The following is a 115,158-nucleotide window of genomic DNA, read 5'->3' as shown; positions in this document are numbered from 1 at the left end:
TAATTTTTTTATGCTAATATCAGCTACACTACGTTACCAAAAGTATGTGGACACCTGCTCGCCGAACCTGTCATTCCAAAATCATGGGCATTAATATGGAGTTGGTCCCCCTTTTGCTGCTATAACAGCCTTCCACTAGATGTTGGAACATTGCTGCGGGGACTTACTTCCATTCAGCCACATGATCTTTAGTGAGGTCGGGCACTGATGTTGGCCGATTAGGCCTGGCTCGCAGTCGGCGTTTCAATTCATCCCAAAGGTGTTAGATGGGGTTGAGGTCAGGGCTCTGTGCAGGCCAGTCAAGTTCTTCCACACCGATCTCTGCAAACTATTTCTGTATGGACCTCGCTTTGTGCACGAGGGCATTGTCATGTTGAAACAGGACAGGGCCTTCCCCAAACTGTTGCCAAAAAGTTGGAAGCACAGAATCGTCTAGAATGTCATTGTATGCTGTAACGTTAAGATGTCCCTTCACTGGAACTAAGGGGCATAGCCCGAACCATGAAAAATAACATTATTCCTCCTCCAAACTTTACAGTTGGCACTATGCATTAGGGCAGGTAGCATTCTCCTGTCATCCACCAAACCCAGATTTGTCCATCGGACTGCCAGATGGTGAAGCGTGATTCATCACTCCAGAGAACACGTTTTCACTGCTCCAGAGTCCAATGACGGCGAGCTTTACATCACTACAGCCAACGCTTGGCATTGCACATGGTGATCTTAAGCTTCTGTGTGGCTGCTCTGCCAGAAAGCAGTGGCGATTTTAGCATGTAAATCTTAGTGGGTCAAACCAATATATATATATGTTTTTATGCATTACAACAAATCCACTACACAGCACTAAACAAAAAGAGTGCCATCAGCAGACAACCGTTTTACACTGCACCCTGTGCATACTGTATGGTACAATATGAGCCACTTGGTGGTGCTCTGTACATGAGATACACCGTTTTGTTAGACAAATACATTGCGATGCATGCCAGCAAAGCCACTACACAACACAACACAACACTGAACAATACATTAATTGCACTATAACAGTGACAAACGGTGCCCACAAACTGTTAGGGCCTACATAAAGCTGTCCCAACAGCAGTCCCAATAACCTTACCACTGTTACACCTGGCTATCAGCGGAGCCTTGTATGGCAGCGAAACAGTTCATTCAGCCGCATTTACTACTTTTTAAAGAGATGTACAAACTATGGCATAAGGGAACGACAAGCGGTTAAGAGGCAATCCGTAATTTCGATTATCAAATCAAATTTGAATTGCCACATGCGCCGAATACAACAGGTGTAGACCTTACAGTGAAATGCTTACTTACAAGCCCTTAACCAACAATGCAGTTTTAAGGGAAAAAAAGAAACGTAAAAAGTAGCAGTAAAATTTAAATAACAGTAGGGAGGCTATATACAGGGGGTACCGGTACAGAGTCAATGTGCGGGGGCACCGGTAATTGAGGTAATATGTACATGTGGGTAGAGTTAAAGTGACTATGCATAGATAATAAACAGAGTAGCAGCAGCGTAAAAGAGGGGGTGGGGTGGGGGGGACTATGCAAATTGTCCGGGTAACCATGATTCGCTCTTCAGGAGTCTTATGCATTGGGGGTAGAAGCTGTTAAGAAGCCTTTTGGACCAAGAATTGGCGCTCCGATACCGCTTGCCGTGCGGTAGAAGAAAGAACAGTCTATGACTAGGTTGGCTGGAGTCTCTGACAATTTTTAGGGCCTTCCTCTGACACCGCCTGTTATAGAGGTCCTGGATGGCAGGAATCTTGGCCCCGGTGATGTACTGGGCCGTACAAACTACCATCTGTAGTGCCTTGCGGTCAGAGGTCGAGCAGTTGCCGTAACAGGCGGTGATGCAACCAGTCAGGATGCTCTCGATGGTGCAGCTGTATAACTAATGAGGATCTGAGGACCCATGTCAAATCTTTTCAGTCTCCTAAGGGGAAATAGGCTTTGTCGTGCCCTCTTACATTTTACATTTTAGTCATTTAGCAGACGCTCTTATCCAGAGCGACTTACAGTTAGTGAGTGCATACACTTTCTTACATTTTCTCACAACTGTCTTGGTGTGTTTGGACCATGATAGTTTGTTAAGTGATGTGGACACCAAGGAACTTGAAGCTATCAAGCTGTTCCACTACAGACCCGTTGATGCTCAGTCCTCTTTTTTTCCCTGTAGTCCACAAACATCTCCTTTGTCTTGATCGCGTTGAGGGAGTGGTTGTTATCCTGGCACCACACGGCCATGTCTCTGACCTCCTACTTATAGGCTGTCTCATTGTTGTCGGTGATCAGACCTTCCACTGTTGTGTCGTCGGCAAACTTAATGATGTTGAAGTCGTGCCTGGCCATGCATTCATGGGTGAACAGGGAGTACAGGAGGGGACTAAGCACGCACCCCTGAGGGGCCACCGTGTTGAGGATCAGCGTGGCAGATGTGTTGTTACCTACCCTTAGCACCTGGGGGCGGCCCGTCAGGAAGTCCAGGATCCAGTTGCAGAGGGAGGTGTTTAGTCCCAGGCTCCTTAGCTTAGTGATGAGCTTTGAGGGCACTATTGTGTTGAATGCTGAGCTGTAGTTAATGAATAGCATTCTCACATAGGTGTTCCTGTTGTCCAGGTGGGAAAGGGCAGTGTGGAGTGCAATAGAGATTGCATCATCTGTAGATCTGATGGGGTGGTATGCAAATTGGAGTGGGTCTAGGGTTTCTGGGATATTGATGTTGATGTGAGCAATGACCAGCCTTTCAAAGCACTTCATAGTGCTACGGGTCGGTAGTCTTTTAGGCTGGTTCTCTTAGTGTTCTTGGGCACAGGGACCATGGTGGTCTGCTTGAATCATGTTGGTATTACAGGCTCTGTCAGGGACATGTTGAAAATGTCAGTGAAGACATTTGCCAGTTGGTCAGCGCATGCTCAGAGTACACGTCCTGGTAATCTGTATGCAGCCTTGTGAATGTTGACCTGCTTAAAAGTATTCCTCACATCGGGATACAGAGAGCGTGATCACATAGTCATCCAGAACAGCTGATGCTCTCATGCATGCTTCAGTGCTGCTTGCCTCGAAGCGAGCACAGAAGTGATTTAGCTCGTCTTGTAGGCTCGTGTCACTGGGCAGCTCGTGGCTGTGCTTCCCTTTGTAGTCTTTAATACTTTGCAAGCCCTGCCACATCCGACGAGCGTCGGAGCCAGTGTAGTACGATTCAATCTTAGTCCTGTATTTACTCTTTGCCTGTTTGATGGTTCGTCGGAGGGCATAGCGGGATTTCTTATAAGTGTCCGGGTTAGAGTCCCGCTCCTTGAAAGCGGCAGCTCTACCCTTTAGCTCAGTGCGGATGTTGCCTGTAATCCATGGCTTCTGGTTGGGGTATGTACGTACGGTCACTGTGGGGATGACATCATCGATGCATTTATTGATGAAGCCAGTGACTGATGTGGTGTACTCCTCAATGCCATCGGAAGAATCCCGGAACATATTCCAATCTGTGCTAGCAAAACAGTCCTGTAGCTTAGCATCTGCGTCATCTGACCAATTCCTTATTAACCGAGTCACTGGTGCTTCCTGCTTTAGTTTTTGCTTATACGCAGGAATCAGGAGGATTGAATTATGGTCAGATTTGCCAAATGGGGGATGAGGGAGAGCTTTGTACGCGTCTCTGTGTGTGGAGTAAAGGGGGTCTATAGTTTTTTTTTTTCTCCTCTGGTTGCACATTTAACATGCTGGTAGAAATTAGGTAGAACTCATTTAAGGTTCCCTGCATTAAAGTCCCCGGCCACTAGGAGCACTGCCTCTGGATTAGCATTTTCCTGTTTACTTATGGCCTTATACAGCTCATTGAGTGCAATCTTAGTGCCAGCATCGGTTTGTGGTGGTAAATAGACAGCTACGAAAAATATAGAAGAAAACTCTCTTGGTAAATAGTGTGGTATACAGCTTATCATGAGATACTCTACCTCAGGCGAGCAAAAACTCAACACTTCCTTAGTATTCGATTTTGTGCACCAACTGTTGTTTACAAAAATACACAGACCGCCACCCCTTGTCTTACCGGAGTCAGCCGTTCTATCCTGCCAGCTGTATGGTATCCATGTCGTCTTTCAGCCACGACTCGGTGAAACATAAGATATTACAGTTTTTAATGTCCCGTTGGTAGGATATCCTTGATCTTATGTCGTCCATTTTGTTTTCCAATGATTGTACGTTGGCTAATAGGACTGATGGAAGAGGCAGATTACTTGCTCGCCGTCGGATCCTTATAAGGCACCCCGACCTATGTCCACGATATCTCTGTCTCTTTCTCATGCGAATGACGGGGATTTGGGCCTTGTCGGATGTCTCTAGAATATCCTTTGCATATGACTCGTTGAAGAAAACATCTTCATCCAATACGAGGTGAGTAATCGCTGTCCTGATATCCAGAAGCTCTTTTTTGTCATAAGAGACGGTGGCAGAAACATTATGTACAGAATAAATTACAAATAACTTGAAAAAACACACATAATAGCACAATTGGTTAGGGGGCCGAATCATGATGTCGAATCATGATGACGTCAGTGATCTTCAGGTCGTAGCTCTAGAAAGAGGCCCGAGTTCCGGATTTACAATTCCGAGATGATGACCGATCAAAACAGATTTTCCCAGTCGGAGCTCATTTTTCCCGAGTTCCCAGTTGTCTTGAACTCACTGAAGTCAGGTTTTGCCGTTCCGAGTTAACAGTTGTTTTGAGCACGGCACAAATCATGCTTCATTGACAGCATGGCCAATGTTGAATGTTTATCATTTTAAGTTTGGAAAAGAGACCTTTAATTCCAGACTTCGGACCACACAATCACTCCACTGAATAGCAGGCTAGTGATTGCTTTGCAATGCTTGCAGTTAGCCACAGATTCCTTCCAAACCACTCGTTGTTGAATTTGCGATTTCAAACTTGTTGTGTAATGTTTATGTCCAATGAGCATCGATACGTTTTATCTATCATTTCTCTTCATTATGTCTCTTCATATGACAAGGATTAAAAATTATTTTATAGTAGATTGTGGACTTGATTCATGATGATGACCGCTATCTAAGATTTTGAAAGTATGATGATGACATGATCAGTCCAATCAAAGCTACTGTAGATATAACGTGATTTGACGTCATTTTATCTGTGGCCAATGGCCTTGAGCCTTCTTAGATGGGCACTTCTAATGTAACTATATGGCAGCACCCAAGGGGCTAGAATTGTCAAGCTCTACCCTTAGACTTGATGGTGAGTAGTGTCCCCATGAGTGACAGAACACTGAGACGTTCACGGCGCAACTAGAGAACATTACCTACACCTACGCTCCATATTTTCCGCTGGCTGCCCCACCACCACAGAAAGCACTGAGATAGGCTGAACCACCCGCATTTTGGAGCTGCCTTACTCAATAAAGCAAAAAAGAGACCATGTTTCTATGTGGCTTTATTAACTTAATAATTCTTAATTTTTTTTACATTGTTTGCAAACTGATTTGTGACATGTATTAATGCCAAAATAACATGCAGCGTGTGCAACGCTGTCATCAAGGCAAATGGAGGCTATTTGAAGAATTTCTAATATAAAATATATTTTGACTTGTTTAACACTTTTTTGGTTTCTACATGATTCCATGTGTGTTATTTCATTGTTTTGATGTCTTCACTATTATTCTACAATGTAGAAAATAGTAAAAATAAAGAAAAACCCTTGAATGAGTAGGTGTTATAAAACTTTTGACCGGTAGTGTAAATACATTTATTTTTTTGCTAAAAATATGGGGCTCAAAACAGGTCGGGTTCTTGTTGCTCCCAGACATTTCCACTTCACAATAACAGCACTTACAGTTGACCGGGTCAGCTCTAGCAGGGCAGAAATTTGACGATGCCACGTTGAAAGTCACTGAGCTCTTCAGTTCTACTGCCAATGTTTGTCTATGGATATTGCATGGCTGTGTGCTCGATTTTATGCACCTATCAGCTACGGGTGTACCTGAAATGGCCGAATCCACTAATTTGACGAGGTGTCCACATACATTTGTAAATATAGTGTATTTTTTTTTAAACAATTTTTTTAATACAGTACACATCGAAAATGACAGGCTACTTTGACACTAACAAATCAACTGAGTCTCAGAGCATTTTGCATTATTCTGTACATAAATCCAAGACACTCCATTTAGTGTGATATGTTATGTTTCGTATGGTATGTATTATTTTGTGGATGTCCATCACACATTTCATATGATATGTTACGAATTACAATTCGTATTATATGTCACGCATTTGCAAAACGTACAATATTTAAGAATTAGCAAAACGTACCATATGTTACAAATTTGCAATATGTATGATATGTTACGAATTCTAGCTAGGTGGCTAATGTTAGCTAGGTTAGGTTAAGGTTAGGGTTAAGTTTAAGAATTAGTTTAAAGTCTTAAGGTTAGGGGAAAGGTAAAAGTGTTAAGGTTAGGGGAAGGGTTAGCTAAAAGGGTTAAGGTTAGGTTAGGGGAAGGGTTAGCTAACATGCTAAGTAGTTGCAAAGTAGCTAAAAAGTAGTAAGTAGTTGAAAAGTTGCTGATTAGCTAAATTGCTAAAGTTGTCCCTGATGAGATTTGAACTCGCAACCTTTGGATTGCTAGACATTAGAGTTATACAACCACTCATACTTGTCAGGTATAGTTCACTTTTATTCTATATCACTCAAATATCCAATTAATGGTGGCCAATATTGAGGGATACAGTGCCTTCAGAAAGTAATCACACCCATTTACTTTTTACACATTTTGTTGTGTTACAGCCTGAATTTTAAATGGGTTAAATTGAGATATTGTGTCACTGGCCTACGCACAATACCCCATAATGGCAAAGTGGAATTATGATTTTAGAAATGTTTATAAATCAATTAAAAATGAAAAGCTGAATGGTCTTGAGTCAATAAGTATTCAACCCCTTTGTTGTGGTAAGCCTAAATAAGTTGAGGAGTAAAAACTTGCTTAACAAGTCAAATAATAAGTTGTATGGACTCACTGTGTGTGCAATAATAGTGTTTAACATGATTTTTGAATGACTACCTCGTCTCTGGGACCCCACACATATAATTACCTGTAAGGTCCCTCAGTCAAGCAATGAATTTCAAACATAGATTCAACCACAAAGACCAGGGAGGTGCTCCAATGCCTCACAAAGAAGGGCATCTATTGGTAGATGGGTAAACGTAACAAAAGCAGACATTGAATATCCCTTTGAGCATGGTGAAGTTATTAATTACACTTTGGATGGTGTAGCAATACACCCAGTCATTACAAAGATACTGTCCGCCTTCCTAACTCAGTAGCCGGAGAGGAAGGAAACCGCTCAGGGATTTCACCATGAGGCCAATTGTGACTTTAAAACAGTTACAGAGTTTAATGGATGTGATAGGAGAAAACCGAGGATAGATCAACAACATTGTAGTTACTCCACAATACTAAGCTAAATGACAGAGTGAAAAGAATAAAGCCTGTCCAGAATAAAAATATTCAAAAACATGCGTCCTGTTTGAAATAAGGCACTTAAGTTAAACTGCAAAAGATGTTGCAAAGAAATGAACTTTATGTCCTGAAAACAAAGCGTTATGTTTGAGGCAAATCCAACACAATACATCACTGAGTACTTCATATTTTCAAGCATGGTGGTGGCTGCATCATGTCATGGGTATGCTTGTCATCCGCAAGGACTAGGGAATCTTTTTTTGGATAAAAATAAACGTAATAGAGCTAAGCACAGGCAAAATCCTAGAGGAAAACCTGGTTCAGTCTGCTTTTCAACAGACACTGGGAGACGAATTCACCTTTCAGCAGGACAATAACCTAAAACACAAGGCCAAATATACAATGGACTTGCTTTCCATGACAACATTGAACGTTCCTGAGTGGCCTAGTTACAGTTTTGACTTAAATCAGTTAGAAAATCTATAGAGACTTGAAAATGGCTCAAAAACCAACTTGACAAAGCTTTAATAATTTTTTAAAGAATAATGTGTAAATATTGTACAATCCAGGTGTGAACAATCTTAGAGACTTACCCAGGAAGACTTACAGCTGTAATTGCTGCCAAAGGGGATTCTAACATGTATTAACTCACGGTGTGAATACTTATGTAAATGAGATATTTCTGTATTAAATTTTCAATAAATGGGCAAAAATTTATAAAAACATGTTGTGACAATCCTCTTCAAGGTTAGGTGAGTTTGTACACAAATTCAGCAGGAGACCGTCACCAAAATCACCCCAGAGAGAGTTATTTCGAACTCTTTTGAACTGTTGGTTTCTCCGTCCTGGTCCACCCAGGCCGCAGGTGTAATCGACGAAATCAATGTTCGATACACGAATCGGGTTCTCGGTAGGTCCAGGTCCAACAGCCAACAGGTAAGTCCAAACAGTCCAGGTCATACACTGTAAATCCAGCAGATTTTATATTGTCACTTTTTTATTTTCCCGTGGTTCACAGATCCACAGCCCCTTGCTTTCTCTTCCTCTTCCTGGTTTGTCTTGACCCCTTATATGTGGGTCAGCCTCACCTTGCGAGCGTTCCCCTTGCTTCTGGGGATTGTAGTTATTTGCGGTCTGCCATTTTGTGATCTGTAGTTCTTGTCGGGGTGGCCATTTTAGTGAGAGGACAGAGCCCGTTTCTTAGTTCTGCCCTCACATATCTGCCATTTAACACTCAGCCCCCTTCTTTGCCACACATCTCCCCCCTAGCTTCGACCCCCTAGGTCGGGCTACGGTTGGAGACTCAAAAACAACCTCATCACCTGAGCGTTCTTTTCTTGAATGGGGCATGGTCACTGATCAGGGTGAAGTGGCGCCCTAGCAGGTAATATTTCAGGATTTCTAGAGCCCACTTTACTGCCAGCGCCTCTTTCTCAACGACTGAGTAGTTGGCCTCCCGTGGTTCCAGCTTCCTGCTTAAAAACAGGATGGGGTGTTCCACCCCTTCTACCTCTTGGGAGAGCACGGCTCCCAACCCGACCTCTGAGGCATCCGTCTGAACCACGGACTTGCGCTCAAAGTCTGGTACCACCAGCACTGGATTACAGCAGAGAGCCTCCTGTAATGTTTTAAATGCTTTGGTGACCTTTTCATCCCATTTTACCATGTTTGGCCCCCTGGCTCTAGTCATATCGGTGAGTGGGGCAGCCACTGTGGCATAATTTGGGATGAACCTGTCAACCTTAGGAAGGCTCAAACCTGCTTCTTATTTGCTGGTTTTGGCCATCCTCTAATTGACTCAACCTTAAGTTGGGGTTTGATTAACCCTCTTCCCACAGTGTATCCCAGATACTCGGTTTCCTCTAACCCCACATAACACTTGGCAGGGTTCGCCATGAGCCCTGCCTTCCTAAGGGCGTTTAGCACTGCCTGTACCTGGGGTAAGTGGGATTCCCAATCTGGGCTGTAGATCCCCACGTCATCTAAATAGGCTGCGGCATAAGCTCGGTGCGGTTTTAGGACCTGGTCCATTAGCCGTTGAAAGAAGCTGGGGCCCCGTGTAAGCCGAATGGCATGACAGTGTATTGAAACAAACCGTCAGGGGTTGCGAAGGCTGTCTTTTCTTTGGCTCTGGGGGTCAGGGGAATTTGCCAGTAACCTTTGGCTAGGTCCAGGGTCGTACCGAGCTTTACCAATTTTCTCCAATAGTTAATCTACTCTGGGCATGGGGTAGGCATCAAACTTGGAGATTTCATTTACCTTCCGAAAATCATTACAAAAACGCAAAGACCCATCGGGCTTGGAGACCATCACAATTGGCCTAGACCACTCACTATGTGACTCTTCGACCACTCTAGCTGCCAATATTTTCTCAGTCTCCATTCTAATCACGGCTCGTCGAGCCTCAGGTACCCGATATGGCTCATGCTCACTTCTCTCCCTGGTAGGGAAACAATATCATGCGCCGTAACCTCAGTTCGTCCTGGTATCCTTGAAAATACATCTCTGTTTTTCTGGATCAGGGTCTTTACTTCCTGTACTTGTGCTGGGACAGAGTAGGTGAAACATGCACTTTGGCTGCCTCCTGAGTGGGTGTGGGGTAAGTGACAATGAGTGTTTCTCTCCCTCTCCATGCTTTTAACAGGTTTATGTGATAGATCTGTTCCGGGGGCCGACGACTTGGCTGTCGGAGCCGATAATTAACTTCTCCTATTTTCTCCAGCACTTCATAGGGTCCTTTCCATGTGGCTAGTAGTTTACACTCTACCGTGGGGACCAGCACTAACACCTTATCTCACAGTTGAAATTCCCTCAGGGTAGCCTGCCGGTTATAAGTGTGCCGCTGGTCCTCTTGTGCTTGCCTCATGTGCTCTCTGACCTTGGGCGTGACTGTGGCTATCCTGTCTTACATTGCCGTGACGTGCTCTATAACACTATTATAAGGGGTGGCCTGGTGCTCCCAGGTTCCCCGGGCGATGTCTAAGATTCCCCGGGGGAGCCTAACATATACTACCTCAAAGGGTGAAAACCCCAGCAAGGCTTGGGGAACCTCTCTAATGGCAAACATCAGATACGGCAACATGAAATCCCAGTTTTTCCCATTCTTATCAATTACCTTCCTGAGCATTGACTTCAGGGTGCGGCTGAATCTCTCAACCAGCCCATCCGTCTGAGGATGGTAAACCAATGTCCTCAACTGGTTCACCTGCCACAACTTACAAAGGTCCGCCATAAGGCGGGATATAAAGGGGGTCCCCTGGTCAGTAAGGATCTCCTTTGGAATCCCTACCACGGTAAATCCAGCCGATATACAGTGAGGGAAAAAAGTATTTGATCCCCTGCTGATTTTATACGTTTGCCCACTGACAAAGACATGATCAGTCTATAATTTTAATGGTAGGTTTATTTGAACAGTGAGAGACAGAATAACAACAAAAAATTGTATACCGGATATGTTTATATGCGTCAACTCAAAAACAGAATATTTGAGTATCGGTGTGCATGTAAACGTGTTCAGTGTGTAGGAAAAAAGTTATCCTACTCCTGTGAGCGCTGAGGTTATAGGGGTGAGAGTATCACTGTAATGTCAACTCGTCTGATCTCAGGCGAATCCATACGAATCCAATGGAGCAGGTATGGTTACACACAGGAGTAAAAGAGCAGCCACTAGGTGATTGTGGCTTAATTTACCTCAATTAGGCTACAATACGTTAGGGGCAGTGGACAACTCTCACTCTTGCTTCCTCTCGTCTTCACAGGCTGACCAACTGACTGAAAAGCAGGTTGCTGGTGAGTACTACAGGTGCATCAAAGCTGGGGCCGAGAGACTGAAAAACAGCTTCTATCTCAAGGCCATCAGACTGTTAAACAGCCATCACTAGCACAGAGAGGCTGCTGCCTACATACAGACTTGAAAATCACTGGCCACTTTAATAAATGGAACACTAGTCACTTTAATAATTGCACTTTAATGTTTACAAATTACCCATCTCATATGTATATACTGTATTCTATACTATCTGTTGCATCTTAGACTATGCCACTCTGATAATGACATTGCTCATCGATATATTTATATATTCTTATTCCATTCCTTTACTTAGATTTGTGTGTATTAGGTTTTTGTTGTGGAACTGTTAGAGATTACTTGCTAGATATTGCTGCACTGTCGGAACTAGAAGCAGGGCGGCAGGTAGCTTAGTGGTTAAAAGCGTTGTGCCAGTAACCGAAAGGTCGCTGGTTCTAATCCCCGAGCCGACTAGGTGAACAATCTGTTGATGTGCCCTTGAGCAAGGCACTTAACCCTAATTGCTCCTGTAAGTCGCTCTGGATAAGAGCGTCTGCTAAATAACTAATTATTATAAGCACAAGCATTTCGCTAAACTCGCAATAACATCTGCTAACCATGTACAGTGAGGGAAAAAAGTATTTGATTTTGTACGTTTGCCCACTGACAAAGACATGATCAGTCTATAATTTTAATGGTAGGTTTATTTGAATAGTGAGAGACAGAATAACAACAAAATAATCAAGAAAAACGCATGTCAAAAAGGTTATAAATTGATTTACATTTTAATGAGGGAAATAAGTATTTGACCCCTCTGCAAAACACAAAACTTAGTACTTGGTGGCAAAACCCTTGTTGGCAATCACAGAGGTCAGACATTTCTTGTAGTTTGCCACCAGGTTTGCACACATCTCAGGATGGATTTTGTCCCACTCCTCTTTGCAGATCTTCTCCAAGTCATTAAGGTTTCGAGGCTGACGTTTGGCAACTCGAACCTTCCGCTCCCTCCACAGATTTTCTATGGGATTAAGTTCTGGAGACTGGCTAGGCCACTCCAGTACCTTAATGTGCTTCTTCTTGAGCCACTCCTTTGTTGCCTTGGCCGTGTGTTTTGGGTCATTGTCATGCTGGAATACCCATCCACGACCAATTTTCAATGCCCTGGCTGAGGGAAGGAGGTCCTCACCCAAGATTTGACGGTACATGGCCCCGTCCATCGTCCCTTTGATGCGGTGAAGTTGTCCTGTTCCCTTAGCAGAAAAACACCCCCAAAGCATAATGTTTCCACCTCCATGTTTGACGGTGGGGATGGTGTTCTTGGGGTCATAGGCAGCATTCCTCCTCCTCCAAACACGGCGTGTTGAGTTGATGCCAAAGAGCTCGATTTTGGTCTCATCTGACCACAACACTTTCACCCAGTTCTCCTCTGAATCATTCAGATGTTCATTGGCAAACTTCAGACGGGCATGTATATGTGCTTTCTTGAGCAGGGGGACCTTGCGGGCGCTGCAGGATTTCAGTCCTTCACGGCGTAGTGTGTTACCAATTGTTTTCTTGGTGACTATGGTCCCAGCTGCCTTGAGATCATTGACAAGATCCTCCCGTGTAGTTTTTTTGTTGTTATTCTGTCTCTCACTGTTCAAATAAACCTACCATTAAAATTATAGACTGATCATTTCTTCGTCAGTGGGAAAATGTACAAAATCAGCAGGGGATCAAGTACTTGGCCATAGTGGAGTTTGGAGTGTGACTGTTTGAGGTTGTGGACAGGTGTCTTTTATACTGATAACAAGTTCAAACAGGTGCCATTAATACAGGTAACGAGTGGAGGACAGAGGAACCTCTTAAAGAAGAAGTTACAGGTCTGTGAGAGCCAGAAATCTTGCTTGTTTGTAGGTGACCAAATACTTATTTTCCACCATAATTTGCAAATTAATTCATAAAAAATCCTACAATGTGATTTTCTGGATTTGTTTTTCAAATTTTTCTGTCATAGTTGACGTGTACCTATGATGAAAATTACAGGCCTCTCTCATCTTTTTCAGTGGGAGAACTTGCACAATTGGTGGCTGACTAAATACTTTTTTCCCCCACTGTATATATATATTTGTCATTATGGGGTATTGTGTGTAGATTGATGAGGGAAAAAAACAATGCATCATGAAACAAGTATACATGGTAAATGAAGGAGAGCGCGACCTGTTCACCGGACTTGCTACCTTGTTCCAGACCTGCTGTTTTCAACTCTCTCTCTCTCTCTACCGCACCTGCTATTTCAACCTCTAAATGCCAGGCTATGAAAAGCCAAGTGACATTTACTCCTGATGTACTGACCTGTTGCAACCTCTACAACCACTGTGATTATTCATTGACCCTGCTGGTCCTCTATGAACGTTTGAACATCTTGGAGAAAAATCTGGACTTAATGGCCATGTACTGTTATAATCTCCACCCAGCACAGCCAGAATGGGACTGGCCACCCCTCAGAGCCTGGTTTCTCTCTAGGTTTCTTCCTAGGTTTCTACCTTTCTAGGGAGTTTTTCCTAGCCACCGTGCTACTACATCTGTATTGCTTGCTTGCTGTTTGGGGTTTTAGGTTTCTGTATAGCACTTTGTGACATCTGCTGATGTAAAAAGGGCTTTATAAATACATTTGTTTGATTGGACCCATGGAGTTGCTTGCTAGTAAAATGTGGATGGAACAACTGCCCTAGGTCCCCGGTTAGGGGGCGATGACTCCAAAGGGGGCAGAGGTAAAGAACACATGTTTATTGCTAGCCGCAACACACACCAGCATTAAAGGAGAATAGGAGTGATAGTGATAAATGTCATAGATGTGTGAAGTGTGATGTGTGTGTGTGTGGTATTCTGTAAGAAGACAAATAGAAAGATGTATTACACAGTGATATAGCTATAACGATGTAGCAACAGTAATGGCATGATAACATAGCAATGACAATGCTACGATGATAGCTAATAGGATTAGCAGTGTAATGACATGGCTATAAATGTGCTATAACAATATAACGCTAATATGCTAAGCAACAGTAGGAATAGTAGCAGCAAGGCTAATAGCATAGCAGCAATGGGAGTAATGCACTTTATATAGGCAATAGGCAATGGCTAGGGACGCTAAACACAATTGCAGCTAAGTATTAGCAACAGGCTAATAGAGAATACAGTACACACTATAAGGTATAACGGTTACAGGCATACATTAGCAGCTAGACTAACATACTACAGGCTAGTAAGGAAAGGATAAGCGAATAGCTAATAATTAGCTAGTAGGAAAATCATATAACCTAACATAATACACAGTATAAGCTAATATAACATAACAGTATAAACCCCATACATAGTAGGAACAAGTTCGTATAAATGTTAGCATTCCGGTTAATTAAGCTAGCATGGTAATATAAACAAGGCTATGGGGGCTGCCATCTATGAAAGGTCACATGACAATAGGAACTTGAAGTGGCAGCATTATTGGATGCTAATTACCTCACGGCAGGTGGCCATCTTAGGCCTATAGGTTTTAATGGCAAGTAGAGTAACTATTGTCCCAACAGTAAAAGTACTCATAGCTCGACCATAAAGCTATTAAATGACTATGTAACAGGACATATTATATACACGTGAAATACTAACATAGTTGCACCCAACAACAACTATAAATAGTTTGTAACTAAGTAGTAATGGACATATGACATAGTAACACATAATATACACATAAGATAACTGTAAAGACACTCTGGCTCCACAAAGTCAACTTTGGGCAGTGATGCACAAACACTAAAGGTGTTCAGAGGTTGTAGCAAGGAAGGTGTCCACAGATGGTAGTCCAATGATGGGGAGAAGACCAGAGGTGAAGGCAGCAGCACAGAGATACAGGAGCAGTTCAAAAAGGTCAGAGCGGGGAGAGAGTTCTACAGCCAGACACACATCGTAGAGGTCTGCTGTGGCACAGGCAGCTACACAGATGGATCAGCTGACTCAGGATCCAGTTCAGCCCATTTGATGATGATAGACAGGGCATTGAAGAGGGAGTAGGTACAGCATACCCCCAGGAGCATGAGGAGGCAGTTTGAGAGTGACCGAATACACAGAGGGCCTCCACCCCTCTTTCCTCTCCTCCACCCTCATGTTGGTTGTTGTTGCCCCCTAGCCGGATGTTGTGTGTTCTCTTCCGGTGGCTCCATCGTATGAGGAAGTCCAACATGGTGATGTTGAAGAAGAGGATGGTGGCAGAGCAGCCCAGCAGGCCGTAGATTACCAGGAGGACTTTGCCCTCTGTTGTGGATGGGGCCGTCATCCCAAAACCTGTCCGAGAGGGAACTGGAAAGAGAGAAAGAGAGACGGAGAGAGAGTTACATCTGTGAGAGAAATCAAATTTCAGACATGATCTCTGTTATTATGTCAGGTCACACTATTCCAATCAGCCGTGTAGAGGCAGTTGTTGGAGTCAGAGGTCAAAGAATGTCAGGGTTGTGTGATTGTATTTCGTCATCAAACATAAAAGTCAGAGATTCTTACATCATACAGGAAGAGGCTGTGTGGTCCATTTGAGAACAGTGTGATTAACTGGGAAGGTGTCCAAGGAGTCGGACCATCTCCCACGACAAGAGCCTGAAAGGAAACATATGAAAGATGTATTTTATTGCTCACTTTCCTCTAATTTCTTGCCAAGTTCTCCCTTAAAAATTGTTTCTGCCACATGTTGTTTCCGTTCCCATTACGTTGTCTTTGATAATTCTAGAAGTTTTCCTGCAGTATTTTTGGACCACTTCCGACAGTTCCGAGCAATATTTGGCGCCAGGGTCAACCGGCGGTGGATCCGCTAACCGGGGGCATTTCCTATTGCTTTCTTCAATCAACAACAGATCAGCGGCAGGAAGCTACAAGGTTAGACCATTGGGCCTCGAATAACGGAGCTGATAAGGCGAAAAGAACAAGCAAATGACGTTGCTATGCCCTTGAGCAAGTCACTTAGCCCTAATTGCTCCAGGGACGCTATACAAAGCCGACCCTGGCCGTGACCCCATTGCCTGCGGGTGTCTCAGGGGGCGTTGGGAATGTGCAAAAAAACACATTTCCATTACACACTTGTGTGTAACAGGACAAGTAAAAGCACTCCCCCTTCCCCCCCAGGGATTACCTTACGGAAGAGAGGAGGGAAGGATGCATTTTTTAACAAACCCCCTTGAGAAACTGTCTCATCGGTCCCTTCAATTATTTTCAGCATATTTTCAGGAAGACTATAATTATAAGACTATAACGTGTTTGTAGTGTATACTATTGTTTGCCCTGTAACTGCATACCCTCATGAATGGACTGGACAGCTTTGACTGGTTGTTTATGTAGAATTTAACTGAACCAAATCTCCTTTGTCTTTCATACAGGTGGTCCTCTGTAGCTCAGCTGGTAGAGCACGGCGCTTGTAACGCCAAGGTAGTGGGTTCGATCCCTGGGACCACCCATACACAAAAAAAAAAATGTATGCATGCATGACTGTAAGTTGCTTTGGATAAAAGCGTCTGCTAAATGGCATATTATTATTATTATATTATACAGTAGTTCTGTTGTCATGCAGATGCCATTATGGCTGTGGCCTCCCACCCAGCCATGTAAACTAGTCAGCCTTTATTTAGATTGTGCTGAAAGGATTACAACATGATTTAAACAGTTGTTCAACAGTTGTATTTCTTACAGTCTATGGTTTACCTTATGCAAAGGTCAGCTATCTCCTGATCTCAAGTGGGAGAGCGGATCAGCAAGGTTCTTAAATCAAACAGTGATGTAATTTCACGTAGCTTAGATACAGACTGTATCCTGTCAATATATGCTGTGTGTTTGATAAGCAAAAAAAAAAATCCTGATATACCAAGAAAATGTATATGTGAGTGCATTATAAGAACAAAAAGTGACATTTTACAATAAATGGAATAACTTAATTCCCACCAAAATGACTGAACATTCATTATTTGTCCATGCCAGTACAATGTTTTATGTGCTATAATTCAGTCAATATCTGATGGATTAAACAAATTCATTGTCCAACTGTTGCATTTATTATAATTGTTGTTTAAACCTTTGAACAATTTTGATGACCGTTGCTATGTTGACAAATCCTTCTCTGTCTTCTCTTAAGTGTGCGTTGCAAAAAGCATACCGATTTCAGATAAAAGGCTCAAAAACACTGAAGCCTTTTCTACCTTTATGTGAAGGTGTACTCTGAGGAAAAGCATGGCTCATGGCTACAAAGCTTGTTCAGCAAACTGGTCTTAGACCATTTTGTATTATTCTGTATGTAAATCCGAGACACTCCAGTTACTATGATATGTTACATTTCGTATGGTATGTATTAATTTGTGGATGTCCATCATCCATTTCGTATGATATGTTACGAATTGCAATTCGTACAATATGTTCCAACAGTTGAAAGGCTGGTCATGGCTCACATCAACACCATCATCCCAGAAACCCTAGACCCACTACAATTCGCATACCGCTCCAACAGACCCACAGATGACGCAATCTCTATTGCACTCTACGCTGCCCATTCCCAACTAGACAAAAGGAACACCTACGTGAGAATGCTGTTCGTTGACTACAGCTCAGCTTTTAACACCATAGTGCCCTCAAAACCCATCACTAACATTAAGTTTGCGGATGATACAACAGTGGTAGGCCTCATCACCGACAACGATGAGACAGCCTATATGGAGGAGGTCAGAGACCTGGCAGTGTGGACAACAACCTCTACCTCAACGTGAGCAAGACAAAGGAAGACAAAGGACCTGATCGTGGACTACGGGAAAAGGAGGTCCAGCACGCCCCCATTCACATCGACGGGGCTGTGGTGGAGTGGGTCGAGAGCTTCAATTTCCTTGGTGTCCACATCACTAACAAACTATCATGGTCCAAACACACCAAGACAGAGAGGGCACGACAATGCCTATTCCCCCCCAGGAGACTGAAAAGATTTGGCATGGGTCCTCAGATCCTCAAAAAGTTCTACATCTACACCATCGAGAGCATCCTGACTGGTTGCATCACCACTTCTTATGGTAACTGCTCGGCTACAGAGGGTAGTGCGTACGGCCCAGTACATCACTGGGGCCAAGCTTCCTGCCATCCAGGACCTCTATACTAGGCAGTGTAAGAGGAAGGCCCTAAAAATGGTCAAAGACTCCAGCCACATCAGGTCATAGACTGTTCTCTCTGCTACCACACAGCAAGTGCTACCGGAGCGCCAAGTCTAGGTCCAAGAGGCTCCATAACAGCTTCTACCCCCAAGCCATAAGACTGCTAAATAGTTAATCAAATGGCTACCTGGACTATTTGCCTTGACCCCCTTTTTTACGCTGCTGCTACTCGCTATTTATTATCTATGCATAGAAACTTTAACCCTACATACATGTACATATTACCTCAACTAACCTGTACCCCAGCACATTGACTCGGTACCGGTACCCCCTGTATATAGCCTCGTTAATGTTATTTTATTGTGTAACTTTTTTTTTGTTTACTTTATTAAATGTTTGTTTTTTTGGCACATATTTTCTTACTTTAAAAAAAAACTCTGCATTGTTGGTTAAGGGCTTGTAAGTAAGCATTTCACAGTAAGGTCTACACCTTTTGTGTTCTGCGCATGTGACAAATATAATTTGATTAGATTTTGTTACGCATTGTAATTCGTACAATAAGTTAGGAATTTGCTAAACGTACAATATGTTACGAATATGTAAAACATGTGATATGTTACGAATTCCAATTTGTTGTTGCTAACATTAGGTAGGTGGCTAGGTGGTAAACGCTAACGTTAGCTAGCTGGCTAACATTAGCTAGGCTAGGGATTATGGTTAGGTTTAAGGTTAGGAGTTAGGTTAAAGGATTAGCTAAAAGAGGTTAGGGGAAGGGTTAGCTAACATGCTAAGTAGTTGCAAAGTAGCTAAAAAGTAGTAAGTAGTTGCTAATTACCTCAAATGCTAATGTTGTCCATGATGAGATTTGAACACACAACCTTGCACGCTATACACCTCAGATCCAGTCTCGTTCGTCACAACTGACGGGTTATCAACTCCATAATAAGCATTACCTCTCATTTCTACCAGGTGTTTTGCAATACTTCCTTAACTTACTCTGCTAATTGATGAAGCCAAAAGGCCCAGTGCCCTGGGATGTTTTTGCATTGCTTAATTTCTGGAACAAACCTCAGAGGCATCCTGTAGGAGTGGGTGAGCATGTAACAACGTTCTTCTTCCCCTTATTTATTTATTTATTTATTTTATTTAACCTTTATTTCATCAGGGAGTCATACTGAGACCAATATCTATTTTTACCGATGAGCCCTGAATTACAGAAATTACAGAAAATACACACATCAAAATATCAATACAAGCAGAAAGAAAAACACAGGCATAAAAAGAAAATGCATTAATCAGTAATAAGGTCCTAAATCAGCTTTTTGAATTGCCTTAGAGGCACCAAAACACAACATTTTGAAGATTGTTCCACAAATAAGGTGCAAGAAAACTAAAAGCTGATTTACCTAACTCAGTAGAGACCAAAGGAATTTCCAGAGTTAGCCATCCCTGAGAGCAGGTGTGGTAACTTGTATGTCTAAAGTTTCGTAAAGATGTTAGGTACAGTTGGACTTTTTGTAAAATGGCTTTCTAAATGATAAAATAGCAATGTATCAACCTATGTCACATTAAAGAGGGCCAACCAACTTTCTGGTAGAGAATGCAGTGATGAGTACTAAAATTGTCACCCGTAATAAATGCGCAGTGCATCTAATGGCTTTAATGAAGAGGCAGCTGCGTTCATATAGATGATGTAGCTATAGTCGAGGGACCAGTAGGAACGTAAACTGAATAATCTAATTTCTACTATTTAGCAAGAGGCAGGACCTATTTCTATAGAAGAAGCCCACTTTTATTTTCAGCTTATTATTGGTCTTTCAATCTTTCCACGCTGCTTCCCGTGCTATGAGGTATCAGATAATGTGGTATGTACAGTGCCTTGCAAAAGTATTCACCCCCCTTGGCGTTTTTCCTATTTTGTTGCATTACAACCTGTAATTTAAATGAAATTTTATTTGGATTTCATGTAATGGACATACACAAAATAGTCCAAATTGGTGAAGTGAAATGAATAAAATAACTTGCGTGCATATCTATTCACCCCCTTTGCTATGAAGCCCCTAAATAAGATCTGGTGCAACCAATGACCTTCAGAAGTCACATAATTAGTTAAATAAAGTCCACATGTGTGCAAGCTAAGTGTCACATGATCTGTCACATGATCTCAGTATATATACACCTGTTCTGAAAGGCCCCAGAGTCTGCAACACCACTAAGCAAGGGGCACCACCAAGCAAGCGGCACCATGAAGACCAAGGAGCTCTCCAAACAGGTCAGGGACAAAGTTGTGGAGAAGTACAGCTCAGGGTTGGGTTATAAAAAAATATCCGAAACTTTGAACATCCCACGGAGCACCATTTAAATCCATTATTTAAAAATTGAAAGAATATGGCACATCAACAAATCTGCCAAGAGCGGGCCGCCCACCAAAACTCACGGACCAGGCAAGGAGGGCATTAATCAGAGAGGCAACAAAGAGACCAAAGATAACCCTGAAGGAGCTGCAGAGCTCCACAGCGGAGATTGGACTTTCTGTCCATAGGACCACTTTAAGCCGTACACTCCACAGAGCTGGGCTTTACGGAAGAGTGGCCAGAAAAAAAGCTTTAAAAAAAAAAGAAGCAGACAAGTTTGGTGTTCGCCAAAAGGCATGTGGGAGACTCCCCAAACATATGGAAAAAGGTACTCTGGGCTGATGAGTCTAAAATTGAGCTTTTTGGCCATCAAGAAAACCCCTATGTCTGGCGCAATCCCAACACCTCTCATCACCCCGATAACACCATCCCCACAGTGAAGCATGGTGGTGGCAGCATCATGCTGTGGGGATGTTTTTCATCGTCAGGGACTGGGAAACTGGTCAGAATTGAAGGAATGATGGATGGCGTAAAATACAGGGGAATTCTAGAGGGAAACCTGTTTCAGTTTTCCAGAGATTTGAGACTGGGACGGATGTTCACCTTCCAGCAGGACAATGACCCTAAGCATACTGCTAAAGCAACACTTGAGTGGTTTAAGGGGAAACATTTAAATGTCTTGGAATGGCCTAGTCAAAGCCCAGACCTCAATCCAATTGAGAATCTGTGGTATGACTTAAAGATTGCTGTACACCAGCGGAACCCATCCAACTTGAAGAATGGGCAAAAATCCCTGTGGCTAGATGTGCCATGCTTATAGAGACATACCCCAAGAGACTTGCAGCTGTAATTGCTGCAAAAGGTGGCTCTACAAAGTATTGACTTTGGGGAGGGGGGGGGATAGTTATGCACGCTAAAGTTTTCTGTTTTTTTCTCTTATTTCTTGTTTGTTTCACAATTAAAAAAAAATAGCATATTCAAAGTGGTAGGCATGTTGTGTAAATCAAATGATGAAAAACCCCCCAAAAATCAATTTTAATTCCAGGTTGTAAGGCAACAAAATAGGAAAAATGACAAGGGGGGTGAATACTTTCGCAAGCCACTCATGAGAGACCATAAACATGGTTATTTTTTTTAAAGAAACTAAAATCTACTGATAGTTTAAAGGTGTAATCTGTGATATGTACATCAATGTTTTGACTTTTAAAATTAATTATGTACCAATTGATTCTTGAAGAATTTAACGTACAGTGAGGGAAAAAAGTATTTGATCCCCTGCTGATTTTGTACGTTTGCCCACTGACAAAGAAATGATCAGTCTATAATTTTAATGGTAGGTTTATTTGAACAGTGAGAAGAAAAAAAAATCCAGAAAAACGCATGTCAAAAATTTTATAAATTGATTTGCATTTTAATGAGGGAAATAAGTATTTGACCCCCTCTCAATCAGAAAGATTTCTGGCTCCCAGGTGTCTTTTATACAGGTAACGAGCTGAGATTAGGAGCACACTCTTAAAGGGAGTGCTCCTAATCTCAGTTTGTTACCTGTATAAAAGACACATGTCCACAGAAGCAATCAATCAATCAGATTCCAAACTCTCCACCATGGCCAAGACCAAAGAGCTCTCCAAGGATGTCAGGGACAAGATTGTAGACCTACACAAGGCTGGAATGGGCTACAAGATCATCGCCAAGCAGCTTGGTGAGAAGGTGACAACAGTTGTTGCGATTATTCGCAAATGGAAGAAACACAAAAGAACTGTCAATCTCCCTCGGCTTGGGGCTCCATGCAAGATCTCACCTCGTGGAGTTGCAATGATCATGAGAGCGGTGAGGAATCAGCCCAGAACTACACAGGAGGATCTTGTCAATGATCTCAAGGAAGCTGGGACCATAGTCACCAAGAAAACAATTGGTAACACACTACGCCGTGAAGGACTGAAATCCTGCAGCGCCCGCAAGGTCCCCCTGCTCAAGAAAGCACATATACAGGGCCGTCTGAAGTTTGCCAATGAACATCTGAATGATTCAGAGGAGAACTGGGTGAAAGTGTTGTGGTCAGTTGAGACCAAAATGGAGCTCTTTGGCATCAACTCAACTCGCCGTGTTTGGAGGAGGAGGAATGCTGCCTATGACCCCAGGAACACCATCCCCACCGTCAAACATGGAGGTGGAAACATTATGCTTTGGGGGTGTTTTTCTGCTAAGGGGACAGGACAACTTCACCGCATCAAAGGGACGGGGCCATGTACCGTCAAATCTTGGGTGAGAACCTCCTTCCCTCAGCCAGGACATTGAAAATGGGTCGTGAATGGGTATTCCAGCATGACAATGACCCAAAACACACGGCCAAGGCAACAAAGGAGTGGCTCAAGAAGAAGCACATTAAGGTCCTGGAGTGGCCTAGCCAGTCTCCAGACCTTAATCCCATAGAAAATCTGTGGAGGGAGCTGAAGGTTCGAGTTGCCAAACGTCAGCCTCGAAACCTTAATGACTTGGAGAAGATCTGCAAAGAGGAGTGGGACAAAATCCCTCCTGAGATGTGTGCAAACCTGGTGGCCAACTACAAGAAACGTCTGACCTCTGTGATTGCCAACAAGGGTTTTGACACCAAGTACTAAGTAATGTTTTGCAGAGGGGTCAAATACTTATTTCCCTCATTAAAATGCCAATCAATTCATAACATTTTTGACATGCGTTTTTCTGGAATTTTGTTGTTGTTATTCTGTCTCTCACTCTTCACTGTTCAAATAAACCTACCATTACAATTATAGACTGATCATGTCTTTGTCAGTGGGCAAATGTACAAAATCAGCAGGGGATCAAATACTTTTTTCCCTCAATGTATGCCTCATGAGCTTAGTTCAACTGTCCTACCCCATCAGAAAACAAAGTAAGATTTTTCAAGCCATTGTTTGTAAACAATGTAAATGTAAGCAAACACTGTATAGAGTCAAAGCATGGTTAAATGTATGATTTTTAGCACCTGTAGAGGATGGTATGGGGAGGGGAGTATTGATCGCTGAGATCAGATATGAATCTGGTGTGTGGTTCAGGCCTTGGGTACAGGACCCCCGCGCAGCAAGAACACAGAGAGGTGTTGTGGTAGCAGTGCCCACAGCAGGTGAACCCTGGCTGGGTAGGGTAGAGCAGGTCTAGCCCTGGGGCAGAGCAGCAGGTCTGGGTGGAGCCGGCCTCCATCAGGACATTCCCGCAGCAATGGGTCTCCTCTGAGAGCCTGTCCTGAACCTGCAGGTTGTACAGAGTCCCTGTACAGCACTTCACCTTGCCACTGCTGGGGTCATAGGCCTTCCCTCCAGATACGTTTTTTTGACCTCCCAATACCGAAAGAGCACATATCATCTCTCCAATTTGATGCCTATTGTGCTGTCATGTTGGGCGAACTCATGGCCATGTACTGATGATTATTTATAATTGATTGGATTTTACTGAATAGCACTCAAGGAAATGGAATCTGGAGAGTTCTAGCTATAAGAATGATGAGTTTTAGCCCATTGATTACTTGAATCAACAGATTGAGCAATGTAGAGAGATGACCAAAACCAGCAGACACTGCCGTCCTCAAGAGGGGAGGCCTTCCATTTAGGCAATTAAGAGAAACCCATCAGCAAAATATACCAACCCGCTCGGGGGCCCTCCATTGTCACGTGTTGCTGACGAAATTCAGAGGGTGACGTCTAGACTGGCGAGGGGATCAATAAACCCTTCAGCTTCAGGACAAACTCATTACTTGAATGATGCAATTCATGTTCCACATTCAAATAATAAAACAAGTATGAAATTCAAATGAACAAATTCCCCCTGTCATTTTACAATATATAAACCTCAGTAACAGTTACAAATTTAATTTGGGATGTATTTATTTTGTTACGTGTCATACCTCGAAATCAGACACAAACAAAATAGACTCTTTGAAATTGTGCAAACTCCAAAACATAACGCGATGCGTGTTGGGATACCACTTGGCTCAAGTGCCGGCAGCCTTGCTGGCTCGGTCGAAGTGGCTATCCGAGGGTCTCATTAGCGCCTACTCCCTCGATAATGTTCACTCCCTCAGCTTCAAGTGAGTCACCACTGCACTGTTCTCACAGATTATCCGCTTGTTTCATTGCCAAAGTGTTAAGCAATGGGTATAAATTCAGACTGCCATGCAGCTTCCTGGGGAAAGCACTAGGGGTCGTGACCCACAGTTTGAATGTCTGGGTTTTAGACTTTAACATTTGAGCATTATTTGTTAATGATGTGTTCGACCACGTGTCTAGACTTACAGCAAAATAGACCCCCCCCCCCCCCCCCCGCCCACCATTTCTGGCTGTCAAACTGTCTGAATGCCTTTGACAGGAAAAAGGGAAATGGGAAAGACCTGACAGCAGTCTTTGTCTCTCTAGAGACATTATGCATTTCATTGAGCCACCGCCGCCCACACAATCCTCTCACATATGGGGACTGGGATTGTCCAGATGTTTTTTTTTCCTACTTGCGTCAACGTCTCTCAGAACCAAGATAATACTTTCCACAGTTCATTATAGTACAAACACTCATGAACGCACACACAAACACACTCATCAACACTTAAGGGAGGCTGGAAACATTCTGCTGTTGATAAAGTGATCTAATCGTTAGCCCTTAGGCACTATGAACTGTGCTTGTAGACTGTGCTTGAGACTGAGCGTGAGAATCCTCTGTGTTTAGGGATAAACTACCTGGCTAAGTTCAACCACAGACGTAGGATCTTAATTTGATCACCCTGTTGCAGGAGAATTTAATGTAAAACGTGTAGTGTATTTTAGTTTTAAAAAGGCTTCTGAAGTTCTGTCATTTCCACTTTGAAATTTCAGACTGGATTTTCCCTTACGAAAAATGTACCAACCATTACAAAAATGTCCATTCATTATCATCCACATAATAATCAATATTTCCTATTGCTGCGGGCTCAAATTAAGATCTTACATCTGTACCAACCTTAACAGTTTCCACCCTACAGAGCAACTCACTTGAGTCCGTTGCAGCAGATTTCATCCAGAGGGTCGTAAGTCTCCACTCCACAGCAGTGTTTGCCTGGATCGTTGAGATGAACGCGTGATCCTCACACCATTTCACGGGATGGCAGATAAAAGTGGCCACCTGGGGAGCACCGGTGCCCATCCTCTACCACACGAGGTCTGTCTACACCACAGCACCCGTCGGTCCTCTACAGCACTGGGAGAGAGACACACCAGTCAGCAGGGTATCAACACACATACAAATAACAGACACACATACAGACAAATTCATGCACTCACAACCCGTAGCATGCACATACACAAAATCACAAAAGAAAGTCCACACGCTAGAAAAGAAAGTCTGACTTTTTTACCAGGAGACCTGTGTACACCTCCTCTGCCAAACAGTGCCAAACGATAGAAAAGAGATCCAAAGCGAGCTCTCGTTACCCGCTGTCTGAGACACTATTACACAGAAAAGAAGCCTCTCTACTCTAACTGGTTGCGGGGTGGGGCGTACAGAACTAACTTTGCAGCCAAAACTAACATAGTACAGCATATAGCCCAAATAAAGCAAACACCACTATAGAAAGTAATTGTAATTCGTAAATCATTGGGCACATTTTCTCCCTGACAGACATTTAGATCAAGCAGCACTCTAGAACATTGGCCTTGAGTTTAGCACATCCACTTCCCACTGGGGCACTGTCTAAACATTCTGAGTGGACTGAAATGGGTCTGTTGACAACATATAGTTTCAGCCTTGTCTTACAATGCCGCTTTTAGTTATTTTGACAATTTAAAACATCTACAAATACACTGATACACTATATATACAAAATTATGTCGACATCCCTTCAAATTAGTGGATTTAGCTATTTCAGCCACACCCGTTGCTGACAGGTGTATAAAATCGAGCACACAGCCATGCAATCTCCATATACAAACATTGGCAGTAGACAAAGTCAGTTTGACAAAATTTCTGCCCAGCTAGAGCTGCCTGGTCAACTGTAAGTGCTGTTATTGTGAAGTGGAAACGTCTAGGAGCAACAACGGCTCAGCAGCAAAGTGGTAGGCCACACAAGCTCACAGAAGGTGAATTTAAGTGGGACCATCCTGTTACTCTCTTCAAACCATCGTCTACTACACTGCTCTCATCACCCCACAGGGTATCATCGACACAGCTGATTAGCCATCATCAGAAGACCACTTCCAGAATGAGTGAAAGTAAACAGATGACTAAGAAGAAGGACATTGTGACTTCTTGTGGACAATCTGAGCCTTACATCTGAGCCTTACATCTAAAAGGCCATCCGAAAAGAGAAGGCCCAATCGACCCTTCTCACGAAGGCCTGGGTCCAACAGAGATGACGAAGACAAACACGTAAATACATGCATTACTTCTTACCAAACGGGCGGCAGTTCTGGCAAAGTATTAGGATTACTATGAGCATAGGTCCATGTGTATCCAAGTGTTTTTCTCTCTCTCTCTCTCTCTTTAACTCGCCATCTTTTGTAACAAATGTCATATTGTTAGTCCGCTAGGAACCCGTTTTCATTGTATTAAGTTTCTAATCCCTACCTATACCGTGTATGTGTTTGTATCTTGTGTTAACATTTTTAATTAGTTACTAAATAAATAATTACATCAATTTCTGTGGTACGGAATGATCAGTAAGACCTGGGTTTGTGCAAATTTAAAGAGCCTACGACTTTCGGAATGAGACTGATATGAGGTAAATTATTAATAAATGACTGTTAAATGATAAGAGATATCTAGATATCTTTTGAGTTATTTCGGGAAACGGTAACTCGTTAAACAACTTTTCCTGTGGTGCCCCAAATTCCTAATGAGTTAATTGTTACATGATTATTTAATCTAGTAACAATTAAACATAGTAGGTACAATTGAAGTCGGAAGTTTACATACACCTTAGCCAAATACATTTAAACTCAGTTTTTCACAATTCCTGACATTTAATCCTAGTAACAATTCCCTGTCTTAGGTCAGTTAGGATCACCACTTTATTTTAAGAATGTGAAATGTCAGAATATTAGTAGAGCGAATGATTTATTTCAGCTTTTATTTATTTCATCACATTCCCAGTGGGTCAGAAGTTTACATACACTCAATTAGTATTTGGTAGCATTGCCTTTAAATTGTTTAACTTGGATCAATCGTTTTGGGTAGCCAAAAGCTTCCCACAATAAGTTGGGTGAATTTTGATCCATTCCTCCTGACAGAGCTGGTGTAACTGAGTCAGGTGTGATGGCCTCCTTGCTCGCACACGTGTTTTCAGTTCTGCCCACACATTTTTTATAGGATTGAGGTCAGGGCTTTGTGATGGCCACTCCAATACCTTTACTTTGTTGTCCTTAAGCCATTGTGCCACAACTTTGGAAGGATGCTTGGGGTCATTGTCCATTTGGAAGACGCATTTGCGACCAAGCTTTAACTTCCTGACTGATGTCTTGAGATGTTGCTTCAATATATCCACCAAATTTTCCTTCCTCATGATGTCATCTATTTTGTGAAGTGCACCAGTCCCTCCTGCAGCAAAGCACCCCCACAGCATGCTGCCACCCCCGTGCTTCATGGTTGGGATGGTGTTCTTTGGCTTGCAAACATCCCCTTTTTCCTCCAAACATAACGATGGTCATTATGGCCAAACAGTTATATTTTTGTTTCATCAGATCAGAGGACATTTCTCCAAAAAGTAAGATCTTTGTCCCCATGTGCAGTTGCAAACCGTAGTCAGGCTTTTTTATGGCAGTTTTGGAGCAGTGGCTTCTTCCTTGCTGAGCGGCCTTTCAGGTTATGTCGATATAGGACTTGTTTTACTGTGGATATAGGTACTTTTGTACCTGTTTCCTCCAGCATCTTCACAAGGTCCTTTGCTGTTGTTCTGGGATTGATTTGCACTTTTCGCACCAAAGTACGTTCATCTCTAGGAGACAGAATGCGTCTCCTTCCTGAGCGGTATGACGGCTGTGTGGTCCCATGCTGTTTATACTTGCGTACTATTGTTTGTACAGATGAACGTGGTACCTTCAGGCGTTTGGAAATTGCTCCCAAGGATGAACCAGACTTGTGGAAGTCTACAATATTTTTTCTGAGGTCTTGGCTGATTTCTTTTGATTTTCCCATGATGTCAAGCAAAGAGGCGCTGAGTTTGAAGGTAGGTCTTGAAATACATCCTCAGGTACACCTCCAATTGACTCAAATGATGTCAATTAGCCTATCAGAAGCTTCTAAAGCCATGACATTATTTTCTGGAATTTTCCAAGCTGTTTAAAGGCACAGTCAACTTTGTGTATGTAAACTTCTGACCCACTGGAATTGTGATACAGTGAATTATAAGTGAAATAATCTGTCTGTAAACAATTGTTGGAAAATGTACTTGTGTCATGCCAAAACCATAGTTTGTGGAGTGGTTGAAAAACGAGTTTTAATGACTCCAACCTAACTGTATGTAAACTTCCGACTTGAACTGTAATTATTCGATAAATAATAGGCATCACAACAATGAAAAGCACATCACGACAATGTGCATTGCCAATATTCGGCTGGAGTAAAGCTCGCCTCCTTTGGACTCTGGAGCAGTGGAAACGCGGGGCACTGAAAAAGTACTCATAGCTCGACCATAAAGCTATTAAATGTACATACAGGTGAAATACTAACATAGTTACACCCAACAACAACAAAAATGTATGCACTCACTAAAACTGTAAAGTCGCTCTAGATAAGAGTGTCCGCTAAATGACTAAAATGTAAATGTAAAATGTAGTAATGGACTTATGACATTGTAACACACAATATGCACATAAGATAACTGTAAATGCACTCTGGCTCCACAAAGTCCACTTACTCTGGGCAGTGATGCACAAACACTAAAGGTGTTCAGAGGTTGTAGCAAGAAAGGTGTCCACAGGTGGTAGTCCAAGGATGGGAGAAGTCCAGAGGTGAAAGTAGCAGCACAGAGATACAGGAGCATGCACTCTCTGTGCAGCTGTAGGAAACTGAGGTCAGAGCAGCCTAAACTGGTCAGACCCAGGTAATTGCCTGCAGCTGACTGGCTAGATATGTCTGGTGATTCTGATCACCAGATGTCAACCAATCAGAGGTCAGTTGAAAAAGGTCAGGGTCAGAGTGTTCTGAAGCCAGACACCTTGGCACCGAAAGGAGGAGAGTGTCAGAGTGTGCTGCAGAAACTGCTATGTTTTGGGGGAGCCTCAGGGGTTTTCCACAGTAAACTCTTAAGTACTGAAACACAACCATCATCACAGGCCTAATGGACTTTATGGGGAGAGTAAAACTGGTTTCACGATACATTAGGAAAATTAAGGATACATTACAACGTTTTTTTAAAGATGAATTTTTTTTTTTAAGTTGGTGTACAAAACCGAAAGTAAAAGATGCAAAACCAAAACTTAAAGACGGGAAACATAGAAATAGTGCACATAGAACAGATCTATCGCTTCTTAGACATGCTTTCAATGAAAATGACAGATCTATAACTCACATTTCGATGTGAATTTTGTCACGTCGCCCAAAAAGTTACATATTGCAGCTTTAAATTAACAGTGTTGTCTATATGCAGGCAAACCATGCCGGACATTTTGTAGCCTGTGTCCCTCCAGTCAGGAGCTGTCATTCCAGTCATGGTGGTCCAAAATGTTTGACATCCCATCCGGGAAGCCTGTGCCGATGTTGCCCCATCGCTCCTGCCTTGGTGGTGATCAAGTCCATGTACCTATGGCACAGGGTTTCCACTGTGGCATCAGCACAAAAGCATTTATCAACCGGGTTTGGCAGGAACATGGGAAACAGTGGCATCGTAGAGGTCCTCTACGATGTCGGCCGTGGCACAGGCAGCTACGCAGATGGATCAGCTGACTCAGGATCCAGTTCAGCCCGTTTGATGATGACAGACAGGGCATTGAAAAGGGAGTAGGTACAGCATACCCCCAGGAGCATGAGGAGGCAGTTTGAGAGTGACCGAATACACAGAGGGCCTCCACCCCTCTTTCCTCTCCTTCTCCCTCGTGTTGGTTGCCGTTGCCCCCTAGCCTGATGTTGTGTGTTCTCTTCCGGTGGTGCCATCGCATGAGGAAGCCCAAAAATGGTGATGACCCTCTCCAGGAAAAGGTTGAAGAAGATAATGGTGGCAGAGCAGCCCAGCAGGCCGTAGATTACCACGAGGACTTTGCCCTCTGTTGTGGATGGGGCCGTGATCCCAAAACCTGTCCGAGAGGGAACTGGAAAGAGAGAAAGAGAGACGGAGAGTGAGAGTTACATCTGTCAGAGAAATCAAATTTCAGACATGATCTCTGTTATTCATTTTGATAAGATTTTGAAACTTAATCTCAGAAATCACACTATTCCAATCAGCCGTGTAGAGGCAGTTGTTGGAGTCAGAGGTCAAAGAATGTCAGGGTTGTGTGATTGTATTTCGTCATCAAACATAAACGTCAGAGCTTCTTACATCATACAGGAAGAGGCTGTGTGGTCCATTTGAGAACGGTATGATTAACTGGGAAGGTGTCCAAGGAGTCGGACCATCTCCCACGACAAGAGCCTGAAAGGAAACATATGAAAGTTGCATTTTCTTGCTCACCTTCTTCTAATTTCTTGCCAAGTTCTCCCCCAAATAGTTTCTTACCAAGTTCTCCCCTAATAGTTTCTGCCACATGTTTCCATTACGAGCAATTTTTTGGCTTCAATCACCTACACATCAGCGGCAGGAATTCTCGAGGTTAGACCACTGGGCCTCGAATACTGGAGCTGATAAGGTGAAAAAACAAGCAAATGATGTTGTTGTACCCTTGAGAAAGGCACTTAGCCCTAATTGCTCCAGGGGCGCTATACAAAGCCGACCCTGGCCGTGACCCCATTGCCTGCGGGTGTCTCAGAGGGCATGGGAATGTGCAAAAAAAACACATTTCTATTACACACTTGTGTGTAACAGGACAAATAAAAGCACCCACTCCCAGGGATTACCTTATGGAAGAGAGGAGGGAAGGATACCGCTCCAACAGATCCACAGATGATGCAATCTCTATTGCACTCCACGCTGCGCTTTCCCAACTAGACAAAAGGAACACCTACGTGAGAATGCTGTTTGTTGACTACAGCTTAGCGTTCAACACCATAGTGCCCTCAAAGCACATCACTAAGGTAAGGACCCTGGGACTAAACACCTCCCTCTGCAACTGGATCCTGGACTTCCTGACGGGCCGACCCCAGGTGGTAAGGGTAGGCAATAACACATCTGCCACGCTGATCCTCAACACAGGGGCCCCTCAAGGGTGCATGTTTAGTCCTCTCCTGTACTCCCTGTTAACTCATGACTGCATGGCCAGGCACGACTCCTACACCATCATTAAGTTTGCCGATGACACAACAGTGGTAGGCCTGATCACCGACAACGACGAGACAGCCTATAGGTAGGAGGTCAGAGACCTGGCCGTGTGGTGCCAGGACAACAACCTCTCCCTCAACGTGATCAAGACAAAGGAGATGATTGTGGACTACAGGAATAAGAAGAGGACCGAGCACACCCCCATTCTCATCGATGGGGCTGTAGTGGAGCAGGTTGGGAGCTTCAAGTTCCTTGGTGTCCACATCACCAACAAACTAACATGGTCCAAGCACACCAAGACAGTCGTGAGGAGGGCATGAAAAAACCTATTCCCTTTAAGGAGACTGAAAAGATTTGGCATGGGTCCTCAGATCCTCAAATGTTTCTACAGCTGCACCATCGAGAGCATCCTGTCTGGTTGCATCACTGCCTGGTATGGCAACTGCTCGGCCTCCGACCGCAAGGCACTACAGAGGGTAGTGCGTACGGCCCAGTACATCACTGGGGCCAAGCTTCCTGCCATCCAGGACCTCTATAACAGGCAGTGTCAGAGGAAGGCCCTAAAAATTGTCAAAGACTCCAGCCACACTAGTCATAGACTGTTCTCTCTGCTACCGCATGGCAAGCGGTACCGTAGCGCCAAGTCTACCCCCCAAGCCATAAGACTTCTGAACATCTAATCAAATGGCTACCCAGACTATTTGCATTGCCCCCCCACCCCTCTTTTACGCTGCTGCTACTCTCTGTTTATTATCTATGCATAGTCACTTTAATAACTCTACCTACATGTACATATTACCCCAATTACCTTGACTAACCGGTGCCCCCGCACATTGACTCGGTACCAGTACCCCCTGTATATAGCTTCACTATTGTTATTTTTACTGCTGCTCTTTAATTATTTGTTACTTTTATTTCGTATTATTTTATATTGTATTTGTTTGTGATTTTATTTGGTGTTCTTTCTTAAAACTGCATTGTTGGTTAAGGGCTTGTAAGTAAGCATTTCACTGTAAGGTCTACACCTGTTGTATTCGGCGCATGTGACAAATACAATTTGATTTGATTTGATCATGCAGCTTTACAATGAATTGAAAATAAAAACAATTGCCCAACGTTTAGAAAAACTAAAGTTACATTAATAACTCTAAATTAAGCATATAGGAATACCTATTTCTTTGTTAACCGCTCATCACAGAATAGCCGCATGTGCGCACTCCCTCAAATCCTTTGTAGAAAATATCCTTCCTTCATACTATAAAATAATGCCACAGAATTCTAAGCAAATCTTGTCTGCTAAATGAACTAGTGTAGCCCACAGCCATAGCCAGATAAGGATCTAACATTTACATTTGACATTTTAGTCATTTTAGCAGACGCTCTTGTCCAGGGCGACTTACAGTTAGTGAGTGCATACCTTTTTTTTTCATACTGGCCCCCCGTGGGAATCGAACCCACAACGCTGCCGTTGCAAGCGCCATGCTCTACCAACTGAGCTACACGGGGTCTCAGAGTATAGTAGTCTGTTCTTCTGAAATGGACTACATTTTCTTCATATCATGTTTCTTTAGACCTGTCTAAAATAAATCACGGTTTTATTGTGAAGGTGTAGGCTATATTACATGGATTTATTATACTTTTTTAAATGTAGATTTCCAAAGGTCTGCATCAGTGGCTTGTAGGCAATGTGTGGAAGCCAGGAGATGTTAAATGTGTTTATGTTAATTCACAGTCAATTACCGTGACACCAACAGTTATTTGCTTGGCAATCACCGGCTGACGAGATTTCGTGACCGCCACAGCCCTAGGTAGAACTCTTTGGGGTTCTATGTAGAACCCTCTGTGTAAAAGGTTCTACATGGAACTCAAAAAGGTTCTACCTGGAACCAAAAAGGGTTTTTCAAAGGGTTCTCCTATGGGGACAGCCGAAGAACCCTTTTAGGTTCTAGATAGTACTTTTTTTCTAAGCGTGTAGAGAACAATATATACTTCGTTAATCCTGCATTCAATACTAATTTCAGTTCAATAATGTTTTTCTGTGATACAATGAAGGCAGAATGTAGTTCAGATAGAGTCTGGTCAACCGTGGAGGCAATAGCATACACAACAGTATCATCGGCATACAGTGCAGGTTACACTTTTGTTACAGACAAGTCGATATTGTTCATGTAAAAAGTACAGGACCCAGAATCGACCCCTGCGGGACACCTTTCGTGATATCCAGAAAACCTAATTTAACACCATCAGTAGATACACATTGAGTTCTATCTGTCAAGTAATTTTTAAACCAGTTACATGCAGCCTGGTCTAGGCCAATTGAGGAAAACCTCAGAATTAGCATTGAGTGATCAACAGTATCGAAAGCCTTTGACAGGTCAATGAATAGGGCAGCACAATGTTGCCTTTTATCCATACAGTTAACCACAACATTTATAACTAGAGATGCAGCAGAGATAGCGCTATGACCTGGTCTAAAACCCGACTGATGTACATTTTAGAATACATTTCAAAGATAAGAAAGATCTTAGCTGAGAATTAATCAAGGATTCTAACATGTTAGCTAGGCAAGAAAGTTTAGAAATAGGGCGATAATTATTTAGGCCACAAGGGTCACCACCTTTGTGAAGGGGGAGTACATGATGGCACTCAGCACTGGACAGGGTGTGTGTTGAAGGGCCTACATCATTACATACCTAATGTACCAAGCATTATGTAAGCAGTTATCTTATTCAGGTCTTACACTGGCTCAACCTGTACCTGACCGCTAAATAGCAGGATTATGAGAGGGAGCTATAGAGAGAGGGAGAGAGGTGAGGGCAACACAGTGAAGGATTATGGGTGAGTGTGTGTGTTAGACTGTCAGGGTCTCAGGGCCACAACAGCTGATAGCTAGGCCTATTAACCTGGCCAAGAAGAGCCTCACTTTACCAATGGCAACAGAACAGGCATACCTCATTTGAATCTGTACTTAAGCTAGATGGGTTATGTTGTTGCACACAATGAACCTTGCTTCTCAGCTTCCATTTCCAAAATTCAGTCAGTACACAATTATGACATCACAATATCCCTCCACCTGCGGTGTCATGTAAATATCTTCCCACTCTGAGACTTCAAAGTCCTGTTCTCCATTGTGATGTCATAATGACACTTATTTTCTTCTCTGTTCACTTTAACATTAAGCAAGCAAAGAATATTCCTCATCATCATATTATTCCTCAAGTAAACTTCAATATCAATAGTGACAGCTTTATGTTAGCTTTTTTTCATGGCATTTCATTTAGCTTCTCAATGTGTGGGGTAACAAATTACATTATTGAAATGAATCATACGCCAACAAACCATCTTGGCTTGAACTCACTCACAGTAGGCTTTCATATTAATATGAATTCACATCAAAATGAAAATGTATAACAATAACAAGAACTCTGAGACAATGGCAGCTTAATTCTCCCATCTGAGGACAGTGACCAATCATTACATAACTCACTCACTTTGTCTGTGTGTGTAGAGATGGTCAATTTGCTAAGGTCGCGGGACAAGGACCCTGACCTGCTGTACGTGATGACGTTTCTGGTCTCTGAGGACATACCTGGCCTGCCACCAGGGGGAGGAGTCACCAGCAAGGAAGTCACTCACAACTCATCATTCAGAGTTCAAAAAGCGACATAGAGGCCTAGATGTGTGTGACTGAGTAATTTTGTATATTAAATGTTCATAATTTGTCATAACTTGTTCTCTTTTTCATTTGCAGAAGAGACTGTGTAATCTCTGCATATCAGAAGTTTGTAACGCCCTTCAGATCTCAGGAACCAATGGTAGGAAACGGCCAAACATAGGTCACACATTCTTGCACCATATCTCACCAAACACATAAGTGCAAACTGGACTACAAAGTAACTAAGTTACTGTTTTTCACTGACACATCATTGACTTGTCGCATTCCAGGACATCGGAGGATCTGAAGAGTCCCCGCCGCGCCCTCCTATTGGCATGCTTCATCCCCACGGCGATGGCCGCGTCAAACACCTCCTTCAGGTTCTTCTGGCTGTGCGCCGAGCACTCCAGGTACGCCACGGCGCCCACTTTGTCCGCCAGGGAGTGGGCGTCCACCTTGGCCACGGGCCACTCCCTCCGGCAGGCCAGCTCGATCAGCACCTTGACGTGCTTGCGCAGGTCACACTGGGTTCCCACCAGCAGCATGGGCGCGAGTGGGCAGCGGCGGCGGATCTCGGGGACCCACTTCTCCCAGACGTTCTGGACGAAGGCAGGGCTGACCACACTGAGGAGGAGGGAATCGGTGCGCGAATAGCAGAAGTGACAGAGCTTATCGAATTCACCCTGAGGAGAGAGAGAGAGAGAAGGGACATGGGGGGTTAGTGAGAGGTTGGCATTCAGCAGTAACAACACAGGGACAGTCTCATTATATGTGAACCCAAACAAATGGTGAACTGTGTATCTTGAAAAACATTGACAAACACAAGTGTAGAAGGGGAAAAAAGCGTATGGGAGAAGTTGTTTAGGCAACTATAGTTCCCCAAAACTGTCTGTTTATAGAAGACTGAAGACGACAGATGGAGAGTGGATAGATCAGCAGTGAGCATAAGAAATTCTAAAATTTCTGCTGGATACTGGAATTAATCGTCTTTAGGTTTTGCAGATCCAAGCACGGATTATGTTATATAAAATCCATCAAGGTATTACAAACATTTTCCAAAGCACCTAACCTTTGTGATTGTCACGAATTCCGCCGAGACTGCTCCTCCTCCTTGTTCGGGCAGGCTTCGGCGTTCGTCGTCCCCGGAGTACTCTGCTACCGTTTGATGTTCTCTATGTTTGTTTGGTTTTGTCTGTTTGGTGCACCTGTGTCTTATCCTGTCCTGATTATGTCACCTATAAGTTTCCTTTGGTTTTGTTTGTAGTTGCGTGTTGTTGTACGCCTGTCCGTTGGGGTTTTGGATTTTGCTATCTTGTTATTAAGTGTATTGACGCGCTGTTTGCGCATCGCTTATGTTTAGTGTTTTACGCACTGTTTTGCGTATCGCTCGCCTCCGTTGTTTGAGGCCCTTTATTTTTTTATTGTCATTTTCTGACAAGTAAAGTCTGTTTGGACTAAGCTTCTGTGTCCTGCGCCTGACTCCAACACCACATCCACCTCAAAATACTGACAGAACAACACACCATTCATGGAGTCAGCAGGAGCAGCGGCGGCGACCGAGTTGCTGGAGGATCGGGTCAGCTGCCAGGACGCCAGGATCCAGCAACTCGGCTCCGCCATGCAGGAAGTCATGAACACCCTGCGCCGATGGGAAAGGGGAGGCGTGCCCACACCTCCTCCTACAGTACCACCACCATCGGCCAGTCCCACCAGACTGGTTCCGGAATCCAGTGGGATTCGGCTCTCGCTCCCGAGGGCGTATGATGGCACAGCAGCCGGGTGTCAGGGGTTCCTCCTGCAGGTGGAACTCTACCTGGCCACCATACATCCGCCGCCCTCGGGATACGAGAGCGTGTCCGCCCTCATCTCCTGTCTCTCCGGCAAGGCGTTGGAGTGGGCCAACGCCGAATGGAGGGGAATAGACGCCGCCACCATCAGCTATGCGGAGTTCTCCCCTGAGTATGAGGATTTGGCACTCTTGTTCAGCAAGACGAGGGCGACACGATTGCCACCTCATAGGCAGGGAGATTGTGCGATAAACCTCCAGACAGGGGGCATGTGTATCCTCTGTCTCAAGAGGAGACGGTGGCTATGGAGACATACATAGCTGAGTCCCTGAAACAGGGATACATACGGCCCTCCACTTCCCCTGCGTCCTCAAGTTTCTTTTTTGTGAAAAAGAAAGATGGAGGTTTGCGCCCGTGTATTGATTATCGTAGTCTCAATCAGATCACTGTGAAATACAGTTACCCTCTTCCTCTGATTGCGAGTATGACTGAATCATTACGCGGGGCGCGGTTCTTCACAAAACTGGATCTCAGGAGCGCTTATAACTTGGTGCGCATTAGGGAGGGGGATGAATGGAAGACAGCATTTAGTACCACCTCAGGTTATTATGAGTATCTTGTCATGCCATACGGGTTAATGAATGCTCCTTCAGTCTTCCAATCATTTGTGGACGAGATCTTCCGGGACCTGCATGGGCAGGGAGTGGTAGTGTACATTGACGACATATTAGTGTACTCTGCTACAAGTGCCGAGCATGTAGCCCTGGGACGCCGAGTGTTGGGTAGACTGTTGGAGCATGACTTGTATGTCAAGGCAGAGAAATGTCTGTTTTTCCAGGAGTCCATCTCCTTCTTGGGTCATCGGTTGTCCGCGTCAGGGGTGAAGATGGAGATTGACCGTGTGTCAGCCGTGCGTAACTGGCAAACCCCAACCACTGTGAAAGAGGTGCAGCAGTTTTTGGGTTTTGCCAATTACTACCGGAGGTTTATCCGGGGTTTTGGACAGGTAGCAGCTCCCATTACTTCCCTGCTGAAGGGGGGCCCGGTGCGTTTGCAGTGGTATGCTGAGGCGGACAGGGCGTTTTGTAAACTGAAAGACCTGTTCACCTCGGCTCCGGTGCTGGCGCACCCGGACCCCGCTTTAGCGTTCCAGGTAGAGGTGGACACGTCAGAGGCCGGTATTGGGGCAGTACTGTCGCTAAGCTCCGTCCCTGCGCTTTTTATTCTAAGAAGCTCAGCCCGGCGGAGCGTAATTATGATGTAGGGGACAGGGAGCTGTTAGCCGTGGTTCAAGCCCTAAAGGTGTGGAGGCATTGGCTTGAGGGGGCTCAACACCCTTTTCTCATTCCGACCGACCATCGAAACCTGGAGTACATCTGGGCAGCTAGGAGATTAAACCCTCGTCAGGCTAGGTGGAACATGTTCCTGACCCGGTTAGTTTTTAAGATCACGTACATCCCAGGGTCCCAGAACGGTAAGGCAGACGCCCTGTTCCGGCGGTATGACACAGAGGAGAGGTCCATTGAGCCCACTCCCATACTGCCGGAGTCTTGTCTGGTGGCACCGGTGGTATGGGAGGTCGATGCGGAAATTGAGCGGGCGTTACGCACCGACCCTACTCCCCCAGAGTGTCCAGTGGGTCGGACGTACGTGCCGCTCGAGGTCCGTGATCGGCTCATTTATTGGGCTCATACGTCACCCTCCTCTGGACATCCAGGTATTGGCCGGACAGTGCACTGCCTTAGTGTTAAATACTGGTGGCCAACATTGACTAAGGACGTGAGGGTTTATGTCTCCTCCTGCTCGGTGTGCGCTCAGTGTAAGGCGCCTAGACACCTGCCCAGGGGGAAGTTACAACCCCTGCCCGTTCCACCATGGCCGTGGCCTCACCTCTCGGTGGACTTTGTCACGGACCTTCCCCCCTCCCAGGGGAATACCACTATTCTGGTCGTTGTGGATCGGTTCTCTAAGGCCTGTCGTCTCATTCCTATGCCGGGTCTCCCTACTGCCCTACAGACGCTGAGGCTTTGTTCATCCACGTCTTCCGGCACTACAGGGTTCCCGAGGATATAGTGTCTGATCGGGGTCCCCAGTTCACCTCTAGAGTCTGGAGGGCGTTCATGGAACGCTTGGGGGTCTCGGTTAGCCTTACCTCGGGTTATCACCCGGAGAGTAATGGGCAGGTGGAGAGAGTAAACCAGGATGTGGGTAGGTTTCTGAGATCCTATTGCCAGGGCCGGCCGGAGGAGTGGTCGGGGTATATCCCCTGGGCAGAGATGGCTCAGAACTCTCTCCGCCACTCCTCTACTAACCTGACCCCTTTTCAGTGTGTGTTAGGTTATCAGCCGGTTCTGGCACCATGGCATCAAAGCCAGATCGAGGCTCCTGCGGTGGATGAGTGGTTTTGGCGCTCGGAGGAGACGTGGAACGCTGCCCATGTCCATCTGCAGCGGGCCATCCGCAGGCAGAAGGCGAGCGCCGACCTCCACCGCAGTGAGGGTCCAGTCTACACCCCTGGAGATCGAGTCTGGCTCTCGACTCGAAACCTGCCCCTTCGCCTGCCCTGCCGGAAGCTTGGCCGGCGGTTTGTGGGGCGATTTAAAGTCCTGAGGACTTGCAACTGCCCAATGACTATCATATTAACCCCTCATTCCATGTGTCTCTCCTCAGGCCGGTGGTAGCTGGTCCACTCCAGGAGAGTGAGATAAGGGAGACCCCTCCGCCCCCACTGGACATCGAGGGGGCTCCGGCGTACTCAGTACGGTCCATTGTGGATTCGAGACGTCGGATGGGGGGTCTACAATATCTCGTGGAGTGGGAGGGATACGGTCCGGAGGAACGGTGCTGGGTGCCTCGGAGGGACATTTTAGATCCATCCCTCCTGACTGAGTTCCATCGTAGTCATCCTACGTGCCCTGCTCCACGTCCTCCTGGCCGTCCCCGAGGCCGGGGTCGGCGCACGGCTGGAGCCGCGCGTCAAGGGGGGGGGGTACTGTCACGAATTCCGCCGAGACTGCTCCTCCTCCTTGTTCGGGCAGGCTTCGGCGTTCGTCGTCCCCGGAGTACTAGCTGCTACCGTTTGATGTTCTCTATGTTTGTTTGGTTTTGTCTGTTTGGTGCACCTGTGTCTTATCCTGTCCTGATTATGTCACCTATAAGTTTCCTTTGGTTTTGTTTGTAGTTGTGTGTTGTTGTACGCCTGTCCGTTGGGGTTTTGGATTTTGCTATCTTGTTATTAAGTGTATTGACGCACTGTTTGCGCATCGCTTATGTTTAGTGTTTTACGCACTGTTTTGCGTATCGCTCGCCTCCGTTGTTTGAGGCCCTTTATTTTGTATTGTCATTTTCTGACAAGTAAAGTCTGTTTGGACTAAGCTTCTGTGTCCTGCGCCTGACTCCAACACCACATCCACCTCAAAATACTGACAATGATGTATTTCACTTCAAGGTTCACACACAAACAAACCAGTTTCACAACAACACATTTCAGTAATCGCTTTAAAGGTCAATGCAAAACAAGCAGGCAGAATGTCAGTGGAAAATAAATGGTGGTGATAATCTTTCCATAACAAACTGTGTGAGAGAAGTCTGTTTATGTTGAGCAGTAACCTCCTCTTTTATATCATACTGATCTCCCAAATTAACACCGTGGAGCCACAGAGCTTTGGGTAACAAGGGCCTGCCACATCCTTGAGTACACAGATTAAGGCTGGCAGAAACGTGACACAAACCCCTCTCTCTTTAACCCTTTACAGAAGTCTGACAGGGAAAGGTACTTTTTTATATTCAGGAGCCTCTGAGTGGAATAGTCTTTTCACACACTTTTCCTTTCCAAATCATACTTTTGCCTTAAGTGTTTGCAAACTGAGGTGATGGTGCAGAGATATCGGCTAACATACAAAATGGATCAATCTTGCTGAGCGGGGAGTGACTTTGTTTAATTAACAGGGTAATTCTCAGGAAACCAGTTTTTAAATGTCTGTATCAAATTGAGTTACAAAACCATGATGCATCTGCAAAAATCAACTATCATTCTGCAAAAATCAACTATCATTCTAAGGACTAAGATCTTTAGTTTAGTATTTTAAATGTTCGGATCATTTTATTTAAAACATTATTTAGAAAAACCTAACTTATTTGAATAAAACAAAATATGTTGCTGTAGTTTATTCATAAATCATAAAAATTGTATACTAGTTGAAGTTTACATTAAACTATAATATGTATTACGTACGAACACAGTGTCTGTGGACATGTGTCTCATTACCGTAACACTTTGTCAAGTTCCTGTAAAAACTAAATCAAGTTTAATTCACCCATGATGGATCATCTAGAGGAGTAGTCCTTAGATGAGCACGAGTTAAGTTAATGTATTCGCTTATATGCCTTCAGAAAAGGTTCTTATTCTCAAACACCCCCTTTACCCCACTTGGCCTTCTCATTACCGAAACGGTTAAAGAGCTCAAATTGGGAAAAAGTCAGATTTCATTTAATAATAATTGTATAATTTCATTAGACATATTTTTATTTTCAGTGTTTTGTTTAACTCAGGTATTTTCATTAGGGGAGCAATCTAAAAATATATATTAGAAATATAGATTTTTTTACTACTTTTTTGGACTTCGAAAACTGTTGATGTAATGAGGTAATGAGAATTTTGTGAAAATATTGTTAAAATGCATATCTGATCAAAAAACATAATAATAATTATGAAATAGATAAGTACAGATCCTAATCTCAGTGATTCAAAAGGACATTTCGTGAAAAATGACAATTTTTTTACAGTTTCATGAGAATGACACAACAGCCATTGCAGCATTTGATATTGTTTATCTCAGGCTTTCTCAGGGTGCGGTATATGTTCTCCTGCTATGAAAGTGCATATATGTATAGTAAGTGTTTGTTGACTTTATCTGCCTGTGTTTGCCCCAGCTCTCTGTGGCTGTGAGAGTGGGAGATTTAGAAGTTGTGTACAAAGTGGACAAATCCATGCAGCCCTAAGACAACTGTGTGGAGTTCACTACAATGCATTTACGCTGGGAAGTGTTTGGCCCTTGTGTTCATTCCAATGTTTGTGAACTCCACACTCAAACAAACACGGTCAAGTCTTCTTAGGCAAAACAACTTGGATGTTGTGATTGTGTTTACAGTACTAGCAGTGCCCTGCTCAATTGTTTCCATGGAAATGTATTCTTCAGCCTCACGTATCCATGGTGACCAATTCCAACTGGGGACTCCACCTTTCAGCTGAGGAATCAGCCAATGGCTAAATAAAGAACTATGGTGGGAGTGGTTTTGACCTGGGCCTTCCCTTAGCCATTCATCTCTTCTCTGTTCCTCATTTACACTGTCTATCAACAAGTCTACTGTATCATCAGAAAATATGAAATAGTTAGCATTTTCCAGTAAGGGAAGAATGACATATTCCAAAACGTTTCTTTAAAATACATGACAGTTAGATATAATATTGATTAACTTTCTTACTTTACACTTTACAGTACCTGGGTAGATCTGATTACTTTTCTTCAAGACTAGAAGCTTATGAATAAGGCTGATCATGTTATTTCATTTAAAAGCAAATTAAAATGTTTAAGCAATGTGCAACTCCATACTACAGCTGTAAATGAAGTTGACAAAACACCCGTTCAACCATCACAGACCAGTGAAGCCTCTGATATGCATGTGTCCTGTGATGGCCTACACGAAATAATCTGCACAATCCTGTGAGGGAGCATAGGAGACATGAATAGATGTGTGTCATGACGATGATGCTGTGTGAGAGAGAGAGAGAGAGAGAGAGAGAGAGAGAGAGAGAGAGAGAGGGAGAGAGAGAGAGAGAGAGCAGAGAGAGAGAGAGAGAGAGAGAGAGAGAGAGAGAGAGAGAGAGAGAGAGAGAGAGAGAGAGAGAGAGAGAGAGGATAACATGGGGTGTGGGATTATTGGCACACATACTGTACCTCATAAAATGTAACCTTTTGCAGTTTAGAGCACAGGTGCTCACAGTTAGACATGATTTAGACCAGTGTGATGCGTAAGGTAGTATAGCTACAGGTGAATTGTTGAACTGTTTGTGAAAAATAAGTGTTTTGCTGTTTGCATGTTTTCTTTTCAACACATGTCATTGTGCTGCCTTACAAAGCTCTCTGTAGTTGTATGGTTACTTTATTCTTCCTTTGGATCATACCAAATGGATGAACATAGTAACTGTATTCCATGGCAGAGGTCAGAGGTAAAAAATAGCTAGACTAGAGATCAAACACTGCTGCAGCATGTCTGTTTGAATTCTATGAAATCAGGAGGAAATAGGATCCAAGAGGATTCGACAGCACAACAGATTACCATGAGAACTTTCACAATTGTATGTCAGTGATTTGATGACTGTATGGGCATCGGATTTAAACCTTTAGCTGACCCAAGAGGCATGAAATGAATGAAATAAAATTGCATTCTGTGAACAATTTGTCCTGTTGTTTTTAATGGAGCGGAGTGGGCTCTTACTCCTAAAGTGTTTAATTACAGCCTTCAGACTGATAGATACAACACTACAGGGTTAGACTAAGGACCAAGGGAGAAGAAGACAAGACAGTTCCATAACGAACCATTGATATCGTTCCAGAACTTTATTTTGGCCAGTTGTATGCATCTACCAGGAGGGCCTTGTGTATGCTGGTTTTTGGTTTTTCCTTTCAATTAAGACCTAGACAACCAGGTGAGGGGAGTTCCTTACTAATCAGTGACCTTAATTAATCAATCAAATACAAGGGAGGATCAGAAACCCACTGACACTCGGCCCTCCGTGGAACGAGTCTGACACGTGATCTAAACAAACAAGTAGGGAGACATTGCACTAATGAAGTCCTACCAAGGCCTCAGTTGAGCACGGGTTCTCCAGAATGTGTTGTCAGGGAGTGGCGAGACAACATTTCCATACTAATTGCTCCAGCCAAGTTGTCATTTGACAGCTATTTAAGTCATTTAGCAGACACTCTTATCCAGAGCGACTTACATGAGCAATTAGGGTTAAGTGCCTTGCTCAAGGGCACATCGACAGATTTTTCACCTAGTCGGCTTGGGGATTAGAACCAGCGACCTTTCGGTTACTGGCACAACGCTCTTAATCACTAAGCTACCTGCTGCCCGACAGACACAGTGCCCCTCTCACCACCATACCCCTTGAACATTTACAGAGGCCAAAAAAACACAACCAACTGGATAGAACTGGTCTGCCGACAGCAAATGCAGTGGAAGAGCAGGATAAAGACTAAAAGAATAGTAGGAAGCCAAGAGGACCCAAAGACAAGACTGCTGCCAGTTATCAGGTGAGTTATGTTGCTTTTAGACAGATCATTGCATTGGATTTAACTGATATTAGGGGAGACCGGGGCAGATTGTCACTTTCTACTCTGGTGTGTATTTCTCAGTACCAGTATATCTTAGAATACTATTTTCAACAGTAATAGAAAGACCAAGGTATTGGGTTGAAATGGGGACCATTTTATCATCTCATTCCAACATGGAATTATTAGCCATCAAACACACTGGCGTGGTTGGATGTCACACAATACGGTGTTGGTTGTTAACAATGTTTTCTAGCAGTTTATTACTTTTGTAACAAGAAATAAAGCAATGTAGCTTAGTCTTAAAAATAGTCATGCCTTTCTATTATCGATGGAAATTCCTAACATAATTCAGCATTTTTATGCCTTGAGAACAACATGACATTAAGTAAATTGTTTGCACATGCATCTCTGGGTGTGACAAATGTGAGAGGCAAGGAAGGGTAGTGTGGTCGAAAACAAACCTTTGCTGATAATGCCGTGATGATAAGAAGTCCGCCGACACTGTACTTTGTTTATAAAGGTTTATTATAACAAAGAGTTTCAGCGTCAGTTTTACAGATACCTGCAGATATCTGAAGAACAGCAGGAGCCAATTCTGTAATTCGCTATTCTTCCCCCTCCTGTTCAAGACATGGTATTTATATCATATATGACATAGTATGGCGTGATTCTAATATCCAATCCCTGGCCTTTTTCACATCTCTCCCCATATCCTTTTTTCCAGGAACTTTAGTAATGCTTTCCAGATGTTTCAGCAAAGTAGAGTAAAGTTCATCTGTTACACCATTTGCAACATCAGCAAAATCCTAGAGCCAAGTTTCCTCTAACACACTTTTTGCAAAGGTCAGCACAATCACAGACTCTAAGACACTACAGTAGGTTATTCATCTTTTAATTTATTATATCTTATAAATTCAAAAGGTAAGCCTAAATATATTATTTTATGTCACTGATATAGGGAAATTGCATTTTGTTTGTATGTGTCAGGTGGTCAGAATATTGCTTTTTCCAGAAATTAATATTGACAGTAGCCTAACTCTTTATTTGTTTCATCTGATCAATATTGGTTAAATTAAACGTGGGTTAAAGGATGGAGTTATAATTCAAATTAACTGACAAGGTATGGATGGATGATTTAAAACGAATGGTAGGAATTTAGCACTTTGACAGGCAAGAGGGCCACTCACGCGCCGACTGGTCACCATCAGGGCATTCCAGTCCTCCATCCTGACGGTATCCTAATGTTAAGTCTTCACCTGTCCGGTAGGCGAGTTCCCTGGGTGTGCGTTACAGCTTCACGGGGGCTGTTAAGTAACATGAAAGCAATATTCTATCAAAAGTATACACAAAAATTGAAATAAGTGTGTAGCCTATTTTGCCCAACCTTAAAAATTTAAATAAAATTAGGTTGTAGATGTCGCACGTAGGTAACACCTCCATTGAAGTCATTAAAGTGTAATGAATTGTAGCCTAGTTGTAGGCCTATCAACTATTAATTGAGAGGTTGGTTTTATGTAAATCATATTCGATTATGGAACTTATCTAAGTTTTTGAAATCATGTCATCCTTTTTATCATTGAAACTTCAGAAACCTAATTCAGAATGCCATTGAACATGGATGGTGACTATGGCTACGGCAGCGTGGCATTTAGCACTTGTCGGGCAGTCTGGGTTGCTCTGAGATGGTCCAGCTGGTGATCACGGACCCTGAACCAGAGACCCCGAAATGGCAGCCATGGCTAAGGAGCAGCTGGAGCTCGAAGCGGGGGGCCAGGGGTGGAGGAAAATATGCTCCCACCTAGTGCTGGTCTTCTGGTTGGGTTGGCTGGCCTTGCTGGGCGCCTCTATCGGTGTTATAGTGCAGAGCCCCCGGCCGGTCGCACCGTGGTTACTGTGGTGGCAGAGGGTGCTGATCTACAGCCCTCACTGTTCATGGACGCCCAGAACGAAGTGCCAGGTGCTATCGATGGTGAATCAAATTGGGGTCATTGGACCTAAACACCCGAGAATACAGTAGCTGCACTATATAGACTACATACAAAAGTATGTGGACACTCCTTCAAATTCGTGATTTGTTTTTTTTAGCCACACCATTTGCTGACAGGTGTATGAAATCGAGCAGACAGCCATGCAATCTCCCTAGACAAACATTGGCAGTAGAATGGCCTAACTGAAGAGCTCATTGACCTTAAACGTGGCACCGTCATAGGATGCCGCCTTTCCAAAATATCAGTTTGTCAAATTTCTGCCCTGCTAGATCTGCCCCGGTCAACTGTAAGTGCTGTTATTGTGAAGTGGAAAATTCTAGGAGCAACAACGGCTCTGCGGCAAAGTGGTAGGCCACACAAGCTCACATAACAGGACCGCAGTGTGCTGAAGCGCATAGCGTGTACAAATCATCTGTCCGGACCTCCCGAGTGGCGCAGCGGTCTTAGGCACTGTCCCAGTGTTGTCCAGGTTAGGGGAGGGTTTGGCCGGGGGTGCTTTACTTGGCTCATCGCGCTCTAGCGACTCCTTGTGGCGGGCAAGGCGCCTGCAGGCTGACCTTGGTCGTCAGTTGAACGGTGTTTCCTCCGACACATTGGTGCGGCTGGCTTCCGGGTTAAGTGGGCGGGTGTTTAAGAAGCGTAGTTTGGCGGGTCATGTTTCGGAGGACGCATGACTCGACCTTCTCATCCCGAGCCTGTTGGGGAGTTGCAGCGACGAGACAAGATCGATAAAGGGGGTAAATTACACACACAAACATTCTGTCATGGGTTGCAACACTCACTACCGAGTTCCAAACTGCCTCTGGAAGTAACGTCAGCACAAGAACTGTTCGCTGGGAGCTCTGTGAAATGGGTTTCCATGGCAGAGCAGCCGCACACAAGCCTAAGGTCACCATGCGCAATGCCAAGCGTCGGCTGGACGGTGTAAAGCTCGCCACCATTGGTGTCTGGAGTAGTGGAAACACGTTCTCTGGAGTGATTAATCACACTTCACCATCTGGCAGTCCGATGGACGAATCTAGGTGTGGTGGATGACAGACGAATGCTAACTGCCCCAATGCAACTGTAAAGTTTGGAGGAGGAATAATGGTCTGGGGCAGTTTTTTCATGGTTCAGGCTAGGTCCCTTAGTTCCAGTGACGGGAAATCTTAACGTTACAGCATACAATGACATTCTAAAAGATTCTGTGCTTCCAACTTTGTGGCAACAGTTTGGGGAATGCCCTTTCCTGTTTCAGCATGACAATGCCCCGTGCACAAAGCGATGTCCATACAGAAATGGTTTGTCGAGATCGGTGTGGAAGAACTTGACTGGCCTGCACAGAGCCTTGACCTCAACACAATCAAACACCTTTGGGCAAAAACCAAGCCATGAGGTCGAAGGAATTGTCCGTAGAGCTCCGAGACAGGATTGTGTTGAGGCACAGATCTGGGGAAGGGTACCAAAACATTTATGCAGCATTGAAGGTCCCCAAGAACACAGTGGCATCCATCATTCTTAAATGGAAGAAGTTTTGAACCACCAAGACTCTTACTAGAGCTGGCCACCGAACTTAGCAATCAGGGGAGAAGGGCCTTGATCAGGGAGGTGACCAAGAAACCGATGGTCACTCTGACAGAGCTCCAGAGTTCCTCTGTGGAGATGGGAGAACCTTCCAAAATGACAACCATCTCTGTACCACTGCACCAATCAGGCCTTTATGGTAGAGATGCCAGACAGAATCCACTCCTCAATCAAAGGCACATGACAGCCTGCTTGGAGTTTGCCAAAAGGCACCTAAAGGACTCAGACCATGAAACCAAGATTTAACTCTTTGGCCTGAATGCCAAGTGTCACATCTGGAGGAAACCTGGCATCATCCCAACTTTGAAGCATGGTGGTGGCAGAATTATGCTGTGGGGATATTTTTCAGCGGCAGGGACTGGGAGACTAGTCAGGATCGAGGGAAAGATGAGCGGAGCAAAGTACAGAGATCCTTGATGAAAACGTGATCCAGAGAGCTCAGGACCTCAGACTGGGGGCGAAGGTTCACCTTCCAACAGGACAAGGACCCTAAGCACACAGCCAAGACAACACAGGAGTTGCTTCGGGACAAGTCTTAATATCCTTGAGTGGCCCAGCCAGAGCCCGGACTTGAACCCAATCGAACATCTCTGGAGAGACCTGAAAATAGCTGTGCAGCGACGCTCCCCATCCAACCTGACAGAGCTTGAGAGGATCTGCAGAGAAGAATGGAGAAACTCCCCAAATACAGGTGTGCCAAGCTTGTAGTGTCATACCCAAGAAGACTTGAGGCTGTAATCAGTGCCAACGGTGCTTCCACAAAGTACTGAGTAAAGGGTCTGAATACTTATGTGATATTTCAGTTTTTATTTTTAATACATTTCCAAAATAATTAACCTGTTTTTGCTTTGTCATTATAGGGTATTGTGTGTAGATTGAGGAAAAAAACAACTTTAATCCATTTTAGAATAAGGCTGTAACATAACAAAATGTCAAGGGGTCTGAATACTTTCTGAATTCACTGTATGTGTTGGATTGCATAAAGGCAACCACTCCACAAAACCACATTTTAAAGCATATTTATTGTGCAGTGAAGTCACACACCTGCACACAAATACTTGAAGTAGGCGTCATTTCCTGACAATGTGATGCAATCACTTCACAGACATGTGTAAGCCTCCAATGTTAGTGTCACATGAAGAAATAGCTTCAGTATGGAATTGAAGGGCGGAATACCCATTAAGATAAAAAATGCATTAACATTAAAGGAACTTTTGTGATAATATAACAGAAAACACTATAACAGAAAACACATAATAAAACATGGCTTATCCTGAGATAAGACTCATTAGAGACCATAAACATTATTTTATTTTTTTGTAAGCAAATAAAATCTACCGATAGTTTAAAGGTGTAATCTGTGATAGCTACATACATTTTTGGACTTTTAAAATTAATTATATACCAATTGATTCTTGAAGAATATAATGTATGCCTCATGATCTTAGTTCAACTGTCCTACCCCTTCAGAAACCAAAGTAAGCTTTTTTCACGCCATTGTTTGTAAACAATGTAAATGTAAGCAAACACTGTATATAGTCAAAACATAGTTACATTTATCATTTTGAGCACCTGGAGAGGATGGTATGGAGAGGGGAGGAATGATCGCTGAGATCAGAGATTAATCTTATGGTGTCTGAGAAATGTCTTGTTTTCACCCAGACGTAAGTGTTGCCTGGCACCAGTTCAGGGGAGCTGCGCTGGTCGGGGAATGTGAGGGGAAGGCAGGGCGTTGACATGGCCACGGTGTTTACCATCACGATGGACCGCTCGTTCATCCTCAGACACACTCTCCACTTTCCCTAGCAGAACTGGACACACTTTAGTTCGGCGTTGTGAAGTGATTGAAATGCTTCCCACTGTTCTTGCTAAAGGTCAAAGTATTGAGTCATGTGGAATCTGGAGAGTTCTAGCTATTAGAATGATGGGTTTTAGCCCATTAATTCCTTGAATCAACAGATTGAGCAATGAAGAGAGATTACTTAGAGGGTGACTTCAATAAACCTATAATTTTCAGGACACACTGTGACTTGAATTACGCAATTCATGTTCCACATTTAAATAATAAAACAAGCATGAAATTCAAATGAACAAACCCCCCGTTATTTTCAATACGTAAGTTAAACAAATAATTATTTTGGGATGTGTTTATTTTGTTATGTGTCCTCAAAATCAGACACAAACAAAATACATGTGGCTCATTGTCCTTTTGTATGAAATTGTGCAAACTCTGAAACATAACACGGTGCGATGCGTGTTCGGATACACTTGGCTCAGGAGCCGGCAGCCTTGATGGCTCGATCGAAGTGGCTATCCGACGGCCTAATTAGCCCCTGTCCCCTTGAAAATGTTCACTCCCTCAACTTTAGAACACTTGTGCATATTGAGGAGGCATGTGTGAACGCGCAAATGGAGGGGCGAGGGGAATGGGAAGGGAGTGATTTGGGATAAAATATGGAGACAAAACGTAGATTCATGTGCGTCACCACTGCGCTGTTCTCACAGACTACCTGCTTTTTTAAACTGCCGACGTGCTGAGCATAAATATAGACTTCCATGCAACTTCCTGGGGATTGCACTAGGAGTCGGGACCCACAGTTTGAGTGTTAGACTTTTAACATTGGAGCATTGTTAAAAAAAAATTATTATTATGATTTTTTAGGGGGTAGATCAGCTTAATATTGCCGATAGATTGTAACTTCCATCAATGTAATTGTCTGCATCACTTCCAATCCCCCATGTTTTATATATACAGTGAGGGGGAAAAAAGTATTTGATCCCCTGCTGATTTTGTAGGTTTGCCCACTGACAAAGAAATGATCAGTCTATAATTTTAATGGTAGGTTTATTTGAACAGTGAGAGACAGAATAACAACAAAAAAATATAGAAAAACGCATGTCAAAAATGTTATAAATTGATTTGCATTTAAATGAGGGAAATAAGTATTTGACCCCTCTGCAAAACATGACTTAGTACTTGGTGGCAAAACCATTGTTGGCAATCACAGAGGTCAGACGTTTCTTATAGTTGGCCACCAGGTTTGCACACATCTCAGGAGGGATTTTGTCCCAATCCTCTTTGCAGATCTTCTCCAAGTCATTAAGGTTTCGAGGCTGACATTTGGCAACTCGAACCTTCAGCTCCCTCCACAGATTTTCTATGGGATTAAGGTCTGGAAAATAAGCAATAAAATGCAAATTAATTACTTAAAAATCATACAATGTGATTTTCTGGATTGTTTTTTTTTTATTCCGTCTCTCACAGTTGAAGTGTACCTATGATAGAAATTACAGACCTCTACATGCTTTGTAAGTAGGAAAACCTGCAAAATTAGCAGTGTATCAAATACTTGTTCTCCCCACTGTATATGTTCCTACTGTAGGGCCTAGGATACAACAATTAATAATGTTGAACTAACATGCCATCAAGGGATACATTACAATTTACTACAATGAACACCTTGTGAAACAGCTGTGAAAACAAACCTGGCAATTTTTTACATTTTAAATATATAAACGTTGATCTTTTTGTGGTACAGGTTTGTCAATTGATAAAAAATAATAATTGGTACACTCACATGGTATTCATAGACTGAAATACTGAATTCTGGTGTGTGGAATAGAGAGGAGGTGAGTGCTGTGTGGGTGGGAGGTTCTGCCTGTAACTTGTTCTCAACAGGCAGCCAGTCTCGGAAGGGGGACTTGAAGAGGGAGACTCTTCAAGTAGGTTATTATTATTATATTATAAGTCCAGTCACTGCATCTCTCTTTGTTCTGAGTGTTTGCAGTGCTAGTGTTTTCAGTTCATCTGAGCATCTCACATATTATGTGCCCAGTATGATACGGCAAGCAAACTTTCTTAGCAGATAATGACAGCATGACAATAACTGTAGATGATGTAATGAAAAGGTGGGAGAGTGGTTGGTAACGGAGGACATCAGGTGGATCCACGTCTGGGTGTTAGGCAGAAACCCTTAGTTTCTGGAGAACAGGAGCAGAGTTAAAGGGAACAGGGGAGGAGACAGACGTAAACATGCAAACACAGGTTACAGGTAGATCAGGTATGTAAAAATACAGTTATTGATTGGTTTATTTTCAATTAAATGTTCGATTAGACATGCAATACTGTTAACCTCTACGGGATCGGTGTCCCGTATACAGGACGGTTGAGCTAACGTGCACTAATGTGATTAGCATGACTGTTGTAAGTAACAGCAAACTTTCCAGGACATAGACATGTCTTATATGGGCAGAAAGCTTAAATTCTTGTTAATCTAACTGCACTGTCCAATTTACAGTAGCTATATCAGTGAACATTTTTTTGAGGAGAGTGCATAACAACAAAAAACCTATCACGGCAACTGATTTGATACATTCACCTCTGAAGGTAAATAATGTACTTACATTCAGTAATCTTGCTCTGATTTGTCATCCTGAGAGTCCCAGAGATAAAATGTAGCATAATTTTGTTTGATAAAATCCATTTTTATATTCAAATGTAGGAACTGGGTTCTACAGTTTGAACCCCTGCTGTCTCTGGCTCCACACCCACCCCACCTGGCCATCTAGATGTGTGAAAGCTAGTGTATAAGCCAATGATCCATCATGTATGACATTCCTGGGAGTGTGTAAACTTACATTTTGTATTACCATATCAGTTTTGTATGTTCTCTATAGTTATGTACTTGAAAATGTATCAATTGACCAATTCGGCACATTTGGGAAGACTTGATACAAAATAGTCCAGTATTGCAATGCTTCACTGGATCAATCTGAAACTTTGCAAACACACTGCTGCCATCTAGTGGCCAGAATCTAAATTGCGCCTAAACTGCAATATTATATTGTGTTTTTTTTGTTAGTATTCTCTTTAAACAGATCTAATGTGTTATATTCTCCTACATTAATTTCACATTTCCACAAACGTCAAAGTGTTTCCTTTCAAATGGATCAATAATATGAATGTCCTTGCTTCAGGTCAATAGCTACAGGCAGTTAGATTTGGGTATGTCATTTTAGGCGAAAATTTTTAAAAAAAGGGTCCGACCCTTAAGAGGTTAATTGAAGTAATAGAAAAGGAAAAAAAGAATACCTGTCTAACTTTTGACATCATAGGGGTTGTTGAGGGAGTGGGAGGAGGTCTCCAGGGTTGGAGGAGGGGATGGAATAAGTGGGCAGATTGTTGGGCAATAAGATGTCAATAGATGCAGAATATCATCTGGAGGGAGAGGAGAGAAATACTTAAAGGATGAGGAGAGAGGGAAGAGGCAGAATCAACAGACCGGAAGTGCTGCGGCTAGTTCTTCCTGTCACTTGTCCTTCACAGGCAGCCAGTCTAGGAAGGGGGGGTTTCAATTTTGTTCAAGCTAATCATCGTCTTGTTGCCGCCATCTTGGATCATGGCAGAACCGCTGGAAATCAAAAGCAGAGTAAAGGGAAGAGGGGAGGAGGCAGGATGAAAAAGCAAACACAAAGGTTACTTAATTTTCAATAACATGGACCTAGTTTAGTTGAACGCTCTCTCACCACGTCAAGGTACAAGCCTCAAAGTTTAATTAAGCCCTTAATATTTTCAGTATGACTCCACCCTGCTGTGTAATGGGCTCCGTGATACTTCTGCCATCTTACTTACACAAATCTAGAACCTCCAGATATGTAAACCCTAACTAGAAACCAATGTCCAATTCCAAACCTACCCTGGCCTAGTTTTATTTGGAATTGGGCACAAAATATTAATGGCTAGGGAGAAGGGGTTAAGGACCAGTAAGGAACTGGGCAACTGAACAGTCAATTTCAGTCAATGGAACATTTTACTTGAAATAAATACATTTACTATGCAAATGAAAAATGTACAGCCAATTCGAGCATGTTTTCAAATATTTACCAGAAAGCAGATTAGTTCAACTCACAGACAAAAAAAAAAAATATATATATATATATATATACTGCTCAAAAAAATAAAGGGAACACTTAAACAACACAATGTAACTCCAAGTCAATCACACTTCTGTGAAATCAAACTGTCCACTTAGGAAGCAACACTGATTGACAATAAATGTCACATGCTGTTGTGCAAATGGAATAGACAACAGGTGGAAATTATAGGCAAATAGCAAGACACCCACAATAAAGGACTGGTTTTGAAGGTGGTGACCACAGACCACTTCTCAGTTCCTATGCTTCCTGGCTGATGTTTTGGTCACTTTTGAATGCTGGCGGTGCTTTCACTCTAGTGGTAGCATGAGACGGAGTCTACAACCCACACAAGTGGCTCAGGTAGTGCAGCTCATCCAGGATGGCACATCAATGCAAGCTCAGGCAAGAAGGTTTGCTGTGTCAGTCAGCGTAGTGTCCAAAGCATGGAGGCGCTACCAGGAGACAGGCCAGTACATCAGGAGACGTGGAGGAGGCCGTAGGAGGGCAACAACCCAGCAGCAGGACTGCTACCTCTGCCTTTGTGCAAGGAGGAGCAGGAGGAGCACTGCCAGAGCCCTGCAAAATGACCTCCAGCAGGCCACAAATGTGCATGTGTCTGCTCAAACGTGCAGGACGTTTGGCATTTTCAAGAGAACACCAAGATTGGCAAATTCGCCACTGGCGCCCTGTGCTCTTCACAGATGAAAGCAGGTTCACACTGAGCACATGTGACAGACGTGACAGAGTCTGGAGACGCCGTGGAGAACGTTCTGCTGCCTGCAACATCCTCCAGCATGACCGGTTTGGCGGTGGGTCAGTCATGGTGTGGGGTGGCATTTCTTTGGGGGGCCGCACAGCCCTCCATGTTCTCGCCAGAGGTAGCCTGACTGCCATTAGGTACCGAGATGAGATCCTCAGACCCCTTGTGAGACCATATGCCGGTGCGGTTGGCCCTGGGTTCCTCCTAATGCAAGACAATGCTAGACCTCATGTGGCTGGAGTGTGTCAGCAGTTCCTGCAAGAGGAAGGCATTGATGCTATGGACTGGCCCGCAGACCTGAATCCAATTGAGCACATCTGGGACATCATGTCTCGCTCCATCCACCAACGCCACATTGCACCACAGACTGTCCAGGAGTTGACGGATGCTTTAGTCCAGGTCTGGGAGGAGATCCCTCAGGAGACCATCCGCCACCTCATCAGGAGCATGCCCAGGCGTTTTAGGGAGGTCATACAGGAACGTGGAGGCCACACACACTACTGAGCCTCATTTTGACTTGTTTTAAGGACATTACATCAAAGTTGGTTTTCCACTTTAATTTTGAGGGTGACTCCAAATCCAGACCTCCATGGGTTGATAAATTTGATTTCCATTGATAATTTTTGTGTGATTTTGTCAGCACATTCAACTATGTAAAGAAAAAAGTATTTAATAAGATTATTTCATTCATTCAGATCTAGGATGTGTTATTTTAGTGTTCCCTTAATTTTTTTGAGCAGTGTATAATTCATATGAACAAGTATAAGGTTGCTGCAGTTTGACAGTGTCCCCCCCCCCCCCCCCCCATGTGACCTGATTAGGAAAAACTGGTTCCATCATAGCCCTTAATCTTCTAAGAACTGATTAATCAGCTTTCCTGTTTGGTTTAACAGATAAGGAAAAACTACAGGCCCCAGGGGGTAGAACTTGCCAGTTATCTTCAGGTATGTGGATGATCAGGGCTATATTCAGGAACGTTTCTTGGGCTACTTTGATGTGTCAAGTGGGCGAGATTTGCAGTCTGTGTTTAACTTCATTGAGAAACTTGTTGTTCAAACCTACGACGGCACAGCTGTAATCGATTTGTATCTGCTATTTGTATTTATAGTAAGTCCCCTCCTGTTCCCTGATTTAAGAGGTGATGAGAGCTCCACTCCACTACGATTGTCAACTCTCTCCTGACGTGAACTGAAGCCACGTCTCATGTGCCCGCTCATCCACTGGCATATTGAATGTTTCCTCTCCAAGTGCTGTGAGTACCCCTTTTAAATGTTCTCTCATTACTGTATGTAGAGTCAATCACACACACAATCACATTATTACAGATCAATGATTTTGCTCCTTGCTTGGACTAACTCATTCTTAGCTCTTTTGTCTGTGTAGTGTGTTAGTTTTGTCTTCCCAGTCAAATTCTGTCCTGCACTGAAGTCATGCCTCTGAACACCTCAACTCATATATCATACCCTCATTCAATCACTGCTGTGATCCCTTACCAACACGGTGTAAGTAGCCCTCTCATTCCCATTCCCCATAATATTGTACTATAAATATTGTACTATAAATGTCTTTATGGTCCTCTGTAGCTCAGCTGGTAGAGCACGGCGCTTGTAACGCCAAGGTAGTGGGTTCGATCCCCGGGACCACCCATACACAAAAAAAAAATTATGCACGCATGACTGTAAGTCGCTTTGGATAAAAGTGTCTGCTAAATGGCATATTATTATTATTATTATATAAATAAATATCTCTCCGAAAAGCAGAAGTGCGGAGGTGTGTGTTTCATGATTAACGACTCATAGTGTAATTGTAGTAACGTACAGGAACTCAAGTCCTTTTGTTGATCAAATGCCGACCGTATTTTCTCCCAAGAGAATGTTCTTCGGTTATAATCATGGCCGTGTACAGTGGGGAGAACAAGTATTTGATACACTGCTGATTTTGCAGGTTTTCCTACTTACAAAGCATGTAGAGGTCTGTCATTTTTATCATAGGTACACTTCAACTGTGAGAGACGGAATCTAAAACCAAAATCCATAAAATCACATAGTATGATTTTTAAGTAATTAATTTGCATTTTATTGCATGACATAAGTATTTGATACATCAGAAAAGCAGAACTTAATATTTGGTACAGAAACCTTTGTTTGCAATTACAGAGATCATACGTTTCCTGTAGGTCTTGACCAGGTTTGCACACACTTCAGCAGGGATTTTGGCCCACTCCTCCATACAGACCTTCTCCAGATCCTTCAGGTTTCGGGGCTATCGCTGGGCAATTCGGACTTTCAGCTCCCTCCAAAGATTTTCTATTGGGTTCAGGCCTGGAGACTGGCTAGGCCACTCCAGGACCTTGAGATGCTTCTTACGGAGCCACTCCTTAGTTGCCCTGGCTGTGTGTTTCGGGTCGTTGTCATGCTGGAAGACCCAGCCATGACCCATCTTCAATGCTCTTACTGAGGGAAGGAGGTTGTTGGCCAAGATCTCGCGATACATGGCCCCATCCATCCTCCCCTCAATACAGTGCAGTCGTCCTGTCCCCTTTGCAGAAAAGCATCCCCAAAGAATGATGTTTCCACCTCCATGCTTCACGGTTGGGATGGTGTTCTTGGGGTTGTACTCATCCTTCTTCTTCCTCCAAACACGGCGAGTGGAGTTTAGACCAAAAAGCTCAATTTTTGTCTCAACAGACCACATTACCTTCTCCCATTCCTCCTCTGGATCATCCAGATGGTCATTGGCAAACTTCAGACGGGCCTGGACATGCGCTGGCTTGAGCTGGGGGACCTTGCGTGCGCTGCAGGATTTTAATCCATTACGGCGTAGTGTGTTACTAATGGTTTTCTTTGAGACTGTGGTCCCAGCTCTCTTCAGGTCATTGACCAGGTCCTGCCGTGTAGTTCTGGGCTGATCCCTCACCTTCCTCATGATCATTGATGCCCCACGAGGTGAGATCTTGCATGGAGCCCCAGACCGAGGGTGATTGACCGTCATCTTGAACTTCTTCCATTTTCTAATAATTGCGCCAACAGTTGTTGCCTTCTCAACAAGCTGCTTGCCTATTGTCCTGTAGCCCATCCCAGCCTTGTGCAGGTCTACAATTTTATCCCTGATGTCCTTACACAGCTCTCTGGTCTTGGCCATTGTGGAGAGGTTGGAGTCTGTTTGATTGAGTGAGTGGACAGGTGTCTTTTATACAGGTAACGAGTTCAAACAGGTGCAGTTAATACAGGTAATGAGTGGAGAACAGGAGGGCTTCTTAAAGAAAAACTAACAGGTCTGTGAGAGCCGGAATTCTTACTGGTTGGTAGGTGATCAAATACTTATGTCATGCAATAAAATGTAAATGAATTACTTAAAAATCATACAATGTGATTTTCTGGATTTTTGTTTTAGATTCCATCTCTCACAGTTGAAGTGTACCTATGATAAAAATTACAGACCTCTACATGCTTTGTAAGTAGGAAAACCTGCAAAATCGGCAGTGTATCAAATACTTGTTCTCCCCACTGTATATCCCCCCTCAAGCCGATACCACGACGGCCCTCAAAGAACTTCACTGGACTTTATGCAAACTGGAAACCACATATCCTGAGGCTGCATTTAATGTAGCCAGGGATTTTAACAAAGCAAATTTGAGGACTAGGCTGCCGAAGTTCTGTTGTACTCGCGCTGCTAAAATCCTCGACCATTGCTATTCGAACTTCCGGGATGGTTATAAGGCCCTCCCCGCCCTCCTTTCGGCAAATCTGACCACGACTCCATTTTGCGCCTCCCTTCCTATAGGCAGAAACTCAAACAGGAAGTACCCGTGCAAAGGACTATTAAACGCTGGTCTGACCAATCGGAATCCACGCTTCAAGATTGTTTTGGTCACCCGGACTGGGATATGTTCCATGTAGCTTGCGAAAATAATTTAGACATATTCACTGAAAAGGTGACTGAGTTTATCAGGAAGTGTATAGGTGATGTTGTGCCCACTGTGACTATTAAAACATACCCTAACCAGAAACCGTGGCTAGATGGTAGCATTAGCAAAAAAAACTGAAAGCGCGAACCACCGCATTTAACCATGGCAAGTTGACTGGGAATATGGCAGAATGCAAACATCAGTATAGAGACAAAGTGGAGTCGCAATTCAATGGCTCAGACACGAGACGTATGTGGCAGGGTCTACAGACAATCACGGACTACAAAAGGAAAACCAGCCACATTGCCGACACCGACGTCTCACTTCCAGAAAAGCTAAACACCTTCTTTGCCCGTTGTGAGGATAACACAGTGCCACCAAAGAGGCCCACTACCAAGGACTGTGGCTTCTCCTTCTCAGTGGCCGACGTGAGTAAAACATTTAAGCATGTTAACCCCCGCAAGGCTGCCGGCCCAGACGGCATCCCTAGCCGCATCCTCAGAGCTTGCGCAGACCAGCTGGCTGGTGTGTTTACGGACATATTCAATCTCTCACTTTCCCAGTCTGCTGTTCCCACATGCTTCAAGATGGCCACCATTTGTTCCTGTACCCAAGAAAGCAAAGGTAACTGAACTAAATGACTATCGCCCCGTAGCACTCACTTTTGTCATCATGAAGTGCTTTTAGAGACTAGTCAAGGAATATCACCTCTACCTTACCTGTCACCCTAGACCCACTTCAATTTGCTTACCGCCCCAATAGATCCACAGACGATGCAATCGCCATCACACTGCATACTGCCCTATCCCATCTGGACAAGAGGAATACCTATGTAAGAATGCTGTTCATTGACTATAGCTCAGCATTCAAAACCATAGTACCCTCCAAGCTCATCATTAAACTTGAGGCCCTGGGTCTGAACCACGCCATGTGCAACTGGGTCCTGGACTTCCTAATGGGCCGCCCCCAGGTGGTGAAGGTAGGAAACAACATCTCCACTTCTTTGATCCTCAACACTGGGGCCCCACAAGGGTGCGTGCTCAGCCCCTTCCTGTACTCCCTATTCACCCATGACTGCGTGGCCAAGCACGCCTCCAACTCAATCATCAAGTTTGCAGAGGACACAACAGTAGTAGGCTTGATTACCAACAATGACAAGACCGCTTACATGGAGGAGGTGAGGGCTCTGGGAGTGTGGTGTCAGGAAAATAGCCTCTCATTCAACGTCAACAAAACAAATGAGATGATCGTGGACTTCAGGAAACAGCAGAGGGTGCACCCCCCTATCCACATCGACGGGACCGCAGTGGAGAAGGTGGAAAGCTTCAAGTTCCTTGGCGTACACATCACTGACAAACTGAAATGGACCACCCACACGGACAGTGTGGTGAAGAAGGCGCAAAAGAGCCTCTTCAACCTCAGGAGGCTGAAGAAATTTGGCTTGGCTCCTAAAACCTTCACAAACGTTTCCAGTTGCACAATTGAGCGCATCCTGTCGGGCTGTATCACCACCTGGTACGGCAACTGCAGCACCCGCAACCGCAGGGCTCTCCAGAGGGTGGTGCTGTCTGCCGAACGCATTACCGGAGGCAAACTACCTGCCCTCCAGGACACCTACAGCACCTGATGTCACAGGAAGGCCAAAAAGATCATCAAGGACATCAACCACCCGAGCCACTGCCTGTTCACCCCGCTATCATCCAGAAGACAAGGTCAGTACAGGTGCATCAAAGCTGGGACCGAGAGAATGAAAAACAGCTTCAATCTCAAGGCCATCAGACTGTTAAATAGCCATCACTAGTACATTAGAGGCTGCTGCTACCTATTGAAATCACTGGCCACTTTAAGAAATGGAACACTAGTCACTTTAATAATGTTCACATATCTTGCATTACTCATCTCATGTGTATATATTATATTCTACTGTATCTTAGTCCAGCCGCTCTGTCATTGCTTGTCCATATGTATATATTCTTAAATTCCATTCCTTACTAGATTTGTATGTATTGGGTATATGTTGTGGAATTGTTAGATATTACTTGTTAGATATTACTGCACTGTCGGAGCTAGAAGCACAAGTATTTTGCTACACCCGCAATAACATATGCTAAACACGTGTATGTGACAAATAAAATTTGATTTGAATAAATGCTTTAGGTTAAAATAATTACTCGGACGATTTTTGAAACACAATTTGTCGTCTCTGTGTGTCCCGCGCCTATACCGTGGGTCTCCCATCCTCCTCAATTTTCAAGTCACCAGCCTCCACTGTGTGCTATGTACTTACAAACCAACTTATCAACTTTCACACAGCCAATGTCTGCAAGAAAACACATCATTATACAAATAAAAAACTCAGCCGCCACAGGCTTCAACCTCATTGTGTAAAGGTGTATCCTGAGGAAAAGCCGGCTCATGGCTACAAAGCTTCCTTATGCAGGCAACGTCTCTTCTGTCTGAGGTCACCTCAGATTGTCTGGTTCATCATAAACATACTCTGCTCATTGGCGTAGCCAAAAGGCACAGTGCCCTGGGATGTTATTGCATTGGTGGAACAAGTCTCAGAGGCAACTTGTAGGAGTGGGCGAGCATGTAACAACCTGTCGCTTCCCGTTGGTCCTTAAATCTTTACCAACATTCTTTCCACGCTGCCTCCTCTGCTCTGATGTCAGATAATATGGTACATATGTGGGATAGCATAAAGGCAACTACCCCCATAACCAAATGTATTGATGCATGGGGAAGTCGCACACCTACACACAAATACTTGGTTAAAAATACGCTTTATTACCTGTCTTTTTCCAAAGTGATGTAATCACTTCACAGACAGGCTTACACCTACGATGTTACTGTCACATTGAAAAAAGTTAACTTTCAATGAAGAAATGGCATCCGTATGGAAATAGCTTCAACATCTACTGATGGCTTAAAGGGTGCAATCTGTGATAGCTACTGTACATCAATCTTTTGACTTTTACATTTAATGATATACAAATTGATTATTGAAGAATATAACATATGCCTCATGAGCTTAGATCAATTGTCCTACTGTTGTAGAAATATTTGACTAATAGATAATCAACTCAAAAATATCTCTCAAGACACCGGAGCTTGTGAATCCAAGAATTAGACTTTATTGCATAACAAAGCCGAGCTTGCTCCATGGAACAACTGTCTCTCTCTGGCTTAGAGATCTCTTATATACACACAAATGAAAAAACATGCGTACATTCCTAACTTATTTTAGTTCTGCCCCACCCTTCTTTTTCAACGTCCAGCTGTCACACAATGTCCACTCCAAAATGTCATGAATGCTTTTTTCTATATGAAGCCTCTCATTCTATCATTCTATTGGCTGCGTGGCTTAGGCCCCTTCTTAAAAAACTAATATAATGCACACTGTTGAGAGCCTCTGTGAAAGAACACATGCATTCATTCAAAACACAGCATATACTACATGTCTATATTCCTTATTTAAGCATGTATCTGGATTATAAAATATCAAACATGTTTATTATATTTTACCTTTGGCATCTCCCTACATGTGCCATAATGATACATAAAATAATCCTATACTACCTATTGTCCTGCTTTTTGGTAACACATTACTTGACACCCAGTGTCATGACACAGTCATAACATGTCAAGCAGGTAGCTTAGTGGTAAAGAGCGTAGTGCCAGTAACCGAAAGGTCGCTGGTTCTAATCCCCGAGCCGACAAGGTGAAAAATCTGTCTGTGCCCTTGAGCAAGGCACTTAACCCTAATTGCTCCTGTAAGTCGCTCTGGATAAGAGCGTCTGCTAAATGACTAAAATGTTATAATATGTCATAACAGCTGACATAACTTATCACAACCTGTCATAATATGGTAATAACTGTCATGACCCATATGTTTATACCTGTTGTGAAATACAGTATATTGCGTTATTTTATTCAAATTAGCTTTTTCTTTACAGTCATGTTGTTTTCATCATATTGTAAATAACTTGTAGAAAATATACTTTATGACACTGTCATAAAGCATTATGACCATCATAATCATATATGCCAGATAGGCCTATCATGTACATGCCCTTTTATCAGTCAATAAGAGGGTGCCCTGTCCAGCTCCTGAAATCTGCTCCTGCATTCATCCCAGTCATCAGCAACAGAGCATTGGGGTAGGTGCATATGTGACATCAATGTGTGCACAATTACAATGATAATTTTAATATGGTCAATTAAAAATATATACAAAGCGTAAACATACTAGGCTATGGTGTAATGGAATGTTTTGCCTTGTGTAGTAGGTTTTGTGGGTTTTGACACTTATGTAGGTGTCTTAACCTGCCATAAAGTAACACAACATATGTCACAACAAGTCTAAATATGTGTCATGCCCATATTATAAACGGTTATGACAAGTTATGTCAGCTGTTATGACATATGATGAAATGTTAACGTGTTATGACACTGGGGGTCAAGTAAAATGTTACCGCTTCTTTTATGACATTGTTTGTAAACAATGTAATTTCAGAAACAAGCACTGTATAGCCTCAAAACATGGTTAAATGTATCATTTTGAGCACCAGGAAAGGATGGAATGGAGAGGGGAGGAATGATCGCTGAGATCAGAAATGAATCTTATGGTGTCTGAGATATTAATTGTCATCCAGATATAAGTGTTGCCCGGCACCAGTTCAGGGGAGCTGCAGTGGTCGGGTAATGTGAGGTAGAGAGGGGAAGGCAGGGCGCTGACATGGCCACGCGAGGCCTGCATGGACATGGTGTTCACCATCACGATGGACCGCTCGTTCATCTTCACAGACACACTTTCCACTGTCCCTAGCAGAACTGGACACACACACACACACTTTAGATCAGCGTTGTGAAGCTACTGTACATCAATGAATCAAATTATTGAGTCATGTTTCCTTTCATCCTGTGCTTCAAACTGGAGGCCTTACCTCTGGTGTGACACAGATCTTCCGTCTTCAAATCCTCCAGTGGTAGAAGCCTAGGTCCTGAGGATAATGAAAAACAGTCTAATCAAATGGGCTAAGACAGAGACAGACTCCAAGCAGGGACCCATCAAAAGACACCCCCTTTATTTTATATGAACTACATATAGAATCTTCATATCACTCGTCTGGCCTGTAGGTTGGTCTTTCGGAGACCCTCCAGAGATAAACAGACGCAACTCAAACTGTGACATAAATCATGGATCGATGAAAAATGGGAATCGTGTTTGGTTTATATCCTGTTCCCACTGACCTGGAATCATGTTCTTGCTGGTGGTGTGTGGTTCAGGCCTTGGGTGCAGGACCCCCGCGCAGCAAGACCACAGGGAGGAGTTGGGGTAGCGGTGCCCACAGCAGGTGAACCCTGGCTGGGTAGGGTAGAGCAGGTCTAGCCCTGGGGCAGAGCAGCAGGTCTGGGTGGAGCCGGCCTCCATCAGGACACTCCCACAGCAATGGCTCTCCTCTGAGACCTGCAGGTTGTACAGAGTCCCTGCACAGCACTTCACCTTGCCACCGCTGGGATCATAAGCCTTCCCTCCACAGCAGGACATGTTCCCCCTCCTGCTGTGTCTGTGCAGAGAAAAATATTTGACCTCCCATTACCAAAATAGCCCATATCATCTCTCAGATTTTGGTGCCTATTGTGCTGTCGTGTTGGGTGAACTCAGAGCCAAATGTAATGATGATTGTTTATTATTGATTGGATTTTATCCATTCTATTTCAATGAAAGCACTCAAGGAAATGGAATCTGGAGAGTTCTAGCTATAAGAATGATGAGTTTTAGCCCATTGATTCCTTGAATCAACAGATTGAGCAATGAAGAGAGATGATCAGTGGCGTGTATTCATGGATGCCAAGGGAAGCCAGGCTTCCCCAAAAATTTATAAAGAAAAAAACATATAGTCACTCTGTGTTTTCATATTTGTCCTTCAATTCGCAAGAGGATGAATGTATCTAACCAGAGAAACAGTGTCAAGTGAAGCCAGTTTGGATTTGGCTTCACTCTTATCACATTGCATCAAGAGAAATACGTAATTGACAGAAACAACTTGAATTGTTGCAACTTGTTATGTTGTTGTTATCCGGTGGCTAGCTACGTAGCGACAATTGTCACTTTCCTAAATTTGGACTTTTTTTACTTAATTTTACTTAATTCTCCGTACTGGCCAATCATTATAACCGCGATTCTGATTCAACCATAAATTCATACAATGTGCACCTTGACTGAGAGGATAGAAGTTCAATATGTAGCTAGATGGCTAATGTTAACTAGCAAACGTTGCCCATGAAATGAAGTTAGGCTAGCAAGCATGCATTTTAGCCAGGTAGCCTAGGACAACAAAAAATAGTGTACTCTATGACAGTCATATACCATGAAAGAGAGGAAGATGGCAATGGTGTTTCTCTACAAGTAGGGTGAGTCAACATATTTTTTTCTACTTGTGCGCATGCACACACACACATCAGAACCATGGACAGCCACATCATATTTAGCTTATGTTGATTGGACTCAATTGTTTTTGTTATATTTTATATGTCACTGCATTAGACTAAGCATAGGTGATATGATGATGCTGAAATGGTGCTGTAAGAATGGAAACGGCTCCCGTTTTCTTTGCGACTTGCGGTAACTCTCTGTGGTTCTAAATCAATAACTGTTTAGTAGTCGGAAAATGTCAGAAACATTAACTTGCTTGACCATGAAAGTACCACATTCATCTGTACAAACAATAGTACGCAAGTATAAACACCATGGGACCACGCAGCCGTCATACCGCTCAGGAAGGAGACACTTTCTGTCTCCTAGAGATGAATGTACTTTGGTGCAAAAAGTACAAATCAATCCCAGAACAACAGCAAAGGACCTTGTGAAGATGCTGGAGGAAACACGTACAAAAGTATCTATATCCACAGTAAAACGAGTCCTGTATCGACATAACCTGAAAGGCCGCTCAGCAAGGAAGAAGCCACTGCTCCAAAACCACCATAAGAAAGCCAGACTACAGTTTGCAACTGCACATGGGGACAAAGATCGTACTTTTTGGAGAAATGTCCTCTGGTCTGATGAAACAAAAATAGAACTGTTTGACCATAATGACCATCGATATGTTTGGAGGTAGTAGCATCATGCTGTGGGGGTGCTTTGCTGCAGGAGGGACTGGTGCACTTCACAAAATAGAAGGCATCATGAGGAAGGAAAATTATGTGGATATATTGAAGCAACATCTCAAGACATCAGTCATGAAGTTAAAGCTTGGTCGCAAATGGGTCTTCCAAATGGACAATGACCCCAAGCATACTTCCAAAGTTGTGGCAAAATGGCTTAAGGACAACAAAGTCAAGGTATTGGAGTGGCCATCACAAAGCCCTGACCTCAATCCTATATCACATTTGTGGGCAGAACTGAAAAAGCGTGTGTGAGCAAGGAGGCCTACAAACCTGACTCAGTTACACCAGCTCTGTCAGGAGGAATGGGACAACATTTACCCAACTTATTGTGGGAAGCTTGTGGAAGGCTACCCGAAACATTTGACGCTAGTTAAACAATTTAAAGGCAATGCTACCAAATACTAATTGAGTGTATGTAAACTTCTGACCCACTGGGAATGTGATGAAAGAAATAAATGCTGAAATAAATCACTCTCTCTACTATTATTCTGACATTTCACATTCTTAAAATAAAGTGGTGATCCTAACTGACCTAAGACAGGGGATTTTTACTAGGATTAAATTACAGGAATTGTGAAAAACTGAGTTTAAATGTATTTGGTTAAGATGTATGTAAACTTCCGACTTCAACTGTAAATCACGGTCACAAGGCATGTGAACTAACAGGTTATAGAGCAAACAACGAAATTATCACAACACATAGGATGTATATGTCATTTTTTTCTAGTATTTGCTTCCCCAGTGATTTTTAACCACACGCCGCAACTGGACATTAAGAGAAACCATCAGCAAAATCAATTTTTTTATATCCTATTTTTTTATAAGGGCAGTGTATTCAAACATTTACTTTAGGTCAGTGTCTTGAAGCCGCTGTACATCATTCAGTGAATCCCAAAACAGCCCCTTGCCCCTACCAACCTTCTTGGAGGGCTCTCCATTGTCCCATCAGCTTCAGAACATACTCATTACTTGAATGATGCAATTCCTGTTCCACATTTGAAATAATAAAACAATCATGAAAATGTGTTTTACAATATATAAACCTAAGTAACAATTAAATATTTATTTTTGGATGTATTTATTTTGTTATGCGTCATACCTCAAAATCAGAGACAAACAAAATACACGTGGCTCATAATTAGAAACGCCTTTTCATTCGTTTGTATGAAATTGTGCAAACTCCAAAACAGTCTAAATGGTTATCGGAGGGTCTAATTATCCCCTACACCCTCAATAATGTTCACTCCCTCAGCTTTGAGACACTTGTGCATATGGAGGAGACGCGTGTGAATGCACAAAGTGGTCGGCGAGGGGAAGGGAGTGATTTAGGATTCAGTCACAGGGTCAAAACGAAAATTGATTCAAGTGCGTCACTCACAACAGCACTGTTTTCACGGACGTCACACTTGTTTCATGGCCAAAGTATTGAGTAATGGCATCGGTGTAAATTCAGACTGCCATGCAACTTCCTGGGAACAGCACTAGGGGCTACAACCCACAGTTTGAAGAATGGAGAATTGTTTGTTAATGATGTGTTCAACCACATGTTTCCACATGGTCTCTAGAATTTAGATCAGCATGTGAATCCGCTGCCAAAACACATAAGTAGATTCAAGTGCTTTTTTCTTTCCCGTCTGTGGCAGGTATGCCCTCAGATATGGTACATTTTTCTGTATTCCCAATATCAGATTTCAGTCAATAATGAACAACATTTACTTTGAAAATACTTTAGTAACATTCATAAAATCCCAAACAAGAATCAATCTGATTCCTCCTTAACTTCCTCCTAAACACTGAGGTCAAGCACAAGTCACACAAGACTATACAGCAGGAGAACTTTAGACCGTCAGCTGCAGTGGAAGACACCCTTTTCAAAGACGTCCGGAAGGCTAACGTACAGTAGTCTGTTTGTCTCTCTAGAGACATGGTGCATTCCATTGACCCGTGGCCTCCCACAGAATTGTCTCACATCTGAGGTAGTGGAAATGTTGGGATATTTTTCTATCCCACTTGCATCCACGTCTCTCAGACAGACACATACAGTACAAAGATGCTGACCCAGGCTAAGACAGTGGGAAAATAATTTCTCAGTTTGTTATAGTGCAAACACGCATGCATGAGTGCACACACCTGCACGCACACACATACATTTCAAGACATTGCATCAATATGTAGACAGGGAGGCTGGATACAGCAGCGAGGGAGGCTGGATACAGCCTGCTAATCGTTAGCCCTTAGGCACTATGAACTGTGCTTGAAGACGGTAAGGATCCCATGTCTTTGGGATAAACTACCTGGCTAGGTTCAACAACAGATTTAGGATCTTAATTTGATCACCCTGTTGCAGGATAATATTCCTGCAATGCAGGAAATGTAAAACTTGCAGTGTATTTTAGGTTTAAAATTTCCACTTTGAAATTTCTGACTGGATTCTCCCTTATGAAAAATGTATCAACCCTTACAAAAATGTCCATTATTTATAATCCACATAATACAGTAATTCACATTTCCTGTTGCTGCAGGATTATTTTCCTGCTGTAGCAAACTGGCTCAAATTAAGATCCTACATCTGTACAACCTTAACAGTTTCCACTCTACAGAGCAACTCACTTGAGTCCGTTGCAGCAGATTTCATTCTGAGGGTCGTATGTCTCCTCTCCACAGCAGTGTTTGTCTGGATCATCGAGATGAACACGTGACCCACACACCATTTCACGGGATGGCAGATACAAGTGGCCACCTGGGGAGCACCGGTGCCCATCCTCCACCCCACGGTGCAAGGTCTGGTTACAGCACAGCACCCCTCGGTCCACTACACCATAGGGAGTTTTACCGCAGCACTGGGAGAGAGAGACACCAGTCAGCAGGGTATCAACACACACCCAACATGAATAACAGACACACATTCAGACATGAATACTGACAATTTCATGCACACACACCGTAGCATGTTCATACCCTAAATTCACACACAATCATAAAAGTCCACTTGCTAGAAAAGGATGTCTGACTATCTTTCTTACCAGTGGACCTGTGCACACATCCTCTACCGACAGAGTGCCAAGCGATAGAAAAGAGACCCAAAGAGAGCTCTCGTTATCCGTCGTCTGACACACACTCACACAGAAGAAAAGCCGCTCTACTCTAACAGGTTGCCGGGTGGGGCTTACAGAACTAACTGTGCAGCCGAAACTGACAGTGTACAGCATATAGCCCAAATAAAGCAAACACCACTACACATAGTCATTGTTACTGGCAGAATTTCTCCCTGATACACTTTTAGATCAAGCAGCAGTCTAGAACATTGGCTTTGAGCATAGGAGACCCACTGCCAATGGGGCCCTGTCAAAACTTTCTGAGGGAACTGAAATGGGTCTGTGGAAAACATATAGTTTCAGCCTTGTCTTACAATGCCGCTTTTAGTTATTTTGACCATTTAAAAATGTACAAATACACAGATACATCCCTGTAGTGTATAGCATTGTCTTTATGCTTTGACCAACAATTACTCAACAAGCAGATGGATGATTTAAATGTTTTACTTCAATTTGACTGAGATGAGAACTCATTTTAATGTAACGGAGGAGGTTCAATGAGCTAAGCTGTAGGCCTAAGCTCTGTGGGCTAATGGACTCACCAGGTTTTTTCCAAGCGCCCTATTGGACAGCTGCCCGGCACAGCAGATCTTGATGTCTGGATTGTAAACCTGAGGGCCACAGCTAGCACCATCGTGGAGACCTGGTTAGAGAGATGGGAAGGAAGGAGGACAGAGATGGTGATGGTGGTGATGATCAGATCAAGAATGGTAAATCATCTGTCGAACCTGGCAGCATATACTGTACATACGGTAAAATCAGCATCTATACAATACAGTGCAATGACTGCTGAACAAAACTGGTCATCTGTTAGAAAACGGACTGCTCTTTCACCTACATACTGTATTTGGTGCATTATGGACATATATACACAGTAGCATGCATGAGAGCATCAGCTGTTCCGGACGACTTTGTGATCACGCTCTCCGTAGCCGACGTGCGTAAGACCTTTGAAACAGGTCAACATTCACAAGGTCGCAGGGCCAGAACGATTACCTGGATGTGTACTCCGAGCATTCGCTGACCCACTGGCAAAAGTCTTCACTGACCCTGGACCAGCATTCAGGGACTTCAGCCGTGACGTGACAAGATGGCGTTTTGAACGCACAGTGGTGCGAATCACCTCTAGGTAAAAACGTAATATTCAATATCAGTAAGTTAAACTAAATATTAGTGCTTCATATACTTGTGGGTAATATCATTCAATCTGGATAATAACACAAAACAAATCATAAGGCTAGAGAAATGTATGGACAAATATTACAACAACAAGCAACACTCAAACATGACAGAGGGTAAACGAGGAGAATCAATCTCCAAGAGAAAACACGACTCCTTGACGGATACAGATTATTTATGCTTTTCACCACTGGGACTGGTAAGTGTGGAAAGCGATCTGTTGAAGTCGATAAATAACAAACTGGTCATACTAGAGTTGGTCAGTAAGGATGTAAAAGAGTTGAGTGACGATAAAGCTGCGATAATGGAGAAAGATACAAAAAAGTTGAAAGGGACAGTCACTAAGATAGAAACGGATGTTAAGGAACTTAAACGGGAGAAGAACTTTCTGAGAGAAGCCTTACTAAACATACAGACTAGATCGATGAGAGAAAATCTAGTACTTATGGGTATCCAATAAAAAGGAGAGGTTACCGAAAAACAATTGTGAAGGACTTCTTTCTTACAGCACTTAAAATCCCACTCGATGCTATCGATAAAATCCAACTCGAACGTGTACACCGTTTCGGACAGAGATTTGAGCATCCAATTGTCGCCAAATTTGCTTTCTTTAAGGATAAAGTAATGGTTAAAAGCCTAGGTAAAATACTTGCTGGCACAAAAATAGGCATGAATGATCAGTTCCCAAGGCAGATTGCAGAACGGCGCAAAGTTCTGTACCCAATCTTCAAGGAAAATAGATTAAATTAGATTTTCTGCAGATGAGGGATATACATTTTAAAATAAAGTATACATCTAATCTATTCTTTTAATGTCCTATCATGATGGAACTGTCCCCAACCCTATATCCAAGACAACCACCTGAACAACCCATACACCAAAGAGAAGTCCCCATCTGTTTTATGGCCCTGCTGTAAGTTACCTATATGCAGCCAAAACAGAAAGATAAATGCGGTCAGAGACCTACTAGAGCAGCACCACCCCCTCAAGATTCTGAGCCTGCCTGGCAGGGTTGGTCCAACAAAGCCAGAGCCCCCTGATGGGAGAGCATAATATACAAGGAAATTCTCAAAGCTGCTAATGAGAACATTGATGACCTTGTAACTAGACGGTGGGGATTCCGGTGGGGTACCACCACCCAGGTAGTGGCAGTGCTGGCAACACTGGCTGCAGTAACCCATGGGGAGGGGGTCACACTCGGACAATCAGAGAGGGGGCATATTATTGTGGCCCTGATGGCACAAAATAATCAAAGGTCTGACTGCTCGGAGATGCTTGGGGAAAAATGGTTACAATGGGGGACCAGAGTGTTTGTGTCTCAGGGGAAGAGGGTGGATCTGATCTCCATCACCTAGGACTTAACATAGGTTAATCAAATATCCAATTTTTGCCAATTTTTGCTGTATATGCATTCGTAAAACAGGTCCTTTCTTGAGTTGGGCTCTGGGATGTAACAACCGTTGAGCTTATGGTTGATTGTGGGGGAAAGGGGTTTGTGTGTGTGTGTGTGTGTGTGTGTATCCCACATATGTTGCAAGGAGGTAAGGATGTTAGGGAGAATATAGGATGAACCACAATAATTGTTTGCTAAAATAAGAATTGTTTGACAAAAATGTAATGTAATACAATGGCAATCCGGGTTATAGGTAACAATACTTCGCATGAACTGCCGACATTATTACGCATATTAATTGATAATGATGGAAATGTAAAAAAGATATGCAAGATATTTGAATAGATATGTATTTTTAATAGCTATATATATATTGAGGTGAGAGCATTGGAAATTATTTTGGCGGTTGACCTGCTTCTGTTTTGTGGGTGGCACTGTGCTGTTTTCGAAGGATGGGTCCTGGCCTCTCGGGGAGGCCCTGTGATCCGTGGGGACGGGGGTGGTATGCCGATCACTGGGATGACAATCCAATTTGGGATGGGGAGGGGCTTTAGCGGGGGGAATAGTGGAGAACAATTGGAGGGTTACTTAGTAGCAATGCAATATCATGGTACAGCTATATGGACACTCAATCACTATGGTATTTTTTATTGGTACATTTACAAACATATATTATGATAAATATATTTGAAATCTGTATCTCATTTTGGTAAGTGTTGAAATAAGTATAGCCAGTTATAATTGTAATGGCTTAGCAGATAATAACAAAATAATTAACAATATTTACATGGCTCAAAGAGAAGGAATATAATGTCTGTTGTTTACAGGAAACTCATTAAACAATTCTAGATGACGTCCACACTTCTTTGACAATATATATAATAAATTATCAACCCTGCAAGCAATACAAGACTATATTATTATGGTGGGAGATTATAATACTGTTTTAAATAGCTCAATGGAACATAAAGGAAATCACACTACAAACTATCACCCTCATGCTCTTAAGGAAATCATGAATGTCATGGATACATTAGAATTAGTAGATATATGGAGGCTTAAATATCCTGACCTAGTGAGTTATACATGGCGGAGACTCAAACAAGCTAGTCGTCTTGAGTTCTTTCTTATGTCATTCTCGTTGGCATCAAAAGTTAGTGTTGATAGGGGACAGAATGCGGTCGGACCATGATATAATTGGCATATACATTACTATTACTGAATTTCCACGTGGGCGAGGATATTGGAAATGTAATCAAAGCCTATTGGATGATAAAGTCTCCTGTAGCTCATTTGGTAGAGCATGGTGCTTGCAACGCCAGGGTTGTGGGTTCGATTCCCACTGGGGGCCAGTATGAAAAATGTATGCACTCATCGCTCTGGATAATAGCGTCTGCTAAATGACTAAAATGTAAACTTGTTTTAAACTAGGACAGAGGAATTTATAACTGATTTTTTCTGACATAACATAGGTACAGCAAATGCCCTTATTGTATGGGACACTTTTAAATGTGCCTTTAGAGGCCATGCAATTCAGTACTCATCTCAAAAACAAAAGCAATTTAGGTCAAAAGAGTCCATCCTAACAAAGGAAATAGAACGTCTAACAGAACAGATAGATAGCAATAAAAACTGTAACATAGAGGCTCAGAATAAATGAGAGGAAAAACAAAAAGAAATTGAGAAACTTATTCAAGAAAGATCAAGTGTAATATATTAAAATAAAGCAAACTGGATGGAATATGGGGAAAAATGCACCAAATAATGTTTTTATCTTCAACATAGAAATGCTACTAAAAATAATTTACTGAAACTGGTTACAAATGACGGAGTCACCAATGATTCACCAAATGATATTTTGAAGGAGGAAGCAAAGCATATGTTTTCATTTCAGTTGCCTCCATCTCCTCTAACTGAAGCTAATTGTAGGGATTTTTTTTCTATTGATAATGTAAAATCAACAGCCATACAGAAAGACTCATGTGAAGGTGAAATTACAGAGGAGGAACTTCTGGATGCAATTAAAGACTTTAGGTCCGGGAAAACTCCAGGGTTGGATGGCATAACAGTCGAGGTATACCAAACCTTTTTTGACAAACTCAGAGGACCATTATTAGCATGTTTTAACCACTCCTATGTAAATGGTAGATTATCAGACACTCAAGAAGAAGGTCTGATTTCGTTATTACTGAAACAGGATACAAGTGGGAAATAAAAAGATCCAGTCCATTAAAAAAAAATTGGAGGCCCCTTACACTTCAGTGTTGTGATGCAAAAATTCTAGCAAAATGTATAGCGCATAGAAATATTCTAATCAAACAGGTTTTTTACATAGACGATACATTGGAGATAATATAAGGCAAGTACTGGAAACAATAGAACACCATGAAAAACCTGGGAAACCAGGCCTGCTATTCAAAGCAGACTTTGAAAAGGCATTTGATAAAGTACTACTGGACTTTATATATAAATGCCTGGAGCATTTCAATTTAGGAGAATCTCTTTATAAAATGGGTTAAAATCATGTATAGTAACCCTAGGTGTAAAATAGTAAATAATGGCTATTTCTCTGAAAGTTTTAAACTGTCAAGAGGACTAAAACAAGATTGTCCAATATCGGCATATCTATTTATTATGGCCATCGAAATGTTAGCTATTAAAATCAGATCCAACAATAATCTCAAGGGATTAGAAATCAAGGGTTTAAAAACAAAGGTGTCATTGTACACTGATGATTCATATTTTCTTTTAAGTCCACAACTTGAATCCCTCCACAGCCTCACAGTGGATGTAGATACATTTTCTAACCTCTGGATTACAACCATATTATGATAAATGTACTATATTACGTATTGGATCATAAAAAAAAATACAATTTTTACATTACCATGTAGTTTACCAATAAAATGGTCTGATGGTGATGTGGATATACTCGGAATACATATCCCAAATGAAATAAATGATCTCACTCCAAAAATGTTAATAGTAAGTTAGCAAAAATAAATAAGTTCTTGCTACCATGGAAATGTAAATACCTGTCTATTTGTGGAAAAATCACCCTGATTTAACTCTTTAGTATTATCCCAGTTTACCTATTTGCTTATAGTCTTGCCTACGCCTAGCGAACAGTTTTTTAAATAATATGAAGAAGAAAAAAATCAGTTTTCTTTGGAACGGCAAGCCAGAAAAAAATTAAATGGGCCTATTTATATAATTAATATGAATTCGGAGGACAGAAATGATTAATTATTAAAGCATTAGACCTATCACTAAAAGCTTCAGTCATACAGAAGTTATACTTCAATCCGAACTGGTTCTCTAGCAAATTAGGAAGATTGACTCACCCCCTTTATTCAGATTACAACCTCTCACTTTCAGTTATTTGAAAAGGAAATAATCTCCCAAATATCACTATTTCTAAAACAAGCCATAGAAAGTTGGTTGCAATTTCAATTTAATCCTCCAGAAACGACAGAACAAATAATGCAACAAATATTGTGGTTAAACTCAAATATACTAATTGATAAAAAACTATTAAAAAATAGAAATGTTAAAAAAATGTATAATCTTCATAAATGATATCATAGGTAGGACTGGTGGAGTTATGTCGCACATGCAGCTAACAAAAACATATGGAAATGTCTGCTCTACCCAAAATTGAAACCAAATAATTGCAGCATTACTGCAAAAATGGAAGAGGAAAGTGGAAGGGGGTAAAAGTAAGGAACGTGTCTGTCGGCCCTGCATTAAAGGACATACAGTGGGGCAAAAAAGTATTTAGTCAGCCACCAATTGTGCAAGTTCTCCCACTTAAAAAGATGAGAGAGGCCTGTAATTTTCATCATAGGTACACGTCAACTATGACAGACAAAATGAGGAAGAAAAATCCAGAAAATCACATTGTAGGATTTTTAATGAATTTATTTGCAAATTATGGTGGAAAATAAGTATTTGTTCAATAACAAAAGTTTCTCAATACTTTGTTATATACCATTTGTTGGCAATGACACAGGTCAAACGTTTTCTCTAAGTCTTCACAAGGTTTTCACACACTGTTGCTGGTATTTTGGCCCATTCCTCCATGCAGATCTCCTCTAGAGCAGTGATGTTTTGGGGCTGTCGCTGGGCAACACAGACTTTCAACTCCCTCCAAAGATTTTCTATGGGGTTGAGATCTGGAGACTGGCTAGGCCACCCCAGGACCTTGAAATGCTTCTTACGAAGCCACTCCTTCGCTGCCCGGGCGGTGTGTTTGGGATCATTTTCATGCTGAAAGACCCAGCCACGTTTCATCTTCAATGCCCTTGCTGATGGAAGGACGTTTTCACTCAAAATCTCACGATACATGGCCCATTCATTCTTTCCTTTACACGGATCAGTCGTCCTGGTCCCTTTGCAGAAAAACAGCCCCAAAGCATGATGCTTCCACCCCCATGCTTCACAGTAGGTATGGTGTTCTTTGGATGCAACTCAGCATTCTTTGTCCTCCAAACACGACGAGTTGAGATTTTACCAAAAAGTTCTATTTTGGTTTCATCTGACCATATGACATTCTCCCAATCCTCTTCTGGATCATCCAAATGCACTCTAGCAAACTTCAGACGGGCCTGGACATGTACTGGCTTAAGCAGGGGGCCACGTCTGCACTGCAGGATTTGAGTCCCTGGCGGCGTAGTGTGTTACTGATGGTAGGCTTTGTTACTTTGGTCCCAGCTCTCTGCAGGTCATTCACTAGGTCCCCCGTGTGGTTCTGGGATTTTTGTTCACCGTTCTTGTGATCATTTTGACCCCACGGGGTGAGATCTTGCGTGGAGCCCCAGATCGAGGGAGATTATCAGTGGTCTTGTATGTCTTCCATTTCCTAATAATTGCTCCCACAGTTGATTTCTTCAAACCAAGCTGCTTACCTATTGCAGATTCAGTCTTTCCAGCCTGGTGCAGGTCTACAATTTTGTTTCTGGTGTCCTTTGACAGCTCTTTGGTCTTGGCCATAGTGGAGTTTGGAGTGTGACTGTTTGAGGTTGTGGACAGGTGTCTTTTATACCGATAACAAGTTCAAACAGGTGCCCTTAATACAGGTAACGAGTGGAGGACAGAAGAGCATCTTAAAGAAGAAGTTACAGGTCTGTGAGAGCCAGAAATCTTGCTTGTTTGTAGGTGACCAAATACTTATTTTCCACCATAATTTGCAAATAAATTCATAAAAAATCCTACAATGTGATTTTCTGGATTTTTTCTCCTCAATTTGTCTGTCATAGTTGACGTGTATCTATGATGAAAATTACAGACCTCTCTCATCTTTTTAAGTGGGAGAACTTGCACAATTGGTGGCTGACTAAATACTTTTTTTCCCCACTGTAAGTGGTTAAAGAAAATTGATAGCCGTCCCATATAGATTGCAAAATAGTTGGAAAGATATTTTCTACGTACTGATTCCATGGCATAGTGTTTATGAACCGATACACAAAACGACACCGGATTCAAAACGTAACATTTTTCAATTGAAATTATTATACAAAATTCTTGCTACCAATATAATTATTTATGTGGGGGATTCAATCTTCCCAGCTCTGCAGATTTTGCTGCGAAGAGACATTTATGGCTTGTTTTTGGTCACAGGTCCAGGAATGGCTGAAGGATTGCAATTTTACCTTGAGCTAACCCTGCAGATAGCACTACTGGGTGATCTGAAAAGTCATAGTCAATCTATCAATAATATAATAATACTTTTAGCAAAAATGTTCATTTTCAATTTACAATCTGTAGAAACAATGACAATAGAAGGGTTCTGAACTTTTGTGAAACATCACAGTACAGTTGAAAAATATATGGCAAATAGAAATCCAATATGGATGGTGTTAAGAGATAGATGGGAGGTGTTGAATGGAGCTGAAGGATGGGACTAATAACCACTAACAACAACTAATAACAGCAAGATAACTAATGTAGGGCATGCTGTGTCCATAATAAGTCTATATATTATAGGTTGAGTGTTTTTGTGAAAGGGCACAGTTAGAAAGATATGGCATATTGAAGCAAACCGCCGGATGGGTATCATGTAAATGATTGGAGAGGTTGAGAGTAGAGGAAGTTCAGGAGTAAAAACAAACAAATAGAATTATTGTAAAATTGACTGTGTCCATAAACTGTATATAGTATGTATAAGCTGGAAGTAGAGGCCTAAGCATTGTTGTTTACTAGTTTACTCCAATTAGGGAAGGGGTGGTGGGGTTGGAAAGTAAATATTTTTTTAAAGGATGTATGTATGTATGTATGTATGTATGTGTGTGTGTGTGTATATATGTATGTGTGTGTGTATGTGTATATATATATATATATATATATATATATATATATATATATATATATATATATATACTGCTCAAAAAAATAAAGGGAACACTTAAACAACACAATGTAACTCCAAGTCAATCACACTTCTGTGAAATCAAACTGTCCACTTAGGAAGCAAGACTGATTGACAATACATTTCACATGCTGTTGTGCAAATGGAATAGACAACAGGTGGAAATTATAGGCAATTAGCAAGACACCCCCAATAAAGGACTGGTTTTGCAGGTGGTGACCACAGACCACTTCTCAGTTCCTATGCTTCCTGGCTGATGTTTTGGTCACTTTTGAATGCTGGCGGTGCTTTCACTCTAGTGGTAGCATGAGACGGAGTCTACAACCCACACAAGTGGCTCAGGTAGTGCAGCTCATCCAGGATGGCACACCAATGCACCTGTACACAGCCCATCTGTGTGTGCGTCGAAGGAGGAGGTCGTCGGGTAAGCTTGGCGTCGGGTAAGCTTGGCTTTACACATAGCTTGGGCTTTGTCGAGTAAGCCTTAAACTATGTATTTAGATTGTAGTTAGGTATTGTAGGTAGTTATTGTGGGTTGTTGTATGTAATTATTGTAGGTTAGTATTGTATTCGGCTGTGCCCAGCGTAGCACGAAGCTAGCTAGCTAACCCACCACCGTGACTAGCTGGCGAGTAGCTATTAGCAACGGTATAGTTATGTCACGCCTGAGAGTGCCTGTAATTACGCCAGCTGGCTGCCTACAATAATTACATACAATAATTGCCTACCATTCAGCTGTTTCCTAACCTCATTGTCTGAACCGTTAACGTTAGGTAGCAAGTGGCTACTGTGCTTGAAATATTAGCTAGCTTGTTGCTACCTGGATAGCTACTAGTAAACAATAGCTGGAACGACCGTGCGAACAGATGCGAACTGGCTGAGTCAATTCAGTGGCTAGCTTTGCACTTGGCTAGCTAACAGTAGCTGCTAGGGGTAAGTCATAACCTACATTTGTGTTTAGTTTTTTACATATTGATAGCCCGAGTCGTTCAAGGAATTTGGGACATGGGTGACTAGTTAACGTTAGTTTGGCTCTCTCTGTGTGTTCGTGCCGTGAAAGGAGGGGTTCTTCTTTGTCTGAAAGCAATGGCTAGCTAGTTTGCTAACTATTCTAGCTAACTAACTGGCTGAATAAGTTGACGACGGACTCCCTCAAGCTGTCGGGACTAACCCACAACGTTAGACACGGACACGAACGATCTGCTTGCGTGTTGATACACTGGTGGTTTGTTGTGGCCGAGTATTGGCGCTAAACCATGTTGCTGGAGTCCGGCATGCTAGCTGGCTGTGGCGTCATATGACTTGATGCCCGGACGTTTTTCACGGAATAATACTGCACCTAGTTAGCTAGCTGAATAAACTGAGTTAGTCTATTCCTAGAAACATTGAACCGCTGTATACAACAATTATAGTTTCTGAGGTGGAAGTTGGGAGAGTTATATTTGGGAGTTGTGCTGAGGGAGGCCCCACTCTCTCCTTTCCCAGATGTTTAGTTCATTTCATTCCGATCTCCTCTGCATTATAGTAGCCATTTGCTGCAGCCTGTCAACTATGCCTCTGCCTATCCCTGTTCTCTCCTCTCCGCACAGGCTACACAAACGCCTCACACCGCGTGGCTGCTGCCTCTCTAACCTGGTGGTCCCTGCACGCACCACCCACCTGGAGTTCCAGGTCTCAGGCAGCCTCTGGAACTGCCGTTCTGCTGCCAACAAGGCAGAGTTCATCCCAGCCTATGCTACCCTCCAGTCCCTCGACTTCTTGGCGCTGACGGAAACATGGATTACCACTGAAAACACTGCTACTCCTACTGCTCTCTCCTCATCTGACCATGTGTTCTCGCATACCCGAGAGCATCTGGTCAGCGGGGTGGTGGCACAGGAATCCTCATCTCTCCCAAGTGGACATTCAAAATTTTTCCCCTAACCCATCTGTCTATCTCCTCATTTGAATTCCATGCTGTCACAGTCACTAGCCCATTTAAGCTTAATATCCTTGTCATCTATCGCCCTCCAGGTTCCCTTGGAGAGTTCATCAATGAGCTTGACACCTTGATAAGTTCCTTTCCTGAGGATGGCTCACCCCTCACAGTTCTGGGGGATTTCAACCTCCCTACGTCTACATTTGACTCATTTCTCTCTGCCTCCTTCTTTCCACTCCTCTCCTCTTTTGACCTCACCCTCTCACCGTCCCCCCCTACTCACAAGGCAGGCAATACGCTTGACCTCATCTTTACTAGATGCTGTTCTTCTACTAATCTCACTGCAACTCCCCTCCATGTCTCCGACCACTACTTTGTATCCTTTTCTCTCTCGCTCTCCTCCAACACTACTCACTCTGCCCCTACACAGATGGTAATGCGCCGTCGCAACCTTCGCTCTCTCTCTCCCGCTACTCTCTCCTCTTTCATCCTATCATCTCTTCCCTCTGCTCAATCCTTCTCCCTCCAATCTCCTGATTCTGCCTCCTCAACCCTCCTCTCCTCCCTTACTGCATCCTTTGACTCTCTATGTCCCCTATCCTCCCGGCCGGCTCGGTCCTCCCCTCCAGCTCTGTGGCTTGATGACTCATTGTGAGCTCACAGAACAGAGCTCCGGGCAGCTGAGCGGAAATGGAAGAAAACCAGACTCCCTGCGGACCTGGCATCTTTTCACTCCCTCCTCTCTACATTTTCTTCATCTGTTTCTGCTGCTAAGGCCACTTTCTACCACGCTAAATTCCAAGCATCTGCCTCTAACCCTAGGAAGCTCTTTGCCACATTCTCCTCCCTGCTGAATCCTTCCTCCCCTCCTCCCTCTCTGTGGATGACTTCGTCAACCACTTTGAAAAGAAGGTTGACGACATCTGATCCTCGTTTGTTAAGTCAAATGACACTGCTGGTCCTGCTCACACTGCCCTACCCTATGCTTTGACTTCTTTCTCCCCTCTCTCTCCAGATAAAATCTTGCGACTTGTGACTGCATGCCGCCCAACAACCTGCCCGCTTGACCCTATCCCCTCCTCTCTTCTCCAGACCATCTCCGGTGACCTTCTCCCCTACCTCACCTCGCTGATCAACTCATCCTTGACCGCTGGCTATGTCCCTTCCATCTTCAAGAGAGCGAGAGTTGCACCCCTTCTCAAAAAACCAACACTCGATCCCTCTGATGTCAACAACTACAGACCAGTATCCCTTCTTTCTTTTCTCTCCAAAACTATTGAGCATGCCGTCTTTAGCCAACTCTCTTGCTATCTCTCTCAGAATGACCTTCTTGATCCAAACCAGTCAGGTTTCAAGACTGGTCATTCAACTGAGACTGCTCTTCTCTGTGTCATGGAGGCTCTCCGCACTGCTAAAGCTAACTCTCTCTCCTCTGCTCATGTCCTTCTAGACCTGTCTGCTGCCTTTGATACTGTGAACCATCAGATCCTCCTCTCCACCCTCTCCGAGCTGGGCATCTCCGGCGCGGCTCACTCTTGGATTGCGTCCTACCTGACCGGTCGCTCCTACCAGGTGGCGTGGCGAGAAGCTGTCTCCGCACCACGTGCTCTCACCACTGGTGTCCCCCAGGGCTCAGTTCTAGGCCCTCTCCTATTCTCGCTATACACCAAGTCACTTGGCTCTGTCATATCCTCACATGGCCTCTCCTATCATTGCTACGCTGACGACACACAACTAATCTTCTCCTTTCCCCCTTCTGATAACCAGGTGGCGAATCGCATCTCTGCATGTCTGGCAGACATATCAGTATAGATGACGGATCACCACCTCAAGCTGAACCTTGGCAAGACGGAGCTGCTCTTCCTCCCGGGGAAGGACTGCCTGTTCCATGATCTTGCCATCACGGTTGACAACTCCATTGTGTCCTCCTCCCAGAGTGCGAAGAGCCTTGGCGTGACCCTGGACAACACCCTGTCGTTCTCCGCTAACATCAAGACGGTGACCCGATCCTGTAGGTTCATGCTCTACAACATTCGGAGAGTACGACCCTGCCTTACACAGGAAGCGGCACAGGTCCTAATCCAGGCACTTGTCATCTCCCGTCTGGATTACTGCAACTCGCTGTTGGCTGGGCTCCCTGCCTGTGCCATTAAACCCCTACAAGTCATCCAGAATGCCGCAGCCCGTCTGGTGTTCAACCTTCCCAAGTTCTCTCACGTCACCCCACTCCTCCGCACAGTCCACTGGCTTCCAGTTGAAGCTCGCATCTGTTACAAGACCATGGTGCTTGCCTATGGAGCTGTGAGGGGAACGGCACCTCCGTACCTTCAGGCTCTGATCAGTCCCTACACCCAAACGAGGGCATTGCGTTCATCCACCTCTGGCCTGCTGGCTCCCCTTCCTCTGCGGAAGCATAGTTCCCGCTCAGCCCAGTCAAAACTGTTCGCTGCTCTGGCACCCCAATGGTGGAACAAGCTCCCTCACGACGCCAGGACAGTGGAGTCACTCACCACCTTCCGGAGACATTTGAAACCCCACCTCTTTAAGGAATACCTGGGATAGGATAAAGTAATCCTTCAACCCCCCCCCCCAAAAAAAAAAAAACAACAACAACATTGTAAAGTGGTTATCCCACTGGCTATAAGGTGCACCAATTTGTAAGTCGCTCTGCTAAATGACGTAAATGTAAATGCGAGCTGTGGCAAGAAGGTTTGCGGTGTCTGTCAGCGTAGTGTCCAGAGCATGGAGGCGCTACCAGGAGACAGGCCAGTACATCAGGAGACGTGGAGGAGGCCGTAGGAGGGCAACAACCCAGCAGCAGGACTGCTACCTCCGCCTTTGTGCAGGGAGGAGCAGGAGGAGCACTGCCAGAGCCCTGCAAAATGACATCCAGCAGGCCACAAATGTGCATGTGTCTGCTCAAATGGTCAGAAACAGACTCCATGAGGGTGGTATACAGCCCAACACCGTGCAGGATGTTTGGCATTTGCCAGAGAACATCAAGATTGGCAAATTCGCCACTGGCGCCCTGTGCTCTTCACAGATGAAAGCATGTTCACACTGAGCACGTGACAGACATGACAGAGTCTGGAGACGCCGTGGAGAACGTTCTGCTGCCTGCAACATCCTCCAGCATGACCGGTTTGGCGGTGGGTCAGTCATGGTGTGGGGTGGCATTTCTTTGGGGGGCCGCGCAACCCTCCATGTGCTCGCCAGAGGTAGCCTGACTGCCATTAGGTACCAAGATGAGATCCTCAGACCCCTTGTAAGACCATATGCTGGTGCGGTTGGCCCTGGGTTCCTCCTAATGCAAGACAATGCTAGACCTCATGTGGCTGGAGTGTGTCAGCAGTTCCTGCAAGAGGAAGGCATTGATGCTATGGACCGCCCGTTCCCCAGACCTGAATCCAATTGAGCACATCTGGGACATCATGTCTCGCTCCATCCACCAACGCCACGTTGCACCACAGACTGTCCAGGAGTTGGCGAATGCTTTAGTCCAGGTCTGGGAGGAGATCCCTCAGGAGATCATCTGCCACCTCATCAGGAGCATGCCCAGGCATTGTAGGGAGGTCATACAGGCACGTGGAGGCCACACACACTACTGAGCTTCATTTTGACTTGTTTTAAGGACATTAAATCAAAGTTGGATCAACCTGTAGTGTGGTATTCCACTTTAATTTTGAGGGTGACTCCAAATCCAGACCTCCATGGGTTGATAGATTTGATTTCCATTGATCATTTTTGTGTGATTTTGTTGTCAGCACATTCAACTATGTAAAGAAAAAAGTATTTAATAAGATTATTTCATTCATTCAGATCTAGGATGTGTTATTTTAGTGTTCCCTTTATTTTTTTGAGCAGTGTATATATATAAACACACTACCGTTCAAAAGTTTGGGGTCACTTAGTCCTGGTTTTCGAAAGAAAAGCAAATTTTTTGTCCATTTAAATAACATCAAATTGATCAGAAATACAGTGTAGACATTGTTCATGTTGTAAATGGCTATTGTAGCTGGAAACGGCTGATTTTTTATGGAATATCTACATAGGCGTACAGAGGCCCATTATTAGGAACCATCAGTCCTGTGTTCCAATGGCACGTTGTGTTTGCTAATCCAAGTTTATCATTTTAAAAGTCTAATTGATCATTAGAAAACCCTTTTGCAATTATGTTAGCACAGCTGAAAATGGTTGTGCTGATTTAAATAAGCAATAAAACTGGCCTTCTTGAGACTAGTTGAGTATCTGGAGCATCAGCAATTGTGGGTTTGTTAAAGGCTCAAAATGGCCAGAAACAAATAACTTTCTTCTGAAACTCGTCAGTCTATTCTTGTTCTAAGAAATGAAGGCTATTCTAAGAAACTGTAGATCTCGGACAACGCTGTGTACTACTCCCTTCACAGAACAGCGCAAACTGGCTCAAACCAGAATAGAAAGAGGAGTGGGAGGCCCCGGTGCACAACTGAGCAAGAGGACAAATACATTAGTGTCTAGTTTGAGAAACAGACGCCTTACAGGTCCTCAACTGGCAGCTTTATTAAATAGTACCCGCAAAACATCAGTCTCAACGTCAACAGTGAAGAGGCAACTCCGGGATGCTGACCTTCTATTCAGAGTCGCAAAGAAAAAGCCACATCTCAGACTGGCCAATAAAAAGAAAAGATTAAGATGGGCAGTCTGACATATGGCTTTTTCTTTGCAACTCTGCCTAGAAGGTCATCAACCCGGAGTCGCCTCTTCACTGTTGAGGTTCAGACTGGTGTTTTGCGGGTACTATTTAATGAAACATGCCATTGGAACACAGAACTGATGGTTGCTGATAATGGGCCTCTGTACGCCTATGTAGATCTTCCATTAAAAATCAGCCGTTTCCAGCTACAATAGTAATTTACAACATTAACAATGTCTACACTGTATTTCTGATCAATTTGATGTTATTTTAATGGACAGAAAAAAATGCTTTTCTTTCAAAAACAAGGACATTTCTAAGTGACCCCAAACCTTTGAACGGTTATGTATGTATGTATGTATGCGAGAAAAAAAATATATGGGGAATTGGAAGTGATGCAGACAATTACATTGATGGAAGTTACAATCTATCTGCAGTATTAAAGCTGATCTACCCTTAAAAAAAAGTGTCTTCACTGACATTTTCAACCTGTCCATGACTCAGTCTGTAATACCAACATGTTTCAAGCAGACCACCATAGTCCCTGTACCCAAGAACACTAAGATAACCTACCTAAATGACTACAGACCGTAGCCTTCACGTCTGTAGCCATGAAGTGCTTTGAAAGGCTGGTCATGGCTCACATCAACACCATTATCCCAGAAACCCTAGACCCAAGAATTTACATACAGCCCAAACAGATCCACAAATTATGCAATATCTATTGCACTCCACACTGCCCTTTCCCACCTGGACAAAAGGAACACCTACGTGAGAATGCTATTCATTGACTACAGCTCAGCGTTCAACACCATAGTGCCAACAAAGCTCATCACTAAGCTAAGGACCCTGGGACTAAACACCTCCCTCTGCAACTGGATCCTGAACTTCCTGACGGGTCGCCCCCCAGGTGGTAAGGGTAGGTAACAACACATCTGCCATGCTGATCCTCAACACAGGGGCTCCTCAGGGGTGCGTGCTCTGTCCCGTCCTGTACTCCCTGTTCAACCTATGACTGCATGGCCAGGCACGACTCCAACACCATCATTAAGTTTGCAGACGACACAACAGTGGTAGGCCTGATCACCAGCAACGATGAGACAGCCTATAGGGAGGAGGTCAGAGGCCTGGCCGTGTGGTGCCAGGATAACAACCTCTCCCTCAACGTGATCAAGACAAAGGAGATGATTGTGGACTACAGGAAAAGAAGGACCGAGCATGCCCCCATTCTCATCGATGGGGCTGTAGTGGAGCAAGTTGAGAGCTTCATATTCCTTGGTGTCCACATCACCAACAAACTATCATGGTCCTAACACACCAAAACAGTTGTGAAGAGGGCATGACAAAGCCTATCCCCCTCAGGAGACTGAAAAGATTTGGCATGGGTTCTCAGATCATCAAAACGTTATACAGCTGCACCATCGAGAGCATCCTGACTGGTTGCATCACTGCCTGGTATGGCAACTGCTCGACCTCCGACCGCAAGGCACTACAGAGGGTAGTGCGTACGGCCCAGTACATCACTGGGGCCAAGCTTCCTGCCATCCAGGACCTCTATACCAGGCGGTGTCAGAGGTTAGGCCCTAAATATTGTAAAAGACTCCAGCCACCCTAGTCATAGACTGTTCTCTCTGCTACCGCATGGCAAGCGGTACCGGAGCACCAAGTCTAGGTCCAAAAGGCTTCTTAACAGCTTCTACCCCCAAGCCATAAGACTCCTGAACAGCTACTCAAATGGCTACCCGGACTATTTGCATTGTCCCCCCCCCACCCCCTCTTTTAAGCTGCTGCCACTCTTTATTTATTATCTATGCATAGTCACTTTAACTATACCTACATGTACATATTCCCTCGCCTAACCGGAGCCCCTGCACATTGACTCTGTACCGGTACCCCCTGTATACAGCCGTGCTACTGTTATTTTTACTGTTATTTTACTGCTTTAATTTTCTACTTATCTATTGTTTACTTAACACTTGTTTTTCTTAACTGCATTGTTGGTTAAGGGCTTGTAAGTAAGCATTTCACTGTAAGGTCTACTGTTGTATTTGGCGCATGTGACAAATACAATTTGATTTGATTTGAGTACCAGTCAAGTTTGGACACACCTACTCATTCAAGGGCTTTTCTTTATTTTTACTATTTTCTACATTGTAGAATAATAGTGAAGACATCAACTATGAAATAACACATGGAATCATGTAGTAACAAAAAAAAGTGTTAAACAAATCAAAATATATTTTAGATTCTTCAAAGTAGCCACCCTTTGCAATGACAGCTTTGCACATTTACATTTAAGTCATTTAGCAGACGCTCTTATCCAGAGCGACTTACAAATTGGTGCACACTATATATACACACTATATATGGAAGTCTCATTGAATGCATTTCCAAAGTCTCCATCACGTGCTTTCTCTGTCTGTGTGTTTATAAAGAACACAAAAAGAAAAATACCCAGTCCAAGAAAGTGGGAAAAAACTTTCCACAGTTCGTAACCCCTCCCTCCCACACACACACACACACTAGTAGGACACCTTGTGCTGTCTTACCTGGGGTGTGGCTGAGTGTTCCATTACAGCAGGTCAGGTGGTGGGAGTAACGCTGCCCCTGGAGAGATGTAGGGTTCACACAGCAACGCTCTGTTGTTGGGTTAAAACAGGCACCTTGACCACAGGGCTTCTCCCCAGGCATACTAGAGGCATGTGGGGAAACACACACACACACCCACACACACACAATTAGATGCAATACAAACACATGCACATAAAGACATACAGAAACAGACCATAAACATACAGTATATACAGTTGAAGTCGGAAGTTTACATACACTTAGGATGGAATCATTAAAACTTGTTTTTCAACCACTCCACACATTTCTTGTTAACAAACTATAGTTTGGTAAGTTGGTTAGGACATCTACTTTATGCACGACACAATTTTTCCAACAATTGTTTACAGACAGATTATTTCACTTATAATTCACTGTATCACAATTCCAGTGGGTCAGAAGTTTACATGCACTAAGTTGACTGTGCCTTTAAACAGCTTGGAAAATTCCAGAGAATGATGTCATGGCTTTAGAAGCTTCTGATAGGCTAATTGACATAATTTGAGTCAATTGGAGGTGTACCTGTGGATGTATTTCAAGGCCTACCTTCAAACTCAGCGCCTCTTTGCTTGACATCATGGGAAAATCTAAATAAATCAGCCAAGACATCAGAAAATAAATGGTAGACCTCCAAAAGTCTGGTTCATCCTTGGGAGCAATTTCCAAATGCCTGAAGGTAACATATTCATTCTGTACAAACAATAGTATGCAAGTACAGTGAGGGAAAAAAGTATTTGATCCCCTATTGATTTTGTACGTTTGCCCACTGACAAGGAAATGATCAGTCTATAATTTTAATGGTAGGTTTATTTGAACAGTGAGAGACAGAATAACAACAACAAAATACAGAAAAACGCATGTCAAAAATGTTATACATTGATTTGCATTTTAATGAGGGAAATAAGTATTTGACCCCCTCTCAATCAGAAAGATTTCTGGCTCCCAGGTGTCTTTTTATACAGGTAATGAGTTGAGATTAGGAGCACACTCTTAAATAATGTGCTCCTAATCTCAGCTTTTTACCTATATAAAAGACACCTGTCCACAGAAGCAATCAATCAGATTCCAAACTCTCCACCATGGCCAAGACCAAAGAGCTCTCCAAGGATGTCAGGGACAAGATTGTAGACCTACACAAGGCTGGAATGGGCTACAAGACCATCGCCAAGCAGCTTGGTGAGAAGGTGACAACAGTTGGTGCGATTATTCGCAAATGGAAGAAACACAAAATAATTATAAATCTCCCTCGGCCTGGGGCCACTTCGTGGAGTTGCAATGATCATGAGAACAGTGAGGAATCAGCCCAGAACTACACAGGAGGATCTTGTCAATGATCTCAAGGCAGCTGGGAGCATAGTCACCAAGAAAACAATTGGTAACACACTACGCCGTGAAGGACCGAAATCCTGCAGCGCCCGCAAGGTCCCCCTGCTCAAGAAAGCACATATACATGCCCGTCTGATGTTTGCCAATGAACATCTGAATGATTCAGAGGAGAACTGGGTGAAAGTGATGTGGTCAGATGAGACCAAAATGGAGCTCTTTGGCATCAACTCAACTCGCCGTGTTTGGAGGAGGAGGAATGCTGCCTATGACCCCAAGAACACCATACCCACCGTCAAACATGGAGGTGGAAACATTATGCTTTGGGGGTGTTTTTCTGCTAAGGGGACAGGACAACTTGGACGGGGCCATGTTCCGTCAAATCTTGAGTGAGAACCTCCTTCCCTCAGCCAGGGCATTGAAAATGAGTCGTGGATGGGTATTCCAGCATGACAATGACCCAAAACACACGGCCAAGGCAACAAAGGAGTGGCTCAAGAAGAAGCACATTAAGGTCCTGGAGTGGCCTAGCCAGTCTCCAGACCTTAATCCCATAGAAAATCTGTGGAGGGAGCTGAAGGTTCGAGTTGCCAAACGTCAGCCTCGAAACCTTAATGACTTGGAGAAGATCTGCAAAGAGGAGTGGGACAAAATCCCTCCTGAGATGTGTGCAAACCTGGTGGCCAACTACAAGAAACATCTGACCTCTGTGATTGCCAACAAGGGTTTTGCCACCAAGTACTAAGTTTTGTGTTTTGCAGAGGGGTCAAATACTTATTTCCCTCATTAAAAAGAACATTTTTGACATCCGTTTTTTTCTGGATTCTTTTGTTGTTATTCTGTCTCTCACTGTTCAATTAAACCTACCATTAAAATGATAGACTGATCATGTCTTTGTCAGTGGGCAAACGTACAAAATCAGCAGGGGATCAAATACTTTTTTCCCTCACTGTATAAACACCATGGGACCACGCAGCCGTCATACCGCTCAGAAAGGATACGCATTCTGTCTCCTAGAGATGAATGTACTTTGGTGCGAAAAGTGCAAATCAATCGCAGAACAACAGCAAAGGACCTTGTGAAGATGCTGGAGGAAATAGGTACAAAAGTATCTATATCCACAGTAAAACGAGTCCTATATCGACATAACCTGAAAGGCCGCTCAGCAAGGAAGAAGCCTCTGCTCCAAAACCGCCATAAAAAAGCCAGATTACAGTTTGCAACTGCACATGGGGACAAAGATCTTACTTTTTGGAGAAACGTCCTCTGGTCTGATGAAACAAAAATATAACTGTTTGGCCATAATGACCATCGTTATGTTTGGAGGAAAAGGGGGGGGGCTTGCAAGCCAAAGAACACCATCCCAACCGTGAAGCACGGGGGTGGCAGCATCATGCTGTTAGGGTGTTTTGCTGCAGGAGGGACTGGTGCACTTCACAAAAAAGATGGCATCATTACATTTACATTTTAGTCATTTAGCAGACGCTCTTAACCAGAGCGACTTACAGGAGCAATTAGGGTTAAGTGCCTTGCTCAAGGGCACATTAACGTCATTTAGCAGACGCTCTTAGCCAGAGCGACTCACAAATTGGTGCGTTCACCCTATAGCCAGTGGGATAACCACTTTACAATTTGGGGGGGGGGGGGGGGGTTAGAAGGAATACTTTATCCTATCCCAGGTATTCCTTAAAGAGGTGGGGTTTCAAATGTCTCCGGAAGGTGGTGAGTGACTCCGCTGTCCTGGCGTCGTGAGGGAGCTTGTTCCACCATTGGGGTGCCAGAGCAGCGAACAGTTTTGACTGGGCTGAGCGGGAGCTATGCTTCCGCAGAGGAAGGGGAGCCAGCAGGCCAGAGGTGGATGAACGCAATGTCCTCGTTTGGGTGTAGGGACTGATCAGAGCCTGAAGGTACAGAGGTGCCGTTCCCCTCACTGCTCCATAGGCAAGCACCATGGTCTTGTAGCGGATGCGAGCTTCAACTGGAAGCCAGTGGAGTGTGCGGAGGAGGGGGGTGACGTGAGAGAACTTGGGAAGGTTGAACACCAGACGGGCTGCGGCATTCTGGATGAGTTGTAGGGGTTTAATGGCACAGGCAGGGAGCCCAGCCAACAGCGAGTTGCAGTAGTCCAGACGGGAGATGACAAGTGCCTGGACCAGGACCTGCGCCGCTTCCTGTGTAAGGCAGGGTCGCACTCTCCGAATGTTGTAGAGCATGAACCTGCAGGAGCGGGTCACCGCCTTGATGTTGGCGGAGAACGACAGGGTGTTGTCCAGGGTCACGCCTAGGCTCTTCGCACTCTGGGAGGAGGACACAGCGGAGTTGTCAACCGTGATGGCGAGATCATGGAACGGGCAGTCCTTCCCCGGGAGGAAGAGCAGCTCCGTCTTGCCAGGGTTCAGCTTGAGGTGGTGATCCGTCATCCATACTGATATGAGGAAGTAAAATGATGTGGATATATTGAAGCAACATCTCAAGACATCAGTCAGGAAGTTAAAGCTTGGTCGCAAATGGGTCTTCCAAATGGACAATGACCCCAAGCATACTTCCAAAGTTGTGGCAAAATGGCTTAAGGACAACAAAGTCAAGGTATTGGAGTGGCCAGCACAAAGCCCTGACCTCAATCCTATAGAAAATGTGTGGGCAGAACTGAAAAAGTGTGTGCGAGCAAGGAGGCCTACAAATCTGACTCAGTTACACCAGCTCTGTCAGGAGGAATGGGCCAAAATTCCCCCAACTTATTGTGGGAAGCTTATGGAAGGCTACCCGAAACGTTCGACCCAAGTTAAACAATTTATAATAATATGCCATTTAGCAGACGCTTTTATCCAAAGTGACTTACAGTCATGCGTGCATAATTTTTTTTGTGTACGTGTAGTCCCGGGGATTGAACCCACTACCTTGGCGTTACAAGCGCCGTGCTCTACCAGCTGAGCTACAGAGGCAATGCTATCAAATACTAATTGACTGTATGTAAACTTCTGACCAACTAGGAATGTGATAAAAGAAATAAAAGCTGAAATAAATCACTCTCTCTCTACTTTTATTCTGACTTTTCACATTCTTAAAATAAAGTGGTGATCCTAACTGACCTAAAACAGGGAATTTTTACTAGGATTAAATGTCAGGAATTGTGAAAAACTGAGTTTAAATGTATTTGGCTAAGGTGTATGTAAACTTCTGACTTCAACTGTATCTATACAAATACACACACAATCATAGTTAAAAGCAGAGTAAAACATTATTTTTGATTTTCTTTACATAATCCATGTTTCTAATTATTCCACTACTCTTTGAAATCTATTAAAGAACATTCAGGAAAGCTGACATAGTAGGTGTTTTTTAATTTTGTATTATATTGTATCATTTAAAATGAATGCCCCATTGTGGCTTTTATCGAATATTTTTAAACCTGACTGTTAATGAAATGGTTGAATTGAACATTGAATATAGAAAGTGCGACGTTATGAGGTTCAGTATATGGTTGAAGGCAAAAGGCAACCTTACCAGTTTGGTGAACTCTGAGTAATTACCCTGTGCTGAAATAAAGAAACAAAATACACACAAAGATGACAAACTATCATAATGTGAAGTTTCAATACAACCATTAAAAACTAGTAGGTTGCCTTTTACTAACATTAAACCCTGATGATGCACAGCAGCTTGCATTGAGAGGCTTTGGGGATAGTCGTTCAGAATCGAAGCAGCAGCAGTGGCTTTGCCGGTCAAACTGGTGGTCTCCACAGCACAGGTGTTGACTGGACATTTTGGTCAGGACCCTTCCTTTAACGACATTTCCACAGCATAGCTGGTTGTCTTCATTGTAAAGCTCTGTAGGACAAGTAATAACAATTGATCAGATTTACTGTTTAAAGCACTGAAGTGCTTTCAAGTGCTCAAGTGTTACATTATTACATTTACATTTTAGTCATTTAGCAGATGCTCTTATCCAGAGCGACTTACAGTTAGTGAGTGCATACATTTTTTTATTTTACAAGCTTGACATTGTGAAGGGTCGAGTGAGCATAGAAGCCGTGAGGGGCAGGTGGGAGATGTCACAGGGACTCCCAAACAGCTTTTGAAATAGACAGACCTCTATGGGAAAGACCGTTTGAGAGAAAAGCCTAAAATGCACACTACAACACCACCTCTTTTTATGCCTTTTTATGAATTAAAAAAACTCAATTCCATCAACAATGACGACAGCAAAGATGTAAATTGACCTGATCTCACTGACCTTTTCCACAACACTTGTCATGGGGTTGGGTCCTGATTAGGATCCGTGTGTCACAGCATAACTGGTTGAGTGGGTCATAGGCCCTCCACCCACAGCAATCTGATACCAACTGGCTCACATTCAGTGTCAGCTGGCCTGCAATGGTTGAGTCACAGATAAACACACACACATCATATCAATTCAAACTTAGCTTGTCCTGAGAAAATAATGATTTCAACCCAGTTACCAGGTTTAAGTGAATATATTTTGTGGGATACTGCTAGGAGACATGACTCCGTCTAGCTCACCTTCACAACAGGAAGCCTGGGTCAGGATAAAGGCCTTGTTTCCACAGCAGGACTGCCCCGTCCCTTTATGACGTATTCCTTCACAGCATGTGAAATCTAGAACGTCATAATTCAGCCCGCTGCAGATTGGATCTCTGGGAGACCTGAAAGGCAGAGGCTCATCTTAATGTCTAGAGGGCATTATCTATATCTATGTGCAGCACATATACTAGACGTATATACAGTGGGGGAAAAAAGTATTTAGTCAGCCACCAATTGTGCAAGTTCTCCCACTTAAAAAGATGAGAGAGGCCTGTAATTTTCATCATAGGTACACTTCAAAATCACATTGTAGGATTTTTAATGAATTTATTTGCAAATTATGGTTGAAAATAAGTATTTGGTCAATAACAAAAGTTTCTCAATACTTAAAATCTCACGATACATGGCCCCATTCATTCTTTCCTTTACACGGATCAGTCGTCCTGGTCCCTTTGCAGAAAAACAGCCCCAAAGCATGATGTTTCCACCCCCATGCTTCACAGTAGGTATGGTGTTCTTTGGATGCAACTAGGCATTCTTTGTCCTCCAAACACGACGAGTTGAGTTTTTACCAAAAAGTTATATTTTGGTTTCATCTGACCATATGACATTCTCCCAATCCTCTTCTGGATCATCCAAATGCACTCTAGCAAACTTCAGACGGGCCTGGACATGTACTGGCTTAAGCAAGGGGACACGTCTGGCACTGCAGGATTTGAGTCCCTGGCGGCGTAGTGTGTTATTGATGGTAGGCTTTGTTACTTTGGTCCCAGCTCTCTGCAGGTCATTCACTAGGTCCCCCCGTGTGGTTCTGGGATTTTTGCTCACCGTTCTTGTGATCATTTTGACCCCACGGGGTGAGATCTTGCGTGGAGCCCCAGATCGAGGGAGATTATCAGTGGTCTTGTATGTCTTCCATTTCCTAATAATTGCTCCCACAGTTGATTTCTTCAAACCAAGCTGCTTACCTATTGCAGATTCAGTCTTCCCAGCCTGGTGCAGGTCTACAATTTTGTTTCTGGTGTCCTTTGACAGCTCTTTGGTCTTGGTCATAGTGGAGTTTGGAGTGTGACTGTTTGAGATTGTGGACAGGTGTCGTTTATACTGATAACAAGTTCAAACAGGTGCCATTAAAACAGGTAACGAGTGGAGGACAGAGGAGCCTCTTAAATAAGAAGTTACAGGTCTGTGAGAGCCAGAAATCTTGCTTGTTTGTAGGTGACCAAATACTTATTTTCCACCATAATTTGCAAATAAATTCATTAAAAATCCTACAAAGTGATTTTCTGGGAAAAAAATTCTCATTTTGTCTGTCATAGTTGACGTGTACCTATGATGAAAATTACAGGCCTCTCTCATCTTTTTAAGTGGGAGAACTTGCACAATTGGTGGCTGACTAAATACTTTTTTTCCCCACTGTATAGTGGAGTCCCAATGCTCACACATACAGTCACATCATGATGACACATCTTAATTAAAGGTAGTAGGATGAAGTTGCCCCTAAACACTGATCTAAGGTCAATTTTATGTATCCCCAGTAAAGATCTGTGCCCAAGGGCAGCTTCTACTCAGAGCACAGAAAATAAGGGTACTTGCTATACTTACGTGCCGTAGAACTTCCCAACATGGGCAGAGACTGGAATTCCAAAAGGATTGACCTTCCCTGTGAATCATGGAACATCCCCACATCAAGACAATGTCCTGGCTACATATTCTGTGGAAAGCTCTATCTCAGGCCATGAGGAATGCTATTATTCAAAGTGTGATATTTGTAAAAAGCTCACTATGAAAAAAAAAGTTCTGCAATTAATAATTTATTGTTTTAAAATCGCATTTTACAACTGCCTATCAGTGACTGAAGTTTATGGCTAATTTGTATTGTTTATCATAAAGATTATGGGAATAAAACGGAGTAAGGTATTGTCAGGAAACAACGGTATCTATGGCTGCAGTTAACGCTCCCTAAAGTTATCTGCAGCTCCATAGAAGTAATATACCCATAGCTCTATAAACCACACAGACAGTAGTATGCCCTAGGCTATAAATCAAATCAAATTTTATTGGTCACATACACGTGTTTAGCAGATGTTAGTGCGGGTGTAGCAAAATGCTTGTGTTTCTAGCTCCGACAGTGCAGTAATATCTAACAAGTAATATCTAACAATATCACAACATATACCCAATACACACAAATCTAAGTAAAGCAATGGAATTAAGAATATATAAATAAATATATGGACGAGCAATGTCAGAGCGGCATAGACTAAGATACAGTAGAATAGTATAGAATACAGTATATACATATGAGATGAGTAATGCAAGATATGTGAACATTATTAAAGTGACTAGTGTTCCATTTATTAAAGTGGCCAGTGATTTCTAATCTATGTATATAGGCAGCAGCCTCTAATGTGCTAGTGAAGGCTATTTAACAGTCTGATGGCCTTGAGATAGTAGCAGTTTTTCAGTCTCTCGGTCTATACTGTTTAGAGTAATGATGACAACTAATTTCACTGACTTATCATCTATATTCCAGATATCTCTATACCAGCAGAATTCTGTTTGGGATTCTAAACCAACCTGATCCACTTCATTCCCAGTTGACATTTTTTTTTCTTCAGGATTCCTTTCAGGAAAGTACGGTACATGATGCATAAACGCTCAGGTCCAAACCACAGAGCTATAATTCACAATTAATTATTCTGTGGCTTACCGTAATCAAATTGGAGCCCACATTACAACACTATCTCTGCTCTATACTGTACACACATCAATCTGAGAGGCAGAGAAGTAGCCCACACAGCCCCACACCTCTCAACAGCTGGCCCCATTTTTCATACAAACAGATGCAACAGATGATAGTGCTTTCTACTTACCATGTGCACTGTAGCAGGGTAGAGTCAGAAGAACTGCACAAATGAAACAAACAAATGTTAAGGAAAGGAAGTCCAGAGATTGTACTGACAAATTCTAGCAAATGTTCAGAGTTAGATAGGGATGCTCACATACCAAATATCAGTAGTGGAGTGGTCATGGTGACTCTTTCAATAAAGCAGTCTCATTCATAGATGCACTGAGATAAGTAGTCAATTTCAGTCATCTACAAGCACCACCCCTGACAACAATATCCAATTGCCTTGCCATCCCAACATAGTCCATAGTATGGCCCCATCTCAGTCATGAATATGTTGTATGAGTCATTGTTTTGCTGGGACCTGTTTTCCAGTTGCAGTTGGTGAAAATTGAAAAAGTGATCATTGCTACATTTTTGAATACGTCAGACTTTTTTTTTATGCATACTATGCTACAATCAGCTATTTTTGAGAAAAAACAAACGGTAACATTTTCTTAGAGCCACTCATTTTTATCACTTCATCACTGTTAAGGATTTTGTCCTTAACTCGATCTAATGGCACTGCAGATGGCTATATCAGTCCACTATTATTATTATTAATTTTTTTCTGATTTTTTGCTGCAACCCCCTTAGCACCTCTACTTCCCGTGACTATGGATACGCGTGTATAGCCGGCTGCATACATTCCCTTTGGATGATAAGTGTCACGATCGTTGAAAGGAGTGGACCAAGGTGCAGCGTGATAAGCGTACATGATTTATTAGATGTACAATAAATCATTGTTTGGGGTTTTAGGCTGGGTTTCTGTACAGCACTTCGAGATATTAGCTGATGTAAGAAGGGCTATATAAAATAAAATTGATTGATTGATTGATACGTGACGTCCTCGGTTTACAACACAAACCAACACGGAACAAGATCCCACAATACACTGTGGAAAACAGGCTGCCTAAGTATGGTTCCCAATCAGAGACAACAAGCAACAGCTGACACTCGTTGCCTCTGATTGAGAACCACCCCGGCCAACACAGAAACACATGAGCTAGATAAAGAACCTAGAACACAAACACATAGAAACTACACACCCTGGCTCAACATAACAGAGTCCCAGAACCAGGGCGTGACAATAAGAGGAAACGACTTAATATTGCCATTTGCTGACCTTTGTGCTAACACTGACATCACTTTACAGACCCCTGATTGAGAGTGTTCTCACATTCAACATCTCCTCCTGGTATGGGAACCTCTCAGTCAGGAACAGGAGTAAAATGGCACAAGTTGTCAATCAGTCCAGCAAAACAATCTGCAGTAAACAGCCACAACTACAAGAACTGTACACACACAAGGAAAGCACTCCAGGTCTTCAACGACAACACCCACCCACTGCACGCATCCTTCCAAATGCTTAATTTGTAAATCTGCAGGTGCCGGAACAAAATGTGAGCGTAAGAGGTGGGTGACCTGGGGGGGATATTTTTAGGGGGGGAAATGCACCTTTATAAAAGAGCATTGTGTGCATATCATTGCATTTGTGTAGTGGCATAGAGTAGGCCTAGAGCAGAGGAGCTTACAGAAGTTGTACACATGGGGAACATTTTTAGGAGCCTAGGGTCCGCAAATTTGTTTTGCCTTTATAAATGCATTTCATGTAATTCTACGTCATTTAACATGACTGGAGGCTTAAGCAGAATCTTTTTGGAATCTGATTGATTGATTGCTTCTGTGGACAGGTGTCTTTTATACAGGTAACAAGCTGAGATTAGGAGCACTCCCTTTAAGAGTGTGCTCCTAATCTCAGCTCGTTACCTGTATAAAAGACATCTGGGAGCCAGAAATCTTTCTGATTGAGAGGGGGTCAAATACTTATTTCCCTAATTAAAATGCAAATCAATTTACAAAATTTTTGACATGCGTTTTTCTGGATTTTTATGTTGTTATTCTGTCTCTCACTGTTCAAATAAACCTACCATTAAAATTATAGACTGATAATTTCTTTGTCAGTGGGCAAACATACAAAATCAGCAGGGGATCAAATAATTTTTTCCCTCACTGTATATATATATATATATGAGATGGGTAATGCAAGATATGTAAACTTTAAAGTGGCTAGTGTTCCATTTATTAAAGTGGCCAGTGATTTTCAAGTCTGTATGTAGGCAGCAGCCTCTCTGTGCTAGTGATTGCTGTTTAACAGTCTGATGGCCTTGAGATAGAAGCTGTTTTTCAGTCTCTCGGTCCCAGCTTTGATGCACCTGTACTGACCTCGCCTTCTGGATGATAGCGGGGTGAACAGGCAGTGGCTCGGGTGGTAGTTATCCTTGATTATCTTTTTGGCCTTTCTGTGACATCGGGTGATGAAGGAGAATTAACGTGTAGGCAACTCTAATGATTTCATCGCTTTTATTAGAATTGTTACAACGCAAACAGTGACAATTATTTATCATGCCACGAGAGTTAGGCTACCGAATCCGGAACTTAATAGACAATAAATCATGTTTTCTTATCTATTTTATCTTATCATTCAGTAGTGTAGTGGTAATGGTGACTCTTTCCATATAGATAGATGAAAGACGCACTGAGATAAGTAGTCCATTACAGCCACACCTACAAGCACCACCCCTGACAACAACCTCCAATTGGCTAGCCATCACACATAAACTCAGCAAAAAAGAAACGTCCCTTTTTCAGGACCCTGTCTTTCAAAGATAATTCTTAAAAATCCAAATAACTTCACAGATCTTCATTGTAAAGGGTTTAAACACTGTTTCCCATGCTTGTTCAATGAACCATAAACAATTAATGATCATACACCTGTGGAACGGTCGTTAAGACACTAACAGCTTACAGACGGTAGGCAATTAAGGTCACAGTTATGAAAAATTAGGACACTAAGAGTCCTTTCTACTGACTCTGAAAAACACCAAAAGAAAGATGCCCAGGGTACCCTGCTCATCTGCCTGCACGTGCCTTAGGCATGCTACAAGGAGGCATGAGGACTGCAGATGTGGCCAGGGAAATAAATTGCAATGTCCGTACTGTGAGACGCCTAAGACAGCGTTACAGGACGACAGGATGGACAGCTGATCGTCCTCACAGTGGCAGACCACGTGTAACAAAACCTGCACAGGATCGGTATATCCGAACATCACATCTGCGGGACAGGTACAGGATGGCAACAACAACTGCCTGAGTTACACCAGGAACGCACAATCCCTCCATCAGTGCTCAGACTGTCCACCATAGGCTGAGAGAGGCTGGACTGAGGGCTTGTAGGCCTGTTGTAAGGCAGGTCCTCACCAGACATCACTGGCAACAACGTCGCCTACGGGCACAAACCCACCATCGCTGGACCAGACAGGACTGGCAAAAAGTGCTCTTCACTGACGAGTCATGGTTTTGTCTCACCAGGGGTGATGATCGGATTCGCGTTTATCGTTGAAGGAATGAGCGTTACGCCGAGGCCTGTACTCTGGAGCAGGATCAATTTGGAGGTGGAGGGTCCGTCATGGTCTGGGGGCGGTGTGTCACAGCATCATCGGACTGAACTTGTTGTCATTGCAGGCAATATCAACGCTGTGCCTTACAGGGAAGACATCCTCCTCCCTCATGTGGTACCCATCCTGCAGGCTCATCCAGACAAGACCCTCCAGCATGACAATGCCACCAGCCATACTGCTCGTTCTGTGCTTGATTTTCTGCAAGACAGGAATGTCAATGTTCTGCCATGGCCAGCGAAGAGCCCGGATCTCAATCCCATTGAGCACGTCTGGGACCTGTTGGATCGGAGGGTGAGGGCTAGGGCCATTCCCCCCAGAAATATCCGGGAACTTGCATTTGCCTTGATGGAAGAGTGGGGTAAAATCTCACAGCAAGTACTGGCAAATCTGGTGCAGTCCATGAGGAGGAGATGCACTGCAGTTCTTAATGCAGCTGGTGGCCACACCAGATACTGACTGTTACTTTTGATTTTGACCCCCCTTTTGTTCAGGGACACATTATTCAATTTCTGTTAGTCACATGTCTGTGGATCTTGTTCAGTTTATGTCTCAGTTGTTGAATCTTGTTATGTTCATACAAATATTTACACATGTTAAGTTTGCTGAAAATAAACACAGTTGACAGTGAGAGGACGTTTCTTTTTTTGCTGAGTTTACATACATACATACATACATACATACATACAGGATGAGTTACACACAGGAACATGGAGAAGGATTATACAGACAGAGTCCCAGTGGTCCTAGATTTAGACACTAACCGCTGGCACACAGAATACATATTTGGATGACTAAGGTCAAAACACAGCTGCTAAAGATACTGATCATGAGGACACGAGAGACAGACAAAACCGAAGGGGTGGAGACAGAGTGGGAGGCTCTGAGACCACCTCTGCAGGAAGTGCAAATCAGAGTGAGGTAATGCACAGGATGTCAATAAACTGGGAAAGGGAATCTATTTGTTTGTCATTACATCCGGCTCCACAGTTTACCAGGGGGAAGCCGTTCATTTCAACGGATTCATAAGCACACCCACATACACACACACACACAGACACACACACACACACACACACACACACACAACACACACACATACACAGTGTGACAGTTCTTCCTCAATAGGTCATTGATGGATGATTGGAGACCTGTTAAAGGAAGTGGAGATAATGATATGAATGTGATGTCTCTGGTTGTGCCGGAGGGGACTTTTCCTGCTGGATCTCTTGTTGCCAAGCTGATAAGAAAGAATGTAGCAAGAGAATAAATGAATTTGATGCTCTATGTGTTTTGTTTTGTGTTGTGTTGTGTAACAGGATATCACAGTGTGTTTTATGGTATCCATTTTAAAAGGAAATAGGAAGAATGAGAGGAAAAGGTGAGGAGGACCAGGGCTTAATGAACTGTTACTCATAACCGGCATCGTTTGATTTAATTATATTTGTCTTGGCAGTCTTGGCATGAGGCTCGGTTTGGTTGTGCATCACTCAATTAGCCCATGTCAGCTAACATTTTTTAGATTGGTATCTTATCTAAACTTAGTAATCATGGTCGACTTACCCATTGATTTTATTAGTCAGTCTCAATCAGATATCATAATAAGAACTGCAAACATTTTTCTCCACCCTATGGCAAAATGTCTGGAATTGCATGAAATGAGTTATAAAATTGCTAAATATTCTCTCCGCCCCATGGCAAAATGTTTAGAATTGCAGCAAACTTGCTTTAAAACTGTGATGTTATCTGAATCAGTTTTTTGTCAAAAGGTCTGGGTTGGTACTGTAGGAATTTCCCTAAAATAATATTATCATCAACTGTGGACACATTCCTACCTTGGGAGACAAACAGTAGTGTGGAATGGTGGTGTAGCTAGCCAAACCAGACAAGTCAACCTGCTGTCAGTCCTGCAACTCAATGGGTAAAAACAACCAGATATATTCAATCAACAACTCAATGACTTATCAAAAACAAAAAAGCTGATTAAAAAACAATTTTAAGAAAATACACTGAAAAAGTAAACACCGAAAATATGTATAATATTTACAAAGCTCTCTGTTTAGGCTGAGTTGGACCACAGGTGAGTCAGGGAAGGCTGACTGAAAATTACATTAATAAAGTCGACACATTTTAATGTAAAGAATTGCAGTTTATAACGAGGGGGCCTTCAAAAGACTTCTCAAAGTGTGTGTGTGTGTGTATTATTTTATCATGTTTCTTAGAAAGGATAAGAGCTACTACAGCGAGTGAAATCACTGCAACACTTAACAAAGAGCTGCCTTTGGTTTCAGAATGGGTGGCAAGGAATAAGTTAGTCCTAAATATTTCAAAAACTAAAAGCATTGTATTTTGGAAAAATCATTCACTAAACCCTAAACCTCAACTAAACCTTGTAATAAATGATGTGGAAATGTATGAAGTTCCGGTGACTAAACTGCTTGGAGCAACCCTGGATTGTAAACTGTCATAACAATATTACTCATGGGTTAAGCTGATGCAATGATCACATAATTGTAAAGAGGTCTGGGTTGGTACTGTAGGAATTCCCCTAAAATACTATTCTGATCAACTGTGGACACATTCCTACTTTCCGAGTTGCATTGCTTGGGACAAACAGTAGTGTGGAATAATTATGAACGTGGTTCCATTTGGAAATGAATAACTTTATTTGTACGTGCTCTGGTTGACCCTTTCATGGAATCGCCCTATTATTGACCTAGTCAGCCTTACTCACCTGTGGGGCTACTCAGCAACCACCACAGGTTGCACATACAGTGGTTCTTCCTTTAAAAGTTGCGTCATACAGCAGGACAGCTTGCGGGATGCTGCGGAGTGGTATGGCATGTTGGAGTGCATGAAGTCATAGTATTAAGCTACTGGGCGGCAGTAGCTTAGTGGTTAAGAGCGTTGTGCCAGTAACCGAAAGGTCGCTGGTTCTGATCCCCGAGCCGACTAGGTGACAAATCTGTCGATGTGCCCTTGAGCAAGGCACTTAACCCTAATTGCTCCTGTAAGTCGCTCTGGATAAGAGCGTCTGCTAAATGACTAAAAATAAAAAATATTTTACTGTCAGCCATTGTTGCCATTAATGCTAGTTCGACCACCAGAGGGCATCTTTGAGAAGCTAAGTTATTGAAATGACATGGAGCAGTAGGCCTAAGAGTCCTGTTTACTGTAGCTGTTTTAGCATAACTTACTTATTGGCATAAAGGCCTACTTCAATATACAGTATATCAATCAATCATTCATTCATTTGTGCATGTCATCACACAGCCCACAAGTCATCCATGCCTTTAAATACAGTCAAGCATTTTAGTTATAAAATAAAATAACAAAGAGATCCTTGAATAATTTAACAATGAATGAACCGCAACATGTTGGCTAAAGCGATTGAATTCACGAATGCATTTGACTATTTTTTATATTGGCTGTACATGAGACTTTAAAACCTTTTTTTGTTAGAATATGGGATTGATTATAATTTGTTTGTAAATTATTGTTGTATTTGTTGTGCTGTTTATACTGTTAGAACTGTATTATGGTGTTTCTATTCCAAGAAAAACAAAAATGCATTTTACAGTAGCCTATGTAGGCCTCAGGATCTCCGTTAGGTGCTGTACAACATGACCGGCCGGGTGTAGGCCTAGGCTACAAAGCAAAATAATCCTCACATTTCCACACCCTAATTGTAGGCTAACCAATACCCAAACGGAGATTCAGTGAAAATAAAAATCGGATTGATTTATCAAGACCAGTCCCCATACTTGTCTCAAAGCAGCGCGAAACAAATCAATTGTAATACATTTATTTTAGGCATATCATGTGAATTAGGCCTCATGTAAAATCATTGTCAAAAGCGCAAGAGATACTGTTGCATGACAAACAGGTGCTGTTAGATTACAATATAATGTATCTGCCAGTTTGGAAAACTGTAAAGAATACTAAATAAAGTATAAGTAATACTAGAGATTCTGTTCCAATGAAAAAAAAAGTAAAGCCTTTAATACAGCATAGCCAAGTTTAAAAACAGACGGATTTGTGAAATTGCTTTATCCGACATTTTGTGGTTGCATGAGGCTTGGTGATCACAGAATCAGTAGGATATTAAAAAAACACTCAGATAGGCAACAGAAGCAGGAATAGCATTAGGCTGAGTGACTCACTTATTCCTGGCTTTCGTTCAAAGTAAGTTATATTATAATGCAGAGTTAAAGACACACACTTTCTGATTGTCTTTAGCATGCAGTCTCTCCTCTCGCTACAGCTAATTTTGTTTGAATTATTATGTGAATTATAATAAATTAATATATTTGTAGGGGTTGATGCATTTTTCGTTAGGGCAAATCTGGTCTGTGATATTGAGTTAGACATGTAAAACTTTAGAGTACTTAAGCATCGAATACATTGCAAGTTTGCCCTTTTTTGGCCATTAGGCTACACTTTACAATAGGACTCAACTCTGACTGACCGCAGCATCTATCGATAGTCTAAACAGTGGCACAAATTGGGGGATTTTGCACACCTAGCCCAGATATTAGACTATCCTTTTGTAAATGAATGGCGGTGTGAATGTTTCAGTCAGTCGCTCTCCTATCGCACTAGAGTCCTGCATTGTGAAAGAAAAAACAAACATCTGTTCTTAATTCATGGCGTGGTTTCTTTTTAGCCAAATGTTGAATAGACATGCAGACAAATTAATGAATGAGGAAAAGAGGAATAATAGCATACTGTCTGTAGTCATAAAAACAATTAGGCTAAATAAATTGATATTATTTTGTTGGGTAACGGATCGGCTCTCAGAACTCTTTAAGAGGCGACTTCTATCTTCAATACAATCATTCATTCAGATGGTTAAACCCATAGGTCTCAGGCCTGCAGTAAATACAATCTGATTACCAGATTCATTTTTCATTAGGTTATAATTATTCATGCCTTCTGGGAATGTTATGAAGTTCAAAAGTTATAGGTGTCAGAAGTATTACAACGGAAATTAACTTTGAATCCTTCTGTCTGCATATTTCAAGACATGTCACATGAGGATGCAGTGAGATACCCTATGAGTTGGACGATACTTTTCTCGTCAATCATCTTGAAAAAAAAACGTATACTTATAAACTGAAAATCAACTAATGTCAGCTTTATTATCAAAATGTTGAAAGTGCATGTCAGCGACGGAGAGATACAAAATGGTGCAGTTTGAAGCCATGTGGCAGAGAGTGATGCAGGCACTGGAGACGGGGGGGTGAGCAGGTGGGTGTCACACCCGGGCTCTGGGACTCTATATGTTGAGCCAGGGTGTGGTTATTCTATGTGTGTATTTCTGTGTTTGCCTTAGTGACTCCCAATCAGAGGCAACGAGTGTCAGCTGTTCGTTGGTTGTCTCTGATTGGGAGCCATATTTAAACTGTCTGTTTTTCAATCGGGGTTGTGGGATTTTGTTCGTATTTGGTTAGTGTATGACCATTGACTATCACGTCGTCCTTTTGTTGTTTTGATCGTGTGATCATTAAATTTAATAAATATGTTCACATTCAACGCTGCGCCTTGGTCCTTTTCCTCAGACGATCGTGACAGAAAATCCCACCAAGATGTGACCAAGCAGCGTGTCCAGGAGCCATCGCCAGGGAGATCTCTAACAGATCTCCTTCGCCTCCTCGACTGGGTCAAGCCGAGTGAGGAGGAGAAGAGCTTGACATTGTGGCAGAAGGGCGAACGGCTGGCGAGGGACATGGAGACCTGGTCCACGGGTAGGAGAGACGCCCCAAAATTTTTTAGGGGGGGGCTAACGCCGTGGACGACGGGGTGGCAGGAGACCGCGACAGAGCAGCCCAGCGGGTGTGCAGAGGAGGCCGCCAGGTTAAGGGGGCCACTGGTCACAGAGGAGAGGGAAAGTGTGGAGGCACGGCGAGAGGTACTGGGGTGTGTTACCAGTCCGGTCCGGCCCGTTCCTGATCCCTGCATAGGGCCAGTGGTGTGTGTCCCCAGTACGGTCCGGCCTGTTCCTGTTCCTCGCATCGAGCCTGTGGGGCGCGTCGCCAGCCCGGTCCGGCCCGCTCCTGTTCCCCACACCAAGCCAGTGGTGTGCGTCGTCAGTCCGGCACGGCCCGCTCCTGTTCCCCACACCAAGCCAGTGGTGTGCGTCGTCAGTCCGGCACGGCCCGTGCCTGTTCCCCACACCAAGCCAGTGGTGTGCGTCGTCAGTCCGGCACGGCCCGTGCCTGTTCCCCACACCAAGCCAGTGGTGTGCATCGTCAGTCCGGCACGGCCCGTGCCTGTTCCCCACACCAAGCCAGTGGTGTGCGTCGTCAGTCCGGCACGGCCCGTGCCTGTTCCCCACACCAAGCCAGTGGTGTGCGTCGCCAGTCCGGCCCGGCCTGTTCCGGCCACTCACACCAAGCCTACGGCGCGAGACGTCAGCCCGGTCCGGTCCAGTTCAGCTCCTACCAGCGGGGCCAGATCGGACCAGGGGCGCTATGGGGGGATTATTGGGGGGTGGTGGGCAAGCCCGGAGCCAGAACCGCCGCCGAGGAGGAATGCCCACCCAGCCCTCCCCTGTTGGGTTCTATTTGAGGCGCGGTCGCAGTCCTCTGGGACTCTATATGTTGAGCCAGGGTGTGGTTATTCTATGTGTGTATTTCTGTGTTTGCCTTAGTGACTCCCAATCAGAGGCAACGAGTGTCAGCTGTTCGTTGGTTGTCTCTGATTGGGAGCCATATTTAAACTGTCTGTTTTTCATTCGGGGTTGTGGGATTTTGTTCGTATTTGGTTAGTGTATGACCATTGACTATCACGTCGTCCTTTTGTTGTTTTGATCGTGTGATCATTAAATTTAATAAATATGTTCACATTCAACGCTGCGCCTTGGTCCTTTTCCTCAGACGATCGTGACAGTGGGTCTGGGCAGGTGTGATGTAGTTGTTGTTTGTATATGTATGTTTTTTATTGTCTAAAAATATAAAATACAATCTGACAACAAAAAAAATATATGGAAAAATGAGCTTGCAACATGCATCTGATTATTCATTATGAATAGGATTGATTTGATTTATTTCGTTTACATTCTTCATTGTAACCACAATGTCACAAATAATTGAACACACACAACATGAGCAGATTAACTTCGTCAAAACATTTATTTATTAAAGACTATCAGAAGGAATGTTCGTACTTATTTATTTTTATCCAAAGCCACGAATGAGTGAGTCACTCAGCATTATGCTAACAAATATACAGTTGAAGTCGAAAGTTCACATACACTTAGGTTTGTTGTTTCTTGTTAACAAACTATAGTTTTGGCAAGTCGGTTAGGACATCTAATTTGTGCATGACACAAGTAATTTTTCCAACAAATGTTTACAGACAGATTATTTCACTTATAATTCACAGTATCACAATTCCAGTGGTTCAGAAGTTTACATACACTAAGCTGACTGTGCCTTTAAACAGCTTGGAGAATTCCAGAAAATGATGTCATGGCTTTAGAAGCTTCTGATAGGCTAATTGACATTATTTGAGTCAATTGGAGGTGTACCTGTGGATGTGTTTCAAGGCCTACCTTCAAACTCAGTGCCTCTTCGCTTGACATCATGGGAAAATCAAATAAATCAGCCAAAAATGGTAGACCTCCACAAGTCTGGTTCATCCTTGGGAGCAATTTCCAAACGGCTGAAGGTACCACGTTCATCTGTACAAACAATAGTATGCAAGTATAAACACCATGGGACCACGCAGCCGTCATACCGCTCAGGAAGGAGACGCGTTCTGTCTCCTAGAGATGAACGTACTTTGGTGTGCTAAAAGTGCAAATCAATCCAAGAACAACAGGAAAGGACCTTGTGAAGATGCTGGAGGAAACAGGTACAAAAGTATCTATATCCACAGTAAAACGAGTCCTATATCATCATAACCTGAAAGACCGCTCAGCAAGGAAGAAGCCACTGCTCCAAAACCGCCATAAAAAAGCCAGACTACGGTTTGCAACTGCACATGGGGACAAAGAATGTACTTTTTGGAGAAATGTCCTCTGGTCTGATGAAACAAAAATATAACTGTTTGGTCGCAATTCAACGGCTCAGACACGAGACGTATGTGGCAGTGTCTACAGACAATCACGGACTACAAAAGGAAAACCAACCACGTCGCCGACACCGACGTCTCGCTTCCAGACAAGCTAAACACCTTCTTCGCCCGCTTTGAGGATAACACAGTGCCACTGACGAGGACCACCAAGGACTGTGGCCTCTCCTTCTCCATGGCCGACGTGATTAAGACATTTAAGCATGTTAACCCCTGCAAGGCTTCCGGCCCAGACGATATCCCTAGCCGCATCCTCAGAGCATTCGCAGACCTGCTGGCTGGTGTGTTTATGGACATATTATATCTCTCCCTTTCCCAGTCTGCTGTTCCCACATGCTTCAAGATGGCCACCATTGTTCCTGTACCCAAGAATGCAAAGGTAACTGAACTAAATTACTATCCCCCTTTAGCACTCACCTCTGTCATCATGAAGTGCTTTGAGAGACTAGTCAAGGATCATATCACCTCTACCTTACCTGTCACCCTAGACCCACTTCAATTTGCTTACCGTCCCAATAGATCTACAGACGATGCAATCGCCATCACACTGTACACTGCCCTATCCCATCTGGACAAGAGGAATACCTATGTAAGAATGCTGTTCATTGACTATTGCTCAGCATTCAACACCATAGTACCCTCCAAGCTCATCATTAAGCTCGAGGCCCTGGGTCTGAACGCTGCCCTGTGCAACTGGGTCCTGGACTTCCTGACGGGCCGCCCCCAGGTGGTGAAGGTAGGAAACAACATCTCCACTTCGCTGATCCTCAACACTGGCGCCCCACAAGGGTGCGTGCTCAGCCCCCTCCTGTACTCCCTGTTCACCCATGACTGAGTGGCCAAGCACGCCTCCAACTTAATCATCAAGTTTGCAGAGGACACAACAGTAGTAGGCTTGATTACCAACAATGATGAGACAGCTTACAGGGAGGAGGTGAGGGCTGTGGGAGTGTGGTGCCAGTAAAATAACCTCTCACTCAACATCAACAAAACAAAGGAGATGATCGTGGACTTCAGGAAACAGCAGAGGGTGCACTCCCCTATCCACATCGACGGGACCGCAGTGGAGAAGGTGGAAAGATTCATGTTCCTTGGCGTACACATCACTGACAAACTGAAATGGACCACCTACACGGACAGTGTGGTGAAGAAGGCGCAACAGAGCCTCTTCAACCTCAGGAGGCTGAAGAAATTTGGCTTGGCACCTAAAACCTTCACAAACTTTTACAGATGCACAATTGAGCGCATCCTGTCGGGCTGTATCAATGCCTGGTACGGCAATTGCAGCGCCCGCAACCGCAGGGCTCTCCAAAGGGTGGTGCTGTCTGCCAAACGCATTACCGGGGGCAAACTACACGGCCTTCAAGACACCTACAGCACCCGATGTCACAGGAAGGTCAAAAAGATAATCAAGGACATCAACCACCCGAGCCACTGCCTGTTCACCCCGCTATCATCCAGAAGGCGAGGTCAGTACAGGTGCATCAAAGCTGGGACCGAGAGAATGAAAAACAGCTTCTATCTCAAGGCCATCAGACTGTTAAATAGCCATCATTAGCACATTACAGGCTGCTGCTACCTATTGAAATCACTGGCCACTTTAATAAATGGAACACTAGTCACATGAATAATGTTTACATATCTTGCACTACTCATCTCATATGTATATCCTGTATTCTATAATATTCTACTGTATCTTAGTCCATGCTGCTCTGTCATTGCTTGTCCATATGTATGTATTCTTAAATTCCATTCCTTACTAGATTTGTGTGTATTGGGTATATGTTGTGGAATTGTTAGATATTACTTGTTAGATATTACTGCACTGTCAGAGCTAGAAGCACAAGCATCTCGCTACACCTGCAATAACATCTGCTAAACACGTGTATGTGACAAATACAATTTGATTTGATTAAATGCTTTAGGTTAAAATAATTATTTTATTAATTTTGAAACACACTTTGTCGTCTCCGTGTGTACAAAGCTTCCTTATGCAGGCAACGTCTCTTCTGTCTGAGGTCACCTCAGATTGTCTGGTTCATCATAAACATGTTATTGTTATTGCATTGGTGGAACAAGTCTCAGAGGCAACTTATAGGAGTGGGCGAGCATGTAACAACCTGTCGCTTCCCGTTGGTCCTTAAATCTTTACCAACATTCTTTCCACACTGCCTCCTCTGCTCTGATGTCAGATAATATGGTACATATGTGGGATAGCATAAAGGCAACTACCCCCATAACCAAATGTATTGATGCATGGGGAAGTCGCACACCTACACACAAATACTTGGTTAAAAAGAAGCTTTATTACCTGTCTTTTTCCAAAGTGATGTAATCACTTCACAGACAGGCTTACACCTACGATGTTAGTGTCACATTGAAAAAAGTTAACTTTCAATGAAGAAATGGCATCCGTATGGAAATAGCTTCAACATCTACTGATGGCTTAAAGGGTGCAATCTGTGATAGCTACTGTACATCAATCTTTTGACTTTTAAATTTAATGATATACAAATTGATTCTTGAAGAATATAACGTATGCCTCATGAGCTTAGTTCAATTGTCCTACCCCATCAGAACCCAAAATATAAGCTTTTTGGTAACACTTTCCTTGACACCCAGTGTCATGACACAGTCATAACCATGTCATAATATGTCATAACAGCTGACATAACTTGTCATAACCTGTCATAATATGGTAATAACTGTCATGACCCATATGTTTATACCTGTTGTGCAATACAGTATATTGCGTTATTTTATTCAAATTAGCTTTTTCCCTTTGTTTAAAATCCTTTTGTTGTTGTTATGAAGTCTTTACAGTCATGTTGTTTTCATCATATTGTAAATAACTTGTAGAAAATACACTTTATGACACTGTCATAAAGCATTATGACCATCATAATCATATATGCCAGATAGGCCTACCATGTACATGCCCTTATATCAGTCAAAAAGAGGGTGCCCTGTCCTGCTCCTGAAATCTGCTCCTGCATTCATCCCAGTCATCAGCAACAGAGCATTGGGGTAGGTGGATATGTGACATCAATGTGTGCACAATTACAATGATAATTTTAATATGGTCAATTAAAAATATATATAAAGCGTAAACATACTGTTGACATGTAGGCTATGGTGTAATGGAATGTTTTGCCTTGTGTAGTAGGTTTTGTGGGTTTTGACTGTCATGCCCTGACTCAGGGGACTCAGGGTGTGTATATTCTATGTTGTGTATAGCTATGTGTATATCTAGTATGTGTAGTTCTATGTTGGCCGGTGTGTTTCCCAATCAGAGGCAGCTGTCGCTCGTTGTCTCTGATTGGGGAAATACTTAGGCAGCCTATTGGCACTGTTTAGTTGTGGGATCTTATTCCGTGTAAGGTTTGTTGTTGTTTCAACCTTTGGACTTCACGGTTCGTTTCGTTTGTTGTTTTGTCGTGTGTTTATAAGTTTAATAAACATGTACACATATCACGCTGCGGCTTGGTCTGACCCGTCCTTCAACGAACGTGACATTGATACTCTTATGTAGGTGTCTTAACCTGCCATAGAGTAACACAATATATGTCAAAACAAGTCTAAATATGTGTCATGCCCATATTATAAACGGTTATGACAAGTTATGTCAGCTGTTATGACATATTATGAAATGTTAACGTGTTATGACACTGGGTGTCAAGTAAAATGTTAACGCTTCTTTTATGCCATTGTTTGTAAACGATGTAATTTTATAAACAAACACTGTATAGCCTCAAAACATAGTTAAATGTATCATTTTGAGCACCTTGAAAGGATGGAATGGAGAGGGGAGGAATGATCACTGAGATCAGAAATGAATCTTATGGTGTCTGAGAAATGTCTTGTTTTCATCCAATGTAAGTGTTGCCCGGCACCAGTTCAGGGGAGCTGCAGTGGTCGGGTAATGTGAGGTAGTGAGGAAAAGGCTGTCAAGGGGTGCTGAAGGTGGGTGTGGTGCATGAATCAAGCGCAGGACGCAGAAGCTTAGTCCAAAAGACTTTAGTGCAATAATCACGTAGAAAATAAGCACAATAAGCCCGAAAGCGAAATCACGGCGCACACAGGCGTCAAACAAACGGCGCACTAACATGTGCGAAAACCCTCTCCAAAACACTGGAGGGAAGTACGTAGCTCCAACACGATAACAGAAGAGCAATCACACACAAAGACAAACACAACCAACGATAACTAAATAGGACACTAACGAGGACTAACAAGACACAGGTGTACAACATAAAGACAAAACCAAACGAACATGAAACATCGATCGGTGGCAGCTAGTATTCCAGGGACGACGACCGCCGAAGCCTGCCCGAACCAGGAGGAGGAGCAGCCTCGGCCGAAACCGTGACAGTACCCTCCCCTTGACGCGCGGCTCCAGCCGTGCGCCGACCCCGGCCTCGGGGACGACCAGGAGGACGCGGAGCAGGGCGCGCGGGATGGTCCCGGTGGAACTCCGACAGGAGAGATGGGTCTAGGATGTCCCTCCGCGGCACCCAGCACCGCTCCTCCGGGCCATACCCCTCCCACTCCACGAGATACTGGAGACCCCCCATCCGGCGTCTGGAGTCCAAGATGGACCGAACGGTGTACGCCGGAGCCCCCTCGATGTCCAGTGGGGGCGGAGGAGTCTCTCCTATCTCATTGTCCTGGAGTGGACCAGCTACCACCGGCCTGAGAAGAGACACATGGAACGAGGGGTTAATATTCTTATACTCAACAGGTAGATGTAACCTATAACACACCTCGTTCAATCTTCTCAGGACTTTAAAGGGCCCCACAAACCGCCGACCCAGCTTCCGGCAGGGCAGGCGGAGGGGTAGGTTTCTGGTAGAGAGCCAGACTCGATCTCCGGGTGCGTACACCGGCCCCTCACTGCGGTGGAGATCGGCGCTCGCCTTGTGACGAAGGACGGCCAGCTGCAGGTGGACGTGGGCAGCGTTCCACGTCTCTTCCGAGCGCCTCATCCAATCATCCACCGCAGGGGCCTCGATCTGGCTCTGCTGCCACGGTGCCAGAACCGGCTGGTAACCTAACACACATTGGAAGGGGGTTAGGTTGGTAGAGGAGTGGCGGAGAGAGTTCTGGGCCATCTCGGCCCAGGGAATGTACCGTGCCCACTCCTCAGGCCGGTCCTGGCAATACGACCTCAGAAACCTACCCACATCCTGGTTGACACGTTCTACCTGCCCGTTACTCTCCGGGTGGTATCCTGAGGTAAGGCTAACCGAGACCCCCAAACGCTCCATGAACGCTCTCCAAACACGGGAGGTAAACTGGGGGCCTCGATCAGACACTATATCCTCGGGTACCCCGCAATGCCGGAAGACGTGGGTAAATAGGGCCTCAGCGGTCCGTAGGGCAGTAGGAAGACCCGACATAGGGAGAAGACGACAGGCCTTTGAGAACCGGTCCACAACGACCAGGATGGTGGTATTCCCCTGAGAGAGGGGAAGGTCTGTCACAAAATCCACCGAGAGGTGGGACCATGGTCGTTGTGGAACGGGCAGGGGTTGTAACTTACCCCTGGGCAGATGTCGGGGTGCCTTACACTGGGCGCACACCGAGCAGGAGGAGACATAAACCCTCACATCCCTAGCCAAAGTAGGCCACCAGTATTTAGTGCTAAGGCAATGCACTGTCCGGCCAATACCCGGATGTCCAGACGAGGGTGACGTGTGAGCCCAGTAAATGAGTCGATCCCGAATCTCGAGCGGAACGTACCTCCGACCCTCAGGACACTGTGGAGGGCTGGGGTCGGTACGCAACACTCACTCGATTTCGGCATCGACCTCCCACACCACCGGTGCCACAAGGCAAGACTCCGGTAGTATGGGAGTAGGCTCAACGGACCTCTCCTCCGTGTCATACCGCCGGGACAGTGCATCTGCCTTACCATTCTGGGACCCAGGGATGTACGTGATTTTAAATACGAACCTGGTGAGAAACATACTCCATCGAGCCTGGCGAGGGTTCAGTCTCCTCGCTGCCCGGATGTACTCCAGGTTCCGATGGTCAGTCAAAATGAGGAAAGGGTGTTGAGACCCCTCAAGCCAATGCCTCCACACCTTAAGGGCTTGAACTACAGCTAACAGCTCCCTGTCCCCAACGTCATAGTTACGCTCCACCGGGCTGAGCTTTTTAGAGTAAAAAGCACAGGGGCGGAGTTTAGGTGGCGAGCCGGACCGTTGAGAGAGAACGGCCCCTATACCTGCCTCAGACGCGTCCACCTCAACCTGAAAGGGTAATACGGGATCCGGATGCGCCAGCACCGGAGCCGACGTAAACAGGTCCTTCAGTCTCCCAAAAGCCCTGTCCGCATCAGCTGACCACTGCAGGCGCACCGGACCCCCTTTCAGAAGGGACGTGATGGGAGCTGCCACCTGTCCAAAACCCCGGATAAACCTCCGGTAGTAATTTGCAAAGCCCAAGAACTGCTGCACCTCTTTTACAGTGGTTGGGGTTTGCCAATTACGCACAGCGGACACACGATCCACCTCCATTCTCACCCCTGACGCGGACAACCGATAACCCAAAAAGGAGACCGACTCCTGGAAAAACAGACATTTCTCTGCCTTGACATATAGGTCGTGCTCCAACAGCCTCCTCAATACACGACGCACCAGGGTTAAATGCTCGGCTCGGGTAGACGAGTACACCAGAATATCATCAATGTACACGACCACCCCTTGTCCCTGCATATCCCGGAAAATGTCATCTACGAAGGATTGGAATACTGATGGAGCATTCATCAACCCATATGGCATGACAAGATACTCTAAATGACCTGACGTGGTACTAAACGCTGTCTTTCATTCGTCGCCCTCCCTAATGCGCACCAAGTTATACGCGCTCCTGAGATCCAGTTTTGTGAAAAACCGCGCTCCATGCAATGACTCCGTCATGGTCGCAATCAGAGGGAGTGGATAACTGTATTTCACAGTAATCTGATTGAGACCACGGTAATCAATGCACGGGCGCAACCCTCCATCTTTCTTTTTCACAAAAGTTTCAAATACCAACTTGTTGTTTATTAAAGCATAATAAAAATGAAATTTGAATGACAACATTTGATAATACCTCAACTTACTTCTATCCCGTAAAAGTAATCCAAGATTAGTAAAATTTACTAGCAACAGGTATCCCTCATTCAGGGAAAGCTCTCTCTCTTCTGTTGTTTTATGGTTCAAATCATATATATTATTACCAAATTATAATCTTCTTCACACTTTTCACAGTATTATAAATTACCCTCAACTTGGTAAAATAAACTATCTTAAAGACCTCCTCTCATGCCTTTAGAATTTACCAGTGTGGATGATTAATTAACACCAGAAAGTTAAAACAGAGTTCAGAGGCTATTGAAATTATTCAACGAACTGTTCCATCCCAT

The 115,158-nt window shown here is 43.5% G+C and overlaps 2 protein-coding genes and 1 long non-coding RNA gene across 3 annotated transcripts; all 3 read right to left on the bottom strand.

Annotated features, from left to right (window-relative positions):
* Positions 1-14,028: 14,028 nt before the first annotated feature.
* LOC311105570 lies at positions 14,029-26,240 on the bottom strand. The gene is made up of 4 exons (XR_014610277.1): positions 26,151-26,240; positions 25,789-25,993; positions 15,808-15,900; positions 14,029-15,609 (listed from the first exon to the last, which is right to left on the bottom strand). It is a non-coding gene; the product is annotated as an uncharacterized lncRNA (long non-coding RNA).
* A 3,681-nt stretch (positions 26,241-29,921) lies between these two features.
* LOC311105735 (rho-related GTP-binding protein RhoU-like) lies at positions 29,922-50,249 on the bottom strand (the record flags this gene model as incomplete). Its single annotated transcript, XM_084147947.1, has 4 exons — positions 29,922-29,945; positions 30,911-31,035; positions 36,059-36,476; positions 50,130-50,249. 4 exons carry the CDS (start codon positions 50,247-50,249, stop codon positions 29,922-29,924), a joined length of 687 nt encoding a protein of 228 aa, XP_084004073.1.
* Positions 50,250-63,609: 13,360 nt separating this feature from the next.
* Positions 63,610-92,544, bottom strand: LOC311105734 (uncharacterized protein; the record flags this gene model as incomplete). The annotated part of the gene is made up of 7 exons (XM_084147946.1): positions 63,610-63,887; positions 64,001-64,057; positions 64,308-64,618; positions 68,835-69,064; positions 69,862-69,962; positions 87,398-87,540; positions 92,405-92,544. The coding sequence occupies 7 exons, from the start codon at positions 92,542-92,544 to the stop codon at positions 63,610-63,612; spliced, it is 1,260 nt and encodes a 419-aa protein (XP_084004072.1).
* Between the last annotated feature and the right edge of the window lie 22,614 nt (positions 92,545-115,158).

This window comes from Coregonus lavaretus (genome assembly GCF_964263955.1).
Source record: "Coregonus lavaretus genome assembly, chromosome: 30".
Taxonomy (NCBI): domain Eukaryota; kingdom Metazoa; phylum Chordata; class Actinopteri; order Salmoniformes; family Salmonidae; genus Coregonus; species Coregonus lavaretus.
Note: the sequence above shows the minus strand (reverse complement) of the source record. Positions and strands in the feature narration are given on the sequence as shown.